The sequence below is a fragment of the Eupeodes corollae genome, chromosome 3 (genome assembly GCF_945859685.1).
Source record: "Eupeodes corollae chromosome 3, idEupCoro1.1, whole genome shotgun sequence".
Classification (NCBI taxonomy): Eukaryota; Metazoa; Arthropoda; class Insecta; order Diptera; family Syrphidae; genus Eupeodes; species Eupeodes corollae.
In genome coordinates, this window is record NC_079149.1 from 3,021,319 (window position 1) to 3,145,887 (window position 124,569).

The 124,569-nt window shown below is 31.9% G+C and overlaps 11 protein-coding genes and 1 long non-coding RNA gene across 15 annotated transcripts; 9 read left to right on the forward strand and 3 right to left on the reverse strand.

The window, feature by feature from the left end:
• Nucleotides 1-1,068: 1,068 nt before the first annotated feature.
• LOC129951580 (gamma-secretase subunit pen-2) lies at nt 1,069-1,680 on the forward strand. Its single transcript, XM_056063812.1, has 3 exons — nt 1,069-1,229; nt 1,288-1,392; nt 1,455-1,680. The coding sequence occupies exons 1-3, from the start codon at nt 1,169-1,171 to the stop codon at nt 1,592-1,594; spliced, it is 306 nt and encodes a 101-aa protein (XP_055919787.1). The 5' UTR covers nt 1,069-1,168; the 3' UTR covers nt 1,595-1,680.
• On the reverse strand, nt 1,618-2,863 carry LOC129951571 (transmembrane protein 177). Its single transcript, XM_056063793.1, has 3 exons — nt 2,593-2,863; nt 2,074-2,530; nt 1,618-2,009 (listed from the first exon to the last, which is right to left on the reverse strand). Exons 1-3 carry the CDS (start codon nt 2,760-2,762, stop codon nt 1,677-1,679), a joined length of 960 nt encoding a protein of 319 aa, XP_055919768.1. The 5' UTR covers nt 2,763-2,863; the 3' UTR covers nt 1,618-1,676.
• A 4,165-nt stretch (nt 2,864-7,028) lies between these two features.
• Nucleotides 7,029-9,062, forward strand: LOC129948963 (putative gustatory receptor 59e). Its single transcript, XM_056060126.1, has 3 exons — nt 7,029-8,030; nt 8,733-8,885; nt 8,943-9,062. The coding sequence occupies exons 1-3, from the start codon at nt 7,029-7,031 to the stop codon at nt 9,060-9,062; spliced, it is 1,275 nt and encodes a 424-aa protein (XP_055916101.1).
• Nucleotides 9,063-10,985: 1,923 nt separating this feature from the next.
• LOC129948964 (putative gustatory receptor 59f) lies at nt 10,986-12,567 on the forward strand. The gene is made up of 4 exons (XM_056060127.1): nt 10,986-11,900; nt 11,993-12,055; nt 12,260-12,349; nt 12,418-12,567. Exons 1-4 carry the CDS (start codon nt 10,986-10,988, stop codon nt 12,505-12,507), a joined length of 1,158 nt encoding a protein of 385 aa, XP_055916102.1. The 3' UTR covers nt 12,508-12,567.
• A 474-nt stretch (nt 12,568-13,041) lies between these two features.
• On the forward strand, nt 13,042-15,431 carry LOC129948965 (sodium channel protein Nach). The gene is made up of 9 exons (XM_056060128.1): nt 13,042-13,127; nt 13,187-13,684; nt 13,736-13,859; nt 13,918-14,021; nt 14,092-14,170; nt 14,232-14,322; nt 14,475-14,613; nt 14,683-14,795; nt 14,852-15,431. Exons 1-9 carry the CDS (start codon nt 13,042-13,044, stop codon nt 15,127-15,129), a joined length of 1,512 nt encoding a protein of 503 aa, XP_055916103.1. The 3' UTR covers nt 15,130-15,431.
• Nucleotides 15,432-19,850: 4,419 nt separating this feature from the next.
• Nucleotides 19,851-24,949, forward strand: LOC129951560 (protein brown). Its single transcript, XM_056063780.1, has 8 exons — nt 19,851-20,318; nt 20,392-20,624; nt 20,680-20,832; nt 20,892-21,274; nt 23,601-23,798; nt 23,857-23,962; nt 24,035-24,593; nt 24,675-24,949. Exons 1-8 carry the CDS (start codon nt 20,189-20,191, stop codon nt 24,860-24,862), a joined length of 1,950 nt encoding a protein of 649 aa, XP_055919755.1. The 5' UTR covers nt 19,851-20,188; the 3' UTR covers nt 24,863-24,949.
• A 6,338-nt stretch (nt 24,950-31,287) lies between these two features.
• LOC129951566 (uncharacterized) lies at nt 31,288-104,249 on the forward strand. Of its 2 annotated transcripts, none has more exons than XM_056063788.1 (5): nt 31,288-31,610; nt 99,113-99,215; nt 102,626-102,886; nt 102,956-103,214; nt 103,290-104,249. In XM_056063788.1, the coding sequence occupies exons 2-5, from the start codon at nt 99,152-99,154 to the stop codon at nt 103,837-103,839; spliced, it is 1,134 nt and encodes a 377-aa protein (XP_055919763.1). In that variant the 5' UTR covers nt 31,288-31,610; nt 99,113-99,151; the 3' UTR covers nt 103,840-104,249. The 2 variants fall into 2 exon arrangements, with proteins under 2 accessions (XP_055919763.1, XP_055919761.1); XM_056063786.1 differs by lacking the exon at nt 31,288-31,610 and adding an exon at nt 73,411-74,037.
• Nucleotides 104,250-109,369: 5,120 nt separating this feature from the next.
• On the forward strand, nt 109,370-110,429 carry LOC129951581 (uncharacterized). Its single transcript, XR_008782199.1, has 3 exons — nt 109,370-109,523; nt 109,598-110,139; nt 110,415-110,429. It is a non-coding gene; the product is annotated as an uncharacterized LOC129951581 (long non-coding RNA).
• Nucleotides 110,430-112,923: 2,494 nt separating this feature from the next.
• Nucleotides 112,924-114,108, reverse strand: LOC129951579 (ATPase inhibitor mai-2, mitochondrial). Of its 2 annotated transcripts, XM_056063810.1 has the most exons (4): nt 114,034-114,108; nt 113,795-113,871; nt 113,451-113,589; nt 112,924-113,388 (listed from the first exon to the last, which is right to left on the reverse strand). In XM_056063810.1, exons 2-4 carry the CDS (start codon nt 113,842-113,844, stop codon nt 113,257-113,259), a joined length of 321 nt encoding a protein of 106 aa, XP_055919785.1. In that variant the 5' UTR covers nt 113,845-113,871; nt 114,034-114,108; the 3' UTR covers nt 112,924-113,256. The 2 variants fall into 2 exon arrangements, with proteins under 2 accessions (XP_055919785.1, XP_055919786.1); XM_056063811.1 differs by lacking the exon at nt 114,034-114,108 and having other exon boundaries at nt 113,690-113,827.
• A 273-nt stretch (nt 114,109-114,381) lies between these two features.
• LOC129951565 (putative nuclease HARBI1) lies at nt 114,382-116,420 on the forward strand. Of its 2 annotated transcripts, XM_056063785.1 has the most exons (3): nt 114,382-114,960; nt 115,021-115,076; nt 115,653-116,420. In XM_056063785.1, exons 1-3 carry the CDS (start codon nt 114,570-114,572, stop codon nt 116,409-116,411), a joined length of 1,206 nt encoding a protein of 401 aa, XP_055919760.1. In that variant the 5' UTR covers nt 114,382-114,569; the 3' UTR covers nt 116,412-116,420. The 2 variants fall into 2 exon arrangements, with proteins under 2 accessions (XP_055919760.1, XP_055919759.1); XM_056063784.1 differs by having other exon boundaries at nt 114,382-115,076.
• On the reverse strand, nt 116,418-117,142 carry LOC129951575 (uncharacterized). The gene is made up of 2 exons (XM_056063806.1): nt 116,582-117,142; nt 116,418-116,519 (listed from the first exon to the last, which is right to left on the reverse strand). The coding sequence occupies exons 1-2, from the start codon at nt 116,948-116,950 to the stop codon at nt 116,418-116,420; spliced, it is 471 nt and encodes a 156-aa protein (XP_055919781.1). The 5' UTR covers nt 116,951-117,142.
• Nucleotides 117,143-119,291: 2,149 nt separating this feature from the next.
• On the forward strand, nt 119,292-120,710 carry LOC129951569 (cyclin-H). Its single transcript, XM_056063791.1, has 6 exons — nt 119,292-119,472; nt 119,544-119,740; nt 119,799-120,000; nt 120,053-120,281; nt 120,340-120,451; nt 120,520-120,710. Exons 1-6 carry the CDS (start codon nt 119,356-119,358, stop codon nt 120,629-120,631), a joined length of 969 nt encoding a protein of 322 aa, XP_055919766.1. The 5' UTR covers nt 119,292-119,355; the 3' UTR covers nt 120,632-120,710.
• Nucleotides 120,711-124,569: the final 3,859 nt, after the last annotated feature.

The window sequence follows — 124,569 nt, forward strand, 5'->3', positions numbered from 1 at the left end:
TATTTTTGTCTGACATTGCTATTAGCGCAGAAAAACGAATGAGACTCACTGTTTAGACACTACCTTACCCACAATAATTTGGTTGAATCTACATATGTACAATGTAGGTGACCTTTTTTTAAAACTTATAATTACTGGTTGAATCACAAACACGCTTCAGCTTCGTCTGCGTTACGGTGGGCCTTCTTCGAGGTTACTTTGTATGAAATTTCTATTATTTCATCCCTCCAAACAGCAAATATTTTGTTTGTTGACACTTTTGTACAGCTGTTGAGCTGTCAGACAAAGCAAGTGTTCATGTTATTGAACTAGAGCTTCCGTTTAGAGTCACATTACGTTACATTACGTTCTTTTCCTTACGACTGTCAAACGAAACGTGAGGTCGAAGCTCCATTGTTATAGCATGCATTTCTATGGCTGAACTCGTAAACGTCTGGTGAAGCCGAAGCTGAAGCGTGTTTGTGATTCAGCTATAAGTCTCTAATTGCAGCTGAGCACAAAAATCTCTTTCCGATCACAGGTGTGATCTAAGGTGTGCTAAGCAATCCCTCAGTAGTCGAAAACAACAGAGTCGAAAGGTTAATTTTGTTTTCGGGGCATTTCCGAAGATTCAATAGAATGATGTCGAAATATTGCAAATTCTCATTTCCATACTACAAACTTTCTTGGACACACATTTTCCAATTTAACGTCCAAAGTTCAAAATGTTTAAATAAATGACAGCAATGATGTCCTTTTAAAGCAGAAGGCTGAGAAAGGTTAAAGAATAGATCCCATACGAGTTGTCTGCAATAAGCTCCAAAAAGTAGGTCATGCAATTCAACAAGAATAAGTGAAATCAAATTCATGAGCAAAAAAATATGCAATCAATTAGTCCATTCTTAGTTTTATAACATAACTGGTTTTTGTCTAAAATAACAAGTTTCGGAATATTTTGTATCTAATACATAAACCAGATACATCCCAATGGTATGCAATAACCAGCAATGGATTAATTTTCAATCTACTACATTTTTATTAGAGTATCGAAATTCTGACAATCTTTGAGTTATGTCAAAGTCATCTGTTTCATAAAATATAAGTTTTTGTTTAATTGAACATTGAAAAGTATTGCAATTTGTTTGATTCCCTATTTTGTATAAGTTCTTGTTCTTATTTTAGAAGAAACATGGATATTTCAAAAGTACCACACGAAAAGAAACTCTACTTGTGCCGATGGTATTTTAAAGGTAATTATAAATTAATAGAAAAACCCGTGCAATCTGATCAAAAACTATTCTAACACAGCTGGCTTCGCTCTACTCCCCTTTGTTTGGGCAATCAACTTCTTTTGGTTCTTCAATGAGGCATTCCGCAAGCCTGCTTACAAGGAACAAACTGATATTAAAAAATGTAAATATCTCATATTATATATTTGTTTTAATTAAAATCATCCAACTTAACAAATCTCATAGATGTGATATACTCGGGTATTGGAGCATTTGTTTGGCTAATTGCCATCATAGCTTGGGTTTCAGTATTTCAATCGAAACGTGCCGAATGGGGAGCAACTGCTGACTATATGAGTTTCATCATTCCTCTAGGAAGAGCATAAAGAAAATCAAACAATAAGCAACATTCCTTTCATAATAATGTAACATTTTTATTTAAAATCCTAAAAAAACACTAAAACAAAACTACTGTGCTGCTTCTTGATTCTCTCCTTTAAGTTTGTTCCATTCTTCTTCGAAGAAGGCTTTGTGAATGGTCAGAGGGAGTGTCTTCTGTCGCAAATAGAAATTCTCGTTGCCCTTGGATGTGTAGGTATCATCGCCAATGAGGGCACGCAGAGCCATGTTCTTTTTCAAAAGTTTGTCATAGAAGCGCCTTCCAGCGTCAACGAAATCTGGTCCCAATGTACTTATCTGCTTGTCTATTGATGTCTCATAGAGAACTTGGTTGTAGTCTTTCATGAATGACCAACTTCCCACCCCAAAGAGTCCAAGAATCGCGTACATCACCAAACGCAACTAGTAAACAAAAGGAAATGGATAAAATTTATAAGTTAAGCCAAATGAAAGGTAATTATCTCACAGAAATCGGCTTCGCTAGCAGGTTCATTCTCTGGTTGAGGTAACTTCCAACGCTATACACTGCCAGGAAGGATATACTGGGGAATGCCGAGTTAAGAAGAACTCGTTGCGTCTGCATTTCAAGAATTGTTTTGCACATTCCGAAGATTTGTTCGTCTTCCTTAAGAACGAGTGCTTCCTGCAACATCTGGCCACTTTCAGAGCCCCATTTGATTTGTTCGGTGCGGAAGCGAATCTCACTTCGATCGATGTTGTCGATGGAAGTGTACGAGTAGTTCGTTGGAATACCAATGATTCCGCCATATTTGGATTTAGTTGATCCTGCGGAGAACATATCGAATCCATAGACAGTAAATGGCTTCAAAACTCTACGCTCATACGCTGGAACATTGAGAATGTTCATTGCTCTTTCGAGACGTTCTTTAATCTCCGGCGGAACAGGACGAGGAATGCCATCTCTATAAACATATTTTGTTATAGTAGACTTATCAATTTTGATTTAGAAAAACATTGCAATTACTTGTAGCACTGCACAAATTCCTGATATTTGTCCAAGAAGAATGTGTGAGGTATGAAATTACCAATGAACAGACCTACAGTAGTGGTGCCGGCAGCGATAAAGGTCAATTTCCGACCAAACGGAGTGGTGAAGTATGAAAATAAAGGTTTGGATGCTTTTTTCCTATTCATTATTATAGTTATATTATTTGAAAGTTAAGGAGACTTAAGTTTAAGTGTTCTTAAAATGTAATTATAAAATAAAAACTTGACTAGGTTAAATATTTTGGAAGAAACTTTGACAGTTCTTTAGCGAGACTCGAATTGTGTAACATCTTGATGCGAAAGTACTGTTTGATAACCTGACATTAATTGAGAATCTGTTCAATTTTTTTATAATTTTCTAGTAGATAAATTAGCGATTTTTATTAATTAGATTAATTTTACAATTATTACATAAATATTTTATTAAAAAATCATAATATCATGGCATTTGGGTCTGTTAGATTGACAACTTTAATAAATTAAAATACTGGCATTAGCAGCAAAAAAAAAACAATTAAAAATTAAAAAAGGCCAATTTAAAAACAGAGATTAAAATAAACCAAATGACTAGCAAATTTAAAGCGTCAGAAGCAGAGATGGCAGAAATGCTATTTTTTTATTTACTACTAGAGATGGCAGAGTAGATTACGTCCGGTAATCTACTCGGTAAACTACGTGTAGTTAATTGGATAAACTACACGTTTGATTTGTTTCATTTACTACCCTACATTTGTTACGTGTGCTACCTTCACAAAAAACGTTAAATTTCAAAAAGAATAAAAAAAAATCAAGTGAATAAGTAACGACTAACGAGTGAAAAACACTGAACTATACATAAGAACCAAATATGTTGCGTAAATTAACTAAATCAAGGAATTCGAAGTTTTATGAAAGGAAAATGCAAATTTAATAATCATCTGTTTAATTTTTGTCGTTCATTTTAAGAGTATAGTGTATATGCCTGTTCCGAATTTTTGAGAGTTAGTTTTTAACTAGAGATGGCAGAGTAGATTACGTCAGGTAATCTACTCGGTAAACTACGTGTAGTAAATTGGATTAACTACACGTTTGATTTGTTTCATTTACTACCCTACATTTGTTACGTGTGCTACCTTCACAAAAAACGTTAAATTTCAAAAAGAATAAAAAAAAAACAAGTGAATAAGTAACGACTAACGAGTGAAAAACACTGAACTATACATAAGAACCAAATATGTTGCGTAAATTAACTAAATCAAGGAATTCGAAGTTTTATGAAAGGAAAATGCAAATTTAATAATCATCTGTTTAATTTTTGTCGTTCATTTTAAGAGTATAGTGTATATGCCTGTTCCGAATTTTTGAGAGTTAGTTTTTAACTAGAGATGGCAGAGTAGATTACGTCAGGTAATCTACTCGGTAAACTACGTGTAGTAAATTGGATTAACTACACGTTTGATTTGTTTCATTAACTACACTACATTTGTTACGTGTGCTACCTTCACAAAAAACGTTAAATTTCAAAAAGAATTTAAAAAAACTAGTGAATAAGTAACGACTAACGAGTGAAAAACACTGAACTATACATAAGAACCAAATATCTTGCTTAAATGAACTAAATCCAGTAATTCGAAGTTTTATGAAAGAAAAATGCAAATTTAATAATCATCTGTTTTATTTTTGTCGTTTATTTTATTTAGTGTATCCGACGACGAGAGTTAGTTTTTCACACTTCCACAATTATCTTTTAGATGCAATTTGTCAATTTGGTGGTTGAATGGACATTTCAAAATACGTTTTGACGTCTACCGCTACGTCTGCTACATTTAACTACGTTTTTTTTCAATTCTTTTTGAAATTTAACGTTTTTTGTGAAGGTAACATACGTAACAAATGTAGGGTAGTAAATGAAACAAATCAAACGTGTAGTTTATCCAATTAACTACACGTAGTCTCTGGTCAGAAGTCTTGATTCATATATTACATTGCATTACACACTTACACCGCCAATAAATGAACAGACTACAGCTAGTAGAGAACACAACATCTTGCGCGGCTAGACTATGTAAGGTGATAACAACACAAGACATTGATACAAGACAGAAGGACAGAAGAGAAAGAATAACAGAGAGAGAAAGAACACATTACAACAGCACGCGGTAGGTTTCGAGACGGTCCACCATCTGTCTATTAACCACGCCCACTGATGCTTGATTTCAGTGATCGATGGCAACTTTGCAATATTTATACAGCTTGGAGACATCCATCTCATTCAGCATAATAAGAACATATTCCTCTGATAAAAAGTCACTTCCAAAAATATTTCTTCTTATTTCTCTTAAAGTTAGACACGTTCCGCATGACGTTTTCTCTTTCTGCTAAATAGACTGCAGTGTACTATTTGCGGTATGAAGTTCAGTTCAGGTTGAGTAGTTCGCTTCTTAACTTCACCATTGTAGCAATGACGTTTACATTATTTACAAAATAAAGTAGTTCATTTCTGCGAGATTATGGTTAAGCCTACTGTAAGTTGTTCTGAACATTGACCCTACTTAAGCTGCATATTCTGCTCTACACTTCTCATCTACCTCTGCTATATCCTTGTACATAAGAGCTTTACTGTCCGATACATCTTCTTAAGTTATTTATTTATTTATTCAATCTACGATACTTAATCCACAGATTTCCACCGGGATTCCAAATGGCAGAACAATACTCCAAAATTGGTCTAACAAGTGAACAAAAAATAGCTTTCAGTGTATATGGGTCCTTAAAATCAGAAGAATTCCGTTTAAGGAAACCTAACATAGAGTTAGCTTTTGAAACAAAATAGGATACATGTGAAATAAAGTTAAGTTTCTCATCAAATACTACCCCTAGGACTTTAATCCCGTGAACTCTTAATAGTTTGATTCCTTTGAGGAAATAATCAAAAATAATGGGTTTTTTTAAGTGACTGTAAGTTAACACAGAATACTTTGACATATTAAGGTCAAGATCATTTTGTTCATACCAATTTTCAAACTTTAAAATGTCTTGGTGAAATACAACACAATCATTATAACTGTTTGTAACCTTAAACATTTTTATATCATCTGCAAATATTAAGCAGTTGGCTGTTGATAAAACTGATGGAAAATCATTAATAAACAAGTCAAATAATGGTGGTCCCAAATGGCTACCTTCGGGAACACCTGAAGAAACTAATATCGGGCTAGATTTCAAGTCACCAATCCTAATAATTTGTTTCCTACCAGTGAGATAGGTTGCATCCTTCTACGAGACCTGACCTGTACAAGTGATTTTAGTCTTCTACAGTTTTTACTACTAGTTTTCTAACAAGTCGGTATTCGTTCATACTAAAAACTTGCAGGAGATAATCAGCTTGCATCCTTAGGGTCTTTATAAATAGAAGTTGTAGCCCGGTTTTCAGCATAATAAGCAAATATTTTAAATTAATAAAGAGGAATAATATAAACAGAATAACCATTGCATATCTAAAGCAACAAACAGGAAATATTAAAATAAAAGTGAAGCTGAAAATTAATTACATAAAGAAATATTTTTTCGCAACAAAATAGTGATACTAAAAACGTGTTTAGAAATATCAACCAAATGAAATACTCCGCCTTAAATTGATAAAATGCATTCATTTACTGAAAAACAATAAATATTTGTTTTTGCAGATGTTTCAAGTTTCTAAACACGCTTAGTTCTCGAAATAGGAAAAATGTTTCATCTTTCCACATGAAGTGAAAGTGAGAGAAAAGGTTTCTCACATTGACAGTTTCTCACTTGCACTGTGGAATAAAAGATCTGTTCATATTTCGCATACATATGAGCACGGGGCTAGTTCGACTTACTGCATAATTTGATTCTAGTCAAGATTGATTATACCGACATCCCACTAAGAAATAATTCCACAACTATGTTAGAGGATTCAAAAAATGTTTTCTCTACACAAAAATAATGAATGTCTGATTTAATTTGAAGGCATATTCAAAACAGGAAGAGCACTCCATTTTGTACGGGAAGTGGTAAAGTCTCCTTCCATTATTCCAAAAAGTGATGTGTTCATCGCTATACTTTAATATGGACTGGGGTTAGATTGAATTTTCGCAAACCTGGTTAAATAAAACCAAGATTAATTTGTAATCTCCAAGATTTAGGAAATACATTTGTGTGTCGAATTCATTTTTATTTCCAAAAAAAACGTACTTGAGGAATAACTTGACAAAATTCACCCTTTTCCCTTAATGTTTCGAATCATTAACCATTATAACTCTGACAACCAAATTCATGCAACTTTAATTTGATAATTTCACACAAATGTCAACTGATTAATCCACTCAGTACAAAGGAGTTTAATAGATAATAAATGTGTTCCTATCGAATACTTGTCAGTTAACAATCAGACATTGGTATTCTTCAAAAATGGTGGCTAAGGTCTTACCAATTCAAAAACCAGTAAAAGTTCAGATTTTTCGCACTGCGACAATTACCTACTTCTTTAAGACCATGCTTATTATCAGTCAGATATTTTGTGCTGCACCATTGTTGGATTGCAAACGATGTTTTCTGATCAAACTTCATTTTATATGGAGCACATTGATAGTTGTTTGCATTATAGCAGCATCATGGTCCTTGGAAAGGATATTTGAAGTCAATATGACAACAATAAAAAAGGCTCTCTACTTCAGTGAGTACTTCGCCGATGCTGCTTTGATTGTATTGACAATTATTACATGCTATTATCATAAGGATTGCTATGAGACTTTTCCAAAACGGATTCAAGAACTCGAGAAGAGAACTCAAATCTACAAACCAAAAGCCATCCATCAAGAGATCACTCACAAAGTGTACAAGAAAATTATGAAAATAGTTGTTATCGGAGCGTCACTTCTTATTTCAACAACGTTGATTGATTTTTTCTACAACGCCGAAGATCTCTTCATGTTCCTTAAAAGTACCATCGTATTCATTTTACCAAATATCACCATCTTCTTGTGGATTGGACAATACTGGATTCTTCTGACATTAATACTGACTCGGTATGAGGTTATAAACTCGATTCTAGAGGATTTGAATAGTCCGAAAATTCAACAAACAACTCCATGTTTACTTTTGACAGAGGTAATGAAAGGACATGGGAAGCCTCGTAGCAACGTTCCAGCAATTCTGGAAGACCTGCGATGCATTTTCGCGCACTTGGAAGTTCTTGTTGGTGATGTTACTGAAGTTTTTGGTCTGACTATAACTGCAAATTTCCTGTCAGCTTTTCTTACACTGAGTGTACAAATTTTCGTTCTATACAAGATGCCAGAAAGGCCTGAGGAATGTACTTGGTCGTCAGTATTGTATGCACTGTTTTGGGTAGCTTTGAATACTTTAAAGTTTTTCGTGATTCTCTATGCAAATAGCTGTCTATTGAATGTGGTATGTGAAACTTAAATTGAAATTTAAAAACGAGTTGGAAAATTGGTTTTAAAAATCGGTACTTGCCATATCTTCCGTTGGCACATAGAAGTGTGTTTAGTTTTTAAAAACGCCGTTTAAGCAGAAAAAACTCAAAGAAAATATAATTTCGATATTTTTTTACCCAAACTTTTAACTCAAACAACAAGTAGTACCCGTGGTGTGATGATTAGTGCGTTGGACTGTCATGCCAGAGGTCTTGGGTTCGATCCCTGCCTATGCCATCTAAAGTCTTTTCACGGGCACTGCCTCTTGCGAGGAATTGACAAATTCTCTAAGAGTTACTCTTGTCATGAGAAGTGCTTTCTCAAATTAGCCGTTCAGATTCAGCATATAAACTATAGGTCCCCTCCATTCCTGACAACATTACTCGCACACAGGAATGGTTGAGAGTTATAAGTCACTAGGCCCTAGTTCTCAACGGACTGTTGCAAATTTATAATTTGTTAAACTCTAACAGGAACGATACATTTAGTTTGTTGCATGTGATTTATTACCGATGTTTTAAGTTTTCGTATGATACATTTGTGCTAATAGTTAAAAGTTACTTTAAAAACCGAAATTTGTCTTTGTTGTTAATCTAATTCTAATCTTTAAGATTTAACATTGTAAAAAATGTACAATTTTGTATTTTATAAAACTGAAATCATTTTTGTTTTACAGAAATCTCAAATGGGGATAATTTTAAGTTGCTTCGAAGGTGTTGAAACTAAAACAGAGGAAGCTATCAATCGGTTTCTCATGCAATTGGTTGTGAGAAACAACATCCAAATGGCTTGTGGAATAGTTGATCTTGATATGGAATTAATTGGTGGAGTAAGTTTCAATATTTTCATTTAGAATACTTTTTGTAATTATTGTTATTTCTTATAGCTCCTTAGTGCATTATCAATCTACGTTATTTTTCTCATTCAAATTGACCTGGGAGAAATTATTTTAATTACTCGACCACCATCAAATATCACTTCAACCAATATTCCAATAAGCTCTTAAAAAATTCCACAAAATTTCTAAACACTAACATTTTCTTCTATACAATAAATCATATCATATTTAGAAGAAGGGGTCTATCGAAGAGGTAGATAGTTGTCATTTATCACATTTAACTTGAAATCAATTAAACCATTTAATGGAATGATAGAATCGACCAATATTTATTTAATTAATTACCTTTGAGTTAGTAGTTGATTTTTCTAATAGTACTTAGTATTTGTTCATAGTGCTCCAATGGATATTTCAAATAAACCGCTAACGCTAGCCTTAAGCTTAGAGAAGAAGTTGCACAATGCTGTTAAGCCACTTCTCATTGTTTCTCAATTTTTCTGTGTTGCACCAATTGTGGACAACAATCTTCAACAGCTGAAATGGATTTCTTGGAAGGTCATATTGCATCTTTTATGGTGTATTTTCACTTGTTTCTACATCCTTTCAAGTATTTACTTTGAGTATTTACAAAGAACAAGTCCCCTACGGACGGTTCAAAAACCGCTGTTTTTCAGTGAATACTTTGTCTTCATCGTCCACATTATATTCCTAATGCCTGCCTGCTACTTGAAGCACAAGGTCTTTGCTCATTTCGTTCGAACTACAGTCTCACTTGACTGCAAATTGATAGAGTTTGGCAAGAAACCAAGCTTCCGAGTCTTGAGAAGGTTCACATTTATTCATCTGTGCTTATGGCTCCTCTATGTTGTAACAGTCTTGGCATTCGTTTGCTTTGTGGATGGTATGAATTTTATTCAGACATTTAATTGTCTGATAGTTTATTTGATTCCAAATGTCATAATTGGGACATCTATGTTGCAATACTATCTTCTACTTTATGTGAGTTATCTTCGATGGCGATTTCTCACCGAAACTATTCAAGAATTCAAACAACAATACGAATCGGACAATCGCATGGTTAAATTAAAGAATCCCGGAGAAGTTCTTGATGTTTTGAGGGGGATTTATTGTAGTTTGGAAGTATTTACAAAAGAAATCAATTCGGTGTTTTCATATTTCATATTGATAATATATTTTGGATCTTTTATCAATCTGAGTTTGAATATATTTTTCGTATACAAGTGTATCGATGATGAGAACGTGATGGAAATAGGGTTTTTCACTTATTCATTTATTTGGGTTCTTATGCATATGGGGAAAATGTTTAGTGTTTTGTATTATAACCAGAGGATTATTGGTGAGGTAAGATACTTCGATAAAATATTAAAAAATCTAGTACAGAAAAAAATGCTGATTAATTTGGTTTTAGAAGGACAAAATTACTGTTTTGGTGAAATACTTGAATCCCCACAATTTTGAAATGGAAATAATGGTAAGAGAAGTATTACGAGCAGACAGAATTGTATACACTTTATTTTTTTTAAACTTTAGCGAAATAACTGCCTTTTTTCGTAAAATAGTAAAATACTTTTACTATCTGATACATTTTGAAATAACGTATAAAATATAGGTCCAGCCACTCCAAGTGCAAAGTTTGTGGTTGATTTTTGTGAATTGAAATTTTGTAACTAAGGCATAGAATGTTTTCTGCAAGTATTAAAATTCTAAATACTTCGGTTCCACATAAGCTGCTTTTTAAATAATACTGCAAGATAAATTATTGTGCATTGCATTTTCCCATAAAATCTATAAGTTTTGAATTACAACAAAGTGTATGTAAAATATCTTAAAACTTGCAGTTTCCTTCAGCAAACTAAAAGAAAAATTTTAGGTATGAGCTAGAACTGCACCTGCTTCAGACAGAATAATGCTCCTTCCACTTTTCTTGGACTTAATTATTGAATTTTTGGAGTGAGTTTATGTCCATTAATCACTGCTTATTAAACACAAAAAATATCTATTTAAAAGCTTTCATTAATACCCTTTTTCTACCATTGGCTCACAGCGTGTGTGACAGTTTAGTTTTAAAAAATGAATACCTCAAGAAAGTCCTTTGTATTTGCGTTTAATCTAGAATCAAAATTATACAAAGCCATTCGTTTATACCTTTTGATTTCAAAAGTATTTTGTGTAACGCCTATTGATATTGGTGAAGATTTCCTACTAAATTGGAACTCCTGGAAAATATTGTTTCACATCCTATGGTATATTGCAGTTTATATTACAATTGCCACAAGTGTCTACGTTGAGTATAGCTTTTTCAACATTTCACTTCCGAATATTCAAAAACCACTGTTCCTAAGTGAGTACTTGGTATACCTAATCCATGTCCTTCTTATTATGGCCGTTGGTTACAAAAAGCACTCGAGTATCCCAAGGATCATTGAATCCATTGTTTCCATTGATCAAAAATTAATGAAATTCGGCATCAAACCAAACTATAATCGACTGAGAAAGTTTTCACTGATACATCTTCTACTTTTGGCAATCTACGCTGCGATTTCGGTAATTTTGAATTATTACTATGGCAGAAGAGAAACTATTGGCGTTCTTCGAAGCCTAACAGTTTATGCTCTTCCAAACCTTATTATTGGATTCTCAATTATGCAATACTACCAATTGATGTATGCAATTTATTTGAGATGTCAATCACTTGTCGAAGCTATGGAGGATTTCCACAGTAAATACAATTTATTTCCATTTAAAATTATTATTAGAAGTTTTAGTATTTTGTACTCGACTCTGGAAATATTAACAAAAGAAGTGAATTCTGTGCTTTCATATACGGTGCTTTTAATTTACTGTGGATCCTACCTCAATATAAGTATCAATATTTTTTTAATTTATCAAAATTCAAATCAGAAAAATGAAATTAATATCGTGTTATTGATGTACTCTATTGCTTGGGTGGCGATGCATGCTGGAAAAATGTTTTTAATTTTATATTATAACCAATTAATAATTTTTGAGGTGATTAAAATGCTACATTTTGTTGAAACACTTATAAATTCAAATTCAATTTATATTTTATTGATTAGATGCAAAAAATCACCCTGATTCTAGGCAATGTCCAGCCTGAAAATGTGCAAATGGAATTGATGGTAACGAATATTTCGTATCATTTCTTGCAATAAATCAATGATAGAATTATCTATTCTTAAAAATAGAAGATTTTTACTCTAAATCAATTATCCTTGAACAACAATGGTGTTATTTCAATAGTTGTTCATTTATTTATTATTGAAATTATACCGAAATTTATATAGTTACAGATTGTTTAAAGTTTACTAATGTTTTTTTTTTAGATTAGAAGATTTCTTCTCCAATTAATGGTTAACACCAGGTCTCACGTTGTTTGCAATATTATGGATTTAAACTTGTCCTTTGTAACATCGGTAGTTTTTATTAAGTTTTTGAAATACTAAACAATTTTTTTAATAAAAAAATTTTGATCAATTAACAGCTGCTCGTGAACACTTCTGTTTTGGTAATATTTCTAATTCAATACGATGTCACATTTGAAGCTCTTACAAATACACATAGTAGTGCTTAGTTTAACATAAATGTATTGTTTATTTTATTAACTATTGATAAGTACTCATATGGCAACATAATAAATTATAATAATCACTTAGAAGAATTGATTTTCATTACCCATCACGACGAAATAGCGTTACAATGGATCCATTAGCTGGAAACAATGCTGACAAAAATTCATAGTCATTGCTTAAAAAAGGGTACACAATCAGGAGACTATCAGTTAATTGTCTACATTACTCAGTAATAGAACTAAAATAACGATACTTTTTCAAAACAATATTAAACAATTAAGTAAACAATACTTTGTTTGTTCTACTATCGAAAAATCCAATCATATGTGTTGATATCTCAATGGAAGCATTTAAAGAACTTCCCAATAAGCTGAGTTATACTTTTGGACATTTCACGTGCAGTGATTCATAATTTAGTCAGCATGAAATTTTCACTGGGAAAACCTCTGAGGGATGCATTGTCATCTATTAGAAATGCCTTGTCTTCGTTTTGGTGTCGAATTATTCCCCTGGGAAAAAGAATCAGGGGGAAAACTATGCAAATCTTGGAAGAAATAGGAGATTCTAGTGGAATTCTAGCAATTAGACTTGTTGCTAATCGTTCACTTCACTGGAGTGAAAGGTGAGTTCAAAAACACGCAACAAAATCATAATCTTTGGAACTAAAATTATTTTTCAAAGGGTCTTATGGTTTACTTTGATAACTCTGTCAGTTTATGCCGCATACCTCATAAGCTCTAAGCAATTACGACGTTATAGGATCTCACCAACAGTAGTCTCATTGGATCGTGATTATCGTGGCTGGAAGGGAACAATGCCAGCAGTGACACTTTGCTACTACGACCATCTGGACTCGTACAAGGCTGACGAATTTATTCAAAACAAATGGAATATATCTATTGCCGATGAAGAGTACTTTTATTTTGTGGAATTTTTGTATGCTATTGTTAATGCCACAGCAAATAATTATGTCGAATTGGCACGTTTTGCAACCGATGAACGTTTTGAGGATGTTGATCTGAATGAGGCACTGGCTGAGGTTTATCGATCTTTCGACCAGACTTTGACAAGCTTTAATCCATGGTTTAAGATTCGTGTGAATCCAATAATGACTGAGAGAGGGCGTTGTTATGCTATTAACTCACCATTATCTACTATTCAAGCCGAACGGAGAGAACCGTATGTTTGTTTTGTTTTTGATTAACTACTTTATTACATTTTTTCATTAAGCGGTTCAAATGCTTCTTCTATCATAAGAGATGATGAAGTTGGAGAATCTTACGAACCATTGATCTGTGAATTTGGAAAACAAAAATGTTTTATCAAAATGGATATATCTGAAAGCACTGGAACTGTAAACTTTCAGCAATTGTATAAAAAGCAATAATTCAGTTAGTTTAAATTTTCTATAGATCGATGTGCATTCAGCTTTTGAAGTTTCTGGAAGTGATGTCAATGTTATTGCTCTTCGGAAATCAGAAGAAGTTATTGCTACTTACAAGATATCGGAAACAGTGTAAACATTAATTTTATTTTTTAAAACAAATTGAATTTAGAATATTAAAGTTAACGTTTGTAAATTTTAGGGCAAGTGAAAAACTTCGTGATTTAACTCCTAAACAGAGAAAGTGTGTATTTTTAGATGAACACGTCGCACAATTACCAGTAAGATAAGTTCTTTATTTCTAAATAATTGACACATTTTTAAAATCATGTTCTTCTTCAGATTTACACCAAGTCACTGTGTCTTGCTCGATGTAGAGCAGTTATGGCTCTCGAGATGTGTAACTGTGTGCCATTCTTTTATCCATATGTCGGTGAGTTCAATTTAAAAAGTTTAAAATAATTTCACAAAAAATGCCAAACAGCGTCTGGCAGTCCAGCTAGTAAAACGATAATATTTAAGCAAAAATTAAATAATACTACCTTTGAACATAATAATGACAAATGTTGTCTATTGACTTAACAGAAGGACCCAGTTGCAATCCTGCTGGCTTTGAGTGTCTCTTGGACTTCAAGTGGCCTGTTTGGGCTCTTCATATTTGCAACTGTCCAAGCACTTGTACCGAGATGCAATATACCATTCAATCGATAAAACGAAGGTCATGGTATGTCTCCAAATCATTTATAATGCTTCCTCAAATTTAAAGAGTTAAAGAATTACCTACCGGTTATAGGGGAGCAAAAGATGCAAAACAAGAAGGAGTTACGTCAACTTTTCGCTGGGAGGTAAGTCCGCCCAAGGTCCGAATGCGAAGAGATGTTGTATTCAGTTTTGAAGATTTGCTTGGTAAGTCACACATTTTCGATTTTTTTGTTTGTTTATATGGCTGTCCTCTTTTTCAGTGTCTTTTGGTGGAACCCTTGCACTTTTCTTAGGCTTCAGTGTCCTATCAATCGTTTACATCGCAAACGTTCTTATCTATAACGGATTTGAGGGCATTTGGAGTATAACTCGTTTGTTATGGAATCTCTGTAACAGACCACTTCAACAACTTGTTGCAAGATATAGAGCAATAAACCAGGTGAATACGATTCGCATGAGGGCACAAAAACTAAGAAAGCCCAAAGTTAATCCAAATAGAAACAATTCATCGAACGCCCTTTTCGAGTACTTGGAATAGTGGAATGGTATTGAAGTCGGAGTGGGAGTGGATATAAATTTGCACTTCACAAAAACACAGAAATGAGATTTATAATAATAATATAAATATTTGCATCCGTGGTTTTCCGTATTTCTGGTTTAGCCTTGATTGCGTGATGATATTCAATAGGGTTAAATAAGTTGTGCGGATGGATATCCATGTACACATCAATATTCATCATCAAAACACTTCACTTATACTCTCTAAAGAGTCCAAAGAGTAAAAATATGTAGATGCGGGAAGGTGTTTTTATTTATGTTTCTCTTACTCTTTAAATTGCTTCAAACCACGTGCTCTAAACGGAATTGATTTACAGTCTAAAAGTAAAGCTTCCAAGACTTACGCGTACGTTGTATTTTGAGAAAATGCTTGAGAATTTGTACTTGTTAATTTTTGATGTTAAATTTTAATGATTTAATTTGTTTAAATTAATAATAAATTCATGTAGTATTGTAGGCTATAAGTTAATTTAATAAATGTTCAATAGTTGATTAAAAAATAGTATTCCTTTATTTTGAGTCAAGCTTAGAAAATTCAAACCATTGACTTTTAATCAGGGGGAGGTTATACACACTTAACATAAAGATGATTATTTGAGCACCGCTTAAAAATGTTCTCTAATGTTTTCTAAGGGAAATTGAAATAATGTTTATCTTAACTTTACATTTTCATATTTCAAGGGCCGAAGTGACAACTTTTGCTATTAGATTATTTTAGCTTTGCGACATCTCCGGTACAGTATGGGGCTGAAGGCAATGCTGTCTCGTCAAACGTTCTATGCGCCCAGTGTTACAAGCAAAGATTGTGGTACCATACAGTATAGTACATTATCCCAAGACAAGTTGCAAGACAATGTAGGAATATCACAGATCGTATGGGACTCCAGGCCATACTAGCATTGTCATAAATGCTCTACAATTCTTTCCGTGTTGTGCTGGATTTCCGATTCATATTATGATTTTTGTCCAATCCTTAGTTTAAAGTAGTATTTTTAGCGTAGTTTAAAACAGTATAATACAAATTGTATTTTCGTTTATAAAAAATAAATACCTAAGCAATACGATCAGTTCACGGGAATTTCTTTAAAAATAAAACAAATTTATTTCTCAGAGGAAGGGGTGGTCATGACCACTACGATACCCTACCCCCCTCGATCTGCCATTTGTTGAAATATTAGTTTCCAAAAACTAAAAACTAGAACGCTAAAAATTTGTTCATTTTAATTAAACTTTAATTTTAAATTTATTTAACATGTGAAACAATTTTATTATTTTTAAAATTTTCTTCACACTTTAACTTATCTTAAGAAAATTATAAATGTGATTCAGTTGAGATGTTTATTAGTTTTTTATTTTATAAACTTTCTATTGGAAATTATTGTAATGGGTCCTAGTTGTCAAATAGAAATTTTGACATTTCTTGGTAATTTAAGGTCCTAAGAATCCAAATCAATGGTAAGTCTGCATATCCGTACTCTCGGGATATATTTTACAGTGGCCCATTTTCCAAGAACTAGGAGCGATATTGACTTCAAATGAATTGGCAGAAATTACTTCCAACAAAATTTTTCGAGTGTTTTTTTTTAAGTTAAGGTGCCATCATTGAAAACTAACATTACTTTTTTTTGACAGGTGGTTTATATAGCTATCCTTCAATCCACCGAAAAATGTTTACTGACAGATATCTGTCATTGGAATGGTGTAAAATTGGAACACAAATCAGTGGAACGATTCGTTTCACTTTTGAACATAAAAGTATCAGCTGTGCGGTGCTAGTTATAGCTGTTATTGGTTTTCATCATTGAAAACAAATATTGGAATTTTTGACAGGTCGTTTAAAGCTATCCTTCAACCCACCGACAAATTTTTACTAACAGAAATCCTTCATTGGAATGGTGTTAAATTGGGACAAAAATCAGTGGAACGATTCGTTCACTTTTTTACATAAAAGTATCAGCTGTTCAGGAAAATGAATTTACATACGAAAAATAGAAAATACATTTTTAGAGAAAAGTAAATGTCAATTACACTTTTTTTCCTCAAAAAAAATTCTGCGTGTAATTTCCTATTGATCAGTATATAATTTTCATTTCTAATCAAAGGAAAACACCGTCAAATACCGATTCAAACATTTTTCCGCATCGGTTTCAATAATAGCTATAACTAACTTCTAAGAAATGAAAAAAGAATTTGTTTGACCCAACAATTTTAACGAACCAATATCGCTTTCGGCTTTATTTAAATTTTGTGTTACACATTGTGACGTCATACAGAATAAGTATAAAGTCAAACAAAAATTAAAGCATAGTTTTAAATATTAAAAAAAGAACAAAAATATTACCTCATACCGTTTAATTGTTAGTCTTTAATTTGTGACAGTCAACATGGTTTTGTTCAAAATAAGTCAACAGTTACTAACCTCTTTCATTTCAGTTCATTTTGTTTAGATTCGTTTGAAAAAAGGAAACAAGTTGAATGTGTCTTCACAGACTTCAGTAAGGCCTTTGCTAAATTGAGCCATACAACGTTAACTTCCAAACTTAAATCCCAAGGCTTTAACGATAAATTTGTTAGTTGGGTTTCGCCGTACTTATATAATAGATCATACAGCGTAGTTTTTAGGAATGAGCAGTCATCATAGTTTTATACCAACTCTGGAGTACCACAAGGTAGCCACTTAGGACCTTTACTATTTATTTTGTACGTTTACGTTTATTATAAAACACTCATCTGTTTTATTTTACGCTGATGACATTAAAATTTTCAAATGTACCGAATCACTTGACGACTGTTTACTCCTACAAGATGATGAAAACTATTTTGTTTTCGCGAATGGTGTTTTATAAATAATCTTTTACTAAACATAGACAAATGTAAATCAATGTGTTTTACACGCAATCAAGAAGGAACAATTAAACTATTTATAGCCGTTCAAGTATTAGAAGACAAGTTCCTTTACGTCCCACATCAAGCAGATCGAACTATGGTAAAAACAGTCCCCTCAACCAATTGATTTCAGTTTACAACAAGTATTACTTTTTGGTATATTCTGTAAGCGATGATTTTAAAAAGTAAAACATTTAAACTAAATTTTCTCAAAAGTTTTTCAGTTTAGCATTTTTTTTGCAAATTTCTTAAAGCATTGTAAATCTATTAATCTAAGAATAAATGTAATATTAGTCTTAAGTTGTAACGTTAGTTTGTTTAACGAAATCAATAAATAAATAAATTACCTCATGAAAATTGTAATCTAGTAATATTTTAGCAAAATCGAATTGACAATTTTTAACCAAAACTAAAATCCTAAAAAATAAACAAATATAAATTATTAAAAGTTGAATTTCGGCAAAAGTTGTCTTTTAACTTATTTCATCTTATACAAAATATTGCATTTATCATTTGGTAATCGAAAAAAAAAACAAACTTCTAATAATACATAATTGATTTAACGTCTAAATTGTCTGGACAAAAAGAGCTTAGATTTCATACTTTTTGAAGTTTCTTAAAAATTAAAAATGGCTTACGAAAAATATTATTTGCAAATATTCAAAGACACAAATTTAAAGATTAATTTAAATGTGGGTCCACTCCTTAATTTATAATGTTATTTTCATAATGAAGGAATGTAATCAAGAGTGGGCCATCTAGCAGCTTCTTTTTAAGTAATGATTATTTTGACACTGATAGCTATTAATAATAAAGAAGTCAGTTTCGTACCTTCGCGGAACTAAATGAATTTCACTCAAAAACAACCAACGTTAGGAAAAATTGAAATTGAAGCCCAAACTGTGGGTTTTTTGAAAAGTAGTTTTCGTCAATATGAAGCACTTGTTGTACGCAAAATTGTCCAAAAAGTTCTTGAGATCTGTATACGCTAATGATGGATACCATTCATGGTCTCACGAGTCTTTCGGTGTGCACAGTCAAGAATGTTGCTGCTGTAGATAAGAGTTTGAAAACACTTAGTTATTGTTTCCCTTTATTTTTATTCTTTCCTCAAACATTTAATATTGCTAAAGTATTGGCGAGTTCCAAAAGTGTGCAATGAATGATACAGTGGTAGCATTTTTGATCGTTGGTGTCTTCTGGTCTCTTAGGCATATAAAGATAAGAAGAACACAATCCCTATGTCCATTCAACTTGAATTTCTTTACTTAAACAAAACAACAAACATAACAACAATACAAAATATTTATTAGAAGAATAACACTGCAATTAGAACACACTGATAGTGATATGAAGCACTTATGAGGTGCGTCCACTTCAGAAGGCTTAACTATCAACAAGCCTGTAAAGTATTGTTGCTGGATTCCAAAAGATATCTTTTGATTGTTTGTTCATTACGAAGATTAATTGTAATTCCCATTTCTTTATGCTTCAATTAATCATTATGAAGCGTGCAACAAAATCAGCGAAAAGTGACGAGCACTGCAACTCAAGTCTTGAAAAAAAGCTTCTAACAAAATGAAAATCCATCAAATTTAACCAAGCAGTATAGGCTTGCGAATATAAATAACCAGGTAAACAAAATCAGGGTAACACAGCTAACTTGCATTCTCACCTCAACTACCTGGTCGAAATGATATGCACATCAAGATACTTTTTGTCTTATTAACTTGTTACCAATTGTACCTTTGCTGATATTTGATAGATATTTATTCTTCCGTCCTATGCAATAAGGCAAAAGTGGTACCTTAGTAGGTCGCTAGGGCTTGAATAATCACAATCGAAACAGACTTCAACGAGATACCTCATAAGCGCTTCATCTTGTGATATAGAATTTTTAAAAGTGACTTGGCCTAGGTTTTGTAAATAAAGTAACATAAATAGATAATCTCGAAGCCAGATAAGAATTTTATCTTTTTTAATCATATCAAAAAGTCTGATGGAATAGAATTGAAATCTTTATTTTGCTTCATAGTTTTAAGTGTTTAGATGCTGTCTAAAGGCGTACAGCGAGCGTTTTGTTTTATGTGAACTTGTTGAATAAAAAGTGAAATTTGAATATACAAATAAAAATAAAAACCCATTGCTTGAAAATGCAATCAAATCCAGATTTGTGTCTAGAGTGGAAAAATATAAATTTTTCAGTGCCAACCAACGAGGGGAATAATTTTAAATTTTGGCACTCCTGCCAAGAGCAAAAGGAGATCAATATCCTGCACGATGGTGGGAACAATCTCAATTACCCGTCTACTTAAAACAAATCAATATTTTTATTTTCTTCTTATTCTTCTTCAAGTAAGTGGAGGCATGAAGACGGGAGACTTAGTGGCTATTCTGGGTAGTAGTGGCGCTGGTAAAACTACCCTTTTGGCTGCTATTTCACAACGTCTGCGTGGTAGCTTGACCGGGGACATTGTTCTCAATGGTGTGGCAATTGATAGGAAGGAAATGACTCGTCTCTCCAGCTTTCTGCCGCAATTTGAAATAAGCGTTCGCACTTTTAGCGCTTTCGAGCACCTGTACTTTATGGTAATAATATGATTTTATAGCCAATTGGATTATCAGTCTTTATGGTTTTATGTAGTCTCACTTCAAAATGCATCGGAAAACAACCAAGGTTCAGAAGCTACAGAGAGTCAATGATGTTTTGAGAACGGTTGGTTTGACTGGATCTGCTAATGTGAGAATACAAAATTTATCTGGAGGTGAACGAAAACGCCTGAGTTTGGCTGAAGAGGTTGGCATATCATAAAATTCTTCAACATTTTATTTCTAAATCTTCATCTTCTTCATCAGCTTATTACAAACCCGCCTTTTCTATTCTGTGATGAACCAACCACAGGATTGGACAGTTTTAGTGCCTTGAGTGTCGTTAAGACCCTTCGTCAACTTTGTAAAAGACAACGCCAAGGACACCAGAGTAGTTCAAGATCATCCTCCAGTAATAGTACCATCATTCAAGAAGACTTCAGTTCGTCTATTGAAATGGAAGTCATTAACCCCTCGTACGATAGTGCCACCGATATCTCGCTGGGCGAGACTTTTAGAAAAAGTGTGATATGTTCCATACATCAGCCTACATCGGATATCTATGAATTGTTCACCCACGTTATTATCATGGATGCCGGTCGTGTTATCTACCAAGGGACTACAGATGACGCTCAGAAGTTTTTTAAAAAGTAAGTAAATATTTACATTTAGCTCCGAATTTCTTCATTACTGGGTTCGTGTGGATTTCTTATCTTGTGTGTAAGATAAAAATGTTACTAATTCACGCTGACATTGTGCGCAGTATGTAGCAGTTTTTTGAGAGATTCTTAATTAACAAAGTTTGTCTGTAATTAAACATTGATACACTTATCAAATTGTTGGGGTAGTTTTATTGAGTATAATTTAATTAATGTATATTTATTTGTCAAAACTTATCATTTCAAAATTGAATTTATTTTTGTCTTCAAAATACTGCATGTTTATATGAGAATGATTATAAACGGAGTAACACTATGAACTTACAAAAATCAACTGATGACTTTTTTTTAAATCAAATAACTGAAAAAAAAAACAAATATTTGTCAGCTTGAATATTTTAGGAAAAATGACATCACCTCAAAAATAACTTTTTATAATAAAAATAACATTTTTGAAATTTGGTATAATTTTTAGGAAAGTCAAGAAGATCACTATAATTAAAAACTTAAAAAAGACGCCTAAAAATTGGTACATACTTTGGTTTTCAACTTGAACATTTTGGAAACAAGCAAAGGGGTTGATTTCAAACTTGTTTTATCTTATACAAAATATTACCCGTGTTTTGGTGGAAAATCTATCAATAGTATAGTACGATTTTATACACATGACAAATCAATATCCGTAGTATGAATACTACCGATAAAAGTTAAAGTAGAATCTTACTACGGATGGGTTTTTGGCATTTCTACGAGTCTCGAATGGATCTTAAGTGATTACGTTCTCAAATGTTGGTACCATTGATATTGAATACGTATCTCGATGGCAGTGTTCGTTGAGTAGTTGTGCACTTGGAATCATGTGTTTTCCATTGGCGAAAAAAAAAAAATCTGTTACTATTGACTTCGCTTATTTTGGAAGAATAGAAAAGATTAAGTTTTGCTATGTTTCCACGAAAGGTTTATCTCAGTTTAGATTAAATAAATCTTTTTAGTGTTTTCACTGCACAAGAAGATTTAAAAATGATTAAGTTTGAAAGCACTTTCTAAAATGCAAATAGTGTTTCATTGGTGTTAAACAATGAAGAACTGAATAGTTCAGCAGCATATAAGAATACGCTATATTATTTGCAATATATTGTATTTCCAATTTTTTTAATTTGATTAAAATAAAACTATACATGCAAATAAATAGACCATAATGCATTATCTGTAAAACCAACTCCTCTACACAGGTTTTTCTTTGCAAATTTTGAATCGACTCCGATCCCCGACCAGAATCGGGTTAAATTAAGCTCATTTCAACTCGATTCAGTTATATAAAGAATTAAGACGAGCTTCAAGCTCGCTTCAATACTACATGTTAATGTAGTAGTCTACGAACAAACCCCCTTCTTGAAGTTTTTATTTTATGTCAAAGCTGCCATTTATTATTTTACTATTTTTATAGAATCTTAATTTTCAGATGTTTCTAGACATTTCTTCTTGAAAATTGTTTATTTTATTATTTTTAGTTAGAATTTTTGGTGGACTTAAGTTTAACTTTTGATTTTCACAAACTTTCTTCTATTTGTGTGTTTTTTTTTATTATTCGGACAGATCTTCTTTCAGTTGTACCAATTTTTAAATACAAAAATCTGGCTAATGTCGTTGCGTTTTCTTGGTAATTCTCTACTATACCTACTATTTATAAAATGCCAAAAAAACACGATTTTTGTTGTTAACTTTAGGTAAAAGAAAAAAGTTATTTGGCAGTTTAAATCACAATAAATAAAATTCTGCCCGATATGGTACAGTATTTAAGTTTAATGTCCCGAATATGTCTCAAAAAAATATTCCCTTTAACATTTTACAAATATTTAATGGTACTTTTTTCTTACAGGTTAATAAATTAGAAAAAAATACTACTAATTTGGTAAAATAATTATAGGTTTCAATATCATTTGAACTAAACAAAAAATTGTTGTTTTCATTTGGTAGGTTTGTAAGGAAAAAACCGTTAAATTGGTTTCACCTGAAAAGCAGCTTGAAAATCAATTTTTGATCTCATACTTTTCAAACGTTGTACTTAAATGACAACCTTGCATATTGCAAAATATAATTAGTTCAATAAAATTAACAATCCGAAGCTATCATCAATTTGGGTCTTTTTTATTTCGAAATCTAATTCAACTGTTACTTGTCGAAAAGGACAAGTTTCAGAATAGTACAAAATATACTTTGATAAACTTTATTTACAGTTTGAATCTAGTCGATAGCAAAACCTTTTTACTTTTTATCCTTATTCGAATTTGTAAACCCACACTTTTACTTCTTTCAGATTAGGCTTCCACTTCCCTCAGAACTGCAATCCTGCGGATTTTTATTTAAAAACCATTTCCGATAGCCACAGTACAAATTCAAATAATGGAACCGCTGTCAAGCTAAGATTTGATTCTGAAGATTCTGGTCTGTACTCTGACAGCTGGCTGCTACAAAAACCTTATAGCAAACATTATCTACAGAGGATCAATAATTTGTAAGGATTTCAAAAATCAATTTGAAAATAAAATAAGAGTTTATGGTAATTATTTCAGCAAAAAGATCTCATGGTTCTATCAGGTCTATCTCTTAATATTGCGTTTTGGCACCGAAGAGACTCGAAATATAAAAGAAGGATTGACAAGCTTGGCATTTTATATGGTAAATGAAGAATAACCATAACTTCATAAGATTGAAATGGTTTTAAATAGATTTCTTTTGATTTTTCTTAAGATAACATCAGTAACCTTATCAGTCATGTATTCCGGAGTGGCGGGACTTAATCAGCTCTCAGTGCAAGACATCACTGGATCGATATACATTTTTACCACCGAGGTCATATTCACAGCATCGTACGGAGTGATGTTTTATTTCCCATCATCATTGCCAATCATTCGACGTGAAGTTGGGGAAGGGACCTACAGCTTGTCCGCCTTCTATGTAGCCACAACACTTTCAATAATCCCGACGGCTTTCTTCAAAAGCTACTTGTTCTTTGGTTTAATCTATGCATCCGTCCAGTATACCAGAGGTTGGGCAACATTTATCACTATGGGCTTCGTTTTGAGTCTCGCAGGAATAGCGGGCACAGCTTATGGATTTTTCATATCAAGTATTTTCGAAAAGGACAAACTCGCTTCGGAAATGGCTGCTCCTTTTGATTTGCTGTTCCTAATTTTTGGCGGGGCCTATTACAATGTTGATTCACTGCCATTCTTCAAGTACTTATCATTGTTTTTCTATTCCAACGAAGCTCTTATGTACAATTATTGGGTTGGTGTTGAAGGCATTGGTAAGTGGATAGTAGAGCACTTGGTTTATTATATTTGAACAACCAATCGATCAAAACTTTAATTTTTATTATATATTTCAGAATGTTCGCAAAATTTGAATCATCCCTGTGTCCGAACTGGTATCGAAGTACTTCAGCAAAATTCATTTAGAAGTCAAAACTACACTTTTTTGTTTGATTGTTCAGCACTTGTTGTTCTGGCTGGTATTTTTCATTTAATGGCGTATTGTTTTATAAGAAAATATGTAAATAGAACAGGTTACTATTAAGAAAAAAATATTTTTATACAACTTACTAAATTAATAAAAAGGCGTTCCAATACAAGTATTTTCAATAATCCTTTTTTGTTTTGTATCTTTTCGATTTGAAAAAAAAAGCTGCCCCAAGGTACCTATTTTTAAAGTTCGTTCACTTTTTGTCGCGCTTGGGATTATTTTATCTTTGCATAGCATCGAACCACTGAACCACTCCCCAACATTTATTCAAAAAATGAAACGAAAAAAAGTACTGCTTAATAAATTTCAAAGCGCAAAAACCAACCCAAAGGAATATCAGAACAACAACAAAAAATTAATACAAATCAAATTGTGCGCGCATGTATAATAAATATAAATTATGGCAATCGAAAGAATTAAAATGCCACGCAAAAGTATCTGAGAATACGCGAAGGAATAAGAAATAAGGCTTAGTTTAGCTCAGTATCTAAAAGATACTCGTAAATGTAGTCACTTAGCATTTCACCAAAGACAGACGGATGGGGAGAGATGGGAATGGGGCAAAGGGTTATGTTATATGTGCTTCCTTCAATTGCGCGCCTATTCTTTAATTTATCGTCCCCAATAGTCATGTATTTCTATATAGAGTATGTTTAGCATCTTTTGAAAACATAAAGACTCAATGATTATTATTGTACCTTCAATCGTATCGCGAAGATACTTTTTGTATACTCTCGCGTCTTGCCTATAGTCGAATAAAATTTAATTTTATAATGAATATATTTCTTTTTATTAATCAAAAACGTATGGGTTATAGCTGATTGGTACTTGTACATAGTCGTGTGTTTATTATGATGTAAGTATTTTATTTTTTAAATCTTTTAGATTCAACAGACTCAATGAATTTGTCTCATGCCTTTTGCATAACAAATATCTTCGGATGTTTCGAAACTTTGGATTATTTTTTCATGACGATGATATTTAAAAAAAGTTTTGAATTTTAATAATAAATTAAAATTAAGCTTGTATGGAAAATGTGTTACATTTGTCTTGTGACTTTAAATATTTAATAGTTGAGAAGGCTTTACTGTCTTGAACATTTTTGTTTAGAAAGAATCTAATTCCATTCTTAGTAAATTGAAAGAGGAAAAAAGTTAGTATATCAGCCCTATTCTGCTATTAAAAATGATCTTATATTCAATTTACCCGTTCGATTTCCTTTCACACTGCCTTTGCATTCTGCTATCCATCGAATGAACTACATTATCCTAAACCAATTTGACATTCACGTAAACAGCTGTTCATGTGAAAATCTTGAGGATGTTAGATACATTTTTTGATTCATAAAAAAATTAAGTTTAATCAATCCACTTAAATAGCATTAATTGTTTAATTTGTGTCATTTTTGGAAATGGACAGTATTTTGTATTCTAATTGTCAGGAATAAGAGAATCCTCAAACAGAGAGCTACGGAGAAATGTCAGAAAAAAAAAAAGCTATTATGGACTTGCCGGATGAATCGTAAGTTGTTGCAAAACTGTGCCTTGTGTGTTGTTCTTCCCTTTATAAGCAATACATTAGTTTTGACTTACATTTTGCTAACAACAATTAACAAACCAGACATCAAATAAAAAATCGGCTACATTTCATAAGCATAGTGATAAGTGAAAATTCAAGAAAAAAATCCCCCTATGAATATCAGAATAGGGATGTATGTCACGTTATAATTTAAATTGAAAGTTATTGCAATCGGCCCTATTTTTCAAATTGAAAATATTGACATTTTCAGCTTTTCAAGGTCCAATAAAACAAACTGTTGGTTAACCCCAAATTATTACAAACCAATTACTTCATCGACTTCAATTAAATTGTGTATTGCACATTGCGATGTTATACAAAATTGTTATGACTTTAGTCACTCAAAATTATTCATAGCGAACAACATGGGACTGCAGAACTTGGGCCGTATCCGGTGATTTGTAATAACCAATTCTTATATTTTGCCTGTTTTATTGAAAAAGGCAAATTTTTTTATTTTTAGCTAAATTTTCAATTGTTTTTGGCTTATTTATACAGTCTTTGGCATATTGTAGGCACTTCTTTACATTTATGTCGGATTGAGGTCTTCCGCTATTTCCACTGCCTCTTGGTTTGTTTAGTATCAATTTTTCTAGGTCTCCCACTTCCACTTGGTCTTGTTAAAAATCTGTTTTTTTTTTTGTAAGAATTAATAACGTACTGAACCGTGAAATGTGGATTTTTGTCTTAGATTTTTTTTGTCCCACAGCTTAACATTAAGTTTCATATCAGGTGAAGTTTGTTTGTTTTCCATTTTTTTTTTTTAATTCCTCTTATAAATTTTAACAAATTATTACTCTGACAACATGAAAAAACTTAACCTTTCAAAAAAGATATGATCTGATAAAGCCTATTGGATAACAGTATATACTATACAGTATTGTAACTACAAAGTGTACACGTTTTTTTTTTGGTTTCATAAAACGGACTTCATTCATTGAATTTTCATTCCCACCAATTGTAAGTTATTAGTGTGGTTTCCATACCTGCCTCTTGGTTTTTATTTTTAAGAAAAAAGTAACAAAGAGAGACATTCAAAATGTTCATTTTTGGTCAAAAAAATAGCAACATAAATGTGTTTATACACAATAGATTAAAAAAAAAGAGCTTATAACTTAAAAAAAAACTTTCTTCAAAAATTATGTAAATTATTAAAATTATTTCGATGCAGTAGTCAAAAATTGCCTAGCCAAAGTGAGAAAGTCTAAACTAAAAATGATTCAACCTAGTCTGCATTCTGAATTGAAACTGCTCTCGAAAATGACTTTTAAAGTTATGTTGTTTCCGTTGCCAGCCCACCATAAATATTATGTTTAAATTATAATTCACCAACTTACATTTATTATTAACTTTACCAATTTTATGTCAGAAAGTTATATGGAAATTAAAATAAAACAAAGTCACTTCTTTTTTATTTTATTAAATATGTGTTTTTTATACTCAAATTGTAAAGTTTCTTTTTTGTGAATAAGGTAAAGATTGTCGTTTTCTAAATTATATTTATTACACAAAACATTTTGGTCCTTCGAGCCGGATTTACCATGTTAGGGACAGACAACAGACTAATGCTGGTCGGAGAGTGTGACTCATGTTAGCAATCGGGTCATGTTTGCGGGTTCATGAGGGGTTTGATCAGTACCTTCCCCAGAATGATAATAAGAAATTTTTTGTGACGGAAATATTCATACGTTTTATCAATTCAATTTTTTTTTAAATAAATGCCGTTTGTTACTATTTATAAGATTAAACCACTGTTATGGAAAAATTATCAGAGCAGTGTTAAAAACAAATACAGACCTTTTTTAAATTTATAAGTACATTATGGATAAAAAAAAAAAACAATTTTCAAATTTTGGACTTTCACAAAATTCAAAGATCTAGATTAATTTTATTTGTTCTGTACATTGAATTACTTACATACTTAAGGTGGCGCTACAGTCCGGGGCGGACCTGGGCCTCAACCAACATGCGTCTCCAGCCTGCTCGGTCCCTAGCCAGCTGTCTACAGTCTTGCACGCCAAGTTCATTGAGGTCTTCACCCACCTGAGTCACGATCTTCCTCTCGATTGGATTCGAAGACCTTCCGGTCTGTAGCGTTGATGTCCATTCGCTCTACGTGACCCAGCCATCTAAGCCGTTGGACTTTTATTCTGTTAACTAGGTCAATGTCGCGGTACAGCCCGTACAGTTCGTCGTTATATCTTCTCCTCCATTCTCCATTTATGCGTACGGGACCAAAAATCACCCAAAGAATTTTTCTCTTGAAGCACCCTAAAACGTTCTCATCTTACTTTGACAGGTTCCAGGCCTCACCGCCATAAATGAGAACCGGGATGACAAGTGTCGAGAGAGGACTTTACTTCTCAATTGCCTTCTAAGTCCAAAGAAGCAGCGATTTGCAAGAGTTATTCTTCGTTTGATTTCAGTGCTGATGTCGTTGCCTGTGTTTATAGCGGTGCCTAGGTAGACAAAGTCCTTAATTAGCTCGAAGTTGTAGCTGTCCATGGTGACGTTTTGTTCAAGACGTCGTTGTTCAATAATCTTTCTAGATGACAGCATAAACTTGGTCTTGTCCTCATTGACCACTAAACCCATTTTCTTCGCTTCCATCGCAATGCTCAAAAACGGTCCACTGACATCACGCTTTGATCTTCCGATTATGTCAATATCATCTGCGTATCCGAGTAGTTGGATGGACCTTTGCAAGATTGTGCCTCTAGTGTTGACGGTTGAGTTTTCCACAATTCTTTCCAGAACGATATTGAAGAAGTCGCATGACAGTGCATCGACTTGTCTAAAACCTTTTTTGACATCAAATTTTCCGACCTTGATAGAGCAGCGTGCATTCACCATTGTCATTCTGCACAAACGGATAAGTTTGATATGAATGCCAAAACTAGACATTGCTCTGTTGAGCTCTTCCCTATGGATGCTGTCATACGCGGCTTTAAAATCGATTTTTTTTTCTGGTCTGAAGCCACACTGATAAGGACCTATCAGGTTGTTGACGAACGGCTTTAGACGTTCACATAATACGGCATAACAAATCTTACATGCAATGTTAGGGAGACTGATGTTCAAATGATAGACAAGTGCATTGAAGAGACTACAAGTGTCCACAGGTTTTCCTCAAAACCCACCTCTGTCTATCAACTCCTACTCTCACCTCCCCGCGGAGAACATCGGGTGCCTAGTACCTCAACTGGAGAATAGGTTTTAACCCCAGTGGAAAGTTGTTGGGGCAGAAAACGAGAGAAGTTGGAGATGTGTTTCCACTAAGGCACCTCTTATCCAGACGGCAGCGGACGAATTCTCGAGATGGAATCAACGGTAGCGTCTACAGTTCCAGCATGGTTGAACTACATAGTGAACGCCTTATAGGGCTTCTACGACTTATTCAGAGCCCAGGCCTATAAGGAGCGGTTTATCCGGCTCCCCGTCCTAAGAGTTATACTAAGGATCTGGCCCTTCCGGTTGGGGATTGTGCCGTCGGGGTGACTTCCTGACCACGTAAAAAAATACATTATTTGCGAAGCACCAACAAGCGTCGGATACATTCTACGACTTACGAGCACATTTCTAAATACTAAATACTATATATAATCAAATTTTGTTATGTAATAAATTGTTATTATACTTTAACTCATAAATAATTAAAAATTAAAAAACAAATGATTGTCGCTATATTTTTTAAATTTATATATGTTTAATTTAAATTCATCTAACAATTTATAAATTTTTCACTTAAAATCATCTCTAGATAAACGCAATAATTCTTATTCCCTTCAAAAACTTGCATAGTCTCCCACAAAAACTTTTCTTGGGGTATAAAATCGATATCTCCATTCCCATCCCTTGGACAGAAATACAAAATAAAACCTTAACTAAACTAACTTTTTATTATGTACATATAGATAGATAAATATGATTATAATATCCATCCCACACTTTTCTTGAAATTTTAAAACATCCAATATATCCAATTGTAGGTAGGTATCTGAATCAATTGCAAAACCACCCCAATTGGAAAGAGTATTATAGAGCAATTGCCAGGCTAAGCCTGCCCAGGTCAGGCCATACATAAGTACAAACATACATACATATAAGAAGCAACCCGAACTGAAATGCATTTGTTTTATAAAAACCAACTGAACTGGCAAAATGAAAATGTATTTAAGTTCGCTCATAGAGATAAAGATAAAAGAGAAAAATATGCACACACAAAGAAATTAAGAAGAAGTAGATACAATACCTAAACTCTGTAGTACAGATACAATATCCCATAAAAGATAGAAAGATAGATACTAACTAAAGACGGCGAAGAAAAAGAAGATGAAGAAGGAGTAAAAGACAAACAAATACAAAACTGAGAATCGACCAAAACACAATACAAGAGAAGATACGATAAAGTAAATCAAACTTAGGTCACAACACAGCATCGTCGATTGGTTCTATGCCATCCATGATAAAGCACAGAGCTCTACAAAACATTACCTATTACTATTATCTCAAGTCTCAACCTATCTACGAGTATACTCGCCTACATTCTCAGAACTCAACGGAGAATCTTATATCCAAATGTGCATTCCTTTTAGTTTTAGTATCTTATTTCTTTTACACTAAGTCTACATGCCACCCCCACTCCAACCCCCAAACCTAACCCCAACCTCAACCTCAACGCCACCACCCCCAACCCCATCCTATCTTCAAAATGTAAACACATAAGTGTACAAGAAAAGCATACCTACTTCTGTAGATTCCCAACTACGAGTAGAGACGACTACGGAACGCAAACGATGACTATGGAAACGACGACGACGATTGCACGTTTGTATCTTTGTATCTTTTTTTAGTAAAATAACAAATCGAAGGAGACGCAGTCGTTGATTTTAGTTTAGTACTAATTTAGTGTGTGTGACTTACTAGTCGAAGCAAGACGACTATTCGACTCAAAAACGAGCCCAACAACAGTGATTATGGCTTGAAACTGATTCATAGACTCTTGTATAATATTCGTTTATTTTTGTTGTTGTTGTTGGTTAGTGTTAATTTGGTTCTAAAACTGTCTCGAAATTTTCGTATCTAACCAGCAATAATCACAGGTACCAGCTGTCATAGTAATCAAAGTTTCGGCTTCTAACAAAATAAAGACTTATACAACAACAACCAGAGAAACCACCCTTCTTTGACCCAGGAGGGGGTTTTTATCTGAAGGATAAGTGTGGTAAGTGTGTAGAGTGGTACTTTTACAACCCTGTTTAGATTTTTAAATACCACAAACAATATCTACTAGGGTGAGCAAATTTATAATTTAAAAAGCATTTATGTGTGTTTGAAATTTAAATTAAACGCTTTTAATAAGTATAGGCATTGGTACTTTGAGTTTTATTTTTATAATTTCACATTCACAATAATTATAAGGGAGGAAAGTGAGTATTTTATTTTTTTGAATTTTGTTTGTACGTAGGTATATCTTATGAATTTTTGATATAAAACATTTTTATTTTTCTAATGAGAGTGATTCTTAACATAGACTTTAAACTACATAAATGATGAATGAAATGAATTGGGATCAATGAAGGGCAGCGTACCTTTTTTATTTTTATTTTGATTTGCTTTACTTTTGATTTTAAAAATCTATTGCGCTGAATCAAATAGAAAATAAAAATCTCTCTTTTAATATTCTCTTTAGAGAATTATGGAATTTAATGGTAATGCAATGAATGAGTGTTGCCAAGTTGAAAAAAAGTTAGTGACAATAATAAAGAGATGAAATTTGTTTTATAGAAGATATTTAAGTTTATATATTTTTACATTAAATAGAATTCCTAAATAATTAAAGGTTGTTTAAAACGTAGTTTGTATGTTTTACTTATCGTTTATTGAGCATAAAAATGATTAACGTAACTAAAAAAATGGAAACAAATTATTATTGTTGTGGACTTTATAGTTTAGTTTAGTTTATTCATCAAATAGGGATTACATTAATCATTTTACAGACTATTTAAAATTAAAATTAAATTAATATTTAAACAAAGCAACAAAATAAATATATGTATGTATAATAAATAAATAAATTTCAATTAGTATTTAGGAAATGGAACACACGTTTATTTTTTAAGGTGACTCCATTTAAATGGAAGTCAAAGTTTATTACATTAGAGACAGAATTAGTTTCCCTAACACAGCGAGTTATGGGTTCATTAACTGCGTAATTAATCCTATGGTAATGTACGTGAAATAGATCATAATCTCTAAATTGACGAGAAGGTATATTTAACTCAATTAAAGATGGAAGGTATAGGCAGTTGACAGATGCGAAAGAATATCACGAATAAATAAACCAGAGAAGATTTTACGTCGATTTTCAAGTGTCTCTAAACCAATGAGTTTGCATCTCGTAGCATTTAATCATATAAACTACAATATCCCATCCAAGTTTCCATACAACAAACCTAGTGAAATTCTTTTGGATTCTTTCAATAATGCATGAATTCTATAGTATAGGTTCCAAACCACACAACAATATTTTAAAATAGATCTTATTTATGAACATAAAACAGATTAAATAGTATAAGGGTGAAAAAAGTCTGTCGAATTTCTTTTAATAAAACCTAGCATGGAGTTAGCTTTGGCAGAAATGTATTCAACATGTTTGGTAAAATTGAGTTTGGGGTCAAAAACAACACCAAGATCTTTCTTTTCATTGACTCTTTCAAGAACACTACTGCCAATTTTATATTCGAAGAAAGCAGGATAGTAAGAACGATAGAATTAAAAACATTGAATTTTAGAAATGTTTAAAGACAATTGATTTTTCTTGCACCATTCAATAAGCATGTTTAGGGCATCTTCCAAGCGGAGGCAATCATCAGTTTGGTTTATGCATCTATAAAATTTAAGATCGTCAGCAAATAAAAGTCTAAGAGAATTATGAAAATATCCGGCATGTCATTAATGCGGGTCGCTATTTGTATTGGGATTTTAGTAAAATGCGTTTCACTAAGCTACGAAAGTTGGGCTCATCATTTAACGTTACTTTTTCATTGTAAACTATGTGAAATTTTTCAATTGGATCACTTATTTTTTATTACAAAAATGTGCATATTAAAATAATTATAAATATGTATAGCAAATAAAAACCAAAATTAATTATGAGGACTTAACGCCACAAAAATAAAATGCACGATTGGATCGCACGTACTTGTTCCTGTACCCAAAGAGTGTGTTTTAAAATAGTTCCTTTAATTTATGATTTAAAAATATACCTGCAAAATAAGTTTGTTTTAAAAGTTTAAATGACATTTGACTTCTTAAAAAAACCTTAAGTCCTAGTAATGTTTTCTTGGAAAATCGTTAAAGCGGAATTTCTTAATTATAATTTTTGTATGTATAAAACTTGTCAATTTTTGTTTAAAAATATTGTTGGTTAGTAGATTATTTTAATATACATTTTATATTTATTGTCGTAGAGGAATGTAAATCCGTGTTTTAGATATAGAATTTTGAAAAAAATAATATTTTTTAAAAGTCCAAAACAAAAATGTTGACATTTTTTATCATAAAATATTATTAAGACAATATGAAAGCTTGTGCGTAAGCAATTTTATTAAAATCGGTTCATGAGTTCCTGAAAAAAATATATTTAAAAAAGAACGGTTCTTTGAGTGGCATCCCTCTGGAGCAAAACAAAAATATATTTTATCAAACTACAATTCTTTTCGTGTTATTTTAATTAATTTAATATAATTTTATCTGTTTATTTCTTGTCGGTTCTTCTCTGGCTCAAAGAATGACAAAAAAAGAAAAACTCTCTCCAAAACGTCAAACAGCATCGACAACTCGTCTATGACGTTTTACTATTCGAACATAAGTCGTTGATGTTTCGACCATTGAGGGGTAGCTTACATTTGGAACAAAACAAAATTATAATAATTTTGCTAATTGAAAGAAGCCAAGTTAAGAAACAGACATGTTAAAAAGTCATTTTCCTGTTATTTTTGATGAGTGAAAAAAAAACAATCTTTTAACGCGGATCTGCTTAAAACACTAATTTCCAAGTTTGAACTCAATTGAACAAATGGTTTATGACGTAGGAGCGAAGACAGACGGAACGAAGACGAATTATTAGACGCACTGCAGAATTTTATTAACTATTAGATTACACGCAATATTTTTAACGTTCCCGAATGGAGAACCATACATTTTTATGCAAGATCGAGCTCCAAGTCACACAGCCCGCTCCATAAAAACTTATTTGAGGGAAGAAAACATCCCTCTGTTGGGCTTGACGGGAATCAGCCCTGATATGTTGGAGCTAATAAAGAGAGAAGTAGCTAAAGATGCGGTCACTTATTGAAAGAGTAATTCGTGTGCGGAATCACCACCCACAAATGCAGAAAACAGTCAAATCATGCATTGACAGTATGCCGCGCAGAATTAAGGCTCTTATTGAAGTAAAAGGAGGTTCAACAAAATATTGAAAAAAATTCCAAAAATATCAAACGAACTGAAAATATTAATTTAAAAACATTTTATTAATCTGTAGCTACATTTCTTTACAAAAGTAGGAAAAAGTTTATATTCTGCATAGAAAATAATTTAAATGCATCACAATATTCGAAAACCTGATAAAAACAGCTGAAAATTGAGATTTTGCATACAATCTAAAGTGCGTCTAATTATATGGTCAGGGATTGTAAATTATGTACAAAAATTCAAAAATGATTTAATCACCTTAAGCTAATCGAACTTTTTATTCAGAAAACTGAAAACATTGTACCATATATAAGCTCTTATTCGTGGCAACTGGCAACACTGAAATCAAATTTTTTCTCTTCGGGTCTGTTTGTGTATTACTGTATTGTATAATTACAATTACTCTATCACTTTAGGTCAGGCACTCTTAATTTTTGTTTTGTTTTTGTTCTTTTTTCCTTCATAAAGATAAAATCAAAACAAAATGAAAATACTCTACAGAAGAGTGAAGTCAAGAGTATTGTTGGTGCCACAGCCAAAGACAGAGTGCAAAGATCCAATTGCTATTAAAGTATAAATGTGTTGAGCCGGCATTTTATTCCTAATAATTTACACACGAATAGCAATACTAAATCGTACAGTATCTTACCGATATAAGACATCGGCAGACGGCTCTAATGCCATGCTTGTAAGTTTTTTTTCTATTGTAAATTATTATGTATCGTTTTTAATGAATAAAGATTTATCTATCTAAAAAATATATATATTGTATATAAGATCAAATGTAGAAAAGATGCAATGTATGAGTTGTATTTTTTAAACAGACATTTTAATTATATCACTTAATGAATAAAATATGTACAATTTAGTTGAATGATTAAAATTCCGTTGTGAGCTGGTTTCTCATATGCACCAACCACTACCTTACCAAACCCACAAACCAGGCGCCGCTGTATGGTGCCATTGCATGTGCCCTCCCTATAAAGGGAGGGGGGGCTGGCAATGATGTTCCTTGTCAAAGTAAATAAGGCGAACATGTCCAATAAACTGGCGCGGTAACCCCTTTAAAGACATCTTTAGACAATTTCGAACTTAACCTCGCTGAATTATTTCTCACAATAGGTTTTTATTGAGGGAATCACAATGGATCTTTATTTACCTAAAAGAACAACCGTCACCTCACTTACCTTACCTACCCTAGTCCACTTATATAAATACATATTTAATGTTTGGCCTTATGAATATGGTGAACTATTTTAAATAAGGACTTTTATAAAATTTAATTCTGAAATTTACAAAGGCTTGCTTAGCTTGAGTATGTTCTATCGATAATATTATGAGAAGTATTACATCGAACTCAACTCTAGTTTCATTCACCCCTTAACCAATTTTTCCGTAATAATCAAACTTCTAGAAATTCCAAAGAGTTTACTTATAGGTCTCTTTTAAACGTACTATTAAGTACATTTTTCTGTTGCACGTACAAAATGCGGCATGATTTAATAACTCATTTTATTAAGTGTGAACTTAAAAAAAATCAAAATATAATTTGACGAAATTCAGTGAGTTTATGTTCAAACTTTTACCATTTTAAATCATAATATTTTGCTAATTATGATTAATTAAAAACAAATATAACTCTCAACTGCGCCTTGAAAAAACAAAATTGGAATTAAATTAAGAAAATATCCTATATTCATGTTGTACTATACAAAAATTATACTTTTCTTTTAAGTTCTCTCCTATCCCAAAACTCTCAACTACTCCCCATTCGATATAAGGCAAAGGCTCAAGACTCTCCACACCATCAAATCTTTTGAAATGCTGGGAATAGAAAAAAACCTTTAGCTGAAGTTATATAAGCAAAACGCTATTTATGAGAAATTGCTTTGTTTTATTCTAGATAAGGCAATAAAAAGTTTTTTTATTTTTTAGTATAAAAAAAGAAATAATTATTCTTTCAATTTATTTTTAAAGGAAGATTCATTTTATTTAGACGACGATGCTTAAACAAATGGAAATAACTTAGTTCATGCAAATGTGCATGTTTTTGAATTATCAAAGGGAATACATTAGAGCCTTAGCTCAGATTGTTAACTTTTAATATCGAGTTTTTGTTAAGAAGCTAGAAACTTTAAACAATGGTACAAGAAGAAATATTGTAGCAATTAACTTTGTATGGATATAATCTGGTAGGAAGCCAGAACCACCTCGGATAAAAAGATGCCACCAAATTGGTTTTGCAATAAATTGAAGGTCAAGTTGCGCAGCCTTATTGAATCGTAGATTTCAAGCTGATTAATTTTTGAAAACAAGATATTAGTCAGCATGGTTTAAAAGCTTTTGCAATTCAGGAATCATGGCAGATCATTCATCATTTCGAAAGGAAGAAATACCTTTATAGCCAACAGCTTGTAAGCCTCACCAAACACTCAAAACTCTTGGTAATGGCTTGAGAGTTTTGCCTCTATATTTTTGCTTATTAATTATATATTATAAACCAGAAATAAGCTTCATCAGTAAATAACGTGAAAAAGTCGAAGTTTTCTAAAAATTTCGAGAACAGATATAGTGAATCACAAAATTGGTCACGCTTATCATAAACAAAATACAAATTCTCTTTAATTCCCCTCATTTTAATTGTTTTCTAATTTAAGGTATCATATTCCTTACATAATTTTCTCTTCTAATAGTTTATAACGGTTTTTATTCTCCTCTACTCAAAAGTAAGTTTTACTAAATGACTGCATTCGCAGTTGCATCGTGATTGTTTTTGTGAGTTAGATCTTCAAGACTCCATTTCTTATTTATTGATCTTAATTTAATAATAAAAAAGCGAAGTAAGAGCTCATTAATATTCAGTTATTAGTTTTGTTAATTAATGAAGTGAAAATTTTACATTTTGTTAATTCAGATTTCTTATAATGGAATCGAAAAATAACCCAAAACAAGCAGGTTGAAGAATTTTTGAGAAAAGGAGTACACACCGGAAAATTGCGGAATTGACGGCTATATCACTAGGCTCAATCAGTAAAATTCGGCAAAACCTCGAAAATTTACCCTACAAAAACAAAGCTGGACGAAAGCGAATTTTTTCATCGGTCGAAGAAAGGAAAATTGTTCGAGATTTAAGAATGAACAAATTTCAAAATGCTGTTCAAATCAAGTGAGCTTTGGGCCAACACCAAAACATTCGCATTTCAGCGGAAAAAGTTTGCAGGACACTAATATCCGCTGGTTTAGAGAAAGAGCCAAACTTAAAAAAAAAAACACTTTAAACTAAACGACACCGAAAATTGAGGCTGGAATTCGCAAGAAAATATTCTTCTTGGAGTTTATGTTAAGATTTCTAATATTTGAAATAAAATATTCATAAGATATTTGAAGTTTTTCTTTTACTTTTAGACTTGAAACAAACAAAAGCTATCGAAACTTCCCATGCAGGTTAAAAAAAAAAACCTATTTATGGTCAGTTTCAAGTCCTATAATATAGCAAAAGATTTGTGCTAGTGCAGTGGACATAATATTTAAATGCATTAAGTGAGTTCAAAGGTTTTTGAATTTAGAAATCTTCTTACAAGATCAAAAGATCTGCCTCATATGATTGAACTTTCAAAAAACATACGTATGCATTCCAACAATATACCTTTCAATATTAACTGCATTGCCTTAAGTGCTGTAGCTCTATATCTTTGTATGACCAAGCCTACCTATAAGTCATCAGTAAAAAAAGACAACAAAAACGTTGATGTACATTGTACGTATTTTCAATCATAAACAAAGATTGACAACCGTGAGTGAATAAATGATTTCATTTCTTTCAATTTCAAATTTTATTCTTTTCCCCTTCATCTTGTGGCACCATTTATACAAACTGAATATGAGATTTTAGATATACGAGAGTAAATATGTAATATAAGCCTTCGTTTTCGTTTTGAACAAAGACTTATTTCAAAAAAGATACAAACATACATATAAGTATCTATAGGTCTTATATGTATATAGATAGCTTCTGTGCGTCGTAGGTTTCGTAACACTATTCACACTAAGTCTATTCATCCCTTTCGATTAAGGCTTCACAATAGATGATACTGTAATATACTGTTTCATTTGGGGTTCCTCCCGCTCAATATTTTATTAATATAATCAAGAACCAAGTACAAATCTATTGATGAATCTTACAGATACATTTATTTATTCGAATCAACTTCTTTCTTCCCGGGTGCGGCGCGGCGCATCCGCTCCCACCGAGCCTACAAATACTCGTACTTAAAACGGTGGCCTCAGTTAATGAAATTTCTCTTTTACTCGTATTTTCAAGCGTTCAACTTACGAACGACGACGACGAATTGACGCGGACGGATAGATAGATTTATAGGGTGGCTGGATAGATTCATAGATGGATGGATGGATGGATGTGAATAGAATGATTTCTCTGAATTTTGATTTGTCCTCAATCAAATAAGTTTTCGTTCAGGAATCGGGGTTTTATGGAGTTTAGACATTGAATATTGTGCCTCTTATGTGCGTTTAATCCCGCCAAGTCGATGTTGATTTAGGGCTGCATTTTTAGTAGGAACATTTATACATATCTAATATCTATTATACAGACAGACTTTATACCTTAAAGGAGTGGGAAGAAAATTTTGAAGAATTCACGTTCTGTGATGATAAAATGCGTAGTCATACTTTTTGTTCTTTCTTTATACTTTCAACCTCACCCCCGCCTCTGCCAACGCGGTCTTATTTTATACTTTCGTAAATTTAATGATGTAATTTAATTTTGGTTCTTCTCGTTTTAAAATAAAAAGGGGAAAGGACTTAAAGAATTTTATTCGGGTTCGTTATGATGGCGATGAGATGGTGCTACATACAAATACTTACTTATGGTTTGGTTTTTATCTTTTTATTTTTTCGAATATTCTTTTTAACTTCGTTTTACTTTTTTTTCTTAACTTGAGAATGAATAGAGGTAGATATAATTCGTTTTCTTTGTGTTGATGATAATTTGGTTTTTGGTTTTTTTATTTGATCAAATTAATCCTTTTATCTTAGTCTGACTGAAGAATTTGGTCTTTTTATTTATAAAAGAGTTTTAAAAAATTTTAACTTATTTTTGAAAAAAAAAACTTTATGTTTCTTTGGATTCTTTAGAAACGCATAAAATTATATTTTTGAACAATTAATATTTATAATGCTTATGGTGTCTAACAGGGAAGATTCTATTTTAATTTTTACAGCGTGAGGGCGCTTTTGAAGTCACTAAAGGCTCTCTGTATTTTTCAAAGACAATTTGAGTGGCTAACTTCGTTTGAAGAACTAAGTTCTTTTTTAATATCAAGTTTTTGTAAGATCAAAAACTTCCTACATGCCTCGTTTAAGTTATGAATTTGATTTTTTTATTTATTAACTTCCCATAGGCAGTTATTGCAAGGGGTCCGATTTGTCAAATTGAAAATTTTGACATTTATCGACGTTTCAAGGTCCCTAGAGTCGAAATAAAAGATTTTTAGTCCGTACGTCCGACGTTTTTCGCGACGTTTTTTTCGTCGTCCGTAGCTCAAGAAGACTTCAAATAAATTTTGTTGTACAGATAATAAGGCAGAAAGATGCTATCAAAAAAAATGCGTAGGTGGTTTAAAAAAGGTGAAAATGTTGGTTAACCTTAAATTCGCTAGCCTATTAACGCTAGGGACATAAATTAAATGTTATACAATATATTGTAACGTGATACCAAACAAGTATAATTTTTGAAAAAAAAATCCAATTAACGGTTTTTTGAAAATTAATAAAAAAAAAACTAATACAAAAATGTGCCACCTCGAAAATTTTACGAAAAGAAAATGATTTTTATCTCAAAAATAATTTTGTGCAACGAAAAACAACGTTTATAACATTTAGTAAAATTTTGAGAAAAATCGAGTACTTCTTTTATAAAAAATAAAAACCTAAAACAAAACATTACTCAAAGTTGGTAAAAATTGATTTTCGACTCGAATATCTTTTTAAAAACATGAGATTATGGTTTCAAACTTATTTTATCTCATAAGAAATATTAGTTTTAACATTCGAAAACATTTTGAGAATAATCAAATCGACAGTTTTCTTACAAAAAATTAAAAACCTAAACAAAATAAGTAATAAAAGTTGGTAAAAAATGATTTTCGACTGAAGTATCTTTTCAAAACTTTGAGATATTGGCTTTAAACTACTTGTACCTTTTAAAAAACATTGTTGTCAACAGTTTTTTTACAAAAAATAAAAAACCTAATACTAAGACTTGGTAAAAATATACTTTCGACTAAAATAGTTTTTCAAAAATTAAAAATATTGTCTTCAAACATTTTTATATTTCACAGAAAATATTGTTTTCGATAGTCAGAATTTTTTTTTTTAATTCAACAGTCCGTTTTTTTTTTCATAAAAAAGTAAAATTTATTAAAAATAGTTGGAGTAGTTTTTGGTATCTCTCAAATAAATTGAATTCATCCAATTTGTACAAATTTAAGAAATGCGACTAAAATTAATACAAATTTGTTTTCGACTAAAAATCTATTTAACAAAACTGATTGTGAAACTTAACTATTTCTTTAAATGAAAAATATTGTTTGTAATTTTAAATTTTTTTAAGAATAATTCAACTGACAACTTTTTTAAGCCAACACGAAAACGTACAAACTCTTAAGCAAGACAAATCGACACACGGGATGGGAAGTTATCAGTGTGGGTCGCATCCCAGACTCAACAAAACAAAGTTTTTTGTAAAAAGAACAATGGAGAAACATTTTTTAATAATACTAATAAGAAGAATGTAGACACCAATATTATAAAGAGGAAATAGTGACATGGCATATAAGCTTAAAACAAAACACTTTTATGGCCTAGAATATTTTACGAACAAAACCTGATATTACCTCCTTACTTACTAACTTAAAGTGGTGGTACAGTCCTGTATGAACCAGGGCCACACATTACTAGCTTCTCGATCTAGCATGGTCCCTAGCTAGATGTCTCCAGTTACGCACTTTAAATTGGGTGACGTCACTTTCCACTATTTCGAGCCACCTACGTAATCCCCGGTCTTCCGCTACTATTGGCCTGTGGCGTAAGAGGGCTTTACTACTCAATTTGCTTTCTTAGCCCAAAGAAACAGCGGTAAGCAGGAGTATTATTTTGTTTGCTTCATAGCGAATCCTTGGTAGACTGTCCTTAATTACCTCAAAGTAAAATACGATGTTAAATACGATGTTAAAAAAATCGCATGACAGCGCATCACCTTGTCCAAAGCCCTTCTGTCAAGTTATTTCCAGCCTTTATGAAGCAGAGCTCGAATTTTGCATGGTCGTCCTGCACTAACGGACGAGTTTTGAAGGGATGCCCAAAACTAAACTTGACTTGTAGATGCGGCCTTAAAATCAATGAATAGATAGTGGATTTCGATTTGATGTTCTTGGGTTTTTTTTCAAGATCATAGTGTGAATATTTGATTGACTATGGACTTTCCTGGTCTAAAACGATACTTATACCGACCTATAAGTTGTTGTTGATGGGCTGATGTTCACATATAACGACGGTAAAGATTTTATAAGCGATGTTAAGTAGACTGATTCCTCTATAGTTTGTGCAGAGGGTCTCCTTCTTCAGTATCCGGCAAACAATACTGAGGTTTAATTCATCGGGCATGCTTTCCTCTGACCATTTTTTACAGATAAGTTGGAGCATGTTCCTAACAAACTTCAGCTGCTTTGAAGAGCTCGGCATTCAAGCCATCTGCCCCAAGGGCTTTGTTAGACTTAAGCTTAGATATGACAATCTTTACTTTATCTAAGTTGGGAAGACGGAATTGTAGTCTTTTGTCGTCTATGTGAATGGATCACCCTGCATAACAGTGGAATTCGATTCGTCGATACCCGTGTTTTGTTGTAAGATCCATCAATAGGATTTTACACAAATAACAAAAACATATCCGCAGTATAAATACTACCGATAAAAGTTAAAGTAGAATCTTACTATGGATGGGTTTTTGACATTTATGCGAGTCTCGAATGGATCTTATGTGATTTTGTTCTTAAATGTTGGTACGATTCATATTGCATTTGTATTTCGATGGCTGTGTTCGTTGAGTAGTTGTGCATTTGGAATCATGGGTTTTGCAGAGGGGAAACAAATCAATCTGTTACTGTTGATATTATTTAGAGTTGTTAATGAAAATGGAATAACTGGACTTATTTTGCAAGAGAAAACAATAGAAAAGATAATTAAGTTTTGCTATGTTTCCACCAAAGGTTTATCTCAGTTTAGATTAAATAATCTTTTTGGTGTTTCCACCGCACAGGAAGATTTAAAAATGATTAAGTTTGACAGCACTTGGTGTTTCGATGCTTCTTATGAAGTGTAAGTCAGATAGTTTCATTCGTGTTAAGCAATGAAGAACTGAATAGTTCAGCAATATATAAAAATATGTTTCATACTCCAAGTGCATTTTTTAAAATTTGATTGACACAAAACCATATTATGTTTTGTACACAAACATGTAAATAAACAGAACATAATGCATTCTGCATCTGTAAAACCATCCCCTCGGGGAACCAATCTCAATTCAACTTGATTCAGGTTTATAAAGTATTGCGGCTCGCTTCAAGCTCGCTTCAACACCACATGTTAAAGTAGTAGTGTATGAACAAACCCCCTTTTTGAAGTTTTTATTTGATTTCAAATTGTTTGGTTCAAACTCTGAAACAGAGTTATTTTCTTGATTTTGATAGTCAATTATTAAAAATTAGCTTATCCGATTTCACCCTTGGTCTAAATTTTGCGATTTTATTTTTTTTAACTTTTTCATAAATTATTCTGGCAAATGTTCAATTGTATCAACTTTCAAATATAAAAACTGCACTACTGCGGATCGTTTTCTTGGAAATTTCTCACTGGAATACCAAAAAAAACACGGCTAATAATAATTGTATCTAACAAGGAAAAATGGTGTTGACGTCTAGTAACAAAAATTATTAAAATCGAATCGGCAATTTTTAGTAAAAGAATAAAAACCTAAGAAAAAACTCATGACAATTGGTGGAATTTGATGAAGATATTGACTATAAACTTATTTCATGTTACGCAAAATATTGTTGTTAGTAAATCTTAATAAAAATTTGAAACTCATTTATGTAATACAACAAATTCTTTTAAACGCTTTTGAAAAAATTTAAGAAAAATCCAATTGAAAATTTTGTTTCTAAAAAGTTATAATCTATACAAAATTATGTGGAAAATTAAAAAAAAAGATTTTCAATTAAAAACAAATATTCAAAAAATTGTTAAAATATTTATCTACGTCATAAAAAGTGTAAAACGGAGTTTTCTTAGAGCTAATTTGTTTTTTTTTTTTTAAACAAAATTTTATTTATACGCTTTTTCGCAGGGATGAAACTACTTCAGTTCTTTACAGTTGCTGTATTCTATTGTGTTTAGGTCAATAGGCTTAACATATGAAAAAAACAAGATGGATTTAAATTCAATTTTGTATCTGAAAATTTAATTTAAATAAATATATGCAAAAGCTATTGTCACCAGCTGCTTAAATAATCTGCATGTATCGTATGTCTCATAATAAAATGAAAACAGATTTAATTACATACAATAAAAAGGTGTAGGTACTGAAATAAAACAAATACAAATATCTTTTACGGTAGAGGCTTTCCTTGCATTATTCCAATCCAACTGGATAAGAAATTAATTAAAAATTATACCATAAATTTGTATATCTATGTACATAACATATGGCAAACATACATATGTCTAGGTATCACTTCGTTACTAATTACTATACTGTATGGAGCCAAATGAAGAGATAAAAAACAAACTATCTATAACTACTTACAGACTCGACCTAAAAGCGAACAAAAAAAAATAAATAAAATCTAAATAAAACACATAAAACTCATTGTTCAGCAATAACAATGGTAATTCAACTATAAACTGACTATATAGATAGGTTCTTTACACCTACCTGAACTCTTATAACTCCAGAAATAAGTATACAATAAAAATACTATACTTAGGTATAGTGTTGTGCATATAATCACCAAGTTGGCCCATAAATAGCTATCGGCTCAGCTCTGCTCGGCCTGGCTTGGCTTGGCTTAGATAGGTACATAAATGTTTACTTGTTTTTATTTCTCCTCATAGATACTTAGAATACCTTTCTCAGATATAGAATTTTATGCATAGATTTTAAATTGTAAAAATATTCCACTAAAAATATGTATAGTAGGTTAGGTACGGTACAGGCTTCAGAGATACTCGAAACCCAAGTACAGTCACACCAAACAACAATGCCACCTAAAAATGTTGTAAAGAACAAGTAGACTCATATATGTGTATAGTGGGATAGGATAGTGACTGTCACTGTACTGCTAAGAGAGCTCGGATTGGATTTGGGTTTGGGTTTAGGTGAAGCTAAAACCTCTTTACCTCCAACTCTCATATACAAAGCTATACTCTAAGCTATTTACTTATTCGTAAATCGTAAGACAGCTCTAATTTAAAACATATTTTTCGTATGGGTAGCTTAAGTGAACTTGATATTTTTTAAGTAATCGGATGGGGCCACACCAACCGACCAAGCGACCGCGGTGTGTAGGTGAGGTGAATTAAAAAGAAATATCCATAACTTTTTTGTTCGTTAGATATTTTTTCTTTTTGTTGTTCAATGGAAGGTATTCGGTTAGCACATTCTGTTAGAACAATATTATATCCAGCTTTAGACAGCTACAGCTCCAGCGCAGTACCGGTATGACCAGACCGGGTCTATACACACTTTCAGCGGGGATCAAAAATAATCACTATACGCCACGTCTCCACGTACCCACATTATAGCCGCGATTTTAAATTGTTGATATAAGTAAAACGTAATTATAATATGCGGCTTAAGCACAATCGCCTAATTAGTACGCAATGCGCAAATCACGGTTACTAAGACTTATTTCGTTTTTGAAAGATAATCAAAATCAAAACTTCTTTCGAACGATTGTCAGAGCGTATTCATGGTAGGATTTATTTCTTTTTGAATTTATTTTTGTATTGTTATTTTTTTACATCTGTCCACTTTAATATGCGTGTACAATATAAAATAGTATATAATATATTTATGTATATAATCGTAAATGATAAATAAGTGAATAAATTGAACACTGCCGCACGCGCAATTGGAGGTAATTAGGCGTTGTGCTTTGAGTTAAATGAACTCAACTCTCCCCGTTTATTCAAAGGCTTTAAAGATTATTATTATTATTATTCCAGTTTTATTGATGAAGGAGGAATGGGTAACTTTATTTAGAGAATGACGTAAGAAAACAGTCGTTTAATTGAATAGCCGATATTATGTAGATACTCTATACACAATATGTGGTATTACTTTTATAGAAAAAAAAACATTTATTTAATTTTACTATTCTAAATTAATCGATTGTTATTGTTGTACTCGTTACTGATGTGTATCCGCCTATGTGTATTTTACATCTAAATTATTTGTCCTTCTTTTAAACGGAGGGAATGAAGCATAAGTCTTTTATATAACTTCTTTGGAATATGTAGAAAGATACAAAAAGTGTCCCTTGTGGGTTATTCCCCTTATACACAAAAACCAAAAGTCTGTAGTTTTCTAAAAATTTTAAGTTTTGAATTTTGATGTTGATGCTCTTAAATCGAATCTTAATCCCCTTTGGACTCATTCAATTTCCAAACAAACTCATGAAAGAAAAATATTGATTTGCTTTGTATCCTTTGAACATTTCAAGAAGTATCAAGTCAATCTTTAAGTAATATTTGATAGATTGAACTAAAATCTGTCATGGCATTTGAAAATTTCAGGTCCGTAAAGCTGGAAACACACCAATCGAATTTCGAAATTCTAATGATGCAGGAATTTTTAGCTTTTTTTGTGCTAATTTAGTGCTCCAATCCGGACTCGGTTCAAAAATCCCTTCCCCCTCAAACTTGTGTAGATTTTTAATATTGTGTTTGGTTGAGAAAGTCTACAAAAGTTTTAGCTTTACGACTTAAGTTTGTGGATATGGGCTTAAAAAAACAATTCGGAGCTTCACGAACTCAGGATCCCAAAAATAGTACTTAATGACCCCATCATTATTTTTTTTTAACTCAACTCAACTTTGAGACTCAATTTGAGGGGTAAGGGGTGGAGAAACTAATTTGGAGTTTCACTAACTTAGGAGCCCAAAAAGAGCCGTAAGTTCCCTCATCATCAGTTTTTTGAAATTAAGAATTTATAGGTGTGGTGTTTCCAGGTTTACGTCAAGCTTAAGTTTGAGGGAGAAGGGAGTTTTGAACCAAGTCGGGATTGGAGCACTAAATTAGCACAAAAAGAAACCCTACATTCCGGAAACATTAAAATTTCGAAATTCGATTGTGGTGTTTCCAGCTTTACGGACCTGAACATTTCTTAATTTAAAAAAGTCTTCCCCGAACTCTACAAATTAACACCATTTTAAGCGTGCACTCCGAAATTAAAAAATAAACAATTTTCAGTACCAACGTATTTATGAACACAACCAAGCTACGAAGCTGTTTACCTTTCAAGCGGATGTTAATTTCCAATGGCGAATATAAATGAGGGGAGTCATTGGATTTAGTTCCAAAATTCAAACCAAAGAAAAACAATAATACTTACTTATGAAGTAGATTTTTTGTGGATCTTTGGAGCTCAAGGATTTTCACTTTTACTGCTTTTAAGTAGCAAGTTCCACCTGATATTTTTTCTTGAAATTTGTATATTACTAAGCTTTTGTACAAATCAAATTATTTGTGTGCACCTTAATTCGTTTATGTTTAAATTAAAGTAGAAAGTATATTAATCAAGCATATTTCTTTGAATTAAAAAAACATAATTCTTTGTGTTTTAAATTTTGTTGACTAATTTTCGATCAAAATATTATTTAAAGCTTCGTGCAAGATATTAAGCTTTTTATATTTCAAACGGAATTCATTTAGACGAGTGATTTTTAATCTGGCAATACTTATTTCGGAAGCAATTTTTTTGACAACTGTCACTTGGTTTATGTGGAGTTTGGTTTGACATTTCATAATAAATAGGTATTGGGCAGGATCAGACAACATGAGGGACTTCATTTCCAGTCAACTACTTTCTTTGAACGTACATTTTGACTAAGGCAACTAGTTACCCGGTAAAATGTCATAAACTTCAAATTCGGAACTTTACTTCACCAAACTCTACTTTCAGTTGATCGTGCAGAAGCTATTAAACCATAATTAAAACTTCTCAAGCAAAGATAAGTCCATCTAGACTCGTATTTTGTTCTTTAAATAAATATTACTTATTCCTTTACCAATTTCATAAGGAAAATTTTAACATAAAACATAAAAAAGAACTGTGCAGAATATAAATAAATCACAAAGTAATAAAGTTTAGCTTTTAGTTAAATGAAAAAACATGATCAACTGTCACCTTGACTTGACTTGATAGTGAGGGAGATTTTTCTTGACTTACTTTCCAGTCAACTTTCCAAAGAAATTGCCTTAATTGAAAGGCAATTCTTTGGCATCTGGCCGATCAGATAATAGAAACTTAACTTACTTTCAAGCCCTTTATGTCGCCTGAACCTGCCCACTTGACTATTTTTTGTGGGGTTATGTGAAGACGCTTGTCTTTGCCCAGACCATTGAAGCCTTGGAAGAGAATAGCGTAATTTGCTGAAATATGAACAAAATTTCAGCTTAAAGCGTTATCTATGTATACATATATATTAAAGCTAAAACATTAGATTACATTTTTTGTATTTCTTCTTGAAAACCACAAGTCAAAGAAAAACATCTTTGTTTAGTTCTATAACAAAAACATTGTTATTGATTTCTTCTTTTAAACTCCTTAACCCTCACAATAAAATTGGTTGTCCAAACTTAAAAACAAATAAGTTTAATGAACAAAATAGTCCATAAAAATCATCTTAGTTGTTGCATGTTAACACTTTTGTAAAGCATTATTAACTTCCCATAAGAAGTTATTATAATGGGTCCGATTTGTCAAATTGAAAATTTTGAAATTTCTCCACGTTTCAAGGTCCCTAGAGTCGAAATGAAAGATTTTTAGAAAGATGTCTGTGTTTTTTCCGTCGTCCATAGGTCAAGAACCAGAAGAGATATCGACTTCAAATAAATGTTTGTATACAAATAATAAGACACAAAGATCCAGAAAGGGCTCTTAAGAAAATTGCGTGGGTCTTTTTTTACCATAGCAGTTTAAAAAAAGGTGAACATTTTGATTAACCCTATGAATATTGTACGAACCAATACAAAAAACACAACTCAAAGTTGGTAAAAATTGAATTTCGACAGAAATATCTTTCCAAAAAATTTGATATTGTGGCTTCATACTAATTTTAACTTACAAGAAATATTGTTTTTAACATTCTAAAATATTTTGAGAAATATTGAATTGACAGTTTTTTACAAAAAATAGAAACCTAAACAAAAAAATTAATAAAAGTTGGTCAAAATAGATTTCGACTCAAATATCTCTTTAAAACTTTGAGATATTGGCCTTAAACTACTTTTATCTTTTAAAAAATATTGTTGGCAAGATCCAGCAAAATTTTAAGAAAAAACGAATTAACAGTTTTTTTAACAAAAAATTAAAACCTAACAAAGAAATACTAAAACTTTATATGAAAAATATTGTTGGTAATTTTAAAATTTTTAAGAATAATTCAACTAACAACTTTTTAACCCGACACGAAAACCTACAAACTTAGTTATTAAAAAAATATATAAATTTCAACCTTATTTTAATTTTTCTTTTTCAATATCCAGTGGAAATGATATACAATTATGAGACGTCAAATTGAGCTTCCATAAAAGAGTTTTTTTTTTTGTCCTAGAACAGGCCCTCAACTGTCAAACTCATCTTTTCATTTTCTGTTCAGTGTGCTCAGAGCTTCAAAATTCTATAATATTTGTTTGTTTAGTAGATCGCTTTTGAGTTTCAAAAAATCATCAACATCGTAAAAAATAACACGGATTGTTCTGTAAAAACGTTGAAAAGAACGAATTACAGGTGCGATAAAAAGAAAAAATGAATACAAATTCTGGTAAAGAAGGAATATTTTGTAATTAACAAATTGTGTAATATTTATTTTTTAAATACAAAAAATATCAATTCGTGAGTTCAAAATGCTCAGGTGCATTTCAAAACGAAATCTGAGTGTTCAGAGCCGGGTTCGATCGGAGCGTTCTCAGTGTGTTCTGATATTCTTTTCTTACTATGCTGTTGAAAACTGGTAAGTGTACAGTTTATGTTAAAAGCTTCGGTTCCAAAACACGTAGATATTTGGCATTTTTCTCACAAATTTTTAATACAATTAGTAAAATAACATTGTCGTAATAAGTATTGGCTCAAAATATTTAGTAACCTATTGTAAAGGGTTTGACAATTAAGAAGCAAGCAGTTTGCGTAATGTTTAGCAATTTACTAATAGAGTTCAAAATTATAATCCTCGTTTTGATGAAAGCAAATCGCTAATTGCCATTTATTAAAAACGAACATCCAAACATGTCTAAAAAGTGACAGATCGTGAAAACAAACAAAGCAAATACGCTTAAACGGACCAACTGTGGACTGCTCACTTCTCTTACAAGATTAAACATACAGCTTTCATATGGATTCTGCAAATTGCTAAAAATTTAAGAAGCCATTTCTTGATTTTAGCTTTAGAAAGTTGGTAAAGGTTAGTAAGATGTTTAAATCTTTTAAAATTAGGTAAATCTTTTAAAATCATTTAGGCTTAGTAAATTGCTAAACATGTCTTTAACATTTTACTAAATCGTTTAAAATTTTGCGCCGTAGACTTGAACTATTGTATAGCAGTTTCATTAATGTCTGAATGACAACTCTCTAACCTTTTAGGCCAAATTTTTTGAAAACGCTTTTGTTGGAATATCTCTAATATTTCCTTTTCACCAACATAATATCCAATCAAAAAGTACACGACATCCCGCTTAACCCCTTTCGACACTTCCTCCCGCTATATTCATGTATACTATAACCTGTCAACATCCTTTATTGTGTCAGACACCCTATTCCAGAACACACAGACCCATAAATAAACCCTATGCACGGGAGTATTTTCAACTGAAGTAGTCGAATCAAAATACATAAAGTGATTCCACCTAGTAACCTACCAGTGGCAATGGTCATGCATCATGCTGTGCCACACTACTACCTTCATTCACCTTCTATGGCGCGGCGCGACGACAACGATGACGATGAGGACGACGACGATGACGATGGACACTGTGCAACACATCCCGTGACGAGAGTGATAAAATTCCACGCAGGTAACCACCGGATGCCAACACATTGTGAATGGTAAATGGGGAATCCAAAAAATAAAAACCAAGAACGAAGAACCCAACAACCAACGATAGAGGGTGCGCTTCAGCTTCAGCTTCACCTTCAGCCTGTTGCCACAATAACGCCGCACTGAATGTCGATTCCGATGCCGAATGAATACACATGGTGTTGCATATAACAACAAATACCCAACCACATCCAGACTCCATTGAGGATACGTTTGGCTGTAGGTACACAAGTCGCATAACACCTGTTTTTTTACTGGGGTTTTGTTGTTGGTATGTCCTTAAAAAATTCTGCCATCTGTTATCCTTCTTCGCGTATTTGCCGTTCAATTGTTTGTCCTTGCAGTCACATGATAATGGTGTTGTGTTGTGGCATTAAAAATAGAAGGTTTTGTGGTTTTGCAACATATGTGATGCTCCTTTTTGTTTTGAAGAGTTGGTAACGGTTTTCCTGATTCTAACAGGTAGTATTTTTAGATTTTAAGGATATTCAGGGTAGGAAATGAATTAGTAAAGGTTTTTAGATAAGTAGGAAAAAAAGATCAGGACATTTGTCATTTGCGTAACTTTATAGGGATACTTACATCCATTAGATCTATGAGAAATGCATATCCTTGCAATATCCAATTACAGTTGCCCAAAAGTATCAAATAATAGAATATTTTTGATTGAACTTCTAAACTGAGAATATAGTAAACCTACCTTCCCTTTAAATTATAACTATTATTCATGCTCATATATGCATGCAGAATTCCTACCTGAGAAATTTTAGTCTTTCTTCTTAAATTGGTATCTTTTAAAATCAAGGATTACAGATTTTATGTTCGTTTCGAATACCTTTTATTTATATTTACCCTAACCCTAAGAAAACTTAAATGAAATATGCAGCTGCTTAAATACAAGAATACAAAAACTAGAACTAGAATAAAATACGCCGTAAAATTTTCTTAAAACGTTCTTCTTGTCAAGGTTAGGGCAAAGACGTACGTAGGTAGTTATAACTCTTATGTACCTATATCATATCTACTTTAAATAAGATACCGCTTTACGGGTATTGTTGACAGTGAAAAATATAAACTAACAATTGTTACAATTAATGCTTAGGTAAATTATTTCGAAATGCTTTAAGGCAAAGGTACATAGAAAGTGCGAATAAGAAGGTAGGTAGGTAACTATCTAATTTAAATGAGTTCAAATGTCTTTAAAATTTCCATCCCTTAAAATACAATGAAGTAATTTAAGGATTCATGTTTGAAATTGATTTGTATGTATGATAAACGCAGAAGTAAACTAAGACTTTTTTATAATTCTACTCTTATAAGGTTTATGTTGGTATGCAAAAGAATGGACAACAATTCAATGTATTTCCTTTTAATCTTTTGCTGCCATAAATAGAACTTTGCAGGTGTGAACTATTTTGAAATTATAATCTGAAAATTAAAAAATATTACTTACAAAAGAAAATATTATAAACCGAGAGAAAAACATGCGGAGAAATTTCACATGAACTTCATATTCATGTATAGGATATCCTGTTTAAGGTGGCGCTGCTGTACCTATGGTTCTGACTTTCTGAGTATGGGGATTCTTTTGCTTTAGAATTAGCTTTACATTTTAAAGAGCCGAGGAAACACGATAATACTCTTCTGGATCGCAATTTTCAATGCTTCAATTATTAAAATGGTGTGGAAAATATAAAGTAGTTAAGTATGTGGTGTTTTTTAACTTTGAAAATGTTGAAATTTCTTGAAGTTTCAAATTCCCTAGATCCTGAATTTTATACCACACTACATATTTATTCTTCATATTTCAGGAACCACTAAAGATATCGAATTGAAAAAGGAAAAAAAAGGTGGGATTTTTCTTAAAATTTTACTGAATGTTGACAACAATATTTTTTGAAAGATAACAGTACTTTAAGGCCAATATTTCAAAGTTTTGAAATGATATTTGAGTCGAAAATCAATTTTTACCAACTTTTATTATTTTTTGTTTGTTTAGGTTTTTATTTTTTGTAAAAAAACTGTCAACTCGATTTTTCTCCAAATTTCTCCCAATGCTGGAAAAATATTTCTTATAAGTTAAAATAAGTTGAAAGCCATAATCCCAAATTAAATTTTTAAAAATATATTTGTGTCGAAGATCAATTTTTACCAACTTTAAGTAATGCTTTAGGTTTTTATTTTTTATAAAAAAAACTTTTCGATTCTCAAAATTTTAAAAACTTCATTTTTCGTTGCAAAAACTTGTTTTGAAGATAAAATTATTTTGTGTTCGAAAAATTTTCAAGGTGACAACATTTTTTTTACGTACGGATGTAAGAACGTACGTACACAAGCACGTACAGGCTTCTTTCTAAAAATCTTTTATTTTGACTCTAGGAACCTAGAAACGTCGAGAAATGGCAACATTTTCAATTTGACAAATCGGACCCATCACAATAACTTCTTATGGGAAGTTAAAAATATTTTAATAACTTCCCATATGAAGTTATTGAAATTGAAAATTTTGACATTTCTCGACGTTTCAAGGTCTTAAGAGTCTGGATAAATTTTGTTTAGAGAGATGTGTGTGCATCCATAGCTCAAGAACCAGTGCAGATATCGACTTAAAATAAATCTTGTTATACAGATAATATTGCAGAAAAAGATAAAGAAAGGAGTGGTTGATTTTTAAAATAGCAATTTTAAAAAAGTGAAGATGAACAAATTTTGAGAAAAATCGAATTGACAGTTTTTACAAAAAAATTAAATTCTAAAAAAAAATTCCCTACTAAAAGTTTGTAAAACACATTTTTCGTCTTAGATATCTTTTCAAAACTTAAGTCAATTTTTTTAATAAAAATAAAAACTTAGACAAACTAGTACGCAAACTTTGAAAACATTTATGTTCGATTCATAATGTCTCGTTAATAACCATTCACGCACAGGCATCTCTAAAAAAAATGTATCCACACTCTAAGAATTTTGAAACGTCGAGAAATGTCAAATTTTCAATTCGACAAATCGAATCAATTATAATAACTTTTTATGGGAAGATAATACAATATTTTTCTTTTTGGATTCGACATCTTTAGTGGTTCTTGAAATATGGAGAATGAAAAAACTTATTTCGAATCAAATGATTGTATAAAATGAGCTAAGTTTGTTTCTAAAGGAAATGAAAACTTTAAAAAAATGCTACTAATATTGGTAAAAATGGGTTTTCGACTAAAAATCTCGTTAGCAAAAATAGATTTTCAAATAGATGAATATAGATATTTCATCTTATGCAAAATATTGTTGGCAATTTCTAGTTTTTTTTTTTTTGTTTTACAAAAATCCATATGACAACTTTTTTAACAAAACACGAACACTTACAATTCTTCTAAGCAACAAAAATCGACAGACGGGATGGAAAGTTATCAGTGTGGGTCGCATCCAAGTCTCTTTTTTAAACTAAGATAGAATTTATACCACCAAGATTGATATATTCGATATGTGAGTAAATCCAAGTCGCATTTGTGTTTATAAAACATAAAGTCTAACAATGTTCAACCACATGATCTTGGCACCCATTAAAATCGCCACCACGTGAGATAACACTGCCATTGAATTTGTCGCGCAAAAAAGACATTGTTATGTTAGCTGTGTGGCAAGTGACAATGTCCTGTAGCGAAAACCACATACTGTCCACATCCATATCATCAAATTCGGGCCATAGAAAGTTCATTATCATATCAAGATAGCGAACACCATTCACAGTAACTGCCTTATTGGCCTCATTTAAAATACGACCATTAGTTTTTCGACAATCACTCTTGGATTATCATTCGGGCAAAAGCAACAATTTTGTAATACGTGTAGCGTGATGGTTAGTGCGTTGGAGATGGTTAGTTGCGAGGAATTGACAAATCCTCCAAGAATAAATCTTGTCATGAAAAGTGCTTTCTCAAATTAGCTGCATATAAACTGTAGATCCCTTTCATCTCTGACAACATTACTCGCACACAGGAATGGTTGAGAGTTGTAAATCACTAGGCCCTGCTTCTTCATGGACTGTTGAACCACCTAATTTATGTATTAAGTTAAATACATGCATCCACTAAGGAGTAGATGTACCTCATCACTGAAGATGATTTTCCTCGAAAATTTATCATCCACTGTTACAATTTCTTGCCACCATTCTGATCATTGATAACGCTTGCAATGTTCAAGAGGCTTTAGGTCTTGAGTCTTTATGCATAATTTTCATCATAGACGAGCGTGAAAAGTGCTTTTGTTGGGCACGACCGAAGACGAGTTGAGGTGAATGGCTCTTCTTTCACACTATCGCAAAGATCAGCAATATTTTCTGCAGTTTTCACATCTCCTACAGACCCGGTTTGCTCAAATTTTTGTACGATTTTTTCGATAGTTTGTAAATTTGGACTTTTAAATGGACCGCAAAGTTCACGAAGTGCATGACCTTTTTATTTCAACGCTGATTTTCATAATAATCCTTAAATTCATCAAGTTACTTAATTCTGTACCTTTCCATGATTAAAATTAAGTTAGCCTGAAATTGAGAAATGTCAAATAGATATGCAGAAATGCAGAAATCATGTTTTTGAAATATGACTCATTAAAATATTCTATACAAAAAACGGTGTCTTATGAGTTTAATTTAAAGCACAAGATACATAGTTCTTAATAATAAAATGTATGATGATTTTGGAAATTTCAAATCTTTTTTTTTTAGATACTGTTTAAATCATTCCAGTATCTTAGTTAGTTTTTAAAAATTCTCATAATTTATGAGTTATCATTTGATTCTATAATAAGTTTTTAGACCCCTTGAATAGTTTTAAAAAATACGTTGTTAAGTTTATTATTTTAAGTGCCGATTTAGAATACAAACTTCTATTTTATTTTTTTTTTAATTCCGTTTCCAACAACTTTCTTACATTATTTCAAGTCAAAATCGATTTAACAAAAAATGGGTTATTGCGAACTAATCATAAAGTTCCGACAAAGATTGATACAAATTGTTGTAATCAAATATCGACTGTAACAAATTAGTAATTATAATTACGACGAACAGTTTTAAATATAAAATTAAAAATCTATTGTTTTTAAATAATTAAAAAAAATTAGAAACAACGGAAATTTCCTAAATTTAAAATGATAATTTCTCTTTTGCAATATTTTGAACTTGCTTTTTGTTTTTGACAGCAACTTCAATAGTTATTTTTGTACCACTTCATGAAATAAGGAGTATGTGAGTCTGTGTAAAATGTGAGCTGTTTTATTTTTGAAGAAAAGGCATAGATTACGTTGAAGCTCGGCTTTCGATGAATTAAAATCTTGCGAAAATCAAAAATATTGTATTTTTTTAAATTAAAAAGAACAAAATTATAAATTGGTTATAACAAAAGACCAGAAACAACTTACCCCATGAAGTTCGTTATTAGTGATTTTGGCTGTATTTTAAAAACTTGATGTTATGGCTTGTTTACAGACGAAATGATTCGGTGCAGAAACAAATTTTAAAATAATTTCTGTTTTTCTTAAGAATTGTTTTAGCAAAAGTGGTTCAGCGTTTCCTTAAGCATTACGTTAGGTAATCCAACAACTTGTGAATATTTTTTGAAAATCGAGTTTTGAAAAGACATATGTATATCAAAAACCTGACGTGATATAGTGATTTTGAATTCCGATTGGAATTAAGACCATCAGAAATGTGAAATTTGATTAAAAAGGAACAAAACCGTTTGGACCAGTTTTTTCAGTGGGTCCTTTTTTTTATTTTTGAATGCCAGAAATGTTCTGGTGTGCAACCGCATAAAAGTATCTAAAATTTTCTTGGAAGCTTTAAAAAATTAGTAACAAATTTTTCAGAACCTTATTGAACTTTGTTAATTGTATATACATACATCCCCAAAACAATGTTCCCGAAATACCTAGCAAGATGTTTGTTTGTGTTACCTAGACTCGTTTGTTATCTACATATTTAGATATTTTAAACATTTGTCACCGAATACCTACCTAATAAAATCATAAATTAATAAAAAGTCTGTCAATTCAACCAAAAATTAAAAAAAAAAGTTGCGCACTTTGATTTATAGGACACAAACCTCGATGCCAATCTGTGCCGTGCTGTGCTGTTGTCCTACCCAAATTCCCAGGTGGATATGTTTAGTCACCGTTTCTCTTGTTCCAATGGCTCAATATCTTTTTTATTTTTTAAACGTACAAACATATATATTTTAAAGCCGAGTTCTTAATTCGTATATGGCTCAAATATTTGTATAAACACATTTTTTTTATTTTGTTAATTTGTTTGGTCTCCCTTTTCTATTTAACACGATCTCCTTAGCTGTATCTAATATACAAAAAGTATCTACTATAAGAGAATATCTTATGCTAAGAATAATAATGGACTTTTTATATTTTTTATCCATCTCAGGCCGTCGTCGACGTTTGTGGAATTGTTGTATTATATTTACGAAAATAAAACAAGTCATATAACAAGTAAGCGTTTAGGAGGTATAGACAGATCGTAGATCCAGAGTTTTCCATTGAAATTTTAAATCTCGTCTACCTGGACTGATCGTGTACGTGTGATATTAGTAAGTTGATGAAGTTCGGTATAGGTACAAAAACAAAAACAAAAATAAAACCAAAACCAACAAAACAAAATTAACCTTAGTATGTACCTAGAAATGAGAAATAGGAATTAGTTAAGAGGAAAAGATAAGACGAATGAAAACGCCTGAAAAGATCTTGACGTCAATAATAATAAGTAGGAATAATATTAAAAACATAAAAAGGAAAAAACACACACACAATCTTCGTCCATGGTTAAGAAGGAAGTATCAAAAATAAAAAAAAACATATGAATACCTACATAGATTGAAAAACTAACGATTCCTAGGTAAGTAAATGCGTTTTCAAAAGATTTCAGATCTTTTTTTCTTCAGTATTTACCTTCAAACGGGTATTTTTTGGCTGTTTTGAGGTTTACTATATTCAACTTTGGTCGTCTTTTTGATGGAAGGTTGATCGATTTCGGAATAGGAATATGTACCTTTGATAAATGAGTTCAAAAAGAAAAATGAAACGAATACGAGTTTTTTTGTTTGTTGATAGAAATTAATCAAGCTGATGAAAATTTCAAAAAAAAAAACTAAAATGCGTGGGCTTCTAAATGACCGTGGAGTATACCACAATATGAAATCCTTAAAGAATACAAAAGATGGAATCAAATGAATATGAGATGGGTCATGGTAAGAACGAGTACATAAGAAAGATACTGGTTTCTGGTTTAAGTACAAAAAATTGAAAAATTAAACACTCGCAACATTTCATTGTTAAAGCAATATAAGTGTCCTGTATATGGAAATTTACTTATGTTACTTAATCTTGTGTAGCAATTTCGAATTTCTTTATTATGTAAACGGTGATTTTTTAAGAGCTTGAGAACTTTAAAAAAAAAAAAAACGCATAAAATTTGCAAAATCTTATCGATTCTTTATTTGAAACGTTAGATTGGTCCATGACATTTACTTTTTGAAGATAATTTCAATTAAATGTTGACCGCGGCTGCGTCTTAGGTGGTCCATTCGGAAAGTCCAATTTTGGGTAACTTTTTCGAGCATTTCGGCCGGAATAGCCCGAATTTCTTCGGAAATGTTGTCTTCCAAAGCTGGAATAGTTGCTGGCTTATTTGTGTAGACTTAAGACTTGACGTAGCCCCACAAAAAATAGTCTAAAGGCGTCAAATCGCATGATCTTGGTGGGCAACTTACCGGTCCATTCCTTGAGATGAATTGTTCTCCAACTTTTCTAGGGCCCATTCACTGAAAATATGACGATGTGGCAGATCGTTCGGCTTCAATTCTTGCACGAGCTGTATTTTATGCGGTTTTACACCAAGATCTTTGCGTAAAATCTTCCATGTGGTCGAATAACACAAACCCAATTGCTGCGAACGGCGACGAATCGACATTTCACGGTCTTCAGCAACACTCTCAGAAACAGACGCAATATTCTCTTCTGTACGCACTGTACGCATTCGTGTGGTTGGTTTTATGTCCAATAAAGTAAACTGAGTGCGAAACTTGGTCACAATCGCATTAATTGTTTGCTCACTTGGTCGATTATGTAGACCATAAATCGGACGTGAAGCGCGAAACACATTTCGAACCGAACACTGATTTTGGTAATAAAATTCAATGATTTGCAAGCGTTGCTCGTTAGTAAGTCTATTCATGATGAAATGTCAAAGCATACTGAGCATCTTTCTCTTTGACACCATGTCTGAAATCCCGCGTGATCTGTCAAATACTAATGCATGAAAATCCTAACCTCAAAAAAATCACCCTTTATTTACTTCTGCGTTCAAAATTTGAAAATTCTTCTTAGCGAGGTAAAAAGTAATTATACACTTTATCACTGAACTTAATACCCGTGTTTTTTGGCATTCTATAAATAGTATAGTAGAACACCCATCGGCAGTAGCCAGATTTTTGTATTTAAAAATTGGTACAACAGAATAATAATTAAAATAATATACAAATAGAAGAATGTTTGTGAAAATCAAAAGTTCAAATTAACTTATACAAAAAAAAACTAACTAAAACTAATAAAATGGTAAATTTTCAAGAAGAAATTAAAAAAAACATCTGGAAATTAAGATTCTTAAAACTGCAGCTTTGACATAAAATTAAAATGACATGTAGTATCTCATATCTTTATATACCTGAATGGAGTTGAAATGAGCTTGATTTGACTCGACTCCGGTCCCCGGATCGGATCGGAGTCGATTCAAAATTTGTGAAAAAAAGACCTGTATGAAGGAGTTTTGTTTTACAGGTAATGCATTATGGTTTGTTTATTTGCAAGTTTGTGCACAAAAAATATAGTTTTGTTTTAATTAAAATAAAAAAAAGCACATCAGTTCTTCATTGTTTACAACTATCTCACTTGCACTTCATAAGAAACATCGAAACACCATTTGCATTTTAGAAAGTGCTGTCAAATTTATTCATTTTTAAATCTTCTTCTGCGGTGGAAATACCAAAATCATTTATTGAATCTAAACTGAGATAAACCTTTAGTGGAAACATAGCAAAACTTACTTATCTTTTCTATTCTTCCAAAATAAACCCAGTTAGTCCATTTTCATTAACAAAACTAAATAATATCAACAGTAACAGATTGATTTTTTTTTCGCCAATGGAAAACCAGTGATTCCAAAGGCAATACTACTCAACGAACACTGACTGCCATCGAGATACGAAGGCAATATCAATCGTACCAACATTTGAGAACGAAATCAAATAAGATCCCACCGTACTAAGATTCTACTCTAACTTTTATCGGTAGTATTCATACTACGGATATTCTTTTTGTCATTTGTGTAAAATCCTACTATACTATTGATAGATTTTCCAACAAAACACGGGTAATGAAGAATTATTAATTAATAAGAAAAAGTCTAGATAATCACTTTTGTAAATGAGCATTATCCGCAAAGTCTTGTCAGTAGTCTAGGAAAATTAAATAAATAAAATGCATGGGTGACAAAAACTTGCTTGTATATACCAAGGGTCTGTTTAATAATATTTCCTGTAATTTAAGATTTAAAAATGTACCTGCAAAAAAGTTGATTTTCAAAAACTTAAATGACGTTAGATTTCTCAAAAAAAAACTTAATTTTTCAAAAGTCTTTTTTGAAAAACGTTAAAGCGGTTTTTTATTAATAAAATTTTTCAAGTTTAGTTTAAAAATGTTTTAAGTATGCATTAAGAACTTATTAAAATAAAAAATAGTGACCCATTTTGCAGATATCGATTTTCGAAAAAAAGTTCCAAACAATTAAAAAAAAATCTAGGTTTTTTTTGAGAAACTTCGACTTTTTTTTTAGGAAAAAAATGTATACATGAATTTTTAGTCTTAAATAATGAAAAAAAAAAACTCCAATCGCCAATCGCGAATGGGCTCAAAAACTTAATTTACAAATTTGAAGTCAATCAAATCTGTTGGACCACGACAGACAGACGGACGAAATCGTGGGACCCACTTTTTTCGACTTCTCTACCATCGTAATGTCATAAATAAATAAATTGGCTGGCGCAACATTCCGTTATGAACTAGGGTTTAGTGACGTACAACTCTCAACCATTCCTGTGTGAGAGTAAAGTTGCCAGGGGCGGAGGGGACCTACAGTTTTAAGCCGAATCCGAGCTAATTTGAAAAAGCTATTTTCATGATAAGGATTACTCTTGGAGGATTTGTCAATTCCTCGCAAAAGGTAGTACCCGTGAAAAAACTTTAAATGACATAGGCAGGGCATGACAGTCCAACGCACTACCCTTCATGCTACGGGTTCGAAATTATTACGAATGTAAAACCATATATGTAGTTCCTATGCGTCGCAAATAAAAATGGCCTTGGTTAGAAAATCTTCCGACAAAGCTGAATTTTGTATGTAATTTAAAAGTCCTTAACACTTCTTAAAATGTCATCTCATTTAAACGGAACAACTTATTTTAGGAGGTGCAAGACGAGACCCTTCGAAAACTATTGTTTGGGAAAAGTTTAAGGTCTAAACCACTAATAAAAGGCCAACTCATGCCTCTATTACTTAAGAAATAAATAACGTAATTTAAAACAAAATTTCCTACAGAAAGTTCTAAGATCATATTTTGTTTCATGATAGCGTCATTTCTCTAGCAATATCTTTTTGAAGCTTGGTTTTCTTATTTAAAATAATTTCCCGACACAAATGATAAAAATATGACTTATTAAATACGTGAAAAAGTGTATTGATATTTTTTCCAGTATCATTGGAGTAATTTGCCAAAAGTGTAACTAACGCCTTTGACCCTCTTTCAAATTTCTTGATCGGGTGTAGAATAAGAAAAAGAAATATAAGAGAGAAAATTGTTTGGGTGATTTTTGGTCCCGTCAGCATAGGTGGAGAGTGGAGCGCTTTAAATGTTATAATTTTTAACTTCACAAATTAAGTTATTGTAAATTAAAAATTTTGACATTTCGGAACGTGTAAAGGTCCCCAGATTTTTAGATACATAATGTTCGTAAAAAAAAACAAATGTAAATTTCAAAAACTTAAAATATATATCTTACTGGGCCCTATGCGGGTGCTCTAAGTTAATCCATTATCTTATAACTATACTGCCTTTCGGCCTAAGAACAATTTTAATACTAAATAACAAGAACTTAATCCAAGAGAATTAAAACAAACTTGGTATCTTTATCATTATTTTTTATTTTATATAAAACTTAAAACTAAATAGAAAAGATACCGAAACCCAATATAATACTTAAGCTACTTAAAACTAAACAAAACTAATAGTACTACTTAAAAACTGAAACAGCCACAGTAAGCTTTTTTTTGTGTTTTTTTATATTTTTTTTTAATATTTTTGTTTGGTGCCACCCTGACTGTCCCTAACCTAATCCTAAAACCTGTGTAAGTCGGCCAAGACCAAACGCACTAGTCAACTTTAAATGACATTGTCAATTTGAAGCCAACAAATAACTGCCCCACCCTATCTATTCGGTCCCTATCGGAAACAGTCCGCCCAGTGCGAGGACGGCTCGACTGTAAAGGAGTCGCCTATCTACAGTATCTGACCCCTACCAAACTTCAGGGAGAAATTATCTATTCTGTTTATGTTGGATCTGTTGTATAGAACCTGGTTGGAATAGTAATGTTTGTACTCCGCCTCTGGTGTTCTGTGTAGTCCAAGGCAACGTCGCAGAAATTGTCTTTTAAACACCTGAATCTTTTCCATTTCTATAGGCAATCATAGTCCGGATAAGGGCCATGTAGCAAATTACCTTCACCTGCTGTCAAGACGGCTGAGTCAGACTTGCTATTAGATCACTGGTGTAAATGCTGAATAAGATCGGGTAGTTAACCGCTTCTTGTTGAAGACCATTTTTAATATCAAAGATTTTGGTAGATGTTGCATTGCCAATTTTGACAATAAACCGTCTACCATTGAGCATGTCATAAAACATATACAATAGTGGTTTACTTATGCTAAGTCTGTTTAACTTAAGATGCAGACCCTATAATCATAAGGTGTCGAAGGCCTTCTCCAAATCAACCAGACAAGCACCCGTACATTGTCTTTTAGATTGTTCCACTGGATATCAGAAACAAGCTTAAACGCAGCATGAATAGTGTATACGTATGAACGTTAATACATCAGTGATTAGTATGTTCGGAATATGTTTCTTCGTCGTCCATATCTCAAGAATAAAGATATCTTCTTCATATTATTTTTATTTTAAAAATAATAAAAATAAGATATACTGAAAGGACTTTTAAACAAAAAAAAACGTTGTTTGATTTTTTCCTATAATATAAATTTTAAAAGGAAGCAATAATTCTATGGGTTCCAATTAAATATTATTTTACTTATTTACAGATTTGTTATGAAATGTGGAAAGTCTTTTTAAAAATCAAAAGATTGAGAACAAATTTTTGTAAACTAAATTATTCTAGAAACAGTTTATGAGAAAAGTACTTAAAACTAGTAAACATTTATTTCGACTTAAATGCATTAAGAAAAAGACCTAAAACATCTTTTATTATATTCAAAATATTGTCCCGGACATCCTTTCTACAAAAAAGGTTTTGAAACCTTTAAGAAAATTCAAAACGCTTCTGCTAAATAAAATACCTTTTATATTTAGATTGTTACTGCATTTCTAACAAAAAGATTCCCTTCATCATTCCGCTTTTAGAATTCTACAAAAAGTATCTCTGTCTACCAAATACTTCAAAATTTCTGCCAAAAGATTCCTAATCTATTTCATCTTTTCTTACTTGTAGATACTTATGTATACCTATACTTAATATACAAAAAAAATTAAATTCTCAAAATCAATAAAGTTCTCAAACACAAGAAAAAAAACAAAAAAAAAAAACATTCCCGTTCAGGACTCCTCGTCCTCATCATCATTTCACAAGACTTCCAATGTTCAGTGTCACTATCTTTAACTGCAATGCTATCCTTTTAGATAAGTAGCAGATATACATAGGTAATTGGTATATAGATACATATTTTATATGTGCCTATACTATAATACGTATTTTAATATACCTAGTAAGTCGAACATTGTATAAAGTATAACTAACAAATCATTGTGTCCCTTTCTTCCTTTGGCATTTCAAAATATACCGACGAAACGACTACGACAACGACGACGACGACCTCTGTTTTATAATATCACAGATAACACACCCGATCAAAGCTAAATAAAAGGACTCGTCGTCGTCGTATAAATTTGAAATTACAAAAGTTTTAAAATTTCAGTTTGGAATGATTGGTATGGGGCATGGGCTAGGGGATAAAAGGGTAAGGGGCACTGTGAAGTGGGGTGCCGATGGTGCTGTACTATGTTATTATTACCATCATTGTGCCAATACTGCATAATATTATATATATACTACGAAAAATTAATACATAAAACGTCCTTTTAAAACACATACTAACACATAATCACACTCCACTGCCACTATGTCTCTCCATATAGAATAGCAAAAGGGAGAGAACTCAAAAAGTAAGCAGTAGTATAGAAGATTTTATGGAATTGTAATAATAACTATAATCACAATCATCATCGGTTTCCTCTTATTGTGTGCCTTGCCGATCCTTCCCCTTCTAATCCTAAATTCAACCGAATTTCCTTTTAGCATAGCCATAAACGTGGAATATGGATAAGAATATTTTACATCGAAAGCGTCATCAAATTATATTTCATTCCCCTTGCCCTTCCATTCTACTACTACTTCTCTGGTGATGGTTGCCGGCGCGGCGCGGTGGTAGGATGAGGCTTTGGTGTCTTTCTTTTTTTGTGAGCTAGTGTGTGTTTCTGAATTTGAGAATTTGAAGATGAAGGGCAAGTACTTAAGTTATGCTTATGAAATTTTTTAAACAATTTTTACCTTTTATTGGCACTCGTTATTCGAGTTTCCGCTTTTGTCTGATTTGTCTTCGTTCGTCTTCATCCGTCTCCATCGCCATCGCCATCCTCGAGCCTCAATTGCGAGCCGTTGTCGTTGACGTTATCGTTTTTTGGATGTTTGGTAGGTATTGAGATTGGGATGGGATGGGCTGGGCGCATAAGAGTCTTGGCTCAATGGTTTCGGTTTCGGTTTGGCTTTGCCCAATATTATATTTTACGACCGATATGTAGGTAGGAAGGTAGTCTTTGAAGACAAAAAAAATAATATTATTTTTTGTGTTTGTTATGTTGCCCATTTTTGGTGAGAGTCTGGAAGAAAGATACATACTTTTTGACTTCCGTTCCAACTCCGACACTCCGACTTCGACTCCCAAGCCCCAACCCAATCCCCAGTGAAGTCATGTCCTCTATATTCTCATTTTGCTGTTATTAGCTACATTCAACATTATTCCCCTTTAGGTGGAAATTGATTTTTGTTAGTTGCCAGTTCTTATGAAAGGGTTCAAAGCATCTTTTCGGTTAAGTTATTGATCTAGGGTTGCCAAATTTACTTATAATTAACCTATATACTTTTTTAGGTTTTGCATTCAAAAATAAAAAGACAGGTATTTTCTTATTTTTTTCTTGATCAGGCAGCCATTTTATTAAACGATAGTTTAAGTAATATTTCAAACATTTCTAGAAACCAAAACATCGTATAGGATATTATTTTTGTCAAAATTCAACTTTGGAAAGTTAATGAACCATGTTCATAGTTCTTAAATAAGTTCTGATTTTGTTTTTGCTAAACTTAACTCCGTTTGTATTTTTTTTAGACTAGCGGTCCGTACCGGCTTCGCACGGGGAGACATAAATAGGTACAAATATTTAAGTTTTAAACGATCATGAATCACAAAATTAGAACAAAATTGTATGCCTATCTTAAAGCCTTCCTACGTTGGCTGGTAACAAAACGTATTGATTTTCAGGAGATCCTACTCGAAAAAGTGCCACACACAATTGCCTGTGGGAAAAGCATACCAACTATGGAAAAAGTTTGTCCCTGGGTTTTAATTATTGTTAGGGCAAAGGATATTTTTACAGAGAACTGCAACCTTTTAAAAGATATGGGCAAATCAGTTTATATCATCGGCACATGTGCGTGCTGACCGGCCGTGCGACCCGTAATGATAGTTGCTACAATCGTATTATCTCTTACTTCTTTGATCAATAGTCTTGTACCATACCATTGCACATATTGAGAGGGCTTAAGGCGTAACAGGCGTAAATATTTTTAATTTTAGTTCATAAGGTGGCAAGCCAACAGGATTGAAGGAATTTAAAAATTACAATAGGTAGTGCACAGTATCTTCGATGTTGCACACAGTGTCAACAGATTTGTAACATTAAAAATCACCTGGTACTTTTTCAATAATAATTTTGTTCATCTCATTTACTGAGTCGTTTCTGGGTGACAATATACCTCTCGAACAGAGCCAATGGAAATTTCTAACTGTAAGATTCTTGATGTCGGGATAGATTGTGTCTATAAGAATTTCTAGACTGTGAACAGTTTGAGCCAATTCAATATTCAACAGTACTTGGGAGCTGTTTGCGATTGGAGTAGTAAATTTTCCGTCTCCTAATTTAAGTATATTTTCTGAGAAATTGCATATTGCATAAATGTGCTCTCATATTCATATTGAGAGTTTTAACTGATAGCCACAAAGTTGATGATTTGAAGCACGGTTTCATATATTCTATAATATTGTCGAACATTTTTTTGTCTATCATTAATACTCTTCGCAATGTATGCGATGAAAGACATTTTATGGCAGAATAATTTCATGGATTTCAAAGACTTTTGCTGTCCAGCTAGCGCTAAATTAATATAGTAGCTGTATCTATCCTAAATGTTAAATTTGTAATCCAATTCAAATAAACATCGGTTTAAAATATGACTATAAATATCCCCCCAAAGAATTTAGTGCTTAAGTCTATAATTAATATGTTTTGGTCTCATATTGGGCGCCACTTTATTTAAGCAATTTGGTTTGGCTTTGCTTATATGCCTCATCTACAAAAAAGTGTGAGCGTCTTAAACCTTTCTGCAACACAAACATCAGCACGTACCAGTGTGGCTTTAGGCCAGGCAAAACAACGATAGACCAAATATTCACACTGAGGCAGATCCTGGAAAAGGCCAACGAATTTCAAGTCGAAACCCACCATCTTTTCATCGTCTTTAAAGCTGCTTATGATATCATCCACCGCCAAGAGCTTATGATGGTGATGTCTGAATTCCGGATCAAACTGATCCAGCTGTGCCGCATGACGCTAAACAATACGCAGTGCAGTGTGCAAATTGATAACAGCTCATCCGAGTTATTCCAAACTTGCGCAGAGTTTAGACAGGGAGATGCGTTGTCATGTGACTTCTTTAACAGTCCTGGAGCAGATAGTGCGTAAGGCAGGTGTGAGCACGAAGGGCACTATCATCAACAAATCCACCCAGCTCCTAAGCTATGCGGATGACATAGACATAAGAGAGCTGTGCTTGATGCCTTCACAGCGATTGAAGAACAGGTGAAACTAGTTGGTCTTGAAGTGAATGAGGACAAAACAAAGTACATATTATCAACAAACAAAGCAACATCTGTTCACCGCCTAGAACAAAACGTCGCTGTTGGTAGCAGCAATTTCGAGGTAGTTAAGGAGTTTACCTACCTCGGAACAAACATCAATCCCACGAACGACATTTTTGTGGAGATCCGAAGAAGAATTACCCTAGCGAAGCGCTGCAGCTTCGGTTTGGCCAAACAACTGCGTTCAAAACTCCGCACTCGAAAGACAAAGTGTCTGCTATACAAAGCTTTGATTTTACCAGTCCTACTCTACGGCGCCGAGTGCTGGACGATAAGTAAAAGAGGGGAATTGATACTGGGCACTTTCGGAAGAAAAATTCTTCGACGGATTTTTGGTCCCGTATACGACGATGGCGAATGGAGAAGAAGATACAACAGAGAGCTGTACCAAGATGTGGATGTAGTCCAGAAGGCCAAGAAAAGACGACTACATTGGCTCGGCCACATCGAGCGAATGGACGACAACACTGCAGCCAAGAAAGTCTTCTTAGCTCAGCCCCCAGGTTCAAGACGACAAGGAAGACCGAACCTAACCGAAAGATATTTATTGTCTTTAGTTCTTATTGAATGATTTGAAACAAAATAACCTCACAAAGAATATAAAAATGTCTGAGCAATATTCTTACAGGCTATTTCGATGGCTGAGACGAAGAATGAAAGATTTCAATTTGTAGACAAAGATTAACAGATCTTGCTTTTAAAGCGAAAACTTACATTCTTCATGATTATAGGCGAAGAATAACACGGTTCATATGTAGTTCTAAGCGAAAACCAACATATTTATCGTATTTCTAGGCAAATATTTGTCAAGATTTTCATATACATTAAAGAAAAATCAAAAGATTTATTTAACTCTTCCTTATTTTTCTACATGATCTTTTGTCTGAAAATTCTAACCCACAAAATTGTTTCGCGGATGAGAGTACCCTCACCTTTTCATTTTCGTGTTTATATTCTCATCCTTGTCCTTCGGATGTGGAATATCAACGGCGGCGTATGACAAGCTCATTAAATTCTGATCTCGACAGCATTGTACAATGTCGTTAAAGCGTAAAGCAATTGCATCCAGGAAACTAAACAACTTTTAGTACTAGGTATGTATATCACAGATCACCTCTTATGGAATGATAAATATTCGATATTGCCAAAAATGCTGCTAGGTGTTTAGGATTTCTCCGTCGGTGCAAGAAATTGTCCACCCCTTCTGATCTGGCTGTAATTTACAAGCCTTCATTTGTCCAAAACTTGAATATAACTCGCATGTTTGGACTGGTGCCCCTAAAACAGGTGTATGTATTTTGGACAGGATCCAAAAAAGAGCTTTGAAAATGATAGGCGATAGAACTATAACCGAAACAATTACATCACTTGAACACCGCCGCAATGTTTCATGTCTTCTGTTGTCGTACCGATATTTTTATAATCAGTGTTCTGCCGAATTAGCCAGTTGCATTCCCCCCCCCCCCACAAACAATTCAGCCGTTATACTCGTACTTCTATGCACATCAGTTTAACCTTGAGCTCAATTTCGGGCGTACTGTCAAGTATAAAGATTCTTTTTTTAACCGCACATCCAGCTCTGTTTTTCCCAATCATTTTGATATTCAAAACCTTAAGACCATCGGGATCTCCTCTTTAATTTGTCCCTATTTTCGTAAAGCTCGCACTGTGTTTAAACTTTAAACATGTTAAGGGTATTAATAACCGCTTGAGTGCCCGTTTATTATAAGAACTCTGAATCTTGTTAGTCTCTCCGTCTAGAAAAGTGTTAGTGTTAGTTTTCGCTCAAAACGGAGATCTGTTATTCTTCACCTTCGTCTCAGCTGTTGATTTGTTGAGCCTTATGTTGGGCGCCATTTAACAAAAATAAAACATTCTTATACTTGCCTTGAATCTTTCTCCAAGAATTGAAAATTGAATATATGGCAGCCCTGCTAGCAAAATTTTACAAATAATAAATTTCACCCATTTTACCCTTCGTTTTCTGTCGTACATCTTTTACAGCAAAACAGTACTTCTTCATGCTTCCTTTCAATTTGTATTATCTTGGGCGATGCCGATTTCGATTTTAATTCTTTTCCATTGACTAGAGAATGAGAACCAGAGGCAGAGGCTGATGATAAGGCTGAAGAAGAGGCAGAAGGCAAGAGGCTAAGTCTCAGGGAAGGGAATCTTTTCTCAATGTTTCTTTTACTTTAATTCTAGGAACAGAGAGTGAAGTTCAAATTATTCTCTTAAAATAATTTCGTTTTTGATTGTGTGAGCAGGAGGACTTCGATTTCTTATTTTTCTTTTTCTATTTATTTTATTTTGTTTGTTGATTTTGTTGTAGTTCTTAAAATCATAACCGAAAGACGAAAGGAATATGGAAATGCATACATAAAGGAGAGAGTGGGAGGACAAGAAAAGGAATCTAAAGATGAAGAATATATGTAGGCACTGATTTTATCGCACTTTTTAATTCCTTTCCTAATTCTTTATACCTCCAATTTTATTACGTTAAAATTATGAGTTTTTAGAGTTGTTGTGCATTTTTTAAAATTGCTTCATTTTAAACTTTACTTCTTTGTTGTCTAAATTTTTGACAATATAACTGAAATCTTGTGAAAAGTTCACACCCACCCTTCTTTAAGTTCAAATTTCGATGTAACTGTTGAAAAATTCAAAAAAAAAATCATAAAAACTACAATATTTTTGTATAGCCTTTTTTAAATATAATTAAACATATTTAAACTTTTTAAATTTCAACAAATATTCACACAAAAGATATAGAAGTTGAAATAGAAACGGAATTATTAGTTATATCCCATTCCAAGATGACAAGATATTCTTATACGCTTTACGTTTTCAAAGAGAAACAATATTTTTTAGTAGTAGATTTGAAATGTGATTCATTAAACAGAGTAGGTATGAAAATTCAAGGACTATGCCGAGCTACCGTACCGACTGACTACCCCACATCATAAAGAGAGCAAGCGAGAAATCACTCGTTTCCAAGTAGTTCTTAAGTCTTACCATCATTATGGTTACCACTGAGGTTGATTAGTATGAGAATTTGTTTTAATTATTTAATAGATGAAACACAAATTGATGAAAGGATTTGAGCAAATGTATATCAAAAAATTTCTGGAAGAATAAAATTTACATTTTGACAACGAATGTTAGAAGTAAATACACATCACTTGGTTTTTCAAAATGTAACTCATCATAATGTTTTACCTAAACGCGTATTTGAACAAAAGCAAATGTATATAATAAGGTGTGCCATCTGGATGGTATGATATTACAACATTGAATAACTACGCCATTTTTTGTTTGATATTGCATAAGCGTTATTCATTGCCAAAAAGCACGGTGCCAAGTTAATAATCATATAATTTGGTTTTTCACAATTTAACTTGAATCAAGATGTTATACCTATAGACGTATTTGAACGAAATTTGTATACAAAATGTGCCATCTGTATGTACTCTATTACAACATCGAATAATTACGCCATTTTGTATATGATTTTGACAGATAAACACAATTCTGAATCGTTATTCAATTCCATGAATCGCGGTGCTAAGTTAATATAAAGTGGCTCACAGCTTTTTTGACGCACCCCTTATTAATACATTCAACTGAGTACACTTTTTAAACATTAAAATGTATTCAATAAATACTATAGCAGGAACTTTAATTAAGTTTTAATCTTTAAAATAACAATATAACCAACTTATTTTATTTTGAAATCTAAAATTTTTCCTAAGAAAAATGAAATAATTAGATTTTCCAATGTCACAACTTATTTGACAAACTGTGTCTAAGGAGGGACTGCTCAAACAAAAACATGGGAATAACAATGTTTTCTATGTCAGTCTCTAAGTTGTTATATTTCCAAGTAAAATTATTAGTTTCAGTTGTTTTTCATAAAGGCAGCACGTTTCTTAAACATGGAAAAGCGAACAATAATTGAACAACGTGAAATTGTCCTGTTTCATCACAGGAATGGACTTTCTCGGAGGAAATTAGCGGCAATTGTCAATATTCCAGTCGGCAAGGTCAAGGCCATAATCCACCGTTTTGATTTTGAAAACCGTGTGGAAAATAAGGTACATGAGATGTTCATATCCCTTGAAATCAAAATGTTCTATCATACACGCATTTAAACGAAAAAACTGTTGTGCACGCCATCTGTATCATATTAAAATATTAAACAGTTCCGCCGTTTTTGATCTGATTTTGACAGATTAATTTTGAAAAGTCATTTAATGCCATGATGTTGAATCAAGAATACAAACCTGCTACAAGCAGAATTTTGAAATTTAATAATAATTTCGAAGTCGTAAGGTTAAATAGTTGAACATCTGCGGCATATGTTAACTGATTTTGACAGATGAACACAATTCTGAAATGCTGTTTAATGTCATATTGTTGATTCAAGAATGCAAACCTGATCCAAGCAGAATTTTAAGCAACTTAATAATGAACTCGTAAAGTTAAATAGTTTAATGGAATTCTTTAAAATCAACCAAAAACTACCGAATTTTGTAAGGTATCCGTTTGAAACGAAGAGTTCTCCAATTTTAAACTGCTCGGAGACTTTTTGCTTAATAGTATTCTTCCAAATAGTTCTTCTCTTTCATTTCCTTCCACATTTTTTAACATTACTCTGTTCATAGCGTTATATTACTTGCTTTGTGAAATTTTTGACACAGCTGAATGGTTATCTGGATTCTTTTAACAAAAATTATAAATTTAAATAAATTCTTGGAAATGTATAAGGAACAAACAATATTTATTTATTAATGTACATTCTTGTACTAATTCATAAATGTGTGTTCCAGAGCATTCATCTGGTGAGAATTTGACACACTGGTGTATCATTCCTCATCATCAAAATTCAACTAGCTTTGTGAATGCAACATTGCACTACAAATCTATTCCATCCAGAACTGTCATTTTTATGATTAATGTAAATATTAATTTGTTTTTTGAGATCCTGAAGTATTCTTTCTTCTTTTTAAATCAAATAAACCAAAGATACGGCTTTGTTCACTCTTAATGTTTGTCTTTGCTCAGCAGCTGACTGTGAAACGTCAAAAACAATATTCCATTGCTTTGTGGTCTAAATTTTTAAACTATCAGAATGACTTAACTACGTTGTCAGAAGCTTAGTGACGGCCCATATTCTTTCCAGACACTTCAAATGTGAATTGAATCTCCGACGATTCTCTTCGCTACTGTCATCGATTATTTTGGCATATTGTTAGTAAAACTGATTGAAAACAGTCATATTTGTAACTCCTAATAACGAAAAGTTTGTAAAATGTTTGCACAATCCAAAAGTTGCATTATTTTTTTCTAAGTTTTGCACAGTTCATATTTTTCTATTTCTTCGGTGTAATGAATTTTCCTAGAATGGCAACCATAAACACTAAATCGCCTCCCCTGATTTTAATAGCACACACAAATACAGACACAACGGCAACAGCGGTAGCCGTAGCGGACGAGGAGACAAGTACGAGTCTCTTCAGTTTTTCGTTTTCTATTTCGTTCTGTTGTGTGTTTTTCTTTCGGTTAATCGGTCGTTTATGATTAGTTTTAGTTTAAGTTATTCGTTCTAAAACATAACACGTGAGCGAGAGACTGACTGAGAACGGCAACGGCAACGGCGGCGTACAAAGAGGGTTGGCGGCAAATTTAAACAAATTAAAAAAAAAGTTATTAATTTTTCCCTAAATTCAAATTATTTTGTCTGTTCTGTGTTTCTTCTTTTATTATTAAAAAATTTTGTATCTATATGATTTGTTTACATTATTATTGTGTTATGTGTTGTTTTCATGTCACATATAAAAATATTCTGTGATATTGTTTAAACAAAAAATAAAAATCACAACAAACAATCAAGTCGCAATAATTCTATACTCTACACCTACCTAAATACCTTATATTGTGCAGCAGCAGAAAAGTACAAATTTAAATTATTTAAGTAATAACAAAACACCATAACGGTAAACAAAACAAACCAAGTGCCAGTGCATATTCCTAGAATCGGAGAATTAAAAAATCATCTTCTTCTTCGAAGTGAAAAACTAACATAATAATTCAAATAAAGTCATTCGCCAGGGGCGCTGCGGATATTGCCCCCAAAGTCAAACAATTCCAAGGGAATACAAATCCTGTCATCTCAGCAAAATCACTAAAAATGGTAAGTTACAGTTACCTATAAAAATTATAATAAAGTCTAACCCAATTATTTTTGATATAAATGAACGATTATTTAAATCACACAACACCGAAACTAATAAACGAAAAATTAAAAATAAACTCGAAAATCATTTAAAGTTGCTGTTTTATTAATAAAATAAAAACTAATACAACTTGTGCATAGCCATAAGAAATAATAATATTAATGATTTATTTTATTTTAGTCTTTTAATATTTAAGTTACGAAATTGCATCTAATTTGTTTACATGTAGTTATGAGTATTTTTAGATACAGAAAGAAGATGATTAGATTTAGGTGTTTCTATTTTATACTCGTATAAGAGATGGAGAGAGGGCAGGCAGCGTGCAGGTATTGCAATTTTAAATTAATGTCACTAAATAATTTCATAAATTAAAGAAATGTCATGATAATTGCCATTAGTTACAACTACAACAACGATGCGACGTAGGAGGTAGGAATGTGCAGAATGTACCCAGGTGGGTGTAGTAACTATAATATATCGACTATAGGAACAACAATTGGTGGGCTGTTTAGATATTCTGACCTTTTTGAATTTATTGCACTAATAAACAATTGTTATTGTGATATTTTAAGGAGGTTAATGTACAAGTGACAAAACAATAACATTGTTTCCCAATCCATTGAATAAGGACTATGGTTCAGGATGTGTTCATAAAATGTGACTTGAAGTTGAGTTTAAGTTTGATAAAATTATTAACTTTTAGAGTAACCAAATCTTACGAAGTTCCATGTTAAAGTATGCATTTCTATTTCACCAGTTGAAAAATAAAAAATATTTGTCGGTAAATAAATAAAGTTGAATATACATATAATATGTTTTAAAAAATACGGCGTTTTGAAAAATATTTTAATATATTGAAAAATATGAAATTCGTTAAGTGTGTTGAAAAATTTAGGAGGACTAATCAGTTAGAAGTATAAAAATAAATTAGATGGCGCAACACTCCGTAGAGAACTAGGACCTAGTGACTTACAACACTCAAACATTCCTGTGCGAGTAATATCGGCGATGGGGGACCTACACGTTTTATGTCAAATCCGAGCAAGCAGAATTTAATCCATATCCTCACGTCACAGGTTTTACAAGATCAGTTGGAAGTGGGGAACATACACTTGTATTTATTTATTTAAAAATTAAAGAAGGTCGAATGTCATTATTGCAGGAATACTTATTGTTGTACTCAAGAGTAAGAGTTTAATACTTCTATGATTGCAAAGATCTATTTCAGTTAATCTTATAATAATATAGAAAAAAGCAAAGAGGTAAACTCGGGTTTAAGGTTAGAAAAGAAGTGACTAAATATAATTAGATGACAGTAAAATGAATGGCAATCTGAAAAGACAAACACTGCTGCCAACAAATAATTTAAAGGTGTAGTTACATCACTTACTTTATTATTATAGCAATTATTATTATAAGTTGTCAAATTGTTCTTTAAGGATTGGAATCACACAAATGACAGCATTATCGAATCTTATATACATACATATGTATGTAAATTTTATAACGGACACTATTACGTTGTTTTGTTTGATATTCGAATTCAAGCCTAGTACGTGCGAAACGAAAATTCCCATACAAAAATGACATGACGAAATCATAAACGAAAAATTTCGCTGTGCTTTTCGTTTTTCAGAACGATGCTGAACGGCTAAATGTGTCATTTTAGTGGATAGCTGTACTAGATTTCTTAGTACAATTCTCCACTCTTTTCGTTCTCAATTTAATTGCCTGGCATATTAATTGCTTGCGAAATTTTGACGTTTAATTTTTTTATTGAAAACAAAATTGTTTACTCGTGACTTTCGGTGTTTAGACTTTGATTTATATTTGATTTAAAATTTAAAATAAAATGAATTTGTCTAATGTGTCCCAACAATACATTTCTGAATCGGAATCTCAGGGTGTTGAATATGTTATATGTAGGTGATGGGCAAGATGTAATGAAGACAAGCAGTGAACTTCAACTTCCAAAAAATAAACCGAAGAAAAAAAAATTGATTTCTTTTCGGAGGAAAAAAAGAAACTGGCCTCGTTAGTCGAAGCCAGTGAAGCTATTTGGAAGTTGGAGCATAGGCTTCACAAAAATAATTCCGCCGTTGATAGCCTCTGGAGTAATATAGCTGCAGAAATGGAAAAACCATGTACTAACTGCTCAACGAAATGTTAATGTATGTTTTCTTAATTTGTATATCAAAAAATGTTTACGTACATTTTTGAAAATTCAATGACAAAACAATTATACGTTTTTAAAGTATTTAATGCATCAGATCTTTATTATTTCTCTTTACATATTTACTTCCCCAAAACTTAAAATGTATGAAAATTTCAGTTATTCTTTTATTCCACTTAATAAAATAATATCCTTAAAAATCATAACATTCTAAAAACAAAACAACAAGTCCAAAACATAAAAAAGAGGCTCAGATCCATACCCTACTGATAACTTCCAATTGATGCCTTTGATAAGATTTTTATAGGAGCAGGTCGAAATGCTGTATTTTAAAATTCAATTTTCAATAAAATTCAAAATTCTGTATGATATAAAATACTGAATGGTATTAATACTGTATGGTTAATATTCTGTATTTCAAAATACTGCAAATTAAAAATACTGTGTCCCAAAATACTATATTGTCATAAAATTGTACAATGCTGGCAGTTTTGACTGGTCGATTAGTTTAGTGCAATTCTTTATGCAATTGTTGATTATTATAGGAACAGTTCATGTAAAAATGTTAGAGAGATACAAATAATTAACTAAATAATTAAAAAAAAGTATTCTCTTTTCAAAATTCTGTAAAAAAAAACTGTATTTCAAAATGCTGTTAATAAAAGCAAATAAGAATCGTTTTGAAAATGTAAAAAAGTACGCACTATTTAACATTGTCAAAACGAATTTTATTTGTTAGTCTTATTTACAGTAGTACCCGTATCATGATGGTTTGTGCGTTGGACTGTCATGCAAGGGGTCTTGGGTTCAATCCCTGCCTGTGCCACCTTAATTTAAAAAAAAAAAATAATTTTCGCGGGTACCGCCTCTTGCGAGGAATTGACAAATCCTTCAAGAGTAATTCTTGTCATGAAAAAGTGCTTTCTCAAACTCGCCGTTCGGATTCGGCATAAAATTGTAGGTCCCCTCCATTCCTGACAACATTACTCGCACACAGGAATGGTTGAGAGTTGTAAGTCACTAGGCCCTGGTTCACAACGGACTGTTGCGCCACCCCATTTGATTTGAGTCTTTTTTACAGTATTTTGAAATACAAAATTTTGAGATGCAGTATTTTAAATACAGTATTATGATCCATACAGTATTTGGACCCCAATCCGATTTTTATTATTTGCAAGCAAAAACTGTCCATTTTTTTTTAACTTTGACAACAATATTTTACAAGACAAAAAAAAGTCGGAAAATAATGTCTTTTTTCGTTTTCAAGATATTATATATTTATGAAAAATCAATTTTAACTAAATTTTCGCAGTTTAATTCGTAATTTTTGTTTAAACTGTCAATTCAATTTTTGTAAACATTTTACCACGTATCAAAAACGCCATTATTTTAAGTTTTTCGTTAAATATTGGAGCTATTAAATATTTTCTGAGCTTTATGATTTATAAAAAAATGTTTATTAAATAAATTCATACAATGTGTGTATGACATGATAATGTGTTATATAAAATTTAATTGCAGTCAATGGCATTTTTGATTCGTGACATATTCCAGGTCAAGTAAAAAACAACCAAGCGATTTCTTCAAAGTTCTTTCTGTACATCTTGATGTTATTAGATGTGAAATAGAAATTATCTACGGTGATATGTTTACTGGTTTCCAAGTTATGGAGGACGAAAAAGCGTATTTCTAACGTACATACACGCAGACACACACCTTTCTCAAATTCATGGGTTAAGATTCCAGGAAGCTTGAAATGTGAGGAAGTGTCACATGAGAGTTTTTAATTCGTCACGAAAAAAGTTTGACTTTGACCACTGAAACCACAACAAGAATGATTTTTTTAGGTTAAGTACGCGCGATTATTTTATTCGTTGCGAGTGTGGATAATGTGGATCGCGAATAAAGTTTGACAATTCGTATCAACTATAATTTTTTCGCGACGAATAAATTTGTTTTCTTAAATTTATTAATATATTATATTGAAAAGTAAAAGTATGTATCATAAATCTAATAGAAACTATATTGCTATCGTTTTGTTAAGAATTTGTGTGGAAATATGTCTTCAAACATATATGTATAAACTCACATTTTGTAATTCATTCATCGTTCGCTGGGCGCGCTCATGTGAATACTACTTAATTTTGTATGAACGAAGATACTGGAGCATTTTTTTTTCTTAAAAAGTAATTAAAATTGAAAAATTCTTGTTATTCTTTATAAATATTTTAATTAAATAAGTAATAGAAGGTTACAAAAAAGTATCTTAGAATCTTCGACATTGAGATTTCAAAAAATTGTACATTTTTTAATGCGCCATCTTATTAAATTAGATATAGGCTAAGTTCAATAATGTAAAAATGCAGCAGTAATGCAAGATCTACGTTCATAAATGTCAATACACTGCATTACTGAGTCGGTAACTCTGTTCAAAAAAACAGTCTGACAGCTGAAATGTGATCAAACCTTCAGTCATTTTATTTCTCTTGCCGCGATGCAGGAAAATGTCAGAACAAGATGAGTAGGTAAAATAATTGAATATTTATAAAATTTTTGGCAAAAAATATAATGATTTGTTATTAATAAAGGCCCAACTATAATAGGCATAAGCTAGCATATGCGCGCATAAGTAAACGTGCGAATACAAAAAAGATCAATACGAGTGAACATAATGGAGTATAGCTCCGTTTCGTTCAATTTTTCTCAGTTTCGTTAACTTAAGCAAGAGCGATCCCAGTCGCTTGCCGCATATGTAAAATCTGACATGTAGATACGTGAGCAAATTTGCATTATGGCTTAAAGAAAAAATTTAATTATTTCTGTCATACTTTTTTATAGGCTCCTACTTCGATGACATTTATGAACTGGTTTTTGATATGGTATATCTACCCCATTCTTGCAGTAGTTTTTCTGTTCATAAATGCATTGCATGAATTTTGTCGGCATTTGTGTTACATTTTTGAACTCAGCCATATTTTTTGATCTGCAAGGATCAAATTTAACAAAGTTAAAATTTGACATTCAAAGTGTGTCAAACATTTGACTTCACAACAAAGCTCATGATATTTTGAGCAATAATTGCGGTTTAAACAATTTAAAAACCTGTAAGATACTTTTCAAATACGACGAATACACTTAAAATCTGCATATTTATAAAACTTAAACAACTTTTTAAGTATTTTTTATTTAGCATAGTTTTATCAACAAAAGAAGTTGACAATACATATGTATGCATATACAATACATTTATTGATGTAGTAAAACGTTCATTAATTGCTACAGAATTATTTTGCACGATTTATGAGTTCAAAAATGGCTGACTACCTAATATGACAATACTCTAGCATCCCATTCAAACTTAACCATTATTATTATTTAACCTTTAAGATTCATGATTTATAGAAAAAGGTACCTACCTACCCATCTATAGCTGCCTGTATCTGTATACATTTAAACAAAACCCTTCCCAATCTTCCCAGAATTCCCCTAAGCTTAATTGAATTTCATAACTACATACAAGTATGTATACAATAATGTGTACATATATTTACTGATCGAAGCCGCCTGATTCCAATTAAAATTGTTTCTATATAACCAAAAATAAAATTTGAAAACAAAAATTAAGAAGAAGATGAAGAAAAAAAAAACAATGGGGATTAAGAAATTCCCCATTTATGGGTTTAAGTGCAGCAAAGCACATTCCCATTAATTTCCAAATACAAAACTAAAATACAGCCGCAGCAACCCAATTTCAACATCATCTTGATCATATACACCAGTTGAGCATCGCATCAGTATCTTTGGCTCGATCTTATTAATATCAATCCAACAGATGCGCACAGGGTTCATTTGTTGTGTCTAAACTATTTTTCTCGGTAATTATCAAGAATAAGTATCTCGTTCTTATGCGAGTATAGCGAGTAGGTTAGGTTTTAATACCCTACCCTGCACACACACAAAAATATAATAATATAATGTGGAACGATCAAAATTAAACGACACATACTTTTGTATACATTTTTGTACAATGGTTAGGTACATGTACTCTACATATACAGTTATATCCAAAATAATAGAAACATTTTTTAATTTTGAGTTGAACTTTTTTCTTAACATGGAAAACAAACACGTAATGAAAAAGAGAATTTTTCAAACTGTTATACGATTAAATCTGTTGTCTAACTTTTTCATTAAGGATTTTATCATCACATAAACGATATGCACCATAGCATGCATACAATTTATAGATATCTATAGTTTAAAAATATAATAAATTAAGTGGCTCCGTTGAGAACTATGGTCTAATTACTTACAACTCTCAACCAGAATCCGAACGTCTAATTTATTAAAGCACTTTTCAAGACAAGAATTACTCTCGAAGGACTTGTGAATTCTTTATAAGTGACTATAGCCGGGGAGAAAAAAAACAGTGATTGAACCCAAGACCTCGAGCATGACAGTTCTAAGCAACCACCTCGCCACGAGACTTTTAACTGAGCTACTTAAAATAATAAGAAAGCTTGAAGAAAAATAGTTCTGTATGTTTAAAAAAGTTAAATTTGTCGGTAGTATTTTTAATCTGTAATTGATTCTAAACCTAAAACCCAACTTCGCAAGGTAAGATCATACCAAGACCGAGTAAAGGCATTTGAGTGCTTAAGGATCATTCGTTTGTGTTCCTTTATACAAAACCTAGCATCTTGCATTCTTTGTTAACTTCCCATACGAAGTTATTGTAATGAGTCCGATTTGTAAAATTGATGATTTTGATATTTCTCGACGTTTCAAGGTCCCTAGAGTCGAAATAAACGAAATAGAAAGATGTCTGTGCGTGCGTGTGTACGTACGTTCGTACGTCCGTACGTTTGCGACGTTTTTTCGTCGTCCATAGCTCAAGAACCAGAAGAGATATCGACTTCAAATACATTTTTCAATACAGTTAATAAAGGAGAAATATGCAGAAAAGGCTCTCAAGAAAATTGCGTGGACAGTTTAAAAAAACGCTAGAGACTTAAATTAAATTTTATATAATATATTGTAATGTGATACCAAACAAGTATATTTTTTTAAAATCAAATTAACGGTTTTTATAGAACCACCACGAACATTTTACGAACACAAAAGGATCTTATCTCCAAAACAATGTTGTGCAATGAGAAATAACGTTTTTCTTATCTGGTAAAATTTTAAGAAAAATCGAATCGACAGTCTCTTATATATTTATACAAAATAAAAGCCTAAAAAAGCATTACTCAAACTTGGTTAAAATTGAATTTTGACTCAAATATCTTCCCAAAAATTTAAGATTATGGCTTTAAACTAATTTTAATTGATAAGAAATATTGTTTTCAACATTTAAAAAAATTTGAGAAAAATCGAATTGACAGTTTTTTTTCCAAAAAATAAACTAAACAAAAAAATTAATAAAATTTGGTAAAAATTTACTTTGGACTCAAATAGCTTTTTAAAATTAAAAATATTGTCTTCAAACTATTTTTAATTCATAGGAAATATTGACTTCGATATTCAGTATTTTTTTTTTATAAAAATCCAACAGGCCGATTTCTTTATAAAACAATAAAATCTACAGAAAATAGTACGCAAATTTGGTGAAAATTGATATTCGGTTCTTGATATCTCTCAAATTGATTTCATTCATCCAATTTGTAAAAATTTAAGAAATGCTACTTTAATTGGTAAAGAAATTTGTTTTCGACTAAAAATCTATCCAACTAAAGTGAATTTTCAAACTTAACTATTTCTTTATATGAATAATATTGTTGTTAATTTTACATTTTTTAAGAATAATTCAACAAACAACTTTTTTAACCCAACACTTAAACCTACAAACTTTTAAGCAAGACAAATCGACAGACGGGATGGGAATTTATCAGTGTGAGTCGCATCCCAGCCTCTTTTTTACTTTAAAAACTTATTTTCTCCAAAACACTATTATAGATTGTTAAATGAAACAAAATTTCGATATTTCTCCTAAAATACCCTAAACTTTGACACTTAGAGACACGCAGAAAAAATACATTTCAATAACGTCACAATACTAATTTAATTTGATGATCTTGCAATAATAGACAATCATCAAAAATGTTAACATCATCAGCATACAACGAATAAAAGGAAAATTTAAAGTTTTCAGGAATATCATTTACAAGAATAGTAAAAAATAAAGGTCCAATACGACTCCCCTATGGAACAACTGTGGTTACGCCGATTGCTTTAGATTTAGATTTATCTATTTTAACAAATCGGGTATGATTTTCCAAAAAAAAAATAAGATTTTCATAAAAAAAAATAAGATCCGAATGAAAGCCTATCAAAGGCTTTAGTGAAATCTTTGAATACTATCTCATTCTGAAACGCTTATCAACATCTTTTATTACCGACATATGTAGATAAAATATGTGTTCTTTTTTAAGTTTAAATTAAATGTTTTTAATGTTTTGGCCAGTCTTTAATGAAGCCTTCAAAAACTGGAATCCAAAAAGTTAACAGACAATATTACTTTTTAAAAATCATAAATTAACAAAATATTAACCACAAAAATTAAATAATTACATTTTAAATTTGTTACCTCACCCAAAAATGCTATAAGGACATAATTACAAACAAATTAAGTATTGTTCCTATTATTTTGGCCATAGCTGTACATACATAAAATCAACTATAGTTATGGTATAGCATAGCGAGTACGACTAAGTACATAAATCCATCTATCTGTATGTTTGAATCTGAATCTAAAAAGGCAAAAGGGAGATTAAAATGGAGACACATCAGATACACAATCCCGACAATCCGTGCCAAGCCACCAGAGAGCAAGGAGTAAACAACCAAACATTGCTTAGAACATTTTCTTCTTTTTCGGTTCTGTTTTTGAAACGACAAAAAAATCGAATTAAAACAAAAATCATGTTTACTTATCCCGTGCCACACCCACCATCATCGTCTTGGGTCGTCGCGTCTTCGTCGTCGGCGCGATAGTGGCAGCGGCAGCGTCACCGAGACGTTCGATCGATGTGATCAGTCATCCCAAAAGATACACTTTTTTTTAAAGGAAATTAATCCTCTTCTCTTAGTGGAATCAATCCGGGCCCGGGGAGTGCTATCCAAAAGTGGGATTCTGAAAAGGGGTTACCACCACCGCTCCGTCACACCATATTTTTCGTTTGTACATACTTGTAGCTCGTATATGTAGGTACTTACTATCTCTATATACAAATATAAATATATTGATCGGCAAAAGGAGAACCCATCATTTACGACTTACAAAAGTTAAAACTTAAAACCGAGGGTCCCTCATTTGCTTCTTTTTTCCTCATTTAATAAAATTTAAATATGTACAAACAAACGTACGTATATTCTGCGTATAGTTATTATAATTTTATTTCCTACAATTCGCTTTATATTCTCATGCTTGAGTTGGTGAATAATTTTTATGGTGACTAATTGCGATTGGTTGTCAATTGGTTAGCATGCTGCAGACTAATAAATTAATGACAACCAAACGCTAGAGCTATGAATGATTTTATTACTTTTTTGTTGTAGTTTCGTAGCGCAGATGGAGATGGAGACGGAGAACAGTCTCAGAGCACCATACGGAGGTATGTAGGGGCACAGGCACAGGGCCCGCATTCTATTATAAAGCGAATATTTTTGATAGTATCTATACATTTTAAAGGCTTGTATATAAATATCTTTGAATCTTTTTGTGAAGCCAGGCAGGCGATCGAATCGATGAGGCGGGAGGAATTAGGTGGAAGGAAGAGGGCGCTAGAGGGTTATATGCAAGTTCGGCTTCCAATTCCAACTTGATGTGGGTTAATTTGGGATTTTCAACACATTTTAAGAATGGAATTTTACAGGCGCTATTCACACACCTAATTTAAGTATACCAAGCCAAACGAAAATAAAAACGGGCTTCTTTTAAACGATAAAAATGAGACTAATTAAAGTCGTGGCTGAAGATGAAGTTTAGGACTTCATATATTGTTGTAGTTCGTAATTTGTTTTTCTCAGACCTCAACCGGATGGATACCCAAACATATTTTTCGTTTCTGTTATACAGTGACTTATTCGATAATTTTATCTAATGCCAAAACTTTTTAAAGTCTTGAAAGTGTTTGGTAGCATTGTTTTTTAACCCCATTTTAGATCAACGGGCTCAATGACAAGAATCCTCTAGGATATGAAAACAAGGATTCTCTTTGGAAACATTTTTAATTTTACTCATAAAGATCTTATAGACAGAAGATCCAACCAAAATAACGACAAATTTATTGAGGCAATCAAGAATTAAAATATTTTTTTTTAAATACATCGCACAATCTTATAGAAAAATACAGACAAATCAAACAAGTCTAAATTAAGTTAAATTCGCTTTTGTCGTTTAACTAAAAAAAGAGCTCTAAACAGAGTCTGTGAATATTGAGCATGTCCTGAACATCCTTTGAACAATATCCCTGAACTGTTTTGAAACACAACTGAGCATTTTGCTGTCACAAATTGACATTTGTCAATTAATTTGTCATTTGTAGGATTAAAATAGGATTAAAAACTTATCATAATCAAACAAGCAATTAATTTATTTTTTGAAGAAGGTGAGAATGAAGATTCATCTCGGTCCGCTCAGTTATTTTATTCTAAGCGCATAGACAGCGCTCTGAACTAGTTCAGAAAATGTTCAGAAACAAAAATGTAAAATTCTGAACATTAACAAGTTAAAAAAGAAACACATTTTTTTCGTTTGACAGTTTAGGCTCGGCTCTGAATTTAAAAAGAAAAACGTCCAATTGAGACAATCAAGTCTTGTTAGCTTTTTGCACTTGATAAATGTGCTTTTTTAAGCACACATATTTTTCATATTATTTTGATTTATAGCTGAATCACAAACACGCTTCAGCTTCGGCTTCGTCTGCGTTACGGTGGGCCTGCTTCGAGGTTGCTTTGAATGATATTATTATATTATTTCATCCCTCAAAAGGGCATATATTTAGTTTGTTGACATTTTTGTACAGCTCTTGAGCTGTCAGACAAAGCAGCTGTTCAGATAATTGAACTAGAGCTTCCGTTTGCAGTCACATTACCTTACATTACGTTTTTTTCCTTACGATTGTCAAACGAAACTTAAGGTCGAAGCTCCATTGTCATAGCATGCATTGAATTCCTATGGCTGAAGCTGAAGCGTGTTTGTGATTCAACCATTATGGCCGAGGAATTCGATTTGAATGGTAAAAACAGACATGGCTTTGTGAATGTATAGGCCACCGATATACCGATCCTTTCGAAAGAAAACATAAGATCCCATAACATTTGCTTAGAAACATCTGAACTAAAACATGCAATTTGGGAAAAGACTACTCAGTAGTGACGAAACACAAAATAACCCTATTTGGTCCGATGGTAAAACGTTTGTTCATAGCCCAAAGTGAGAAGCGCATCGTCTCTAAAGACGATGACACATTCATGGGAAAGTTTGATGGTCTGGGGTGAGTTTTCCTTTTTTTCGCATGAATGGAATCATTAATGAAGAATGGATACATTTTCTTAAAATACATTTTCAAAAATATCGTAAAGGATTGAATTTCTGACGAACAAATTACTGTTCTCACTGCGCTAGCCCAAAATCCCGATCTTTACCCCATATAACACCTATGTATATAACGATGATAAATAATTCAACAAATAAAAACAAGCCTTGGCCTTAAGTCTTTCCCAATAAATATTTTGGGAGTTTACCAAGAAGAAACCAAGGTACTTTAAAAATTATGATCAAGAAAGAAAAACTAATTTCTTAATACTAAAATTTGAAAGTTTAAAAAATTATTTGCTCAGAACTTGTTTTATTTTTAACGATTATAGGTATTTTTTGTTATTTTTCTACCCACAAGATATCTGTATTAATTTGAAAACGTATATTTTTCAATTATAAATTAAATAAATCTGTAAAAGTGAAGCCAATTCTGCTATTCACTGGGGGGAATTTTACTTGAATTTTCACTAACCATTATTCTGCTATTCATTCGAAGTAAATCTGTGTATGTCGGTAATGTCGGTAATACTGCGCGGTATTCTTCACGTGAACGCATTCATTCTATGCAATTCAGATCCGCATGAGAAATGTAGCGGATTTTTCATTTGATGTCTGGTTTGTTAATTGTTGTTAGCAAAGTGTAAGTAATACTAATTTATTGCTTAATTTAGAGTGTTTTTTGTATAGATAAAAGATTGTTAACATTTTAAGGGGAAGAACGACACACAAGGAACAATTTGCAACAATAATTTCTGTAATGAAATTACGTAAAGATATTGCAAAAATAATGCAAAACGACAGCACGAAGACCTCCAAGAATTTCGGAATATTCTAAGAGACAGGCTCCAAACTCCTAGGGCCAAAATGGCCTTATTGGGCATTTCGTCAACGCTGCCTAGGACCACCAATGAAAGACGTGGCTGATTTTGTTTTTACTTTCTAACATTTCTCTGTTTGAGGATTCTCTTGTTCCTCTGTTTACAATTGGAATAAAAAGTCCAGTACTCTCCATTTCCAAAAATTACACAAATTACACAATTGGATTTATTAAACTTAATTTTTGTATGAATAAAAACAATTTATCCAACATTCTCAAGATTGTCACATGAACAGCTGTTTACGTGAATGTCAAATTGTTGACTAGATGGATAGCAGAATGCAAAGGCAGTGTGAAAGGGAATCGAATAGCAGAATAGGACTTTTAGTCAAGGAATCAAGTATAAACATAATTCTAACCCAAATGCTCACCGAAATGCAAAATAAAAATAAAATTTAAGTGCCATAAAAAATGCTTTATATTCAAACGTAATTTCCAAAAGTTTGACAACCTCAAGCCAGTTTTAATTTACTCGTTTTGACTAAAAGCAAACACGTAATACATTTTTCTTAACTTAATGAAAAGGTCATTAGTTTAGACTAAGGCTTTTAAAATGTTATCAGCCTGTTACTAATTTCTCTGTATAGATAAAACAAGCTCATAAAGACTCACTAAGTAAATCAAGATACTTGTCTTGTAATTATGTAGGTATAGGTTTCTAGTTCCGTTCTAGATAAAAAAGATGTCTCATTCATTTGGAAATACATACATTTGTACATATTTATTTGTTTCCATTTCATTTATGAGTAAGTACATAGTCAACAATAACAAAATTTATCTAATATCCAAACAACCAAATTGTTATTCCTTTATTTGAATTCCTATATAACTTAACATGCCGCCCAAACTTACTCAGCAATATACGTAAATTCAAAATAAAAGCGCACACCTGGACTCCTAGCTCTAGCTCTAGGTCTAACTCTAAACGTAGGTACGTACATAGGTTAGATAATTTAACATAGGTACCTACTTTTGTATCTATAAATACCTTCTTGTATTATTTGTATCTATTTTATAGGTTAACAAAAATCTTAGTGGCAAGCGCGACAAAGCCCCATTTTTTTTTCTGTTCAACTAAAATGAGTCACAATCGCTCGCAATACTTAGCTAGTTTTTGGTGCACTTTGTTCTTGTTGCTACAATTGAGTGTTTGAACTTAAAAATCGTAGTCATTCCTTATCTTACAAAATTTACTCTAAGTATATTGTACATAATATACACCCGATGGATGGTGTGGGATTATGTTACTTTTAAATTAGTATACTGTGGTTCTGTTTATCTTACTATGCTCTTGTATTGTCCATCTCTTTTCTTTTTGTTAAGCTGGGGTTTAACGTTTAAGTTAGTTGGTGTTATTGCTTGGTTGCAGGAAGTTGCCTTACACTCATTTCCTATCGTATAAAAGTTTGTTATTCACTAAATTTTATGAGGTTGTTTATTTTATTTTATTTCGATTGCGGTTTGGTGGAATTATTTACATAAAAATATTCTTCAACTAAAGTGGTGAGTATACAACAACGAGATAATAATAATAATTATGTTCTTTTATGTACAATGCTTTAGTTTGTTTGAATTTGAATAAATGCTTTGCTATTGTTTTTGGGTTTGGATTATATTCATTTAGGGCGTCTATATTTGGAAAGATGTTCAAGTCGAGGAGTTAGTTTAGTTGACAGTATCTTTGATAAACAAAATTGTTCATGGAATTTTTCAACATCATCGTCATCATCATGATTCACATGCGTTTAATAGATTCTTTATAAGTTTTGTCACAATGCTTAGTATTATTCTTAAAATAGAATAGACGCACGTTTAGATAAATAATTTAAATCGGATTTTAAGAATTTTAATCATTTTTAGAAGCCTAGAGTTCATAAGCTGAAATATCCGATTTGAGATGTAAATATGCACTAAAATTTCACTTTTAATGATAACAATTTACATAAGCTCATATCGAGGTTGTTAGGAACCTTAAACTCGATTTTTGTAAAAGTTAAAATGATATTTTTTGCTAAAAATTTATTTTTCGATTTACGGGACGAATATTCATTTTCCTAAGCAGAGGATTCTTTTACGTCGAAAAGTACAATTAATCATTCCAATGATTTGTGTTTCAATTTCACACAATAATACCGGTGTTTTGTTGGAAAATCTATCAGTAGTATAGTAGGATTTTACACGAATAACACAAACAATATCCGCAGTATGACTACTACCGATAAAAGTTAAAGTAGAATCTTACTACGGATGGGTTTTTGACATTTATACGATATTGCATTTGTATCTCGATGGCTGTGTTCGTTGAGTAGTTGTGCATTTGGAATCATGTGTTTTCCATTATGGAAAAAAATCAATCTGTTACTGTTTATATTATTTAGTTTTGTTAATGAAAATGGACTAACTAACTAACAATAAAAAAGATAATTAGTTAATTGCTATGTTTTCATCAAAGTATTATCTCAGTTTAAATTAAATAAATCTTTTTGGTGTTTCCACCGCTCAAGAAGATTTAAAAATGAGTTTGACTCCGATTCCCGACCGAAATCGAGTCGAATCAAGCTCATTTCAACTCAACATGTTAATGTATGTAGTCTACGAACAAACCCCCTCCTTGTAGCAATTGTTAAATGAATTGTTCATTTTCTTAGTTTTAGTTAGTTTTTTTTTTTGGCTGAAGTTAATTTTAATTTTTGATTTTCAGGTCTTCTTTCACTTATACTAATTTTTAAATACAAATGCTGGCAACTGCCGATGGGTTTTCTTGGAAATTTTCTATTTTACTATTTATAGAATGCCAAAAAAAAACGTATAATTTCAATTACAAATTTCAGTTAAATAAAATACACGATGGATTTCAATCAGGATTTTTTTTTTTCAATTACAGAAATTTTTAAGGAAAGCTTTAAGTGACCTTTCAAACAAAAATCAATAATTGGTTTCAATGATTCAAACCAATGATAGTCATAAACTGGACCCTTAAGCTTTTTTCTTTCGAGATTTTAGACGTTAAACCAATTCAGTAGTGTTTTGGTATTGTATTTAAATTGGATTTTCCTAAAAATGTCACTAATATTTTGTTTAAGAAAAAATTAGATGAATTCAATATTTTACTTTGTTTCCAAGGTTTTTGAGTCCAAAATCAATTTTCGTCGTGTAGTTTTTTTCGTATATTTTTTGTATAGAAAACTTCCAGTTAAATTTTTCTAAAAATGTTTTCAAATGTTTTTTATAAGACAAAATAAGTTTCAAGTCAATATCTTCATGCGTTCTCAAGGTGTTAAAAATTATTTTTTAGTAGTATTTTTTTAAGGATTTCTTCAATTATCTATACTCGAATCTATTAACATACGAACGAACGTCTTACATCTCCCTAAAAACGCTGTATTTAGATTCTAGAGACCTTGAAATTCAACAAACCCTACCAATTTCCATAACTTCCAACGCTTTGTTAAATAATTGTAGAGGTTTTATATGCAATTTCACTTTTAAAAGCACATAGAACTCTGTCTAAACAATAAAAACACATAAACTAGCTGACCCCATAAACGTTGTTCTGCTCTTTTATGTAAGCAATAATGCTATTGGAAAAACTACGAAATTTTCACAGTTAACAAAAGGACATTAATTTAATATTAATGTTCTTATAAAAGGACGTACTCACCTTGTTTACTCTTGTTGTATTTTTAAAAACATCACAACATAGTTTTATGCATACACTTTAATCAAATAAATAATTTTTGAAATAAAAATCACATTTCGAGATTCCAAGCATAAAGGCAATAATTTATTTTCCGATATTTTGTCATTCGTGAATTTCTGATATTTGAATACTTATTCAGCTAATTGAAAGACGAATATTTGGAAGACCGATGACTCATTTCGACGTCTTACTATTCTATCTCTTCAGCAGTATTCACATGAGCGCGACCAACGAACGACGAATGAATTACAAAATATGAGTTTATAGACGTTTGAAGACATATTTTCACACAAATTCGATAGTTATATAGTTTCTAATTTATTTATGATGCATACTTTTACTTTTCAATATCATATATTAATAAATTTAAGAAAACAAATGTATTCATCGCGAAAAAAATTGTAGTCGATGCGAACTGTCAAACTTTATTCGCGTTCCACATTATCCACACTCGCAACGAATAAAATAATCGCGCGTACTTAACCTAAAAAAATAATTCTTGTTTTGGTTTAGGTGGTAAATGGTGTGGTGTTCCACTATGGCTCCTTAAAAAAATATTCGCGACGAATTAAAAACTCTCATGTGAAAGAAATGTCAAAATCGACGAATATTCGTTTATTCGTTGGTCGTTGGTCGTGCTCATGTGAATAGTGCTTTAAGCACATGAGCTACGAACTGCGAAGATTGGATTTTGACTTTTCTTTCACATGAGCTTTATTTCTATTCGCATACAGTGACGAATTGTAAATTTATAATTACCCTTTTCAGCAAACAAAACAATAGTGGCATAATTTTGAGGTTAAGTTGAGCGCGAACAATTTATTCGTTGCGGTGTGGATGGTATGTGGAACGCGAATAGAGTTTGACAGTTCGTAGCAAACAAACTGCAATTCGTTACTACCAAATTGTTTTTACAAAACTCTCTTATTATAGAGAACAAAATGCAAATTTTATTATCCTAACATAAGTTTGAATTAGTTTCTTATAATTAAAATGTGTTTTTGTTTGAAATTGACTTTTTGACATGTATAAAATTACGTTTGTTCATTCGTTGTTCGCTCTCATGTGCAAGGGCCTTTACTCTTACTGATTAGTTTTTATTTTTAAAATGTCTGCTTCGTTTCTCTATCCGTTTTTAATCATAAAGCTCCCGTTAAACGAAGCGTGAAAATGAGTCTCTCCAAAAGAATCTTCCTTATGTAAACACTGCCTCAAGATTTAAGAACAATAACATAAATATTTGTCCGTATACTTAAAGCTGTTCGAGTTGTATGAGCAAATACCTGCGACTCTATTTGGTATTGCATTTTGTTTATGAATTATCTTGTTTAATGAACCTGAACGAATCCATATTCGTTTTGATGAAGTAAATAATATAAACATTATATCTCTAGAGCTCCATGCTCAAACGACCGACGATGATTGTTCATTAGACATTACTCATGGCATATAGTTTAAAGGCAACTTCACACTCCTATTTAGTTTCAACTCCCTGCCAAGTCTCCTCAGCCCTGCACAACCGCACCTACATATAACTTTCTTCGTCTCGTCGTTGTCGAAGTCTTCATCGTCATATTCAAGACTCACGAAAAAATGTGTATCTCTTCCAAAAATTCGAATGTCATCGAACCATAAACTATGAAATAATACGCATCCACTTTTTTAAGTGCCTTCAGTTGTCTTTTCTCATTACGTTTCGGATATTTTTGTTTCTTTGGTTTTTGGTAATAAGAAAAACTGATTTCAATTGACGAACGTTTTCTTGACAAGTTGAAGTTTTATTATTGGATCTACTATCGTAGTATCTATGTACAGTACAGTTTGTACAATGTATAAACTACACGAGAGCATAAAACCGAGCGAGTTGTTTGTTATTTTTGGGTTTATTCCAAATGAATGTTTTTTAGTTATTGTATCTAGAGATACCATACCTTGCGGTGGAGGAGATGGAATGGGATGGGTTGGGATAGATGTGGTGTAACTACATTAACATTATTATAGAAAAAAAAGATAGTTCAGTGACATGAGCTGAGCAATAGGAATTTCTTCGGTCTTTGTACTTAAATTTTAATGGATAAACCGATCAACGTTTTTAGAATTTCAAAAACAAAAAAGCCAACAAAAGGTGGAGGTGTAGAAGGTATGGATATGCTGTGGATACTCGTATACGTTATAACTGCCAACCGTTGACTTTGTGTCAGTTAAATTGTTAATCATTGTTCTTAATTTTATACGTTATGTGTTTTTTGTGCTGGGTACGCATTTTTAAGTCTTTCTTGTCTATTGTGCCAGACCAGACCAGACTTTACTTATTCTCTTTTAATTTCATTAGTCATGATGATAGACAATTGAATTTGGTGTGCTCGGGTACAGGAAGGTTAGGTACCTAACCTACCTGGGTCATTCTCATTTGAATGTTATAATAAAGTATTATTAAGAAATACATATGTATATATTTATGTACGAGTATGTGGTTCCTAACAATATAAATGCTGTGAGATACTTTTGTATCTTTATAGTTGGTGGTAATCGACACAGAATGAGATTATGCGATTGAGATGGAAGAAAGATAATCTTAGTGATGTTTGATATATCACGTTTCGTTATTTGGGACTGTTTCATTTTTTCATTAAGTGGAGCTTAATAATATAATACATGCAAAGGAAACAAATCTATTTAAAAAAAATAATAAGAGTCGTAGTTTTGATGGGAATAAAACACAAAATGGAATAGAATAATTCCAATGAAATCTAAGCTTATAATAGAAATCACGGTAAATGCTCTTGTCTTGGGATACCTAACTTCTTTTGACTTGACTATTTTATAGGCTTAATATGAGATTAACAGCATCCACATTGCTAAGAAAAAAGTAATACAGGATTTTGATCAGGAGGAAGAGACCAAAAATTTAATGAAAACATAGATCAAGATCAAGCTTGTACCATATTTTTGGAACTTATTAAAATTTTCTTGTAAGCAAACGTTTTGAATCAACAAAAAACTAAAAGAAAGCACTGTCAACAACAAAAGCTTTGTGCTAAAAACGCATTAAAGCATTTAAAATGTTTAAACTATCAATACACTTTATGCGAGTAACATCTTTTTGAATTCAATAGAAGTCTATCTAAGCATGTTAGAGTGGCATCACTGATTAAGCAGATGCTTTAAGATGTGCGAGATCGCTTAGTTTCAATAAATGAATAGATTTGTATTGTATCAATGATAATAATTCAAGTGTGTCATACAAAAAAATTGTGCTAAATTAAAAACCATATGTGTAGAGCACATATTAGCAGATCACCATCTGGTTATTTGATCATACAAAAATTAAATATTTATATTTGTAACGTCATTTTACAAAGCAAAAACAATGTAATACATTCATTCAATTGAAAGTACATATACTAATTAGAAAATGTCTAGTTAATTATTTCATTAAATTTAACACACAATATTAAAAACTTAACTCTGTTTTAAAAATGTAGCCACCTCGAGGAGAAATCCCTATTTTTATTAAAGAAAATCATCATCTGAGAAGGCTATAGCTTTCTCATAACCCTTTGGATTTTTTTCTTTTTTTTTCTTAGAGTTAGCTATCTCTATAAAATTAAATTTCAATTTAGGGCGCTAGTTAAAGCTATTATTGAAATTAATCCGAAAACATTTTTGAATTGATATTTAACGGTTATTCCCTTTGATTAGAAATAAAAATTATATACTGATCGCTTGAAAATCACACAAAGAATTTGTTTTGAGAAAAGAAAACGTTAAATAACGCATTTATTGTGCTTTTCTATTTTTCGGATGGAAATTCATTTTCCTGAACAGCTGATTCTCTTATGTCCAAAAATGGAACGAATCATTCCAATGATTTGTGTTTCAATTTCACTCAATTCCAATGACAGATTTCTGTCAGTAAAAATTTGTCGGCGTATTTCAATCAGGAAATTTTTTTCAATGACAGAAATTTTTAATAGAAGCTATAAAAGACCTGTCAAAAAAAATCCAATGCATGGTTTCAATGATGAAAACCAATGACAAACCGAAATATAACAAAATAAATTGAGATCGCATTACATTAAACATATGTACATATCAAATTGTTAATAACAAATGAATTATAAAAAATAAAATAAAACTTACTTCTGAAAAAAGTTTAAATCCAAGATATATTCAAAAGTTCAAGGCAATAGGTACGAAATTGTCTGAATTATGAGTCCGACTAACTTAAAAAATTCGGTAGGTAGTATGGTAAACGCTTTTAAAACTTTGAGTTGTATAAAATCTTTTTTCTTAAATACTTTGTTGTAATAAACCCTTAATATCAAAGCTCCAAAAGACCATTTTAAAAATTTCTACAAAGTTTATAGACAGTTTCAACAAAATAAAAATATTTTTAAAATGTGTTAAACGGAAACAGGTTGTAAAACTGTCTTTAAGAACTCTGTGTGATCAAATTTCTATTTACAAAATATCGACATATTGGTGGAAAAATCCACTCAAAACTTTTAAACTAACAACTTCTTAGAATCAAAAAAATTCATGCACAGACTTTTATTTAAAAATATTACTACATGTTATTATCTTAAAATGTTTTGCTAAAGTATGGTTACTGAAAAAATTGTTATGATACCTTGTTCCCAAAAATATTCTTTCTTTTAAAAATTATGTACTTCAAAATGTTGTAAATAGGCTGCTTTCTTGTTCATCTTATATCTAACGTTTTTAAATACAGAATTTTATCCACTTAGAATTTTGTCTTATATTATTTTTACCACACAGTATTTTATTAATATAAAATTTTGGAAAAAACTGAATTTTAACATATATTAAATATTATAAGTACAGGGGGGGGGGTTAATTAGACATTTCGAATTCGACTTCCGATGTATTTCCTTATTAATGAATTCGCGGCGAAGCGAAAATAGTTCTTCCTATATTCCAGTGATTTGACACTTTTCATTTGACTTTTTCTTCCTATATTCCAGTGATTTGACACTTTTGGTTTGACAGCTTTCCACAAATTTTGTTTTGATGGAATTTGTGAAAATTGCGGTGATAATTAATTATTCCATAAACATATAAATAAAAAAATGGAGTCAATTATACATTTGTATATAATTACAATCAATAAACACTCTTCCGTCTATGAATCCGCCAAGAAAACTGTCGGATTTCAACTCTCCAACAAACATTATGACATTTGGAATTCGCCGCGAATCCCATAATCAGGCCCCGGTATTTTTGAATGTATTAAAGAATAAAGATTATTGCTAAGGCTATAGTTTCATTGGTGTTTGGCTTTATTTTCTTGGAATTTATTCCTGTAAGATCTTTAAATTTTAATCCCTATAAATCTCCCTTTAAATTTCTGCAAGTACTTAAGTTCAGTTGCGAATGGATAACAAAAATGGAATCTTTTTCAACACCAATTTTTATTTATTTTTGTGACCAATTTATGATCCAATTATTCTTCATTCATTGGTTGAATGCGATTGATTGATTTAAACATTTTATTTCTTTAAATCAATTATTAAATTATTTTTATAAAAACTATAGTCTGTAGAGTTATAACTACTCTTAGAATAATTTAAAATTTATTATTTAAAATGGGTGGGGTGACCCATAAAAGAAAATTTAAACAGAGGCTTGGATGCGACCCAAAATGATCTGTTAATTTGTCTTGCTTAAAATGTTTGAAGCTTATTGAGTTTTGTTAGAAAGTTAGTTGAATTTTTGTAAGAAAATTAAAAATTACCAACAATATTTTGCCTATGATAAAAAAATTTGATTTCAAAATCTATTTTGGTTAAAGAGAATTTTTTTCGAAATCCAATTTTCACCAATTTTAGCAGCATTTCTTAAAATTGTTTATTTCTTTTATAAACAAACACAAATTAGATGAATTAAATTAATTTAAAGTCAATATTTTCTATTATTCATATCGAGAACCGTACTAGTTTTGGGTATTTTTTTTTTTGTAGATTTGATTTTTTTTAAATTGTTAGATTTTTAGAAAAAAAAACGGGTGGCGAAAACAATATTTTCTGGAAGATAAAATTAGTTTCAAGCCAAATTTTTAAATTTTTGAAAAGATCAATTTTAAAAACTTTTAGTATTGTTTTTTAAGTTTTATTTTTTTGTAAAAAAAAACCGTCAATTCGACTTTACTCAAAATTTTACTGAATATTTACAATAACATAATTTACAAGATAAAATTAGTCTAAACACAAAATATTAGGTTTTTGAAAAGATATTTGAGTCGAAAGTAATTTTTACCAACTTTTTGTTATGTTTTTTTTTTAAGTTTTTATTTATTATTTTCTATAAAAAAAAACTATCTATTTTTTTCAAAATATTACCAGATATCAAAAACGTTATATTACGTGCTGAAATTCATTTTGGAGATAAAATCAGTTTTTGTTCGTAAAATATTCGAGGTGATATTTGTTTTGCCTTTTTTTGATTTCTACGAAAATACGTTAATTGGATTTTATATAATATAAAATTTAAATCAAGTAGCTACCATTATTGGTTCGTGAGGTATTTTGGGTGAAGCAAAATGTTCATCTGTTTCTTAAACTACTATTGTAAAAAAAACACACACTTAATTTTCTTGAGAGTCCTTTCTGGATCTTTCTGCATTATTATCTGTATAACAACATTTATTTGAAATCGATATTTCTACTGGTTCTTCATCTTTCTAAAAATCTTTTATTTCGACTATAGGGATCTTAAAATGTCGAGAAATTTCAATGCTTTCAATTCGACAAATCGGATCGATTACAATAACTTCATATGTGAGGTTAAAAAAGAAAAGTTAAAATATCATACATTTATAGAATGCATACAAAAATTAAATTAAATTGAAGTTAACATTTCAAAAACAACATTAGGCAGAACCATTTACAAAAACTTCAATACTCTTATTATCAAGACTAAAGAGACGGTATTTTTTAAATTTGTTCACCAATAACAAATACGAAATGTGCATCCTGATAGAATGGGGGTGTCTATTAAATATCCGACATAAAATTAAGATTACCTGATCTCTTAAAGAACGTTTTTAGAACTTTATAACAATGCATATGTATGTCGCACTGATAGAATTTTCAAATCCCTAAATATGTAGTGAAAAACTCGGGGACAGACATGACTTACCATATATTTTTTTCTAAATTTTTTGTTTGCAAAATTTATAGAGGTATTTTGTTTTAATATAAACAATGTTTATATTTGAATGTATATAAGAGCCAAAGCGAGTGTTGTTTCTTACCATTTCTCATAATCCAATCTCCCAAATTCGACTATCCTGGCACCTCTCTCATAATAATTTTTAGGATCTTTGTGTTTAATCATATGTAATTGCAGATATTTTAATTTCAATAATATTTTTCTTAACTTTTGATGAACAAAACAATCTTAAGAAAAAAAAAAGTTTAACTAGACATATGTATGTATTTTTTCCAGCTTACCTTACAACTTATTTAAATACTGTAATATACATATTTCTCATATTCAATTGAATTTAAAACCCTCAGAACTAACAATAAATATATGTATGTATGTATGTAGGTATGTACCTTATAATTAATTTTGTTCTTCCAAAAAGTTGATTGACTTTTAGTTAGCACATTGCAAACGTTGTTTGTTTTATTCATATAAACAATAAAACAAACAAACATATGAACATATTATTGTGAATGTCTACATACTCATTTTACTTACTGCATAACTAACAAAATAAGTCAAAGATAAAGAGAATTGTTAGCTTTTTTTTAAAATATAATTATTATTATTATTTTATTTTGATTTCAAACTTTTCTTTGTTCGTTTTTATTCAAATTAAGAACGTTAAACCCAACCCACTTAAATCGATCCAATGATGACTATACTATTTATATATGTACATATTTACACTCGTACATAGTCGTACATAGTGTCGACTGTCAATGTCTTCAAAGAAGGTACTTATTATTATTATATGCCCCCCCCCCTACCTTGTTATACTTCTCTCCCCCACAGTACCTTAATTTAGCATTTGACTTTTAAGAACGATTGCACGATTTTTGGTATAGTTACTTATTACCTATGTAGGTTTGTAGATATGTTTATATGCTTGTAATTCCATTTCAATGAATTATTTCCATTGTACATAAATTCGTCGATTTGATTATTTATTGTTCGGTATTAAAATTGGTGTTTTTTGTTGTTGTTGTTTTTTTGGGAGAGTCATTAGAGTTGGTATGATTGGGAGACAGCAACACCAAAGCTATGTACATTGAAACCATGTTTTTTGGTGGAAAGAAATTAAACACCATCTTTGATTTAAGCGAGTCAACTCCTTTTTAATATATAATTAATTTGAAGAAAAAATTGAAAACTTTTTGAAGCCATAAATAAGAAAATTTGATTTCTTTTCAATGGATATTGATCGATTTATTCATCAAAAGGCGAAATGCAAGTAGGGGTGGAAAAGGGGCTAGGAGATTATTATGTTTTTATTTTTGAGACACGAATCCCAATCAAGATATATTAGTTCTTTTATATAAAAAATGGAATCTAAAAATAGTATCGAAAAGAAAATATAACTATCATATCCAACAACAACAAAAAGTACGTATACGCCACAGTTGACCATGCTATTATCTTCTGTACATTAAAAACTTTTCTATTTTATTATTATTTAATAACCATACCTACATAATTTATTAAAATAATTTTTTTTTTAATTTCAGGTTAACAAATCGTACACAGCTAACGATCTGGAGGCATTTATGAAGATCGCCGCCAATTGGCAAAACGGCAATCACATATTCGATGGTCCTGATGTTAAATGTGGTAAGAAAATAGTAATAGTAATTTTATCCAGTAAATAAAAAACATATGTACGAACAAAATAAACCAAATTAAAAATTGTAACTATGGTCCTAAAAACCCCCAAACAAGGCTACGCTTTCTGTTTCTGTGGACCGTTTTATGGCATTTATCTTTTAAATGTGATTTCCGTCTTTTTCCACTGCTGCTCTATTGATTTCTTTAGTACTTTTTCTTGAGTATTGGGTTTTGATAACTCACGAGTTGATGGCTTTTCAACATAAAACAATTACTTAATATATGAAGCTGCATTAAAAGTAACCTAGTAGCGTTAAATCGGGCCAGTTAATTTACATCTGTGAATAAAGTTTTCACCAAATTAATTATCAAAATAAATTGATGGCTAGTCGCACAGTTTGACATGTTACGCCACCCACCGTTTTTTAGAACTTATTAAGATAAATTTTTTAAAACAAAATTCAGTGAGCTTTGCTCGATAGCGTTCACCATTCACCATAACCGGGACTCCTTACTCATTTCGAAATAAATAAGGACCGAAAATGCTGATAGTATGTGAGCCGTACCAAAAAGTCAATTTAAATGAATGTTATTAGTAAATGAGTTAAAGCCATTCAACCAGAAATGACTTTTAACAGTAAAAACCGTGAATGAACAAAGTGTTCTATATGAACAGCTTTATTTTTCAAGGTTAACTACAAGATTTTTAAGTGTTGTTCTGGCGTTAAACGATTTATGATGAATTCCAAAACCTTGCTGAACAGAAATGTCAACACGGGGCAGGTTCAGACGATATAATGGTAAGTTTATAGATTGTGATTGGTCAGCTGTCAAAAAAAAATCCAATTGAAGAAACTTTGTTCGAAAGTTGACGTAAAGTTAGTTCAATCAAATCTCCCTCATTAATCAAGCCAACTTATGTCAAAAAAGGCTGGAAAGCGACCCACACTGATAACTTCAAACCCCGTCTGTCGATTTGTCTTGCTTAAAAGTTTGTAGGTTTTCGTGTTGAATTTAAAAAGTTGTTAGTTAAATTATTTTTACAAATTTTAAAATTACCAACAATATTTTTCATATGAGGAAATAGTTAAGTTTGAAAATCTAGTTTTGTTAAATAGATTTTTAGTCGAAAACCAATTTTTTTACCGATTTAAGTAGTATTTCTTAAATTTCTACAAATTGGATGGCTGAAATTAATTTAAGAAATATCAAGAACCGAACATCAATTTTTACCAAATTTGGGTACTATTTTTTGTAGATTATATTTTTTTATGAAAAAACGGAATGTTGGATTTTTGTAAAAAAAAAACTACAGAATATTGAAAACAATATTTTCTGTGAAATAAAAAGATTTTGAAGACAATATTTTTAATTTTTGTAAAGCTATTTGAGTCGAAAGTACATTTTTTCCAAGTTTTAGTATTGTTTTTTTGTAAGGTTTTTATTTTTTGTAAAAACACTGTTAATAAGATTTTCCTCAAAATTTTACTGAGTGTTGACAACAATATTTTTTAAAAGATAAAAGTAGTTTAACGCCAATATATCAAAGTTTTAAAAAGGTATTTGAGTTGAAAATCAATTTTTACCACGTTTTATTAATTTTTTTGTTTAGGTTTATATTTTTTGTCAAAAACTATCAAACTTGTCAAAAAATTTGTTTTTCGTTGCACAAAATTGTTTTTGAGATAAAATCATTTTTTATTCATAAAATTTTCGACATGACAATTTTTTTCAGTTTTAGTTTTGATTTATAAATAAAAACGTTCCTTGGATTTTTTCAAAAAATATACTTGTTTGGTATCACGTTACAATATATTATATAAAATTTAATTCATGTCTCTAGCGTTTTTGGTTCGTAAGATATTTAGGGTTAACAAAAATTTTCACCATTTAACTGCTATGGTAAAAAAAACCACCTGCGCAACTTTCTTGAGAGCCCTTTCCCCATTTTTCTGCCTTATTATCTGTGTAACAAAATTAGTTTGAAGTCGATATTTCTTCTGGTTCTTGAGCTATGGACAACGAAAAAACGTCGCGAATGTACAGACATCTTTCTAAAAATCTTTTATTTCAAATCTAGGGACCTTGAAACGTCGAGAAATGTCAACATTTTCAATTTGACAAATCGGACCCATTACAATAACTTCCTATGGGAAGTTAACAAGTAATATTTCTTGTCAATGCCAAATACAAACTGTGGTGGAATTGTAGCTTGCTTGAGGGAGTGTTTTGTACGATGAACTCAAGGATGAGTTTAGTAAAGTAAAGTTCCAAGTTTGAAGTGTATGATACTAAAAAATTGGAATCTCCCCACAATTTGACATTTCCACCTGTCAAATCAAAGACAGCAAGTATCAAAACTTATCTTATAGTTAAAAAACACAAAGAATATACTGGATTATAGTCTTGGTTGAGGTACATTCATGGGTACTACTGAAGATTGGACACTTGATACTTGTTTAAAACATTAAAGACTGTTTTCACATACTCATATTTCTACTTCTTCCATACTTGTTAGTTAAAAAGGGTCAACAAATGTTATTTATTATTTTTATTATGAGTTGCAGTTAATGGACTTAATTAGCAATCAACTTAATTCTTAGAATGCATATTTTGACCAAGAAAACTTGTTAGTTTTCCAAGTGTCATGCATTTCAAATATAGAACTTTACTTCACAAATCTCAACTTTGAGTTCATAGTACAAAAACTACCAAAAACATTTTTGTCTAGAAAACACTTCTCTGGCAAACTACAAGTCGATCACTATTTGTATTTTGCATTGTAAAGAAACATTACTTATTTCTTTTCCAAATTGACAATTAAACATCAAATGAAGTTCTGCAGAAAATAAAATATAAATCATAGAATAATAAAGTTCAGCTTTCAGCTGAATGAAAAAACATGATCGACTGTCATTTTGACAGAAGTAGACTTGACTTAATAGTTAGGATATTTTTCTTTTTTAATTTTCCAGTCAACTTTCCATTAAATTTGCCTGAATTGGAAAGCATATTTTTAACATCTGACCAATCAGATATTAGAAACTTGCCTTAATTTTAATTCCCTTATGTCGCCTGAACCAGCCAATTGATGAAATATCAAAATAAGTCCTCAAAAAAAAAAGACCAACGAAAACACCGTGAAACACATTTCAAACTTTTGAATATTTTATTGGAAAATCATCCAAGCAAACGAATGCAACAAACTTCAAAATTCGAAAATAAAAAAAAATAAAAACTTACTTTGTGAAAAAAAATAATTCAGAACTTACACAATAACTAAAGCACCTACATAAGTAGTGAACTAAACAAAGTATTTTTAAATTAATCTCTGATAATAAGAGATATATTTTTATTTTAAGGTTATATTTTCTTAAAAACCATCTTAATCATTGTCCCCATTTAACTTTTCGCAGATATGCAACAGTATATAAATAATCCCGCCCTAAATATGTACAAGAAACGGGAACGTACCCAAAACTGGAATCACCAGGAAAAGAAGTTCTTGCTTGATTTATGTCGCAAGGATATGCGAATCATTGAAAACAAAAGACTAGACGCTGGTCTAACTGCAGTTAAAAATAAAGCTTGGAAAATAATCCATCAAAAATTCTCAAATGCCTTTGGTCCAGACAGGACATGCAATAGATTAAAGGAACAATGGCGACGCATGAAAGGTATGTCTAGAAACATAAAGCTTATTATTGTCTAATAATGTTCTAAAATTATTCTTCTCCTTTTTTCAGCTTGTACTCGTAATGAAATTATGGACTACAACAACAGAATGACTCGGTTTGGTCAAGAAGTTGCAGACCGCAAGAAACCATCAAGTTTCACATTTGAAATTTGGGAGTTTATGCAGGAATCGAAGAAAGCGTGCAAAAGTGAGACTCTCGACGGAGTTGACTATTCCAAAATGCCACTCGCCTTAGAAGAGGATTTTGAATACAAAAATGAAAACGAAAACGACAACGATGAAAACGATGTCGATAATGACATGGAAGAGTAAGTTTAAAATCATTTTCATTTCCAATAAATAACCAATTTCTAATTCGTTTCATTTTTCTTTCTCTTGTTCAGTAGTCGGACCCCACCACAAGAACATTGCGATGTTGACATCAAAGAAGAGGAGCCCAATGAAAACTATAACGACAGCCACCATAATGGGGATCGCCTCTCAGCGTCATCACCCAATGATCAAGACGAATCAATACCCGACCAGAGTATGCGAAGTCCTCAAATGCCACACCAGAACCTGGATAACGGTTATTCGCACGATCAAATGAATTTCACGCCACAATTCAACATGAACAATATCTCAGCAACTCTCGAGGCGTTAAATGCCCTCCGTGCCGGACAATTCCCCCCTCCACCGTCTGTAGCAGCTTCATTTCCCACCTCAGATGGGCCACCGCCAACAAAGCGCCAGCGTACCTCATCCGAAAGCGACAGCAATACCTCGCCTGAACTCAAAGTCTTCATGGACATGCAAAGTAAAGAGCACTTTATGCGCATGAAGATCCTCGAAGTGCAACTCCAATCGGCCAAATATTCCCGTGACATAGTCGAGATCAATAAAACAATAGCTTTGCAAAAACTCCAAGAATACGCCAGCAAGCGATTGAGCTAAGGACACAGAATAAGAAGATGAACAATCCCCAACCACATCCCTTGTCGATTTTATGTTGTCCTTCTTGTAAAAATTGAATCTTAAGTTTTGTTTTCATGTTTATTTTTTGTAGAGTTTAAGCTTTGCAACCACATTCCTATTCAATTGCAGTATTTTTATGTATTATTACTTTTGTTGAATGGACAAGGTTTTGAATATCTTGTCCGTTCGTTGTGTACTTTGTTTTGTTTTCATATTAATTTAGCACGTTATCGCGTCGTCTATTCAGTGAATCAAATCGTATTTGAAGATTCCTACCTCAGAACATTTATCAATTACAGTTTTATTAGAGAATAGGAAAGTTTTTCTTTGTATAGTTTTAATTTTGTATACACGCTAAAGAGTGTATGACATACAAATTTTATTATTATTATTATCAACAAAAAACAAAAACAAAAAAACCTTAAAAACAAATATTTTTGTACTTAGCAGTAGTTACTTATGACAGTGTTTATCCATATGTAGAAAAAAGAAGAATTAATTGTTTATTTATTTGTTATATGCGTCCCAATATTGTACTTCGTTTCTTTTTGTCTTTTCTTTGTTTATACTTTGTGTTGTTATATAAAATATTTAATTTTATACTAACAGTGCTTCAATCATTTTTCACATGTCTCAAAAACAATTTCCTCGAATGAAATATTTATTAAATTAGGGGTCTAATATACTTAAACAACAATAATATACCTACTATTGTTATGTCCTTTTTGTATTAAAAGCGATACCAACATTTTATCCGAAAGTAGAAATCAGAAGATAAAATAAATAATTAAAAAATGTAATTTATAGACTGGAATAACAAAAACAAATCTTAAAAAATATATAATAGCATGTAATATAATAATGTATAGAAAAAAAGAATACAATATTAGTTTTTAAAAAATATAAGAACAGAACAATAAAATGAAAATCTCACTGTTGATTAGAATACAAAAAAAACTTTGTTTTTATTTCATCTATAAGAGTCATGTCCTTAGATATTCAGTCCTATCTCCGAATATGATTGTAACCAAAACTTTTTCGAATCCCCAAGAAGAACGATCACCAAATACTTTAGTAGTGGAGAATTGATTTTGCATTTGGTGGTAGTTTTTGATTACGATGAAATTTGTGATGGTGTTAATGATCATAAAGAAATTGGCTAAAATAGAAACTTCTATTTGATTTCATAGCTTGGAGCAGCCAAGCCAATATTAAACCTTTATCAGTCATTCCAGCGACTAAAAAATTTACCTAGACATTAAGAACAATGTTTTGAAATGCCTAAAATGTACATATCAAAATAAGATTTTATTTAAAAAATTAGAGAACATAGGTTTTTATTCCAACATACTAATTGGCTGACAGCTTATCTTAATGTGCGCAGTCAGCTTGTTTCAATTGATTCAATTACCTCACATCCCTTTTCTGTAACTTCTGGCCTTCCGCAAGGAAGTCATTTAGGTCCAATACTGTTCCTGATTTGTATTAATGACCTACATGATGTCCTTACAAACTCAATGCGTCTTATGTTAGCTGATGATTCCAAATTTTTTAGACGTATAAAAAACTTAACAGACTGTAATGATGTAGTACCCGTGGCATGATGGTTAGTGCGTTGGACTGTCATGCAAGGGGTCTTGGGTTCAATCCCTGCTTAATTTAAAAAAATAATTTCGCGGGTGCTGCCTCTTGCGAGGAATTGACAAATCCTTCAAGAGTAATTCTTGTCATGAAAAAGTGCTTTCTCAAACTAGCCGTTCGGATTCGGCCTTAAATTGTAGGTCCCTTCCATTCCTGACAACAGTACTCGCACACAGGAATGGTTGAGAGTTGTAAGTCACTAGGCCCTGGTTCACAACGGACTGTTGCGCCACCCCATTTGATTTTTTTGACTGTAATGATGTAAACAATCTTATCAACTGGTTTACTATTACAATATGCAAAATCATGTCCTTGATAGAGTTTCTATTAAAAAAGACCTCGGAGTCATTTTTGATTACAAGCTCAACTTTGTACAGCATAGCGAATTCATGGTGAACAAAGCCAACTCTATGTTTGGTTTTAGAGACCCTTACACACTAAAAACCCTTTATGTGGCGTATGTTAGATCAATAATACAATATTGCTGCGTAGTGTGGAATCCTCATTACAATGTTCATATTACACGAATAGAAAATGTCCAAATAAAATTTACAAGATTTGTAGTACACAAAACTAGGCTGGAACATTGAAATGCCTTCATATAAAGTTAGATGTCAGCTTATTGGTATGCAGACATTAGAAAACCGCCACACTGGGCAAGATACCCCAAAAACCGGAATTATTTCAGAAGATGGGTCTGCCATGCTGAAAACATTCTTTTTATTTGAAGTACCATACAAATTAATAGGAAAACTAAAATTGAGTTTTAGAATTATGCTTTGATGCTTATTACCGACTGCGTAATGGTGTTCTTGTAGCTCTTTATTTTTGTCCGCACGTAACTGAACACTGAACCTGATTTTAACAAGGCATTGTTTAGGAGTACTTGAATTTTATTTAAAGTCAAAATGGCGGATCTTAGGCGGTAAATAGTTATGTTAGGAATTCGAGGGTCCGTTAAGCCGATTTTTAAAAATTATACCTCATTGGATTTGTCTTGATGACGCGATGAGAATATATGAAAGTCTTGAAAACTTTGGTTTTAATAATTTGTTGTCATAGTTTTTTTTTATGAAATAATTAAAACAATTTTTCAAAAATCATGAAAACCACTTCTATTTAAATCTGTTGCTTGATTTCTAAGTATATTAATTTAAACTAAAAGTCATTTTCGTCAGACACAATTTCATCGTCGCTGATAACAATGTTAGAATTTTTATCATTAAAACATTTGGGGCAATGATTAAGTCAAATACTTCTGTAGGTAATGTTCTGATGATTTTTTTTAGTCATTTGCCTTAAGCTGGTTATTAAGGGGTCAGATGTGATGAGCAATAAATTTAAAACATGTTCATTACACTTTTTTCTAGAACATTTTCTCGACAAAATGTTCACGATATATTTTAAAATCCCTTTTTCTTGCTTCCTGTGCTTCTTACGACAATTGACCTATATTTGTAGATACATATATTAAGCTTTAAGATTATGTAACTATTAAATTTTATTAAAATAATACCTATTGGAAGAAGTGCAAAATGAACGACATCAGGGCCGTGGACTAAAAGCTTGTGCACTTTAGGAGGCATATAATATGATGAATAAAGGTGCACAAAATATTTGGCAGTGTCAAGTATGAAAGCTCTGAAATTATCAATATGGATACCATAGCCACTTGAAATTGCTACTTATATGGAATACATATTCTCGATTAATATTTTATCGACACCCAAGATTTCAAATGCGACTCCCTCGTTGCTAAAAAAAACGCCTAGCAGTGTTGCCAACATTGGAATTTCCAAAACCTGGTTTTGGTTGATCTACAATCAATCCCATTTGATTTCTAAATTTTTTTTGGATTTGATCTTTATTGGCAGCAATTATGTCCTTATCTTCCTTAAACATTTTCCATTTTTTTATTGGAAGCCTAAATATAAGCAACATGTAAGAGACACTCAAAAGATCAAATCCAGCAATGCAGTACGGACAATCCAAACTGCAATGCACTCGGATTGTAAGGTCTCAACAACAGCTTTTCGATTTCGTTGAAGTCCTTTGAACTAGCTCCGCTAATATAACAGCACTGAGAAGAGGTTGTATTTGTAAGGGCATTGCACACTTTTCCGTCCACCTTGGTAAAAATCAGTTTGTGGGAAACTTCAACAACTTTTTCCTCGATGTTAATAATAGAACGGCACAAAGCCTGAATTTGAGCATCAACTCGATGATTCTCAGCTTCGGATACTTGTGTAGATTCCTTTTTATATTCGAATTTTATTGGGCAACAATATCTGGTTGATGACGATCTCGGATTTTGCCACACAACAATTTTTTTAGAGGAACATTAGCAAACAATTTGGATGGGAACGACCGAAGTTATAAAAACACTGGAATCATCAGCTTCCATTCCAACAAAGTTCTGCTTGTAAGAACTATGGCCGGAACTCCCAACGGATCCTCAATTGCAGATCAATCACAAGTTTCGAAGTTGTTTCTCATTTAAAGTTAGTATAACTTCTTTTTGAGCCAAAATCAAACGATCTACAGTATGATCCATTAATGCCTACAATGCTACCTCTGCTGAACTATCAGTCACATGCATTTCTTCTTTTTCCGGATAGCACATTTTTTTGCATTTTGCATTACTTTTTAGGAAGGAAACCTTTCAGGGTCGTTTGCTCTAATAACATTGGTCGCATTCACAAAGCTAGTGGCTACGTTGAAATTTCCCCTCCGACGTAGTGTAAAAATTTCGGCTAAAAAGTCAGTGGAGGAAAGCCCCATTGACATCACGCTGAGTTCTTCCGATTATGTCAATGTCATTAGCTTATGCTAGTAATTGGACGGACTTTTGAAATATATTGTGCCTTTAGTGTTGACGTGTGAGCTCTGCACTATTCTTTCAAGCACGATGTTAAAAAAATCACATGACAGCGCATCACCTTGTCTAAAACCTTTTTTGACATCGAAACGTTCTGTTAAGTTGTTTCCAACCTTTACGTAGCAGCGTGAATTCTCCATGGACATAGCTCTATATAGCTCGTTCCTGTAGATGCTGTCATATGCGGCCTTGAAATCGATGAAAAGATGGTGGGTGTTGATTTGGTTTTCTTGGGTTTTTTCCAAGATCTGCCGTAATGTGAATATTTGATCAACTGTGGACTTTCCTGATCTAAAACCATCGGGCATGCTTTCTTCCGACCATATCTTACAGATAAGTTGGTGCATGCTCTTAACCAACTTATCTCCAGCTTCTTTAAAGAGCTCGGCATTTAAGCCATCCGCTCCAGTGGCTTTATTAGACTTCAGCTTATATATGGCAATCTTTACTTAGTCTAAGTCGGGAGGACGGGATTGTTGGCTTTCGTCGTCTATGTTGAATGGATCATCCTGCCTGACAGCGGAATTCAGTTCGTCGTCGCCGTTATACAGTCTGCAGAAGTGGGTCTTCCATATCCTCAGCACTAAAAATTAAGTCCAAAACTATGAAAGAATCAAATTCAAGTTTTTTTTCAAAACTTCATATAGATTCAAGACTAACTAAAGAGATATACTAAAATGCTTTTAATTGTATCTAATCGCGAAAGATTTGAATTTTTCAAAATCATCATACAATTTATTGTTGAGAGATATTTTGAGTTTTAATTTTGGCTTAACACTACCGTATTTGGTTGTTTTTGGCATTTTTAAAGGGGGTTATTTTAAGAACCCGATGTGATAGGTTAAAGGCGAGATTCCAATTTAGGACAACCCAATCCTTAAAATATGTATTTTCTTGTTTGTGTAATAGTAACGAAACGTAACTTTATCGACCAGTGATATACAGGCTTACTTTGTGGAAACATACGACACATAAAAGTTTCAATCTTTGCTTTAAAAATTAAAATTGAACATACACAAAAATGTTTAGAAGAACTTTTAAAATTATATGTGAAGCTTTTAAAACCGTCGACATTAGACGCAACTATTGTGAACAAGTTTTCGATTTTGGAAAAGCAAAAGAAAATATGTACTTTCTTAAGAAGGTGAGTTTTACAAAAACCAATAATTTTATTTGGATAAAATGTAAAACCAAATTGTTTTCCCAACAAAAAAACAGCAACAAAAACAATTGAGAAAGCTAAAGAAACTGTTAGAACAAGAAGACATATCCATTTCAGAAAAAATTAAAGAACAAAAGAAGATTATGAAAAGCATTGAAAAAACAACAAAAGATCAATAATATTGTTAAAATTAATAATGTATGTAGTGTTTTTATTTATAAAATTTATTTTTTAGAAAACTTTTTGTTTTTTAAGCATTTCTAGTATTTGGTGTCCTGCGGAGGCCATCGTAGAGCATAGGTTGGGTTAGTTTTCTTGGTGGCGGTCCATAGTATCTCCATGGTGATGGTTGGGCATCTCTTGTAGCCTCAGTTGGAACAGTGAAAACCATAAACACAGCAAGGAACACTCCAAATAAAATTGATAATTTCATGTTGACTTTGTGATAGGTTGATATTTAACTTAGAACAGTTAATTTGTTTCTGATAATTATATTTTTAGTAATGCTGCTTTTATACTGTTCTTATTATTATCAGTATCATAAGATGCTGCATATGCATTGTTGTTTGTGGAATTCACTAGAGAACAATATGATAAGGTAAAATGTGATTTATTGATTTATGATTTTTATTGAAACTGTCGCAAAAGCAAGGGAATCCACATTTTATTGATGTTAAAAAAAGCAGAAATACAAATTATGTGCAATCAACGTATACACACAATTAACTTATGGCACCTTTTAAGAAAAGTCCCAGCTTTTGTCTGAAAGTGGTTTACAATTATTCATCACTGATAATCTCTTTAAAGAATGACTTTTGTTTAAGCTTCAAAATTCATAGAAGACTTTGGATCTTCACTTTTTTCTGCTTTTAGTCGGATCAATCAGATTCCAATTGGCACAACAAACTCTTCCCGTAAGGACCACGTCGGAAGATCCAATTCAAATTAATATTTCAAACAACTAGGTATTTCCAAAAAATGATTAAAATTAGAACCTATTTTATTCACCAATATGTGTTTAACATGGTTTTTAAATAGACGTTTTATGTTCGCTATAAAAATATAGGTTCCGCCAAATAACTTTTTTTTTTGAAAATGCTTTATAAAATCATCCAGTGTTGCTTCGGCTGTGTGGCACGTAGCGCCGTATGTTGAAACCAAATGTTGTCAATATCCTCTTCTTCAATTTTTGTGAACAAAAATTCGTTCTACAGGCCCGATAACGATCGCCATTGACTGTAACGGCCACTCCTTGCTCATTTTCGAAGAAAAATGGCCCAATAAGCTTCTGGACAAAAATCCGCACTAAACAGTGACTCGTTTTGGGTGTATCGGCTTTTCAATGTATGCGTACGGGTTTTCTGTGACCCAAATGAGACAATTTTGCTTGTTTACATACCCGCCAAGTTCAAAATGAGCTTCATCTTTTGAAAAGATGATTTTTTTTTGGCGAAATCGGCATCTTCTCAAAGGGTTGTTCCCAGCGTTGTTAAGTGTAACCGTTCACGAAATAAGGACTCGTTGAAAAAAAACGTTAGATGGCGGACCCTATAAAATTAAGTTTTTAAGGAAGTTCGATTAAAATTAGTAGCAGATTATTATTATCTTAAAAGTAATGAAAAGATATCATTTAAAAGCGTAATTTTTTATTAAACAAATGTTGAAACTCATTTTGTTGAATAATTCTCTCTGCTTTTAGTGAGTCATATCCTTGGACCGACTAGTGTTAGTATATGACAAGTTCTTTTAAATCAAGCACTATAATTAGCTTATCGCTCACCTTTTAATTTTAACGCATTACTTATTTAATGAGCTTGTATACAATCCATTGTAGGGACACGCTACAAACTATTATTCATGTTATCTATCCTGTCGTATTCGTACCCGCCTTAAAGCAAGTTGTATTTTTTATGATCATTATTTAACAAAATGGTCTCCCTTTGAAAAAATCCCGATAGAGCTGAATTTTGGTAAAAAGATTTATTTATAATTCCTTAACACTGCCTAAGAAGTTCTTCTATTTTGGATCTGAATATCTCAATTACCTTCAATTTTTCCTCTTAATTATGCACAAACCTATTTTTAGGGACCTTAATAACCTTTATAATGAGTCGTATGAAATAAGTATTGGGCAAAGTATCGCTAAGTATCTTTTTAACCAAGATCTTACAACTCTTTAAGAATTCATTAATTTTTAAAAATAAACGAAAAAATGTGTGTAAAATGTTTTCAAGACATAAACAAAAAAAAATCCACACGAAAACATGATTTTAGGAGGTCAATATTTTTGGTCGTTTGTCCTTAAATGTATCACCTCATCGGAAAAAGGGATTTAAATTGTTTTGTGTTAAATGAGCTACACACATAACCTTTAGTTTTCAAGAAATTTGAAAAAAGTGTACTGTGATTCCTCTTTTAGGGACTTTTTCTAATTTTTCTTGACCATGGGCGGGTTCAAGCAACATAAGGTACTTCATTTGCAGTCAACTTCATTTTTTGAACGTAAATTTTGACCAAGGCAACTAGTTACTTTTTCAACTGCAATGCATTATAAATTCAGAACTTTACTTCGCAAACCTCTACTTTAAGTTCATTGTAAAAAAGTACCAATTAAATTATTGTCTATAAAACATCCCTCAGGCAAGCTACAAGTCCATCACGATTTTAATTTTGTATTGTAAAGAAATATTAGTTACTTCTTTTCCAAATTGACAAGGAACCCTTTTACAGAAAGCATTAAAGGAAGTTGTGCAGAAAATAAATAAATCAAAGTTTAGCTCTCAGTTGAATAAAAAACATGATCTTGACTTGACTAACTTTCCAGTAAACTTTCCATTAAAGTTGCCTTAATTGGAAGGTAATTTTTTGGCAGCTGTCCAATCAGACTCTAGAAACTTGACTAACTTTCAAGTCGCTTATGTCGCCTGAACCTGCCACATATTAGTTTAAATATGATAAAATGCACCCTCCTATAGAGAATACATTTTCAAATTTAAGGGGCCAGATAAATAAATATACATAACTCCTCCCAAACAAATTCTGAATTTCAATGTATGTACCTATTTAGAATACAAATATTTTTGTTTACCTCGAGTTTATATCAAAACATATGTACATACCTACACACATTTGTACTTATGGAAGAATAAAAACAAAATTCTATTTACTAAACGCCTTTGTTCCAAGTAAAACAAAAAATATACCTACCTATCTACTGTTCCAAAAATAGATCAATATTTTATTAAGCATTTCACAATTTACTGCAGTGAAAAGTGAAATCATCCCGAATTTAATTTCCAACAGACTGCGCTACAAATGCGTCTGCTTGAATTGGCCAAATAATTACTCATACAATTTATTTTAATTAACATACAAGCTTAGCTCATAGAGAATTATTTATTTTCTTTATTGGAATAATTAATTATACCTGAGTGCAATTTTTCAAAAAGAGATATAAAATCAAAATACAAAAATAAAAAAGAGAAAAAACATCAAGACTTTTATAAAAATATTAAGAAACTTTAATTTGTTGTTCTTTAAGGCAAAGCTACTTTTGTTTGTAGTAAGTTGTATGGAAAAAGACTGCGTTGTTTTTCGTTTTTCGTTTTATGCCGCTGGACGTTTTGTATTATGGAAGAATGGCAGCTTTTTATATTTTCGGTGCAGTACCAGTTTATTTTGTTGGTGCGAGAGCATTATTTGTACTTGTCCCTCTTTACTTTGATGAGACATTTTCAAGGAACTTCTTATGACGCTCAATGGCTTCTTCGTGTTCCTTGATCTGCTGGTGATGGAATTCGGCCTGGTGGATCTGGTCGTTCTTCAATTTTTCAAGTTGTTGTCTTTGCTAGATATTTCAAAAAATGTCAAACTATATTTAGAATGCATTTGTCTCTCGAATGTTCTTACCTTCTTGTAAAAGTATTCTTCTTCCCTGGCGGCTTCTAACTTGCCAAATGAACCTCCAGCTTCACGGATGGATCCACCACCACCGCCTCCTTTGCCAGCGCCGCTTCCAAGGTCACCCAATTGGGACATTTTTGCAAACCTATAAAATACAATCAAAGAAGAAGATCAGCACAAAAATCTGACTGGAATTTCTCTTTACAATCTTAAAACATAATTTTTATTGCGTAATCTCTACCCACCGGTTCAAGGTGTTAACTTTGATTGATATCTTTCTTATCGGTAATTATTTTTTCACTTTTATAGGATTTTTAATACGAGTTTTTAATGTGATTTGGGGTACTTACTGCATGCAAGTGGGATACAGGCGAGAGGTGCTTCTTTTAAGTGCAAACATGTTTCTTTAATTGTTTTGATGAATAATCTGTAAAGAAAACATAAACAAATGTAAATAAAAGAGGGGAGACAATGAGTTGCCGATTTTGTTGGCACGCGAATAGAAAACAAAAGTTCTTTTTATGTTGTGAAATAAAATATTTCTTTTTTTTCACAAGATAATGGATGACGGAGATGAAAAACCACACACCTTCTTCGTTCTTAAGTACTTGAGACGAAATAAGAAAAAAGCGAAAACCAAAAATGACGTTAGTTTGTGCTTTTTAAGTGAACTTCCTTATCGATAAAATCACCGGTTGCGTTTTTCGTTTTTATTTCGACTTTTTCGTTTCATTTTGACGTTTGAAAAACTGGTAATGTAGTGCAAAGAAAGGGAGAGCTTCTTGAAACCAGGCATGTAGGTTATTTATAAAAATGGTATAAAATGTAGATGAACTATTATGCACTACTCACATGAACACGACAAACAAATGAACGAATATTCATCGATTTTGACATTTCTTTCACATGAGAGTTTTTAATTCGTCGCTTAGTCATGTATTACACGGCGCGTGAGTTTAACGCGCAACTCTTGGCTATTTTCTTTTGAACATTCATTCCGTGACGCGAGTGTTATTACACAAAGCCTTTTTCTCATTTCAGTATTGCGCGTTAATTTGACAGTTCTTTTCATTTTATTTTCTTCGCCCATTGTTAGATTAACATAAAATTATTTTAATAGCAAAAATGGAAGCCAAAGATGAAACAAATTTTCTAGACACGGCGGTAACTATTCTTAATTGTATGGATACCGATAGCAGTTCCGACGAAGAAATAATGTTGGGGATTGTAGATATTTGTGAAGATGCTTTCGATACATTAAAAAAAAAGAAAAAAAGAAATTGGATAAAACAGTGGAGAAAACAAAGACCTGTCCAGGGATCATTCAGTTTTTTAACATCTGAACTTAAAGTAAATGACAGCGAATCCTTTTTTAATTATCTCAGGATGAACGAAAAAACATTTGACCTGCTTTTATTACTAATTGAAAATGACATCAAAAAAGAAAATACAATGATGAGAGATGCTATATCACCGCCTGAAAAATTGGCAGCTACTTTGAGATTCTTAGCTACAGGTGAATCTTTCAAGAGCATAAATTATCAAACCAGACTGTCGCAACCCTTTCTTTCTAAAGCCATCCCAGAAGTTTGCGCAGCGATTTGGAAAAACTTAAAAGGCTCATATTTAAAGGTAAGTTCTTTTTATTACTCTAGATAACTTAGTAGATACTTAGGTACAAAGTTTAAAAAAAATTGCAAATTACTTAAATACAATCTTCATCCTCAAATATCCCTGCCATTGACTGCTGAAGCAAGTCTGGATCTGGAGTGAAACAACTCTTAGCCGTATCTGAGTTTGAAGATGGAGGTCTTATTTGTTCCACACTTAAAATTTTAACCCTCGAACTGTTTGATGTCGAGGGAAATGATTCCAAAGATCGATCTGGTGTGAAAAAACTTTCAGATGGAGGCCTTGCGTTATCTCTAAGGGATAAATCTTCCTCGACGCATTCGCGAAGAACGTGTTGTATGGTCCAAATTGCCTTCCTCTTAATTGCTTCGTTTTGGATATTTTCCACTTCGAAAGTAACTTGTTTCCCCAGCCAAGAATACGACGATTTATTTGCAATTTTTTTTTGAAGAAGCTCGGTCACAATGTTTATTTTGTTGCCAATGTTTGGTGTATTTAATCTTCTCTGAAACGAAAAAAAAGTGTTATTATTAATATTACTATTATTGTTGTTGTTAAAAATGATGATTTTTTTAGTTTCCAGAATCGAAATCGGAATGGGAACAAATCGCTGAAGACTTTGCGATACGTTGGCAATTTCCAAATTGCCTTGGTGCTCTCGACGGCAAACATGTTGCTTTCAGAAGCCTAAGAAAAGATGGCGCGTATTACCACAATTATAAAGGCACTAACAGCATAATTTTATTAGCTTTGGCAGACGCAAACTGCAGGTTAATTTACGTGGACATAGGAAGCAATGGACGAACTAATGACGCTGGAGTTTTGCTACAAAGCTCTTTGAAAAACGTATTGGATGATGCACCTAATAAGTTTCCACACGATAGGATTGTGGGAGATGGAAGAGTACTTCCATTTGTGATTGTTGGGGATGATGCCTTTCCTCTTCAAAAACACATAATGAAACCATATCCATTCAGAACGCAAAGCAAAACAAAAAGGATTTTCAACGTACGATTAAGCAGAGCAAGGCATGTGGTTGAGCATACCTTCGGAATAATGTCGAACAGATTTAAAATACTTCAGTCGACTATGAACCTTCGTGTTGAACAAGTTCAAGTTGTCACAAAAGCTTGTTGCGTCCTGCACAATTTCTTAATGAAACACAACTCTAATGAAACTAATTCACTGTTAGCCTCTTTTCCAACAACGAGCACAAACATAAAAACTCAAGAAATTGATAATCCCCGTAAAGGGGCAGCAGAGGCAATACGATGTAGTTTTGCTGAATATTTTTGTAACGAAGGACAAGTAGAATGGCAAAATAAACAGATTTAAATAAAATTATGTGCTTACTTTTTTTTTGCTTGTATAATTATTTTCAAAATCCGAATCTTGAGTGCTGGAGTGGTAGGAGGGACTGGGTACTGGGTTTTGCTCGCTGTTCTAAAAAAAAAAAAAAAAAACAAATTATAAACATAAATTGATGTTTTAATTAATTAACTCACCTCTTCAATATTCGATTCCGATGTTCGGGTTTTGCAGTAAGTTTTTAAGAAGACTAATTGGTCATAACACCAGAGTTTAGGCTCATGTAAATCATCGGCACCAGCCCCACTCTTCTTCGACTTTTCCGTTTCACGCAACTCCTTAGAAAATTGACTACGCAATGTACGGATTTTTCTTTTTATTGCATCCATTGTTATATTCGGATCAAAAGGCTTCAGTGCATTTAACAAACTTTGAAATGCATCTGCCTTTTTGACCCTGTTTGTTATATATTCCGGATGGCAAGGATTATAGAGAATGGGGTGCATTTCATAATTCAAAATGAGCTCGGACGTTAATTCCTTGCTCCATTTGAATTCCTCAGCCATTTTTATTTCTGTTCTTCATTCATCAACAATTCAAAATGAAATAAAGCAAATCCAAAAAAGAGAGAAAGAGTAGAAAGAGAAACGTCAAAAACACGCAAGGAAATTTCTACCCGTGCGTGTTCAGATAGATTTATTTCTGTTTCATCTTTTCGTTCTTTCTTTCTCTTTTGCACTTCATTCACGCGAGACTAAACACGCGCTGTGTAATACCGGACTTATGAACCAAAGCAAGAATGATTTTATTAGGTTAAGTACATGTGATTATTTTATTCGTTGCGAGTGTGCAACGCGAATAAAGTTTGACAGTTCGTATCAACTACAATTTTTTTCGCGACGAATAAATTTGTTTTCTTAAATTTATATGATGTTGAAAAAGTAAAAGTATGTATCGTAAATCAAATAGAAACTATAGTGCTTTTGTTTTGTTAAGAATTTGTGTGGAAATATGTCTTCAAACGTATATAAACACATATTTTGTAATTAATTCGTCGTTCGTGCTCATGTGAATACTGCTTAATGGTGACATTTGACATTTCTTAACCCTACTTTTTTTCTTTTTTTTTGAACCACTCAACACAGCTTAACAAATTTTTGTTTGAGTAAATAGAACGGCGTACTGACAAAGAGGAATGTAAATCTCTTTTTTTCTTAATAGTGTTAATTAAAAAGCTCCTGCTTTGAATTTAATAACATTTTCTTAAAATGTATGAATAATTTGAAAATAAAATCTAAGAAAATCAATGAAATCTAAAGAAAAAGTAATACTCATCGCAATCGGTTTAAAATTGTCTAATCTTTTCAATGGGTAAACAAAATAAATGTACTTTTGATCTATTTCTGTCAAAATAGAAATTTCCCCTGTTCTTGGATTCTATCGGGAAAATAAGTTGATTTATTTTTGAATCAAGAACAAATCTGTAGATCTAGATTTACAGGAGATTTACCTCTCTTTGCAGTAATATTAAAACAACTTAACAGAATGTTAAGCTCACAATTTGACAGCTCTTCCTCATTCCTTAGCAAGTACACGATACAATAAAAAAAAAAAAAAAAACACAATTCCAATCGTGTTCCATGTGCCACGAAAATAATCTGAATTTACCCATTAGTTATGAGTTAACAAATGCAGTATTGAGATAAAAGCTTTAAACGTTTTGAGTAGTAGAATAATAATAATACCAAAACCAATTATTTAATTGTTTATTCCGCCATAATCTTTTACTTACTTAAGGTGGCGCTACAGTCCGGGGCGGACCTGGGCCTCAACCAACAAGCGTCTCCAGCCAGCTCGGTCCCTAGCTAGCTGTCTCCAGTTTCGCACGCCAAGTTGGTTGAGGTCCTCTCCCACCTGGGTGTGCCACCTGAGTAGCGGTCTTTCTCTACTGCGCCGTCCCTCGGGCCATAATCTTTTGGAACATCGTATATGAGGCCCCAAGGCACTATTTTTTAAATTTAAAATATGATTTTTTTTTAATTTCTACGGTGTTTACAAAAGGGAAATGGTTTTCTTTTATTAGTCAGGTTCATTAATACGTTGAGGTTTTGTTCCTTTTTTAAATCAGACACAGTGGTTTGCGACTAACTTTATTTCTCTTCGTGTTATATGACAAAGACGGACGGCAATACGAATAAAAAAACAAGTTAAAATAGATATGGCACAGTTTGCTCATCCTCTGTTTTATTGGTAGACAGCAAGTATTAATTTCTGTCATAAAACTTCGAAAACAGAAACGGTTGCAATACAGACCTTAAATCAGATATAACAACAAGAAAATCATATTTTTGAAATGTCAAATAAGTGCTTCGGGCGACTTTCCATTACCGCAGCACGAATTTCTTTCTGATTATTTTTACAATTAGGTAGGGGTCTCAATAAAACACGTTTTAAATATAAAGGCGATGAAACACCTTTAAATCATAGACACAAATATTTTCTTTTTCGGACTTAACACTACTTTTTTTGGTATTGCGTTTTTTGAGCCTAAAACAAGTTTTTTTAATTGATGCATGCGTGAGTCAAAATTCGTACTGCGGTAATGGAAAGTTGAGCCGAAAATAATTCAAAACCAAATCTTAACAATTCATGTTGCTCATAATTGAGTAGTTTACCTTAAAAAAAACTCAAGCAATAGAAATAATTAAGTTTTCTTGTGTTTGTTCAGCTTTATAAATTTAAATAAATCAAAACCAGTTTTCATACGATACACCCTGTTAGACTTTGTTAAACAGCTGTCGTCTGTCACTTTTATTCATTTCGCCGAAGCAAGGCAAAATCAGATTCAGATTTTGAAATTTTTTCGCATAAACAAAACAGATTTCTTCTAAAATCAAAACTTTCTTCCCCAAAAGTCGTGTTTTTACAATACACAAATAAATTTTCATTTAATTGAAAAACCGTGAATATTATGTTTCCACTAAGTTCACAAAAAAAGTACTGGACATTTACAAATGAGCAAGATTTAAACGACAGAAGGGTAGATCAAAATCGAAAGTTCATTAAAACTCATGGAGCAAATTTGAGTGTTGGTCAAAATAATTTTTTTTTGTGAATGAAAGCGAAAAACGTGCTAAAAATCAATTTATATTATTGCAGGAAGAACAACAGGAAGCTTATTTTTTATCACCCGCTGAAGAGCGTCTTTTGCTCAAACAATATGAATTGCATTTGAAAGACTTCTGCCGACGATTTGAACCGCCAATGCCAAGATGCATCGTTGGCACGGCATTTCATTACTTCAAAAGGTTCTACCTCAAAAATTCACCAATGGACTTTCATCCTAAAGAGATTTTGTAAGTTTTTTAAAACATTATTAAAGATGTCATTCAAAAGAACAAGGTGTCCTTTCAGAGCAACTTGTGTCTATTTGTCGTGTAAAGTTGAGGAATTCAACGTGTCCATTGGTCAGTTTGTTGGCAATATAAAAGGAGATCGTGTAAAAGCTATGGATATAATCCTATCGAATGAGTTACTTCTCATGCAACAGCTTAACTACTATCTCACCATTCACAATCCATATCGGCCAATTGAGGGGTTCTTAATCGATATTAAGGTTTGATTCATTTATATTTTGCACGCGAGACATAATTTTCTTGTTTATGCAGACCCGTTGTTCAATGAACAATCCAGAACGTCTTCGGCCAGGGATTGATGAGTTCATTGAAAAGACATTTTTAACCGACGCTTGCTTATTATATGCACCCTCACAAATTGCACTGGCAGCTGTCCTTCATGCTGCCAGCAAAGAACAAGAGAACTTGGACAGTTATGTTACAGAAAGCCTCTTCCATTCAGCCAGAGACAAGTTACCCACTCTTATCGAAGCTGTTCGAAGTAAGATTATTTCTATTTATATTCTTTTTTGTCACCTAAATTGTTTTGTGTTTTTTAGAAATACGTTACATGGTGAAAACAATCGAAGTACCTCCCAAGGATCGAGTAAAATTAATCGAAAGGAAATTAGATAAATGCCGAAACCAGGAAAACAATCCCGACAGTCAAATGTAAGAATAATTTTCTTTTTTATTTAACAATCTCTAAAATTATTTTGTTATACTAAAACAAACAATAGATACAAACAACGAATGAAGATGATGATGGAAGATGAACTTGATGGACTTGAAACGTCTTATAATTTAGCAGACTCTAGCGCCGATGTCTCAATGCTTAACATGAGTCAGTAATTTTTAAGTATCGGTCTAATGTTTATAAAGAATTGTTTTATACGATAATAATAAAGAAATAAAAGTTATAGTGAATTAATCGTTAAGCTTCTTGCTTAAGATTTTTGTATTTGTAAAAATAATGAAATAAATGTGTTTAATACAAGACTGCACCGTCGAGACTTGTTTCACTGAATTTTAGTAAGTGAAACAATTCACGAAGGTGCAATGGGTTTTGTAAAGAAGAGCCCTTGGTTTTAAATTTAATTTCGGAATATATAAAAGAAAGAATTCGGAATATAAAACGAACATTGACACGTTAAGAATTTCTGTTTCTAGATTTTTATTTCTGGGTCCGTTTTACAAAAGGCAATGCAAAAAAAACACAAAAGTATGACAACCACGACATTAACTCATTTTGAACTATAAAATTCCTATAAAATGTTTCGATTTCATTTTATTCTTCTGATCAACAAACCTAAGCAGCATACAAAACATTTAGTGTTTTAAAGATAATTTAATTTGTTTGTTGCAATCATTAAATAGCTTCTTCTTCTTCGTTTCCGGCTGCTAGTAACATCACTTTAACTCCTCCTGGAGCATAGGGCCGCAACCAATTCCTTCCATCTCTCACTATTCCTAGCACGATACCTCAGCTGGGACTACGTCTCCAAGTTATTGGACAGAGTTTCCTTCATGACAGATGATCTTCATGTTTCTCTTGAACTTCCAGGCCGCCTTTTACCTTGAGGATTCCATTGAAAGCACTGCTTTACTATTTTGTCGTCCAGGTTTTTCCATGTATGGCCAATCCAACGCCACCTTCTCTGAACGATGTCAACATCCACTTTAATAGCTTATAAGAGTTTATTCCATTTCAAGAATGAATTGAAATTGAATTATTTTTACTTGTCAAATGATATGCTTTTTTTCTATTGCTGGCTAATGTCTTCCTCAAGAAGGATATGTTTAAATAACCCTGATTGTTTTTGTGTTATTTGCGGAGGATAAATGTATGTATGTTCCAAAAATTTCGTTTTAATGTGTCGGACTTTTTGAAAAATTCATACTTCGAATACTTTGGATTTCCGTTGCCATCAAATGCTAAACCTTGGATATCAAGTCTGGTATGTAAAAGTTGTGTTGAATCTTTGCGACTGTGGGCAGACAAAAAAAGACCCACTTTTAAGTTTAAAGCTATTGTGATTTGGCGTGAACCATCTAACCATCATGACAACTGTTATTTCTGTGTAACGAAAATCATAGGAATAAAAATTGCTCTTATACCTACATATATCCAAACTTAAAATCTGCGTAACAGGGAAAAAGATTTACTTCCTTTCTTTACTAAAAAATATAATTTTGTGTTTTGTTTTGAGAATCCGGGTCTAATGACTGCAATGGGATTAAAAGAGTATCATCCAGAGCAGTGCCAGTTGTTCATTAATTAGTCAAAACGAAGTTTGAAATGTGTACTTTTACATACCTAATGGTGTTCTTTACCTATTGCTCATTCTACAAAGGTTAAAGAAGAATATCCTACAATATCTTCACTTATCGACAAAATTAAGTACAAGGAACATAACTGGCTTTTATGTGTTGTGTGGCTACACAAAATAACCCTGTTTCCTATGCCTATGGGACAGCCGAGCTAAAGCTGAGCACTGGACAAAAACAGAATGGCCTTCCAGGGAGGCTTTGATTCCAGGTAAGCAAAATGTAATTAATGCTCCACTAGTATCCAGAGACCGATTACGTTGCCTCCTTTGCATATAAAACTGGGGTTGATAAAACAGTTCGTAAAAACTCTAAACAAAGGTGGCGAATGTTTCAACTACATTGTAAAAATATTTCCAAAATTAAGTAGTGAGAAAATCAAGAGTGGTATTTTCGATGGCCCACAAATCAGGAAGTTGATAGATGATGCAAATTTCATCAACCATGATATTCGCACTATGGAAGATATTCGCACTATGGAGGAAAGATGATATCAGGGTACTGGAATGAACATATGATGGCTGATTATTGTTGAAGCATTAAAAATAGTTCTCCTAATAAATTTCTCTCCATAAAATCCAAAAATCGAAAATTTTATTCAGTATAAATATATTTTGTCAATTTAAACTATATGCATTTTCAAGCATTTTCAGCATATGTATATTTTTAAAATTAGCGTGGAAAAACTATTCAGATTCATTTGAGAAATTTCATGCAACAAACATGCTGTTTTCCAGTGATTTAGTAACAAGCTTATAATACAAAAAAGTAGAATGAGCTAGATGATAAAATAATATTAGTTGAATCTAATTGTGATAAAAATGTACGCCAAGACTTACTGGTCTTATTTTTACAATTTTATAAACATTTAAAATATTTGAATGCTAAACTGAAAAAATCTTTCAGAGCCTTCGAAAAAAATTTTGTATTTTAAATTTTCTTTAACGAGTGAAGGAGTTACAAAGTTGGACCGAGTTTATGAAACAATTGAGTCCTTGATGTTAAACACGTATTGCAAGGATAAATCAATTGACAAGATCTGCTTAAATAAGCCGTCAAAAGAATATTGTGGTTGTCATGTAAGCAGTAATTAGAGAGTAGCATTAAATTACGAAATTTAAGATAATCATGAAAAAAAATGTCTAGTAGCAAAGTAGCGAAATATATTATTAAATTATAGATAAGAAAGGTCTCTTGGCAAGCAGGATGTGTGTTTTTGACGTTGTAAAATACTGGGTTACCCGATTAGGTACATAAGGCAACATAAACTTTACAAGAACATTATAAACTTCTCATAGGAAGTTATTGTAATGGGTCCGATTTGCCAAATTGAAAATTTTGAATTTCTCGACGTTTAAAGGTTCCTAGAGTCGAAATAAAGATTATTATCCATACGTTCGCGAAGTTTATTCGTCGTCCATAGCTCAAGAACCAGAAGAGATAGCGACTTCAAATAAATTTTGTTATACAGATAAAAAGGCAGAAAGATACAGAAAGGGCTCTCAAGAAAATTGCGTGGGTGTTTTTTTTTTCACCATAACAGTTTGGAAAAAAATCAAATTAACGGTTGTTTTTATAAATCAAAAAAGCTGAACACAAAAATTTGTCACCTCGAAAACTTTACGACTGAAATATGATTTCATCTCTCCAAATTAATTTTGTACAACGAAGAATTATGTTTTTGTTATCTAATAAAATTTTGAGAAAAAAAAACTAATTGACAGTTTTTTTTTTATAAAAAAATAAAAACCAAAAAAAACATCACTCAAAGTTGGTAAAAATTTAATTTCGACTCGAATATCTTTTGAAAAACTTCAGATTATAGGTTCAAACTTATTTTATCTTATAAGAAATATTATTTTCGATATTCGGATAAATTTTGAGAAAAATCGAATAGACAGTTCTTTTACAAAAAATAAAAATGTATAAAAGTTGGTAACAATTGCTTTCGACTCAAATATCTTTTCAAAACTTTGGCTTTAAAAGTACTTTTATCTTTCAAAATTAATCATTTTTAACGTTTAGTAAAATTTTGAAAAAATCGAATTGACTGTTTTTGAAAAACCTAAAAAATATTTACCAAAAATTGGTAAAAATTGTTTTTCGACGTAAATATCTTTTTAAAACTTTGAGACATTGGCTTCAAACTAATTTTATCTTATTAGAAATATTGTTTTCAATATTCAATACAATTTTGAGAAAAATCGAAATGACAGTTTTTTTTACAAAAAAATAAAAATAAACTATACTAAAACTTGGTAAAAATTTAATTTCGACTCAAATAGCTTTTCAAAAACTTCAGATTATGGGTTCAAACTTATTTTATCTTATAAGAAATATTGTTTTCAATATTCAATACAATTTTGAGAAAAATCGAAATGACAGTTTTTTTACAAAAAAATATAACCTAAAAAAAAAACAATACTAAAACTTGGTAAAAATTAAATTTCGACTCAAATAGC

Coding starts and splice junctions, on each gene's coding strand:
- LOC129951580 (XM_056063812.1), top strand. CDS start 1,169: ATGGATATTTCAAAAGTACCACACGAAAAGAAACTCTACTTGTGCCGA. Junction 1,230..1,287: donor GTGCCGATGGTATTTTAAAG/GTAATTATAAAT, acceptor ATTCTAACACAG/CTGGCTTCGCTCTACTCCCC. Junction 1,393..1,454: donor ACAAACTGATATTAAAAAAT/GTAAATATCTCA, acceptor CAAATCTCATAG/ATGTGATATACTCGGGTATT.
- LOC129951571 (XM_056063793.1), bottom strand. CDS start 2,762: ATGAATAGGAAAAAAGCATCCAAACCTTTATTTTCATACTTCACCACT. Junction 2,531..2,592: donor GAATTTGTGCAGTGCTACAA/GTAATTGCAATG, acceptor ATATGTTTATAG/AGATGGCATTCCTCGTCCTG. Junction 2,010..2,073: donor TGCTAGCGAAGCCGATTTCT/GTGAGATAATTA, acceptor TTTGTTTACTAG/TTGCGTTTGGTGATGTACGC.
- LOC129948963 (XM_056060126.1), top strand. CDS start 7,029: ATGGTGGCTAAGGTCTTACCAATTCAAAAACCAGTAAAAGTTCAGATT. Junction 8,031..8,732: donor ATAGCTGTCTATTGAATGTG/GTATGTGAAACT, acceptor TTTGTTTTACAG/AAATCTCAAATGGGGATAAT. Junction 8,886..8,942: donor ATATGGAATTAATTGGTGGA/GTAAGTTTCAAT, acceptor TATTTCTTATAG/CTCCTTAGTGCATTATCAAT.
- LOC129948964 (XM_056060127.1), top strand. CDS start 10,986: ATGAATACCTCAAGAAAGTCCTTTGTATTTGCGTTTAATCTAGAATCA. Junction 11,901..11,992: donor AAATGTTTTTAATTTTATAT/TATAACCAATTA, acceptor TTTATTGATTAG/ATGCAAAAAATCACCCTGAT. Junction 12,350..12,417: donor ACTTGTCCTTTGTAACATCG/GTAGTTTTTATT, acceptor ATCAATTAACAG/CTGCTCGTGAACACTTCTGT.
- LOC129948965 (XM_056060128.1), top strand. CDS start 13,042: ATGCAAATCTTGGAAGAAATAGGAGATTCTAGTGGAATTCTAGCAATT. Junction 13,128..13,186: donor TCACTTCACTGGAGTGAAAG/GTGAGTTCAAAA, acceptor TATTTTTCAAAG/GGTCTTATGGTTTACTTTGA. Junction 14,022..14,091: donor TACAAGATATCGGAAACAGT/GTAAACATTAAT, acceptor TGTAAATTTTAG/GGCAAGTGAAAAACTTCGTG.
- LOC129951560 (XM_056063780.1), top strand. CDS start 20,189: ATGCAATCAAATCCAGATTTGTGTCTAGAGTGGAAAAATATAAATTTT. Junction 20,319..20,391: donor GATCAATATCCTGCACGATG/GTGGGAACAATC, acceptor TTCTTCTTCAAG/TAAGTGGAGGCATGAAGACG. Junction 24,594..24,674: donor GGTTGGTGTTGAAGGCATTG/GTAAGTGGATAG, acceptor TATATATTTCAG/AATGTTCGCAAAATTTGAAT.
- LOC129951566 (XM_056063786.1), top strand. Junction 99,216..102,625: donor TGGTCCTGATGTTAAATGTG/GTAAGAAAATAG, acceptor AACTTTTCGCAG/ATATGCAACAGTATATAAAT. Junction 102,887..102,955: donor ACAATGGCGACGCATGAAAG/GTATGTCTAGAA, acceptor TCCTTTTTTCAG/CTTGTACTCGTAATGAAATT.
- LOC129951579 (XM_056063810.1), bottom strand. CDS start 113,844: ATGTTTGCACTTAAAAGAAGCACCTCTCGCCTGTATCCCACTTGCATG. Junction 113,590..113,794: donor CTGTATCCCACTTGCATGCA/GTAAGTACCCCA, acceptor TGTATTTTATAG/GTTTGCAAAAATGTCCCAAT. Junction 113,389..113,450: donor AAGAATACTTTTACAAGAAG/GTAAGAACATTC, acceptor TGAAATATCTAG/CAAAGACAACAACTTGAAAA.
- LOC129951565 (XM_056063784.1), top strand. CDS start 114,570: ATGGAAGCCAAAGATGAAACAAATTTTCTAGACACGGCGGTAACTATT. Junction 115,077..115,652: donor TAAAAGGCTCATATTTAAAG/GTAAGTTCTTTT, acceptor TGATTTTTTTAG/TTTCCAGAATCGAAATCGGA.
- LOC129951575 (XM_056063806.1), bottom strand. CDS start 116,950: ATGGCTGAGGAATTCAAATGGAGCAAGGAATTAACGTCCGAGCTCATT. Junction 116,520..116,581: donor CGGAATCGAATATTGAAGAG/GTGAGTTAATTA, acceptor TTTTTTTTTTAG/AACAGCGAGCAAAACCCAGT.
- LOC129951569 (XM_056063791.1), top strand. CDS start 119,356: ATGTTTCCACTAAGTTCACAAAAAAAGTACTGGACATTTACAAATGAG. Junction 119,741..119,798: donor TTTCATCCTAAAGAGATTTT/GTAAGTTTTTTA, acceptor GTGTCCTTTCAG/AGCAACTTGTGTCTATTTGT. Junction 120,282..120,339: donor TCTTATCGAAGCTGTTCGAA/GTAAGATTATTT, acceptor TGTGTTTTTTAG/AAATACGTTACATGGTGAAA.